The sequence below is a fragment of the Oreochromis niloticus genome, linkage group LG4 (assembly GCF_001858045.2).
Source record: "Oreochromis niloticus isolate F11D_XX linkage group LG4, O_niloticus_UMD_NMBU, whole genome shotgun sequence".
Taxonomy (NCBI): domain Eukaryota; kingdom Metazoa; phylum Chordata; class Actinopteri; order Cichliformes; family Cichlidae; genus Oreochromis; species Oreochromis niloticus.
In genome coordinates, this window is record NC_031969.2 from 24,877,918 (window position 1) to 25,022,096 (window position 144,179).

The 144,179-nt window shown below is 37.6% G+C and overlaps 2 protein-coding genes across 2 annotated transcripts; both read left to right on the forward strand.

The window, feature by feature from the left end:
- Positions 1-22,256: 22,256 nt before the first annotated feature.
- On the forward strand, positions 22,257-107,700 carry hs3st4 (heparan sulfate (glucosamine) 3-O-sulfotransferase 4). The gene is made up of 2 exons (XM_003442187.4): positions 22,257-23,731; positions 105,606-107,700. Exons 1-2 carry the CDS (start codon positions 23,136-23,138, stop codon positions 106,258-106,260), a joined length of 1,251 nt encoding a protein of 416 aa, XP_003442235.1. The 5' UTR covers positions 22,257-23,135; the 3' UTR covers positions 106,261-107,700.
- Positions 107,701-133,185: 25,485 nt separating this feature from the next.
- Positions 133,186-137,788, forward strand: LOC112846613 (uncharacterized). The gene is made up of 2 exons (XM_025906352.1): positions 133,186-135,490; positions 136,551-137,788. Exons 1-2 carry the CDS (start codon positions 133,395-133,397, stop codon positions 136,600-136,602), a joined length of 2,148 nt encoding a protein of 715 aa, XP_025762137.1. The 5' UTR covers positions 133,186-133,394; the 3' UTR covers positions 136,603-137,788.
- Positions 137,789-144,179: the final 6,391 nt, after the last annotated feature.

The following is a 144,179-nucleotide window of genomic DNA, read 5'->3' on the forward strand; positions in this document are numbered from 1 at the left end:
TGTTGTATTATTTTGCAGCAGGGATTGTTGACACTTTTGTTGGAATGGCAGAGAGATGGGTTGTCTGAGATATATTGCTATCGACTATGACAAACAGTTGAAAAAAACTTTGAGGAGCTGCATTAAATCCAGTGTCACAAGAATTACTTTACCTTGATACTACACAGCACCAAGAATATTAACAGCATCGATTAGCACTTACGGTTGCTCTGTAATTACTGGTTCTCTGAAAAGATTATTATAAATGCTGCTAGGCAGTTTAAATTCCTCTGTCCTTTGATTAAGCCCATGCAGCAGTGATCAATAATGTAACGCTTTGTTGTTTAAAAACTGTGATCACCTTATCTGACTCATTATTTCCTCTGTTGTTTGTAGACCTAAATCTGAAATTATTACTAGAGCAATAATATGCTGCTGACATAATTTGGACTGTGTTATAAATGCATCTATTTATTTGAATCCGTTTGCGTTATTTCTTTCCATTAAGCATGAGAAACACTGACATTAAGCTGCATCATGGTGCATTTTAATCGAAAGAACAGGCACGTTGGTACATGGAGGCCATAAATAAAAAGCCACAAATTGATTTAGATATAAAAAAAAAAGCTTTTTTTGTAAGGATGGAGACTGATTCTCTCACAATAGCACAGAGACTGGAATAGAAGTACAATCTAACATTTCAAAGAAGTAACAGTGTCTGGCATTAAGGCGGGTTGCAATATGATGCTCACTTCATAATGAAACTTTACTTTTCATTCTACAGTCCATTTCATTTTCACCCTTCTACTGTGTCCCGAGTCCTTGGGGTACACTGGATGAAATGTTCCCCCTGAGTGAATAAATGTCGTGCAGAAACCTGGTTAGGCTTGCGTTAATTTTGTAGTCAGTTCCCTTCTGCGCCACCAACAGAAGAAGGGTACTTCTGTTAACAACTTTGCCAACTGAAATCTAATCCAGCTACTTGAGGTCTGCTCTGAAATGATATTCCCTCCTTCACCTAACAACACATGGTATTAGAAATTCAGCACATATCAAAGTAGTGAGAGCAACAGAGACATTAGAGGAGAGGCGAGGTGTACTGTCCTCCAGAGACAGCAATTTTCGGACTGATGAGGATTAAGCTGGAGGAAACTATTTCTATGAGGATCAAACAGATCACATGAATTATTAATCATGAGCATTTTGTCCCTGATACCCTGAGGAAACAGCAGCTACTCCTAACACAATCCACATCTCATTTATTTTATGGGAAGTTATTAAAGTATATACTTGAAATCAAACTGTTGGTGCGAGGAGGAAAACATGAAAATAATGAATGTCGTAGCCCTAGTAGCAGAAAATATGTCTTTCAGTGAGAAAAAAACAGAGATTTACCGCTAACCTATGGCCAAAATAATAATAAAAAAGATGTTTGTTCCCCTTTTTATTCTACACTCATCACAGAAAAGTGTCTCATTCATAGGTTCACATAAGGACTTCTTGTCTGTTTTTAAAATGAAACACAGGCAAGTGAAAAGAGTATGACTAAGAAATATTGTAGCTGGAATGTTCTGCTCTCAGGGACACTCTAAAACCCACAGTGATGCTTTTAGCTAAATGCTATAGCTGTTCATATCACCATAATGTTGACACGCTATATTAAAAATCATTGATTTCACACTGATTTCAAGACGAAGGTAGTAACATTTTCCAAGAGTACTCATTTCCCTTCCCTTAATATTGACTTTTCCCATACCAGCTCATTAATTTATGTATTTATTATTATGTATGAAATGCCATTGGTAGATTAAAAAATAGTAAGTTAGCAGCAGTGCAAGGAGAACTGATTTTCACTTGTAAAACATAAATTTCAATGCACTCTTTAGGTACTAGTCAATTTCCCTTATTGCCTGTATGCTTGGTTTTCAGAAGTTTCAGCTTGGAAGCAAAGTAGGCTATTTACTGTGTAATTTCAAGTTAAGAGAAACAATAATGGGTAAATACTTATATGATATAATCTTTTCAGGTTTAACTTCACTGCCAGGGAGGTGAGATGTAAATTATTTGCTATTTGAGATAGTATACTACTGAGTTGTACAGATAAAGTCAGCTGAACAACATCAGTTGGCAGGAGATTAAGGGTTTGTGTTAATGAAGGCAATGACCAATAGATAACTGTATCATCTGCATATAAATTGAATGCAACATTTGCTAAATTGTGAGAAAAAAAATGTTCATAAACATGTGGAGACTGTCTTGTTATGGAACCACCTTTTGATACTTGATTAGTGTGAAATTGTATAAATCACATGCTGTGGCCTTCACAGTGACCCAACCTCAAACTAGCTAAACGGGTTAAGGTGTGGAGCTAAAATTTTAGACAACACGCTTCACCATGAAAATGAGAGAAAAACTTCTAGTGGAATGGTTTTCAATGCCTCTAGTTACGCCCCTCTGCAGCCCCTAATCTCTTTACAGTGAGAGTGCAAGAGTGTTCAGCTGTTGCTAACTGACCACACCTAGTCAGGTGTGCATAAAGGCATACCTGAGGCAGGCTTTCAGAGAGGCTCACTAGTCTTTGCCTTGGTGGTACCAGTTATTTTAGCCAACTTGCTATGCAATTTAAGATCTCTTCTCATTGAAATTCTGGTGTTCGTCTCCATATTTATGTTGCAGCTTTTGAGCCGGGTCGTAACACTAGTTGAATTCCACAGACCTGGAGAACCAATGCCAAGGTGCATTAAGTCTTCTGTTGGCATATGGTATTCTTGCCATGTCGCCTATCTGTTGTTCATAAGATTTATGTTAGGGGATAACCTAACTTAAATCTTAATCTGGATTTATATGTGTATGTGTATCAAATCACTGAATTAGAAAGAGGTTGTTTTTTTAAATGGTTAAACTTAAATATAATCAGCAATATCCTTTACTATGAACAGCATATATGTCAGCAAACAGATACAAAAATATTTATTGTTTTCAAAATTTTGTGTTGATTTTTGAAAAATAACCCAGCGCATGTATGCAAACCTTTGGAGTGCTGCAGAACATCTCTGAAAACCATTAAATGAAATGCTGCTGTCTTGCTGAATTCTTGTCACCCTGTATTAACTGTTTGACTACATACAGGCTGTGCTTTTCTTTCATATTTATTAATATAACAGCCTTGAGAGAAATATTAATGTGAACCAAACATCCAATCATAGAGGCCCATATGTTGATAAAAGCCTTTGCCACATTACAGTGTGATGTAAACTCGTCGCAATCAAATTTTGTTTTTCTACCTCAAAGCCGTGGGCACTTGGGCCTAAATTTTGCCAAGGAAGCATCACTACAATTCAAAGCTTGGCACTCCAGAGTATAGAGCTGTTTTCTATCAGGCAGAGACTTTGGAGCTGCCTTCTAGTAAGTATGTGGATGGTGCCCTAAGCACTCGTCTCTGATGGCGAGCGCTGATGAAGAAGTACAATGCCATGGCCAGCGGTCAGCAGTGTTTATGAGGAGTGTCATCATGGCTGACAGCCTTCCTGCTCTATGATTTATACACTTCCAGTTGCAACAGGCACCTGCCGAGAAGTAACAACTTGCCTGCAGAGGAGTGTAGAATTGTTTCAACTGAGAGGTGTCCTTGATGCTAACAGATTTAATGATGGTGTTTGAAGTTTAAAATTCAGCAGCTGGAGTACTATGCAAACGTTTGGAGAGATGCGTTTCAGACATGTCTCTCATCTGATAGAGAAGCTGTTTTATAGAAAACTGTTCATTCTCTTTTCTTTACTTACACTCCAATTGTTTTAAAGGTGAAACTTCATGGAAACATGCACCTCTGCTTGATAGCAGAATGAATATTTGTAATAGCTGAAATTTTTCTTTGGTATACAGTCATGTTGAGATATATAGATATATATCTCAGAATAAGCAAAAATGAACAGGCAGTGTGTGGAAAAGTTAAGTACACCCCTATGATTCAAAAGCTTGTACCACTTTTAGCTCTAACCCGTCTCATTCTCCCCTACAAAGTTGATTCAGTTAATTGAGATTTGTGAGCCTTCAATTATGCAAAGCTCTCTTGAGATCTGCCACAGTATTTCAGTCAGGTTGAGGCCTGAACTTTGACTAGGCCATTACGAAACTTAATTCTGTTGTTTTTTTCAGCTATGCTGCTGTACTTCAGATCATTATCTTGTTGCTTGACACAATTTTGGCCAAGATCCATCTGTGAGAGCCTCAGATTTAACTCTAGAATACTTTGGTATACAGAGGAGTTCATGGTCAAATCAATGACTGCAAGGTGTAGCTGGAAAACAAACCGAGTTCATCACCAAAGATGACTTTGTGCATTATGTACACTTTGGTTTTGTCTGTCCAAAAGAAATTGTGCTGTGGTTTATTCAGATGTAACCTTGTAAACCTAAGCTATGCTATCATGTTATTTTTCTCAAGGCAAGCCTTCCAAATAAGCCTTACTTGTTCAGTCCTTTTTTAACTCTACTGTCATGACCTTTAACACTGAAAATGCTAACTAAGGCCTGTAGAGTGAGATTTTGCTCTTGACTTGATTTCTCTGAGCATTGCATGGTCTGACTTTAGGGTGAATTCTCTGGGATGTCCACTGCTAGGAAGATTGGCAGCTGTCTTGAATGCTTTCCGCTCGGGAATAATCTTTCTCACTGTAGAATGATGGGCTTCAAATTGTTTGGAAATGGTCTTGTAACCCTTCGTCAATTGATGGGCAGCAACAATATCTTTCCTCGTTGGCACTGTGTTAACACAAACTGAAGACTCAGCACCAAAAAGCTGCTTTTTACAGATGTGGTCATGCTTGCTGATGATCAATTAATTATCGATCATTAATCAATCTGAGGGTGTATTTATCTATATTTAAGATTTGCTAAGGACTAGATCATTTTGAGTACTTGCACTCGAGACTACCATGACCTGGATGTCAGAGATCTTACACCCTGTTTATTATGTATCCCATGGATGATTCTGTTCATCTGTACGTACCATTTTCAGCGGGAGAAACATTTCATCACTCACCCAAGTGACTTCTTCAGACTGAAAACCCTAGGTCAAAATGAGCAGAATCAGCCTTTAGGGATTTCCTTGCCTGGATGATTAAGCATGCATTAACATGTTTATTATGTATGTTAGAACTTTTTCATCTAAAGATGGTGTATTTCCTTTTACAAAGTCACTGTTAACAATCCAAGGATTCTACTAAGAGTAAACTAAAAGAAAACAAGTCAAAATAGACAAAAAAAAAAGATCTGTATAAATCATTCTCTCTACATTGCTGTGCTGCCCATTAGGAGGTTGATTCATCTCAGTGTCTCACTCACAAACACCTTTTCCTGCAGTTTGATGCGCTATTAAGGATTATATAACACATGAACTGGCTGTGTAACAATGTGTCTATAAGACAAATGTGTATAACTTAGATTCTTGAAAGTCTTATTTAAGTAAAATCTCCTTTTTGTCATTTTAGCTACAATCACCCATATGGCACCCCATAAAACAGACAGTAGCACAAAAAGAGCTTTGAAATCATTATACAATTAGGTATTAAATAGATGATATATCCTGTCCAGGATTCGTTGGACAGTTATAGTCACACATTTCTATCACATTTTTTTCTATTAAATGACACATTTTTGTTCTTGCAAACCATAGATAAGACAGATTTGACAGACGGGCGTTACATGAATTGATGGTATAACCTGAGTTTCTTTTCAACTAAATGTGACAAGAATTAATAAAAGCACCTCTGCAGCTTCTCCGTTACTGGTATGCTTTTACTGCATTGGCAGTGAGTTTGGGATCATTGTGGTAAAAACATGAAGTCGCTGCAAATCAGAAACTTTTCAGATGGTACCAAAAGCTGACAGCACTTTTCTGTGTTCATAATTCTATCATTTTTTTTGTCATTTCTTTTTGCAGACCATGACAAAAAACACACAGACAAATACAAAAACAAACGACTAAAATGTTCTCTTGAAAATGGTCAGGTACAAAGACTGGACTGGAAAATGAATAAAAAGCACTTAATGTGCAAAGAAAAACCTTGAAAGACCTAGAAAAAATTCTAGAAAGCTGTTTCTCAAGCACACTTTAAAAAACAAAGAGCAAAAAAAAGTCTGGCTCCTTGGAAGGAAAATATAGAGAAATGAGGGGTGAGTCACGACTTTTCCACAGTATGCCTGGAAATGATTTCTTAATAAACACATCATCATTCTGTGCACATTTTCATAAAAACGAGGCTTAGTTTTTCATGATTTCTTGGTTTTAATTGAAGAATTTAATTCTAGCCAGATTCCCTATGCATTTCTGAAAGCATTTAGGATGATGAACAGATTTTCAGCATTTAACAATTACAAAAATGTTTTCCACTCGAGTCAGTAGTATCACAGCTGGTATTTTACAGGCAATTTCTGTAAGATAGAGGTTTTCTATTTCTATCCAAATATATGTAAATTACATGATTTCTTTTACATTTAAATGATAATAACTGTGCTCATCACTATTGTTTATCTTGGCCAAGATTATAGTAACAAACTGTACAAAATGATGTTTTATATATGCTTACAATTATCACAATAAAGTTGCTGTATAGCTCCTGATTGAAAAGACTCAGATATTAAACCTGTAACAAGTGGAAGTCTGTCCATGGCAATCATCATTTGACAGATTTTTCAACTAAATAAAATGTAAATAAATAATCAATCATTATCACAACATTATTATAACAACATCTGTGATCTTTTTCACTCTATAAATCCAAATCACCTGAGTCTAATAGTGAGAAACATGTTTCACCACCATGTTGCCTCTACAGCACTGTTCCAGCAGCTTTGGGCTATTCTTCTGTTTTTCCACCATGTCACACTTTTGTGATAAGGACTCGGTATATGCTGGAAGAAATGGAAAAAGCAAACCAGAATCTTTATCTCTCAACATACTGGATAAACTTAACCTCTGCCTGGATGTTATCAAACACCAGTGAGCAGGACCATAATTCTTGTCCATGTGAACATTTACCCTCTGGTCTTCTCTGAATGGAAAGGTACTGTAAATTCTGAATCTCCCATCTGGGGAACTGTTCCTTTTGCACCCTGCATGTCTTGCCTATGATAAATCCTTTTGCACCATATGTGTTCAGAAGGAAAAACCTGATTTTGTGTCCCCATTTTCTCCCCACACGAGGCCAAAGGAATATAATTTAAATGTATTAATCTATCATGCAAATGTACATTCAAAATGTCTAATTGACAAATGCAGGATACAAAAAATATATTGCTACACACTAAACAAAACTGAAATATTTTAATCTTCCAATAAGGTGCTACACTACACGGAAGAAAGGATTTCAAATGCCAACTGGCTAATTAAGGAATAAGGGTGCTTAATATTTAAAAAAGACATTTAAAGGAAAAAAAGAATGAACAGAAAGCCTTATGTGCATAGGACTAGTACTACCCAAAGACACCAAGCAATGCAATATTTGCAGAGTGTGTCTGTAAATCTATGAAAATTTCCACTGCAAATTACATATAACAATTGAGAAGTCCTGTATTAGTACAGTATTAGTCAACTGTGCATCGGCATCTCTGCGATTAAAGGTCATTTGGAAACGATGTGAGTCTCATTTTGATAAGCAGCCCTGAGACTCGTTCACTGAAAAACAGCATGTGGAAATCAACACTTTGCTGCACTCAGCATTTGTTCTGTAAATGCCTATTTATAGTAACATTAGGTCTATAGTGAGTGACTAGACATTTTCCAATCAATATTTGTCATCATACCCCAGTTTAACGTCAGTAAATATGAGTAAAACTCAGACAATGTTTAGCCTATGCACAAAAAGGCAGACCTGGAAGTCATTTCTAAATCTCATGATGTCCCCTGGTAACACTAACCCAGTCCAAATGATGCTGTGAAAGCCTAATAATTCAGACTAGGCTTTAGGAACATTTTAATCATTGTCTGATCTGATTCTTATGGGACAGATCTTCTTCTTTTTTTTTACACAGTTTCAGGGCTGACACAGTTACAGCTTCACTGGAGAATGCTGAAAGGAGAAACATCACAGTAGTATGAACTCTGAGCACTGATTTAGTCTCTGTTGTAGGGGACTTGTGTTACCTGGGGAATTTTTAGTAAAAATTAGCCGTCTTTTGTGATCCCAATCCTGTGCAAATCTCTTTTGCACAAATTCAGAAAGACATGTGTGGCTACACTGTAATATAGACTCATTAAAAAAGCATAATCTGTTAAGATGGTATGATGAGTAGTTTGCTATTTCAAAAGGACTTACAACTATATGGCAGTCATGGTTTTGGTATAGATTTATAACTGGCAACCAGTAAGTTTGACTGGTTTGACTTCTCTAAGTATGACTTCTCTTTTTTGCTCATGTGCAACATGAAACGTAAACGTGGGTTTCTAAAATATATCAAGTCCCATGTTAATACTCATTCTTTGTAAATAGGACTTAAGAAATAATGAGATGTGTTCCTATTACGGATTTAAGAATAAGGAACCAAGATGCAGAAGTCTTGGCAGACTAGAATAACAAAAAGCAAACCTTTTATTAGGTTGAAGGTGCAGTCCAAAATGGGGACAAACAGAAGTCCAGAAATCATCACAGGGAATAAGGCAAAACAAAGAGAAAACCAGGGTAGATACACAAACATTACGGCAAAGACTGAGGGGAAGGGCAGGTCTATATATACCAAAGAGCACAAGCCTGCCTGAAATTCATTACAAAAATAATAAGTCCAAGGCAGGGGACCAAAAATTAAACCCACACAAAGGTCAGCAACTTCCAATACAGGATGCAATTAAACAAAAATCCAGACTTCAAAAGAAAGCCATTTACAGGGACTGTAACTATACCGGTGTCCATCCAAAGTTAAGACATACAGAAAATGTGTTTTATTGCCTTTGTATTCCATGCTCAATAACCCCAGATTACACGGCGGAATGGCTGTAGAAATGAGGAGGAAGTGTTGAGGAAGACAAGATTGAAGTTTAGAATCAGCCACCCAACAGAGGAAACTGAAAAGAACTGTTCCTTTTTTTTCTGATGCCTGCAATAAACACTGACCCTTGTGTTTTCCTGACATCAGATCAAGTGTACGAAACCCCAGCCCAACAGAGCAGAACAGTTGTGGAAACATGCTCTGCATGTCAGTTATTGGTAAATCAGGTGGAGAATCAGAGACAGCTGCTTCACCTATTCTTTCTGTGCATGGAAATGTGAGGGGCTCTTCACAACTGAGCTAGACCGCTGTCGTTCAGAAAACATGTCCGCATTTAAAAATGTGCCTTCTAGAAACCCTGATTTTTTTTTCATTTTACTATAAAAACTGCCTTTTAATCCCATTGTCTGTAGATTATAATAATGGCTTGATAATCAATCATTACCTTAAAAAAGAAAATCTTTGAGAATGTATTTTGGCACAGTAACAGATGCACAGCATGCTAACAGACTTCTAGGCAAGGTTTACTTTCTTTGACTAGCAATGTTAAAACGAAAACTTTACTAGCTCTAAAAAAGTTCAGGGTTATGGGAATACCTTTAGTAGTCACTGCAGTTAAGTCAGGACATGGACAGTTAAGGACAGGAAAAACCCACACTGCTACAGCCAGTTTAGCCATGTATGATAAAAGCGTCTTTGGTAAATCTTTAGTGTTTAAACATTCACGCTGTCTTTAAAAGATTTTTACATAACAATTTTCATTCAATATTCAAAGTTGCTATATTGCAACAGTACAATAATAGATGGTCAAGAAAATTATCTAATGGTTATCCTAATGTAAAGACACCATACCAGCTTTTTAAGCATAGAAGCATTTAATTTGAAGCAGCTAATTCACTTAACACACTGCAATGTTTGTCTCGTGTCTTGATGCATGGTCAATCATCCAGATAAGGAAATCCCAGAAGGTATACTTTTTCCATCTGGCGCTACGTCCAAGCAACAGAATCAACCGTCTGGGATTTCCAGGAAGAGCTTTGTCCTGAATACTGGGTTGAAAGGTATAGTCTATGGAAAACACAAAATGTGTAGGCATTAGTGCAGACATTATAATTGAAAACTAACTGAATGTCTGCAAAAAACGTAATTACAAGCAAATATTTAAGCTTCAGTGAGTAGTATTACTATCTAAATGCCTAAACTGACCTGAAAGAATTTGACTGAACGGCATCTTTTAAAAAAAAAAAATCTTATTTGGACATTAATAATTGCAAAGGTTAGTGGCCAAGCTGTCTACCTACAAGTCATTACTATGTGGAGGGAGGGAAATGTACATTTACATATGCATGCCCAGCAGAATGCAGATGCTTTTTTCTGCCAGCACTATTAGGGGTGTTCTCCATTCACTGCACATGTTTTGTGAACGGTATGGCATTCTAATTTGGTCATTTCAGAGGTATGCTGCACACTCCATGCAGCTCAAGCCCCGGAGTCAGAGTCTGCATGTTTCATCCACTGCAACAGTCGAGGCCACAAGAATAATTTGTTTGTGAAAGCCATCATAAAATCAGCTGAAAGCAACATTTCACACTGACTTATATCTTGGCGCGGCATTTTATCTCAACTCCGAGGAATGATAAAAACATATGGTGTCATTCCCACTGCAAGAATGTCTTCCTAAACATTAAAAGAGAGTCAGGTTAGTAAATGCGCATTTACCCTACAGCCTAAATGACTCCATGGTCACAGTTTACAGATGGTATGTATTAACAAAAAGTCAGCTAACAGGTGTGTTGGTGGCACAGCCATGCTGTTTTGAGCTGTGAATAGAGGATTTGTCCACCTGTTCTGTGGATTTCCTCAGCTTTTTAATCACTCACGTGTTTTGTAATCAAACAGAAATATTATTTGTTCTAATAGTATAATTAATCCTGTTATATTGATGTACATTGTTTCATTTTTCCTAAAGTCTGAACCCAAGATCACTGAATTCCATGTGTACTTACCTAAAAATGTGGATAGCTTCCATGTGGCACTCACCCATGCACCCACACAAACATAGAAAAATAAATCTAAACAAGCAAGAAAAACCACTCACACAAGCACACAGATAGGACCTTTCCTAAACACTGCTGCCAATTCTGATTTAGTTACTTTGTATCATATAGGACACATCCTTAAAATTACATACATTTCAGTTGCAAAATATGCAAATGGTTCTTACTGGAAGATTTTTTATTATCTTAGGAAGACATTTTGACAAAAAGCCAATTGCAAAAGCCAGTCTCTTGTTCCTTTTCATAAAGTCTCTAGTCATTTTTACGGATCATTCAAATAGTTTAAAAGTACAAGCTGCAAAATGGTACGTTTTATTTTTATTTTAAGTATTCATGCTGTGCCAAGTTTCTGATCTGCTCTGCTGCGTATTTGTTTATGTCTTGGAGACAGAATATGTGATTTATAGTTAGACTGGTGGGGGTGGCAGCAAGGGAAGCTGTTATGTTCTTCCTTTGCTGCTTGTCGTGCGCCGCTGCTGTTCTCTCCAGCTTGCTGTACGTTCACCCCGATATGCACCCTCAGGCAGTATGCCTTTCATTATTTCTTTTGAAACTTTCATCTGAAGTCTCTGAGGGATTAGCCCTCTTGATTCCTGACACAGTCAATGAAAAACAAGCCTCATATACAGGGAGGCTTACAGCCAGAAAAGCTGTGCACAGCCCTCCCCCCCCAATCTCTCAGTGTGAAACTGTATAATGGTTTGCACAACAAGTGGAGTCTCATTTCTGACCATTTTGGCACATTCACATTTGTGTTGGATTTGTATGCAAATATATTATAACTGTGAATGATCATCCCATACTCTCACTGCAGTCATTTTATATTTTTTACCAAGTTCTTGTAATTCTTTCTATACACAATGAGTCAAATGATTATAATGCAGTATGAAGCTGTTCCTTGTAGTGTGGCCAAGAGATATAAAACACCAAACCTTATCACACAATGCAAGTTTAGCTCCTTAGCTGATTTGGGTTCACAGGCTGCACTTGTGGCTGATTACCCAGCGCTTACTAATCGACTCTAGTGAGATACTCATGTTGCTTTGTTTTGACTGAATATTTACATCAATTATATTCTCTGCTACCTTGTTGACAGTGTGCACTTAAAAATAAACCAGTTATCATATGGATACATTTGGTGAGATGCAGATTCAAATGTTTTATAATTAAATAACTCTCCAATTAGGATGAAGGGAAATGTATAAATGTTAATAAATGTTGTGCAAAAACACAGAGAGAGTGTTGTAAGGCTAATTTTTTGTATAGAGCTATGTGTATCCTTTGTAATGTTTATGTTACTGTTTATTAGTATTGCAGCATAATAATAGCTCATGAACATCATGCAGCATGTAGCAACGCTAACCACATATATCCTCCCAGAGACCATAAACAGAACTACAAGAGACTGAAATGAATTTAAAAGAAGCTTTAAATTGTAATTCTTCTGGATATGCAAATGAATGAATTAAAATGAAAGAATGAACTAATTTCCCATATTACCTTGAAAGGTTTTTGTTTGCTTTGTGTTTTTTATTTGATCACAAAGGGCAAAAAATGTTAATTAATTTTGAGTTAATTTAAAATTAGAAGATAACAGAAACTAGCTACACCATATACTTGTATGTATATGCATATACGTCTTTTTTTCTGAATTGACCTAATAAAAAAATATTTCTGAAACCAAAAATTTACAACTGGTTGTTGATTAGTACTGACGCAGGAGGTAAGACTGGGACCTGGTTTCTCAATGTCCATCTTTCAGTTGAAATTTTAGATGATGATCAAGTTGAATTTACATTAAAGCATTATGAGTAAGTGATTGAATATAATCTGAATTTAAACTCAGTGTCTTACAAAGTGATAATACGTGATTATGCGGAAGCTATTTGCTAAGCCATGTTCAAATGGTGAAATGTTGTGATCTTGACTTCTAAAACTGTAAAAACGGCGAGTTCTTAAAAAAGAGCATCAAAGTCCCTTTGGGACCTAAATGCAGTGTAATGACGCACACCCCACTCATTCTCCTTTGAGCTTACTTTTGTCAGCAGTTTCATTACTTTGCACTTTGCTACTAAGCAGGTGGAGCTAATCTATCTAGTTTGCCCTTCAGTTATGGTTTACTGTCCAGGGGACTGGACACAAGTGTCTCCAATAAGCCCTTAATTAGGCAATGATAGACTATTCATTTAGTATGCAAAGCTGCAAATCTCTCCATCCACTGCACAGAGCCCTCTGCAGTCATATGGAGACCAACGCTAATGATCTCAGCAAGTGGCAGCAATCCATTGGAGCGCTGTAGCAAGTGCACATTAATCTTGCGGGTGATCCAGTTGATGAATGACCCTGGCCCAGAAGCCCTGGCAGATCCCACCTTAATTATGCTGAGGGAGTCACACCTGGGAGGCACCAGGGGACATTGCTAACTCAGGAACGGCTCAGGAGGAAGCCAGTGGTCCACAGGCAGTGCGCTCCATGCAGATCCAGTCTGGTCGTCATTGTATGGCCTTGCTAAAAAGAGTTTTACAGCAACTCCATAGAGGACATTATACCTGGGAGTGACTTCCAAAGCACAAGTTGTGTAAAGGGCAAATGGGTGTCACAAATTCATGACAGCTCCCGCTGATAAATCACAAGAGGAAAGCAATTTTTAGGATTAAACCAAAAGAAACTAACTCATGATGTTTCCTTTTTTGTGATGACACCTCCAACAGAACATTTTCAGCACAACCCTAATTGTACCCCATTATCTGGCTGTGCTCTGACATGTTTTAAGAAAAAAAAAGCACAGCGGGCCAAGTGTTGCATCAGTCTAACATCAACATCCTAAAGATAGCACACTGGCATAATGGGAGGTTGAGTAAAAAGAAAATACGATCAAAAAGCATGAGTAAACAATATGAGAAAAAAAGGAAAAACACTAGCAGAAACACTAAATCCTCTGGAAAAAATGTGATTATACGTGACAGAAAAACGTGGACACCACCTTTATTTAATTTTTAAAAATCTTTAACATTTATGGAACCTTTTGTTTATTTTTTTTCTATCTTCATTTTTAATATAATATAATATAATATAATATAATATAATATAATATAATATAATATAATATAATATAATATAATATAATATAATAATTCCCCAGAAAGAGCTCACAAGCTTGGTTTTAGTGATCTCTAATACTATAATAACGTTGTTTTTGTGTTTTAGTTGTTATCACTGTACAGTTGATAAACTGGGTAGTAGATGAGAGGAAGAGATTGGGCAAGTCTTGAAATGAGTTTTTGCTCCAAAACAGAAAACTGGTCATTTTCTGCTCTAACAGAAAAAAATATGGCTTGTCCCTGTAAGATGACTGTTCTGCTTGCCCTAATTTTAACTACACTTAATACAATTTATATTTTAAATGTAGGCACAAGAAACCTTGAAATTACCTTGATGGTAAAAAAAAACCCCAGAGCTAATCAAAATGCTTTGCAGTTTATGTGCTTTCTAGTCACCTCTCACTGATCCATTGGGAATTCTCCCTCCCTCTATGTAATTTACACTTTACACCCTACTGAAATGGGCAACATGTCCTTATGTCCTCATATGAATGCATATGACCAATATAGGTTAACTGAAGTAAGTTATCTATCTATCTATCTATCTATCTATCTGTGAATCAATGCGTACAGTCTAACTGATGCATCACAAACATCCAGCAATCCGATAAAACTGCATTCATGTACAATAAAGTTAGGATCTAAAAGGTCAGCTCAAAATAGGACAAAACCCAAAGGAGTTCTCTTAAGGTCCAGCTGAATTTAATACACATCCATCACTTTTTATCATCTAATTAGTCCACAGTGTGGCAGCCTGGTCAACAATGGAGGGAGGCAGAATTATTGATCAAGAAACAGATAGTATCTATCATTTCACTTCAGCATTGGCTCTCTAGTCATTTGAAAACAAGGAAGACAATATCGTTGTGGCAATGTGCATAGGAAATCTCGAATGGCATTGGTAACAAAGGTAATTCTATTGTTCTCTTCAGTTGCACCACTGGCTAATAGACGTGTACTGACTCTGCAGTTCAACACTTGGTGAGGTATTAGCACTACTATTCAAATAATTATAATAATAGAGGATTCAATCGATTTCTCAATCGATTTGCAAATCCTTAATTAATAACAACTTGTGTTAACCAAACGTGAGATGAAAAATTAGTCAATTGACATGATCTTCTATAAGTTAAGGGTATCATATCAAGCAAACTGATAAGATGTTTTCTTCTAAAATGAGGGTTTTTTAAGCAATGGGATCAGTATAAGAGTATAAACATGAAGACATCAAGGGGTATTATTCGAAAGAGCTGAAAGAACAAGTAAAAACACTTTGTAAATGGAAAAGACAATTTGATGTTGGCCTTATCTTTGCCGGAGTCAAAAAGAATTGGCAATTCTTGTGCGTTCTACCTTTCATTTATCTTCAACAATTTTTATTTCGTTTTGAACTTCAGTAACAAAACAGAAAAGAAAAAATAAAGTTAGCATATTCTTTCTTCGCACACCAAACCCCACACCAACCACTCTCTCATTACCCCTCTGCCCCTCAAGTTACAGAAAGGGACAAAATACAATTATATTGGTGCAATTTATCTAAACGTTTTCGTACGATGCCAACTTAACCATCATCATTAGCCACTCCTCATAGGGAATGGGTTTCTTTTTCTGCCAATGTCTTAACAAGACCCGTTTTGCCATAGTAAAAGTCAGGATGATCCATTTTTTTGTATAGCAGGAAAAGTCTCCATCAGAAAGTTCTGTAGTTATACCAAGTATGGACAATTTTGGTGAGATGCCAAATCTTCTTTTCAAAACACTGAAAACGACCTCCATTATGTTTTCCCACCAGTCCCGAAGTGCCAAACAGCTCCATAAGATATGTGAAATCGAAGCATTTTCACCGTCACATCTCCAGCAATCGTCCATGGGGGCCAAGTTCCATTTATACAGTTGTTGCGGTGTTCGATGCCACCTATGGATTATCTTAAATTGGATAAATCTGCTGCCTATTTCTTTATACATAGTATTAACATTATGGATACATGAGCATTCAACTGAAGATATGTCCAATGCCAGGTCCTGGGCCCAATAGCCCTTAACTTTAAGGGTGCATTCTACCTTTTATATATGAAGGGAAAAAATGATGAGATAAAACAAGAAAAAGAGGAACATACATGGTATCTTTAAAACATTTCTGAAGGTAACTTCCAAAGTCTCTCAGTTTTCTTGGTCATCCAGTAACAAGTAACCTCTACTGTTCCCCTTCCAGAATCCAGTTGGCTTCTGCCTATGTCTGTTCCTCAGTCTGGATTTGAATCTGCATGTAGATCTGTCAAATTCCAGACCCATTTCATGGCCTGCCAATGCAAAGACTGTTCCAGAATTGCTAACATTTGTGTTCACTGATCCTGGAATATGTCTACTTTCATCTTCCCTGTTTCTGAGTCTCAGTTGGCAAATGTAGATTGCTCCTGAGTTATGTTTGTTATTGCTGTTATTTCTTGTTATATCTCTTCCAATCTTTGTGTCTTTCGATTTTTAATGACTGTTTGTTTCGCCAATTTAGTTTTGACTTGTATTCAATGAATTCATTGTGTATTTAATCCTGCCCTTCTTCTTGTCACTTTGTGTGCATACTTTGTGTCTATAATTCTGATTCCCTCTATTGTTTAGTTTGGTCCTTGTTTTTTTGTGACTTATTTTAAAGTATTTATGTTCTTTCCACAACCTTCCTTCATGTCTCTGTGTCCTGTATATGGGTCATCTCTTGAACTGAAATCCTTGACAAGACAATTAACTAAAGTGCCAAGGACTGATGAATACTGAGGGCCATAGATGATGTGTTCACTGTGTCAGAACAACGCTGCCTTTCCACTGCCTAATCTGCTGTAGACTTTGAAATAGGACAGACCATGCCCGTCCGTTATAATATATTTATTTTAAAATTGCAAACTTTTAAAGATGAAAATTCCACAACTAGGACACGAATCTCCAGTGACATCTGTAATGCTAGAACAAGCAAATCAATACTGCCAGTTAGTCATTCTGTCAGGTGACCCAGCCGAGTTGTGCTGGCAAATTCAACACTTGCAAAGAAAGTGTGTTAAAGCAACAGTTTTCTGTTCTAAGACAAAACGCTAAGCAATTGTGTTTGCAAAAATTACAACAAAAGCACAGGGGAAAGTGTAGCTGTCCAGTGAGTGCAGCTCATCATTCATAACTATACACAAGTGTAATGACAATGAATTATTTTAGTGCCAAAAAATTTAATACACCTTGATTATTCTGGTAAGTTCATTAAGTTAAATAAAAATGTTGTATAATAATGGATCATTAACATTTAAATGTTAATTTTAATGCCTAAACTTTTATATGCAGATATGACCCTCCCCCTCGAAACCACCTGTTCTTGTAACAAAAGGCAGTTCATCTTTATTGCCTTTCACGCTTATTAAGGTGACTGCATTAAGAATCGATCAGTAGAGTTTTTACACTTGACCTTCTAAACTGAATTAAAGTGCTTCCAAATTCCTTAGTATGCTGGATGAAAAAAAGGGACACCAATTTACAGTGCAGACCTTGAGATCAGGTTGTGATTTTGCGTTCGAACAGGGTGATAAATTAAGCTCACTGCATAATCCAGGGATGTAGCTTGGTGTTATAGGATCAAAGCACTAAAGAGGACTCTAGTCTGCCTCCATTTGGTCCTATTCAGTCACTAATGACTCTCTATATTTGTCTCCATTCCAAAATGTATGGTGCATGTGTTACATAGCCAATAACTGATTAACCAAAGATTTAATAACCGACAAACAAACCAAAGTTTTTTGAAATGCTTTCGTGAAGCAAACGTCTAAATGCCTGCATAGAAAAAAAACATGATTTTTATTGGTATTTAATTTATCCAAAGCAATAAAGAGACATAAATGCAATACATAAATAAGTAAATAAATAAATAAGTAAGTAAGTAAAATAGTAAGTAGTAAGTAAGTAAAAAAGTAAGTAAATAATAAATAAGAAGATTTTTATGCACATGGGGAATAAAAGTGCACACAATAAACGCCAGGAAAAAAGACCATGTTTATGTCGTACTCCAACTTTGTTTTTTTTTTTTACCTTAAGCAAACCCAAATTCTCATGAAAATGTACAAGACATGATATCTAAAGATATATTTTAATATTGTTTTCATGGTTATGCATCCCAAATAGTGTTTTATATGTAGGCCCACAGGTTTCAAGTCTCAATGTGTTTTAATGTGGCCCATGTTATTGTTTACCATGCCTATGCAAATGCATTAACCAAATTTCCAATTATGTTTGGGTTGCTTACCAAAACCAAATGCTTTTTTTTCCACATAGGATTGTGTGATACTTGTCCGAATGTGTTTACCAGGTCCAAGAAATAAAGAAGGACAATCCAACATTTCTGGCATAATGAAAAGATGATTTGTAAGTGTGTCATTTTTGCATAAGGAAATGTGGAATTCTTTTTTTCCCCTAGTACTCTTAGGTGCTTCACATTGTTGTTCTACATAAAAAGAACAATAAAAGTAATAATAAAAACAAAATAAAATAAATTCATGCCTTAAAACAATCTTTCTACTCCAGGGCGAACATACAAAATCTTTATATTTCCAATCTTCCTGCTGAGAGATTCCACAATGAAATTCATGAGGAAAATGCCTTCAAGGATCACTCAGGGGCATTTTCCTCATGAATTTTATTATCTTCATTAAAGCCAGACAACAAGGCAAGAGATTCTTCTGAACCTGCACCAGTCCTACTTAAGGTAGATTGCTGCAAAAGTTTCTGTATCGAGATTGCACGTGCTCATGCTTCAGCACCGTGACATTGCAGTCTATGATTAATTCAAAGGTTCCATGAAAGAGAGAGAATTAAATTACAAGGTCATACAAATATTGATTTACTGATTTGTAGGCCAAAGGCAAGTTTGCTCTTTTTATGGTATTTTCTACTTTCTTTTATCACTATCGGGATGGTCACTTAAATCCATTTTGTCATTTCCTTTCTAAATGTAGCCTGATAAACCATTTTTGCAGGTACGAGCCCCAGCGGACAGCAGGGTGTGATTCTGCTGGCCGCAGTACTCTGACTTTAATTGCACTGAGCCCCGTAACAGTTTGAGCATATACAGTCTGCCAAAACCTTCCCACAATAGCCGTTCATCTCAGCTCCACCAGACAAGCTTAGACTGTGGCAGAGTTCAGAATCAAGTCATTTCATATTAGTAGACTCAAATCTCAAAGGTGGAGCTGCAGCTCCTGAGCTGTAACTATATTGAGAAAGTGCCACAGGCCTGATGTAGTTTGCACTGGCAGAACAGAAGCTTCGTGTGTGTGTTGTCACAAGAATTATTTTGCAGTCTTTGGGGTTTCAGCATAAGACTGTGTATTGCAACTTCAGATACTCAATCAGACACAGAAGAGCCTCTGTTGTCACATTAATTCACCATAGAAATGATGTGTCTTGCAGGAACTGGCTCTTGGCTAACTAGGCTGCATCCCCAGTACACCATGGAAAAAAAATCACTGGGCATTAGTTGCTGGTGTAAAAGTCATTTGTTTACATTTTAGATTTAACAATTTGTTGTCAAGATATACAAAACACATTACATCCTTTATGCTGATTTAAATCATTTTAGATTTGCTTTATTTTTAATGTAATTCCTGTAATAAATATTTTGGTCTTTAACTAATAATGACGGCATGTTTAAACATCATGGACTAGATGTGTCCCATGTGTATATAGCCTTTGAAATGACATTTATTTTCTGAAAATCTAATATGGATAATTCATATCCAAATACTATCTAGACATGAGGCAAGTGTTGATGTGAGCTGCAAGGAGTAATAGCTCATTTGGCTCAGAGTCTTACCCTGATGAACACTAAATATGTGGTGGTTCACTGTGTGGCACTCTTGTGCTAGTTACATAATGAAATAATGAGCTAGGTCTGTTAGAGTAACAGTAATGCTGTAAAACCTGTAGCATAAATTCCTAAAAGACCTACTGCCTATGGGTTAGGAAAATATCTGAGTTCTGATTTTGGCCTTTTGACACAACCAGTAGGTCTGCAGCTCTCTCGACTATCAGAAGTAAATGTCAGTAAACATTTTCTTTTTTTTGAACGACCACTTATTTGTAAATGCAAATAGACACAATCTGAACACTCAGTTTCCAGAGGGAAAGACAATGTCTGAGCGATTTATGAATGGCTCAGATAACAGACACAACAAAGGGAAGATAAAATGACTTAATATATTTTCTCATGTGCTTGTGTGATAATCATTTATCATCAGCGGCAAGTCGAAGCTTCCTTTTGAATACCATTTCACTTGTGTTATTAACAAAGGAAAATTCTGCTGCAACTACTTCATGGAGATTCTGAACATGCCCAGAAATCTCTGACAGAGTGACTCTTAGACAGGTAGATGGTCTGATAACAGTGGGAATTCACAAACGGTGCAGTTCGTGTTTGAGAGCTCTCTGATTCTCCGAGTGGCAATTTATGAATACAACAATTTCAACAAACCCATTGAGCTCTCCTACACTCTCTTGACTGCCAAACACCTAGTAACCATTGTGCTCTAAACACTTGTTCATACTTTCTTCCCACTCAGCCAATCACCTGTATTGCTTACATGTATTTTTGCTTTGTGGGTTTACTTGAATTTTTTCCTAAATTTACTAAAACATATATATACACACACACATACACGCACATATAAATGTATTTATGTGTGTGTGTGTGTGTGTGTGTGTGTGTGTGTGTGTGTATTTCAGCAACTTATAGCCCATTGAATCTCATGATAATATTGTGTAAGTGAGGTTTATTTTCCAAGGAGTAACTCCGATTTTTTCATATGAATGTATATTGATAGCAAACTGTTGCTTAGTTACACACCCAAGATTTAACATTACAGCTGCTCTGTTTCTGATATTGTGCTAGGTCATCTTATGGATGCAAAGTTCAGTACAAAATTCATTATTCTCTTTCCAAGTTTTTGCTTCCTTCTCACTGCTGAAATAAATAAATGACCCAATATGTCAACTAGTCACTACGTGTATCTTTCCTACCAGAAATTTTTAGACCTCAAACATTGACAACAACCAAAATGACCAACTCTTAAACCCAAGGTGAGCTACAAATTTGGCTTCGTTGATTAACATGACAGTGTGATTATTATTTGTATTGATAATCACACTGTTTGTCCAAATGTCAATTTACATCACCTTGTAACAAAAGTATAAATTATTACAGCTTTACACTAATATGGCACCTGCAAAAGCCTTAGTCATGGTAACATGTATTTTTGTGTGTAATAGTAGCTCCGATAATAACAGTTTTTAATTCTTATTTAGTGGAAATGCACTGGGTGAATATTAAAGAGCTCCTTTGGTATACTGCCATCCTTTACCGACACAATAATATGACTTGGTATCACCCCTGATTTGCATGCCCAGCCAGCTACAAGCATTAGAAATGACAAATCTGGTCAAGCAACATATACATAGAAATATTTTTTTTCCCATTTCAACACAGAGATCTTTAAATATAGCAGGGGCTCGCTGTTCTGAGAAGCAGGCATTGCAAATTGTTTGTGACCCAGTACTTATTGTGACGATGGCTCTCCTGGTGTGTTGGAGGTGTGTGATGAATGAGATTCTCTAATACATGGAGACATTTCGGTGGCATGCAATTTTAGATCCTCATATTGTGGCAACAAAGTGTACAAGTTAAGGTCTACTGCATATTCTCATCAGTAATTATAGTCTGCAGCCCATGTATAATAAATTCAGTGAATACGCCTAAGCAACATCCTCAGCACAATGCAAAACGTGGGATTGTTTTCTGCCAGTGGATTCTTTCACGTAGAAATGTGTTAAGGAAAACTGACTTCACCATCAACGTTTTTAATTTAAAAACGCTAAGTATCCGTTTCCCCTCATAAATCAGGTTAAACTTTGTTTCCGTTTCTTTCTCTGTCATACACACACTCTCTCGTCTTTTGTAAATTAATGCGCCGCAAAAAACCAGCAGGGTGCAGACATGAGCTTTCTGTAAAAAATAACCTCTATCAAAATAATCTCTCTGATATTGAATTTAATAGTGAACTTTATATGGAGCAAATCACACTGCAATAAGCTCTCGCATATTCCAGTGTCGAGTTTTATCTCTCCACGAGTAGGTCTATAAAGGAATAAAGAGGAGCTTTTTTTCCACACAACTCTCTTAGATTAGGAAATCTGACGTTTCTAGCACTACTTGTGCACGGACAGAGGAAAAGTGGGTGTACACACTAGTTGTGCTGTGTGGCTCTGTAGTGCCTCAGCTCAGATGAGCTCACCCAGCCGATGCGCACATCGTAGTATCCTACCAATGTGAGAAGGCGTAAGGACGGCGAGCAGCATCCTGTAGTCAGTGGGAAGTGTGGATGCTTTGGTACAAAGGAAACCGAGTTTCTACTACGCAAAGTAAATAAAGGGACGCGTAAAGGATTGCGCGCCAAACTGCCTCATGTTGGAAAGATTTAGTGGCTTTGTAGGTTGCCTCCACCGATGGGAATCTACTCTTTTATGGGAGACGGGACTGGACTTCGGGTTGAGCGGTTGAGGAGAAGAAGCGTACTTTAAACACTCTGCTTTTCATTGCCTTTTTTCTTTTTCTCCTCTTCATAAAATGCCAGGATTTCGTCCATCATACGCTGCCCAGTTCCAGTCAGGCTGCTAATTTGGAAGGACGCCAGACCTCCAGCCTCTCATATCTGCAAGTTCAGTCCAATAAATTGTGACATTGTCTGTCAGCCTTGGAATTAGAAATCGATACTCGAGAAAAGGGACGCATTTTTTTCCTTCGGAATTTTTACGGTCTAGTTCCAGCTATCCTTATAAATATGCGGTTTGGTTGGATTAGGGTGGTTTGGTCCAGCTTCACGCTTTTTTAGCTGGAGCAGCGTTGATAGTGACTGATTATTGCTGTTGAATTTGTCCATGCAAGACTCGGGGTGGAAACATGTCTGACCACTTCTTTGAGAGGATCATTGCTATCAGAGATGGCATTTTGGTCCAGCACTTCGGTTTTCACCTCTAAAGTGCCCCGGAAAATCTTATTCATGTTCACCCTCTCCCTGTCTGTCACCTACTTGTTCTATAGCTTGATGAGCTGCTACAACTCGCTGCAGTTCCCTCTGCAAGAGACCTATGTGTATCAGGGGAGGCTGGTGACAGAGGAGACAACTTTTGTGACATTGAGAGAGAAACTTTATTCCACTTCCCAGGGCTTTTCTGAATTCACCGAATCTGAGAGAACAACCCCGGTATCCATCGCGAAAGAACATGCTGAGGCCGAACAAAGGACAGTGGAGTGGATTAGGACTCAGCCGTCTCCAACTAAATCGGCGGCGGCGTATCACACCACCGCGCTGGAGAGGGAGCACCAGGAATTCAGCACCACGGACAGCGAACTCAGGGTGAACTGTACCTCGGATTACGGAGAGAAGAAACTTCCCCAAGCCATTATCATCGGGGTGAAGAAAGGGGGAACCAGAGCCCTGCTGGAGGCTCTCAGGGTGCACCCGGATGTCAGAGCAGTTGGAAATGAGCCACATTTCTTTGATAGGAACTACGAAAAGGGGCTTGACTGGTACAGGTGAGTTACCTTTCCAGTCACGTGTAGTTGTTTGTAGAAAGTCACGCATATATATATATTTTGCATTTTCTCTCTCTCTCTCTCACTCTCTCTCTCTCTCCATATATATATCATTAGTTAATTAATTTTTCCCTGTAGAAATGACATGTATATAGATGACCGTGTATAGATGACATGTAATCGCACTCACGGAGCATAATTTCAGCCTTCACGGCAAAACTTTTCCACTTGTCAATCTGCACTTTCAGTTGCATTAGCCTACTTACGCTAAAATTACAAAGCAGAGCCTAAAAGGAAAAGCATCGCACTATTATTCTCTATACCGATTTTTCGTACATACACATTGGAGACGACGGCATGCTGAAACTGTCGGAAAAATCGAATAGAGCAGCTTTAGAGAGTGGTTGCTGTACCAGTAATACACACAGGATTTATGACATTTGTCTAGAACATAATGTGGTCCTTTAAAAGAATCCATTTGAATTCCTTTCCTTCTCTTCTACATGGGTTAAGTGAGTTCTATGACTTTTTATCAGACAAAAACGAGACGTGGTTTTACTGTTTTTATTTGAAGCTTCCCTTGGCTAAGGTTTATAATGAAAACATATTTAATCCCATTAAAGACCCACAATAGTATTAAAAATAGCAAAGAGTTATACATTGTACACCTGGTGTGTCTGCCATATACCAGTGGATGTGCTGTCACACAGGAGGTTAAAGGTTAGACAGGGGATCATCATCATATATTTTTTAAGATTTTTAAGCTATTTATATTCATCTTATACAACATTTTATTTTTATTTTTACATTTTGGTAATTTGTGTTGAAAGAGCCAATGTGGGCTCCATTCGTCTGCCTTTATCGACCAATTAAACTGAAACACACAACACTTTGGAAAAAAAATGATTAAAGAAAGCCTATCATGAACAAACAAGACATTGTTGATAAATTGTAAGAAATGTTCAAATTTACATTTTGACTGTGAAAATATGTAGTTGATCATTTCTTAACTTTAGTTTTCCTTACAATTCTGTACGCAGTCACGCTCATGCACACAAACCATTACCGTTTTTTTTAAAAAAAGGGTCAGATTGTTTTTTTTTTTTGTATATGTATACTGCTTATTACATAAAGATATCCCACAAATATTCAAATACATGTCAGTTTATATTTTGATTTTATGAGTCAAAACATAAAACCAGTAAAATGAAACCATAAATTGCTGTAACAACTGCTTTCTTTTATTGTCATTCCATCTGCTTGACTAATAGTACCATAAGAGCTTGATTTCTTGAAACACTCTTTGTCTCCAGTACAGCCAGTTCTCGGTTATGTGAGAATTATTTACACAACCTTTCATGTGTGGTAGTTGACATTCACTTTGACTCCAGGTTTATTTGCCAGTGAAGAACCTGTTTATCACTAATGTGTTTATAGGAGAAAAAAAAAATCAATTTAGGAGTTCATTCATGGTCAGTTGGTCATGGCTCAGTTAGGCGTTGTTTTCACATAATGATGTTTGACCAGGGGAATTTTCTAATGGAGTCAATGAGCTGATGAGAATGACACTGACTCAAAGTCCCTTCTGTTCCTCTGTAGATCTAAGTCTGTTACACTGGTGTTTGGGTTGTGGAACATCTGCTTTCATCTCACTGCGTAGACATGGGAGCTCTCAGGCTGTTCATTTATCCTGTGCTAATGCAAGCTGTTTCATTATGCTCACGGTGAAAGGCTCATTAGACAGGAGGATGACATGCTCACATAAATAATAATAAATGTGCTTGTGTGTTTTAGGGCCCCTGGGCTAAATAATTCCTGAAGGGGCATTTCATTTTGAACATTCACCTCAAAATGACACAAATAAACACGCAAGAAATATTTTACGTCGATGGATGGGTTTCATTGAGAAGGGTGAGATTTCGACCTGTTGCGATGGTCAAAGTGAAGAGATGAATGGTTCAAAAGTAATCATGAGTTGAGTCACCCTTTTGTCATTGATTTAAACATTAATTCAGGCAAAGTTTGTTTGTTTCTAAACACTAAATGATGTATTATACTGCCTCTCTCTTCCCTGTCGGTAATGCTCTGGCTAATGCGCACTTAATGGAAGTGAAATTATGATCACATACTAATGTTTGCAACAGTTTGACATTGCTGTAGTTGAATGAGACCAGTAATCTCACAAAATGGAATTCATAAATTTGTGCCTGTCTCACTAACACCTGCTCTGTATTTTGACAGCTATGATAGAAGATCTATAGGGAATACATCAGTCTGACAACATCATATAAGTACATAATGAAATGCCAGCGCTTGCTTTCTGACCATGTGTTTTTCTGCCGAGGGCTGGTATAAATACACGATAACAGAGCTTTACGGTTTTCTACACATATCCTACAAATGTTGTTAAAGTGTCTTTAGAATGAATTGGGATTGTGTTTGTGTTTTTCTTGTTTTGTGTTAACTGCCTATGTCATATCATGGCATTGCATAGGTCCATTTTACATTTACATATGTCTATGCATTTTGATATTTTTTCATGCAATTTTGTGGAATTAAAATACATACAAAAAACGTCAGGATCAGGAATAAAGGATTTTTCTTGACACACAACACATGTCTCTAGTTTAGTTTGGAAATACTGGTAGCACTAGCTTTTTTGGTATATCATGCAAAAATAAAAGATAAAATTCCAAGATTTTTCTCTGCGGTACCCATCTATGAATATAAGCTTTAGTAAACTCTTGCTACAGATGTTATCTTGTATACAGCCATTTTTTTTCTGGTATTTTCAACTGTTATACAATGTTTGTTTACAACTACTCTTACGGAATAAGGCGTGTTTTAAAACAAGGTCATATGCATAATTACATGAGTCTGTTGGAGGCACAATCTTGCTAACCTTAAGTAAGTTTTAAGATTTGGAAGTTTAACTGTGGAGTTTTAGGACTACAGTAATGGTAATTTACTTGTTGGGGCATAATGTTAACTTATGCCACACACGTAACTCGCTCTAGAGTATATTACGGTCAACACAGCAGGTTAATGCATATGAAAACCATCATCTACTGACCAATAAACTCTGCTGGAAAAAAACATTATCATCGCAGGAAAATCTCTTGGACATCTATGTCCTGATAACAGATGATATATATATACATATATATATATATATATATATGTTAAAATCAAATAAATCCCTGATCTTACCAAAATTTGTGCTAATACATGTGTTTACATTACACCTAATAAACCAATCATAATTGCTTCAAATGCCCAAGCATAATAAAAATGCTCCATAAAGTCAGAGTAGGCAGGTCCAGATGTTTCACAAGGTTGGTTTGAACCTTTTAATAAACTGATCTGCAGAAAAAAATGTCCAGTGTCAATGACTGATTGTGATTACTTTCTGGCTGTATTCCTTCCGCACAGGACAGACCATGTTGTAAACGCGTGGGGACATCTGCTTCTCCACTTCCCAAAAATAGCAGCTTCCAAGCTGAACTTCTTCATTGGAGAGTTTCCTTTGAATTCAAACTCGTAAATAATTAAAGAGCTAAGAGCAATGCAATAATGGCAACTGCTGTGCTGAACAAGTGATACATATCCATCTTCAGGGAGCTGATCAAACACATGTGAAAGAGAAAAGATAGCAAATGATGAAGATGGATGCTTAACATATTCATCACTTTTATACATGTCACACTGTTCTGCATCAGTGCATGTAAACACCAGAGCTTATTAAAGCTATATTCCGTGAAAAGAGCTGACACAAAATTTTTCATTGGAATGATTTCACTCTGAATGAAATGTAAAAAAAACACATGGCTATAACCACAGTCAAAGGGAGTCATAGGTTCTCAGCAGGAACATAATTTTTATTTTTTTTCCTGCTGGCTTCAAGCAGTTCATAAACAAAGGTGTAAAGCCTTGTGTATCTTGCCCTGATATTAGGATTTAGTAAGCCTTTCACTGGTTTCAGTTTTTTAAAACGTGAATTTGTTATTTATAGGACCCTTTATCTTGACAGAAATGGCAGGCCTGAATAAGGCTAAAACCTTCTTACACACAATAAGAACGCATCTAGGCAAATTAGTACTTTAATTGACACTCAATAGTCGGCTGTATCCATCCTCAGTGATATATTTTGCATTTATTTAGAATGAAAATAGCTTTTTTGTAGGAAATGTGAGGAATGCACTCATATAGACAAATGTATTGGACCATCTACTTATTACAGCTACTAATTGAATAGTTATTGATCCAGCTGCATAGACATAGTACAAAAGTTGGATGTAGCTACCATGATGTCACCTGTTGATGTCTGATATCCTGTTCTGAAGTCTTGAGATAAACACTTCTGTAATCGTGATCAAGAAAAAGGGAGGGTCTCACAGTTGAACCATACACTTACTGGCTAATGATTTGTGATTTACATTTTGTTCGCCAATGAGCATGTAGTTTCATAATCCTTAATTTCTGAACCATGGTTAGAGCAAATAAAACATCCTTTTTTAAAATTAATATCGTCCAAAATGAGTGACTGATCCTGCAAAATCCACAGGAAAGTTTCTACATGGGTCATGAGAGAAAGCTAATTTCACATGGACTTCTATAGGTCCAGCTGTGTTTTTGCAGCCACAGTTACTGCCGTCAAGTGGCCGAGAAATAGAATGAATGTTTAATGGACTTCCACATTAGCTTCCGATCCAGAAGCTGCGTGCATGTTTTATACTGTCCATGGACAGCAGAGCACTGGAGACACACTGTACGCCTCAGTACCTGGCGATCCTGCTCTAAACTTTATGTCGTTTGCCATTTTGTGGCTAATTTGCTTTGGTTCCTAAACACTTTCACTTTGTAATAATACCACTTACAGTTGATTGTGGAATATCTAGGAGGGAAAATCTTTCAGGAACTGACTTGTTGCAGCAGTGGCATCTTATTACAGCCAAACTCGATTCAGTGAGCATTTTAAAATGAGCCATTCTTTCACAAATTCTCATACAGGCAGACTGCATTGCTGTGTGGTTTATTTAGACACCTGTGGCAATGGGACTAAAAACACCTGAATGCAAAGATTAAGAGGTATGGCCCAAGACTTTTGCCCATATAGTGCATAGTTAGATTTAAAAAAACTTGAGTTGATATGCCAAGTTGATAACCACTAGTGTTTGTTTACTGTTCATAGTTTTATTGATGTAAGTGTTGAAGTATAGAAAATATATGTTGGTCAATCTATGTTGAAAGGGAATACATTTTTATTTAATCACTGTGTGTGATTAAACCAATAGGCTATGAATAAAAAAAAAAAAACACAATACATTAACAATGTGTTACCATGAAATCATTCACTATAGTGCCATAAAAAAGTCTGTAAATTACGGTTAATTTTCTTAACTCAGTTTGTATGTATGGTGTACATAACCTAACCACTTAAATCTAAAATTACACACAAAGAAAGAAACAAAATGAACTTAAAGCAGTTTGCTATGCATTTTCAATCATCAATTCCAGTATTTAGATCGTATGGAGAGCTAAATACCTTCTGAAATATATATCTAGTGTCCTATAGTCTATGTTTTAGTGAAACAATTTAAAATACTTTATTTATAATGTAATATATCATACTCTTAGATTGCTTAATTTGCATACAATTATACTAATTTATACTGGAGAAAAGTAACCCATTGCTAAAACCTTAGCAGCTGGAGAAACTTGATGGATCAAAATGCAAAACTAAGTTTTTTTAAAGAGAACATGGAAGGAAAATTGTAATTTCACACATTTTGTATATTTCAGAAGATTTTTAACTTTCTGAAATTGTAACATAAGCATAAATTTCTTTTGCAAAAGATTTCTGACTGGATTTGAGGTTAAAGAAGATTTGAGTTTTTTCAAGACTATAAAAGTTTAGTTTCAAACCCACAAAATGTGATATTCAGATTAGGTTTCCAAGTTTAGTGTAGGCCTGGTATAAACCTCCATAGACAGTCCCAGATTGGGGACTGGTGCCGCGTTCTTGTTTTTAGCACTCTTGGATAGTTTCTCCAGTGTGTTTTGAGCTTACTTGAACAAGCAATTTGCAATGTAGTGCCATCATTACTGCTCACAGAGGACTTTCATCAGCCAATTGGCACTTTTAATGCTGCCTCTATTTCTGAGTGAAGAGGATAAGCCATCACCACAAGGATTTAACTTATCTGTTCTCTTGAGCTTAAGTCAACCTGGTGCAAATGCCCATGCTGGAAAAGGAAATGTTAGATGCTTGGTGACCAACACAGCAACTGTTGACTCCAGCTCTGCCTGTGCTCACGCATGCAGTACTTCAGTGGAAAAAAATAATGTGCCTCATAAATTGTGCTAAAGAATTTAATTGATTACCAGTCATTCATTAAGATTTGTGTCTGATGTGGGTAAACACTCAGCAGGAATTCACTTTACGCTGATTTAATGAGCACCTATTAGAGACGTTGACTGTTTGGTATTTTCGTCACTTTTGCAAAATGTCAAACAATGGTGTTTACATTAATGTTAACTAATAGGGTTTGTGAGGAATGACAAGCACAGCAAGAATCTATAAAGAAAAAAAGGATGCCGAACCGCTGTCAAAAAAGCTTCAAAAAGTCATGTATCAGTAAACAAGTCAGAAAACTATCAATTTTTTGACTCACAAATGGTAAATGGACTAGTACTTATAAAGTGCCTTTCTACTCAGTTGAGCACTCAGAGCTCTTTCTACAAGTCTCATTCACCCGGTCACACACACACACATTCATACAGCACTTTTATCTATGCCTGAGTGCTTTCTAACATTCACACAAACACTCACACTTTGATAGATACATCAGGGGAAATTTGGGGTTCAATATCTTGCCCAAGGATATTTTGGCACATGAACTAGAGAAGTCAGAGATCAGTCCGCTGACCTTCCAATTGTTCAGTGACCTCCTGCACCACCTGACCCACAGCTGTCTGATTTTTATTATGCTTCTAATTTAAAGATAGTTAAAATATTACATTCCAAAATAGAAAAGATATATTTTTCCAAACTCTTGAACATCTAAGGTGCATAGAATATTAATACTAGGAGTATCTGCCTACTGCACAGTGAAAAAAATAACACAATTTTGGAACATGTCAGATTGTCCATTTCAGATTAATTCTATTTGAAAAGCATGTGTATCCAGATCAAATAATACAGCAGAGAGCACGAGGTTTCTCATCTATTGAGGCTCAGTGTAATTCTGTTCCACACTGATGAATGCACTGCAAAGTCAGTAGTTAGATTACTCTTTTCACAAATCAGAATAGCTTTCTGCCTGCAAAAAAGAACATCATATGGAGCAATTATGTTGTGTATTATGTGATAAATATGTAATTAAATAATGTTAAATGTTGAAGCCCGAATGCAATTTGTGAGCAATTCCAAGATTCAAGGTAATTAAAAGTGAAATGCACACCAGTTCTGCTGGTAGACTGATATTAAATTTGTGCAGCCTATCTGTATTAGGTATAAAGGTGAACTTAGTGAACATTCGATAAGAGTCTGCAATCCAGCTACATCAACAGAGTACCATAGATTCAAGCCAAATCCTATGTGAAATTCATCAAAAATCAATATGACTCTGAAACAAAGATGCTGGGTAAATTTCAAGTAGCTCTGTCTCTGTGTGCTAGTACATGCACCTCATGAGTACTTGTGCTGCGTTTTTAAGGAATCCACCCTCCATATGTTTGGATAACCTGTTACATATTGAGTTTTCTTTGGAACACTGGATGTCAAATTTGTCAGGATGACCTACTTCACAGGGGCTAGGGTTATTGCCCTACCCATTTCAAGAGCTTATCATTCATTAACAATAAAAAATATATATTCAAATTTTATGCAAATAAAGGTTACAAATAAGAATCAAATACAAAATGTTATTTATTCTTTTTAATTTCCCAATAAAAACATACACATTTCCCTCAGCTTTGTGCCATATTTTTCCTCTGAATGTCTGTGCTCAGTCTGCAGTGGCTCTATGCCCCACCAGTGGGCTCTGCCCCACATTATTTTTTAAACAGCTAGAAATCCACTTCCTCAAAAGTATGAAAGTGTTCTATGGAAGGTGTCCAAAAGTAAGACTTACTGAACCATAAATAATTAGATAATGTAATACAACATAATTTAGATGTGAGGTACAGATAAAAACAAATTGACTAACTTGAATACTGCGTGTACAATAAAAGAATCCTTGTATATGCCAGTTAATGGTTTTACTCACAGTCCCTGTCACAAAATAACTAATCAAAATATAGAACGTATCCTTAAGTCATATGTGAAAAAGTTGGAAAAATTTAATTCAAAGGTTTTCTACAGGTTTTTGATCCAACTTTGAAGATAATTAAATATTAATAAAATTTGTAAATTAAAAGAAAATTCATGAAAATTACAAATGATGACATGAGTGGATCAACAGCTCAGCACAGGTCTGCATGACTGTAATGTTTAAATATATTTAACCATATGATAACCTGGTTACCTGTGAGCCAGAACCAGCATTTTTCCAAGATTTGGAAGCTGTAATATGTCTGTGTTATTAAAATGACACTTTGCAATAAAAGCTAAAGAGACATACCCATAAATCTTTGGGAGATGGTCCTACCTTACCATCTCTGTGCTAAAAAAAAAAAAATCAGCATAGCTTTCAACTCTATAATTGTCCCAGCAGATGTAAGTTTTATTCCAGCAAATTTGAAAACTATTTTTGTTCAGCATCACTATGCATCACATTTAAATGTACTTGCTAAGTTCCATCCTTCTAAATCCAAGATTAATGTCGTGAAGATTCATCTTTCAGTCCAAATCATAATATTTTTCTGAACTTAATGTAGCTTCTGGTGCCTAAACTTAAACAAGTGAAAGTGCAAAATGCAATTCTGTCAAACAAGGTTACTGAACGACCACCGCTCCAAAATCCAAATTCACACTTTGCTGCACAGGACTGGTACTTTAGCATCCTTCATTAACCGATTAAATATTTTACTTACTATTTGCTTATTTATTTACTTACTAGTTTAAAATGAATGAGGTTTTCAACTTTTACAAACTTCTCAAAAGAAATGCACTATAATCAGTGAATCCTACATAGCTACATCCCTTTACCTCATCCAAGGTCATACAATAGAGTACGTTCAATCCTCGCCTTATCTTATCAAAGGAACATATCTATTTTCTGCACGGCACTGTGAAAAAAATCTTTCTTTTTTTTAAAATATTAAACTCAGTGGAAGAAGTGTCAGTGTACAATGTCTGATTTAGCTGCTGCGGCACGTCAAAGGAACAGAGTGTAACGCAGAATAGGCATTGATGTACCTGCAACCTTTGGTCATAAGACAGGATTCGAAACAGGAGGTGTGTAATGGAGATGTGAATCCATGGCCAAGCACAGCAGCAGAAAGTCTAAATCCCGCATTTATCCCTTGTTTAGACCTGCTTTCCCTCTCTCAGCTGCTCCTTGGGCAGCTTAGCCCCTGACTCTTGCCACCTGACTGGGAGCCCATGACTCCACTCAGTGGGGAGATGGGAAAGAGCACGGTGGGCCAGATCCCCGAGTAGGCAGGATGCCATCCATTCCAGCTGGGCCTGTGTGCTGCTGCAATGCTTCCCTGTCCTACGCATTCCCAACATGGCAGAATCTGCCTACGCCCGATAAGACAGTGCCAAGACTCGCAAGGACGCACCTCTGAGTGCTCCAGTGCCAGTACTGCAGTTGTAGAATTCAACTTTTTAATTAGCAGCATACCCCTGTGCTGTAAAGACAGAGGACCGCTTCACTCAGGTCTTTCTCAGTGCCCACCCTCTTTCCACTTGATTAAACTCTCAAGGATCACAGAGCTCTGAGGAACCAGTTACCACAGGAGCAATCATGTTTATTTCTTGTTTCAGAATCTCTTCAGATCCTGCATAGCACAGAAAATTTGCTCTTTGGATCCTACAAACAGGAAGGGCAGCCTTTTCCTTTTTGTCTCTCTAATACACAATAATGTGTAGGTCTACGACATTCGAGTGTTAATCTATCTTGTTGAATCAACAAAGCGATCAACTCATTCTTTTTGAGTTAGAAATGACTTCTTATTGCAAAAGGACAATCCTTGGTAATTATTAAATATGCTGCTAAATTTAAGAGTGTAAAGGTAGAGTACCAGCAAGTACCTGTGCAACCTGAAATATGAAATAGTGTTTCACACTCTTTAATTTTAAGAAATAATCAAACTGTTACATGCCTAAACTTCAGAAACCTGCATTGTCATGAACAAATGGATGTATTTTTCACCAAAAATTGAAAACAATTGTTACATGGTTTATTAGGCTAATAAATAATCTGTGTGTGCGTGTGTGTGTGTGTGTGTGTGTGTGTGTGAGGGGGGGGTTATATTCAGTGTTAATTGAATAGGCTCAAAGTGTTAATGCTAGCTAAATTTAATAAACGACATTGTCGAATGCAAAACTAGGGTGGCACTGGGATTATTTTAGGGTGGCACATGCCACCCCATGCCACCACATTAGATCTGCTCCTGTTTCCTTTGAGCTGAACAGAGCTAGAGTGAAAGTTGTGTATGCTCCGATGGGCTTTGTGTCGTTAATGTTCGCTAACTAAATGCAGTGTTCTAAGAGCAAAACACACGTCTCGCTGTTATTGTGTGATTTTATGCAACATGTATCATCAGGTTGTGAATTAGTTAACCTCGGGTGAGACCTCTGAATTTCAACAAGAACAGGCACTAAGCTACAACTATTCAGAATCGCTAATTAGTACGACTATTACAACATGATTCTCTGGTGTCATATTTTCTGCAGCAAATATTCTAATACAGTGGATAAACACATACTGTACATACCTCAGTGTAGAATTACCTTTCAAGAGTTATTTTTTTCCACTGGTGATTTGTTTTGAGTGAATAGAGGCTTCTTTCATTCCAGGACAACAGATAGGCTTGATCTTATTCTAGCCATCTGTAATGTGTCATGGGAATTATGGAAGAAGTAATAGCGCTTCATCTTTTCTGCATATAGAAGAAGGGGGAAAAAAACTCTTCAGCAGTTAATGGGTATAGCCAATTTCATCCTGCCTTTGGTTCTGTTCAGAATTCATGCACATACCTCCTCTTTTACACACACATTTGTCTCTTTCTCTTGCTCTGCTGTAGCTACACTCCAGTGCTTTCAAGTGGAAGTCTATTTTACTTATGGTTAGATTTTAATTCTCCATTTTTTTCCCCTTCCATTGCTATGAAGTGGCCCCGGGTTATGGTTCGCCATAAAGGCTCATATCCACTTTTTTGTGTCCATCAAAACAGCTAGATACAATTCGCAGCAGCCTTCTCCTCTGCTGTTGCTGGGATAGAAGGAAGGACTTGGGCTTGTGTGTTTGTTCCGCAACATGGACAGATTGTCTGAAAATGAAAGACATAGCTTCATCTGTTAAATTATTTATTTTGGACTGAAAATAAAGTATAAGCTGAAGTCATTTTATGCTCAAAGGGATTCATTTCTCCCAAAAGATTATTTGCATGCGACAGAATTGCCGTGATATGCTTCTAGTCTGGAGGAACAATGACTCTGTTCGGCAGAATGCTGGTTTACAGACGTCTTTAAATCTCTGCAAATAAGACTACCTTTGGGACAAATACGCATGTCAATCATACTTGTCAGGATTCCAATTTTCCTTTCCACATCTCCTGAAGCACTTTTGCTGCTCACGCTCCTTATTGGCTGCGAGCAATATGGTCTCAAGACACAAGCTGATGCATTTGTTCAGTCAAAGGGAAAACCTTGACAGGAATGGACATAGAGCCAAGATACAGGAACTGCTGGAGATATGTTTCAAGCATGTGTCTGTGGGAACTGATGGGTGCTTTTGTAGTATAGGCTGAGGGATGAAAAGAAGGAAAGTGCATATGACGATAAACGCAACGCATTAGGTGTTTGCTACAATGCATTAAATATCTTAACAGATAAAATGGCCTGTTTGCTAAACATAGATGTCATAATTTTTAGAATTTTCCCCACTAATGACTATTTTTGGTATTTCATGGGAATGAAAAATGACCGTTTCTAGGGGTGGTCCTTAGAGTCAAATGCATCTTGTGCTCCTCATAACATCTACAGTTCAGCAACGACCTGACAGACTTAATTCAATTATGGCTGTGTGATGCGTTGAGACTCCGGAGGTGTGAGCTAATTCCTCTGTTTACACCCCTGAGTCACTGTCACAAACAAAGACAAACACATTCATTGGCTTCCAGGATCTTGTTTGCTGTGATTGTCCCACCGCCTTTGAAGTTTCTCATCGCTTTATGTTGTTTACTTATTCATGCTCTTTCTTTCCCTCAAATCACCATGGGGTATTCCGTTAGAAGAATTTTAGCACAGTGTGAAACAATGTATGAGCCGAGTATTAGATGTGTAAACTGCTCTCAACACACTTCTTACATACAGTGAAGATGTTACTATGCTGGATTGACTTTAAAGAGAAAATATTCTCACTATTATCCTGATTTCATAACTTGGTTGAAACATATTGCTGATGCAGTATGCGTTTGGTATATTGGAAGTCATTAACACAAGCTGTGGCATTTGCCAAACTCCTCTGAGACTTGGATTAAGCCAATGGAATGCAAAAGGAGGCTTTTAGGGATTATGCTAATTGCTAATTGCTATATCAGGAGGTGATTGTTTTTCCTGGGTAATTTGGATTATTGGTAATAGAGATTTAGGAGAAAGTTGACGAGTTCTGCTTTTCTAATAAGGCTCTTACCTGCTCTCAACCATAAAGCCAACTCTTCTCTTGCAGAATCTGTGACATGTATTTGTATCATTTCTATGATTAATAATATAAACAGCAAAGCTGGTAACAATTTATATAACTGAATATTTTGGTTCCAACAGACTGTTTTAATCACAGCATAATATATTGCGTCTAATTGGAGTAAGGGTGTTTTTGTTTGTCTAATAAAGAACATATTGTTCATCATTTTTTATTTAATTTTGTCTAATTTGATTCAAACTATGGCCTGTTATGCTTTATTATTGCAAAGCAAAACAGAATATGGATAGTACCTTTTTACACCTAGACTACTGTCAACAACACAGAGCACAAAAAAACAAACAAACAAACAAAAAACCTCTCAACACTTCTGTATAAATAAGAGTTAAGAAAAAGGAACGTTTTCTAAAGAGGTAAAGTCAATTTGTTTTATTTATTTTATGGAGAAAAAACTTCTTTTGTGCAAATTAGTAGCTAAAGTAAGAGCTTGGTTTCAGGGTGTACGGGGAGCAGAAAACATTAGGGGAAAGAACCCTAGTTTATTTGTTTATTTTGTTTATAATGAAGCCCATACAGCTGATAGAAGTTCTTTAGTATGTGTTGGTACAAGCCAAATCAGGTGGTAACTTATTATGCTTATGTTTCTGTATTATAATCAACAAACAGAAAATATGCTGTCACTGTCTCCTAATCAGAGACATTTTTCCTTTGTGTCCTGAATCAACTTTTGTTTTCCTAAGAGATTTATTAGTCAGACACAGACAGAATTGTAAAATAAAAACTGAAGCTTAAAAAGAGAGCCTATCTAAATGTTGGTCAGTGTTTTATGGCTTCGGGACATTTGTTGCCTAAACCTAACAACACAAGTGTTCTTTAAAATATCATATTTTCAGTGAACACTGGGCTAAATGAATAGACTCTGCAACTAAGAAGATGAAGTGAGCGTTGTTTGCTCTCAGAGCCATGTAGTTCTGCACTGTCTATGATGAACTGTATACAGTTTACTTACAACAAAAGTATACAGCATGCCGGCATTAGTCAAAGCCAGTCCACATGAATATTTTGTCTCATTTGTTGGAAAAAAAACATTTTTGCATTGTTTTTTTCTTTGCTTTTAAAAGTAATCTGTGATTTTATAGCGCTATAACAGTTATTCAGTTATTTTGTAAAGTGGGAATGATTCAGCTGAAAAAAAGGCGAAGCTCTGGGAAGCTCAATTAGAACAGTGAAAGAAATGAACATGAACTCATTTTATATTTGTAGCTGTGAAATTAGATCAAAACGATAAACTGTGGAATGTCAATGTGAGCTAACCTGTTTGTACTACTTTTTCACCTTCTTCTTAAAAGTGTGATATTGCACTCAAAAAATAATCATGTGTAATGTGTTTTAATTGTATACATATTTTTCCCTATATTTGGATTTCACAGAATGTCTCATATTGGTCCGAAACAAGCAAACACAACACATTTAAAGTGCATAAAAATAACAAGGCTTAATGACTCATTTTAAATACATAACACGTTTTTAATATGTAAACACACTGAGTTTATATTTATAATTTATTTATTAAGGTAACAATAGCAGTGCATATGTTTTAGCACTTATTCTCTTATTCATTAAGGGTTCATTTTAGAATTTATCGGCCATAACAACCCATTCGTCCAAACTATGATGAACATTCATAACAGCAATGTTACACTGAGCTTGCACTAGTAAGATAAGAATAAGAACTTCTCTGCTTTCAAAAGACAAAGACCATGTAAACCCTTTCCCTCCTTGATTTATTAATAGACTGTTATTAAACTACTCATTGGCTGACACTTAATGGTTCATTTTAGCCCTGTTATTGCTTTTATTTGAAAGAATATATTTATGACTTTTAATATAAAGAAACACTATTTTTATCTTTCAATATAGTTGAGAGTACTTTGCTTTTTCAAAGGCTTTAAATTATTGGATTTGACTGTACTGCTTATGATTAGTAAGACACTGACCACTTAAAAAAAAGAAGAAAAAAAAGGCATGTCTATTTAGGCGGCAAATAATACCAAATGGTGGGTACCTCGTGCTCACTGCCAGCTGGTCAATACTGTGAGAGTGCAGTGAAGCACACCTCCATGTATGACACTCTTTAATTTGGTCATTTCACCCCTCACATGAGAGACCACAGGCCAGATCCCACATGGCGTGGGTGATATATAAATAATTTATTACACATGTTGTTTTCTTTTTAAGGTAAAGCATTATTTTATGTAACTATTCACATGAGAAAATAATTGGGTACAATACGTGTTATATTGTTTTCTAGTTACCTGTCGTGGCATAGCCTGAAATGTATTGTTACATAATTAACAGTTAACAATATAAACTTTAGGCCCCATTCCTATACACTGACATCAATCCCTATCCTAATGATCATGTACATGTGATCTTTTTTTAGCATTTAAGAGTGAAGACAAGGCCATCAGCGAAAAGCAAAGTTGAAAGCGAGCTCAGAGACTTAAGTTATTGCCGCTGGGATTCTACTGAAACATATACAGGTAGAAATGGAGGCTGCAATGCTAGAATGGTGGCTGGCCATCAGTGTCTTTGTTACCTACTGAAGATCAGACTCTGGGACTGGTCTGGGACTGGCAGACACTCAGCCTTAACAAAACTCTGGGTTCTTCACAAGCTTTGTGTTGCTTTCTAAGAGCCAGTGTTGTGCTGTCTGTGTAATGCAGTTGTTACTGTTCTGCTTGCAGTTGGCACCACTCTTGCCATTTTATGTTATTGTAACACAAGTGTGCTGGTAAAAAGGCATATTTGATTTTTTTTTATCCATTCTTTTAGATAATCGACGAACCCTTGTGATACAATAGGAACATAATTTTAGCTGTAATGTGATTACTGAATTTAGCATATGCATAAAATGACATTATGTTACCAAAACATGTTATGCAATTACAATAATATATTTTTTGTAATGTATTACACTGACCATTGGTCATTTGTATACTTTACTTGGTATCACTTTTGCTCTTCAGTAGTTCTTTTTAGCCACTCTTTGGCCTGTGTCTGTAACATGTTGTTCTTTCAGCATAGGAACAACCTGCACATCAACATCCACGAAGAATTTGTGTGACCAACTTTAATGTTAGCTGTATAGTTCAGACTATGGAGGCCTTCAAAGGGAAATTCCCATCTTTGATTGGACATCTAGAAAAGCTCTAAATTATAAATCCCATATATTCTGAAGTCTTTATGCACAATTTTACTGTTTTTCTAGGGAACCTATGACCAGTTTTAAAAAAAATATAGGTTCCCTCGTACCTCGTTGTGTTATGCTAGCTGGGACATAGAGGATAAATTATTCTGTTGCAAGTTTGAAAAAAGGGGATTTTAGGTGTGTGGTTTCAGATAATGTCATTGTTTCCAAAGATACTTCATGCCAGAACCTACAAAGATGCTGTTGCAGGGTTGAAAGTCCTACGGCTTGATCAAAATCAGCAAGAGTAAATTAGCTGCTAACTCAAATGGCCTTTATAGCCTCTGTGGAAAACAAAATACTGACTAACGCCTTTAAAACTTGATGAGCTTTTAACATTAGATTGTGGTGACTGACATCTTACTATTCAATCAGAATCCACAATTTTGAAGGTGTTTTATTTGAATAATTTGTCGGGAGAAAACCAGGAAAACACTTCACACAAGCCAAGAGCCTTAAGCAGATTTGTGAGTAAAGTAGTCAGGGATCCAACAGGGTCAGCCTGGTATCAGGCAACAGAGGATGAATAACAAATCAAGATATTTTACATGGTTTCACTACTGATTTTTTGCTTTTTGCATGTCTTTCACACCATGATTGGCAGCCTCACCCTCACCCTAACCCTAACCTTTTCACATGCGGAGTAAAAATATGCGTTATTAATTTACAGTCCCGCGATATGAAAGAATCTTTGACTTTTAAATATGTGCCGCACGAATCTCCCAACAATCAATTTCTGCTTATTAATTCAACTTATTTATTTTGTGCCTATCTGACAAAAACATGCAAACTAACTAATTACTAACTGATTTTTGAATAAGCACATATATACTTTTAAGCAACTGCAGAATACATTGATGCTGTGGTGTGCAGCAAACATTTTGTCTTAATTGATGTTAGTAATGAACAAGGACATGCCTTCCATCTTTTGTTTCAAGGTCACTTTGTCATTACAGTCTTAAGCTGTGTCCCCTGGTCTTTATAAAGGACCAACTTACCATGAAAGAGTATCTGGGCCGAGGTGAGAAGGTGGCTGCTGTAACTAATGGGTTTATTTAATTCAATTTATTGCTCTGGCTGAGGCATCATATGAGACATGCTGGTCACTGTAAGATTGAGAGTTTTTTCCATGAAAGAAAGAGAGATTAACCCTCTTTTCAAAAGGCCAGAATACACTCTCATGTCATGCTGTATTTTTTTTTTTGCCTAGATAACTGGATGTATAAATCCGCAGAACTAAATGAATATAGGTTTGTGGTGAAATAGGGTTCTCAAGCTTATTTTGTACAAGCCTTCTAATCAGCGTCACACTGGGGCCATGCATGCTGGGCTGGGAATCTGTAATAAATGAGGGCTTTGTCAACATGTCCACTGTTGGATGATGTGAAGTTGCGTCTTTTGATTTCAGTGTGTAAGCTGAAAGGCACTCCAGCATATTTTTTTTTTTTACAAGTAAATGTTTAGCATTCACTGCTATCTTTTTCATCTGTTAGGTATTTCTATGGATTGAGGAAGGCATTCTCTTTTTTGCCTTGGGCGTATTAAAATAATTAATCTATCCTTAATACCATTATGGTGGCTACATGTCAGACCAGATCTCCCTCTTAACACATTGTCTCCAATTAACATTTTCCAAATTTCTGATACAATCTGCAGAATACAAATGAAGCAGTACCAACAGCTGCTAGCTCTGTGTCGTCTCTGCTCAGGGCAAATAGGGTTTTTTTTCTTTCTTTTTTCCTAATCTGTTTTGTAGTACACCTCATTTTTACAGGAATAAACATGCATGCTCTGCACACTGGGTAAACTCAACAAAGGCTTCGGGGTTTAGAAAATTAATGTGCCATGATAATTAGTTAAGCAATGGAGCAATGCCAGAGGAAGGGATTTCACACCTTGAGTCTAATAATATATACCATAATTTTCCCTGGTTGTAATGTGCATATGTTTCTTCATGTTATTTCATGGTGTCAGTGTTTAGTGATCATCTCTTACCGAGAGAATGGAAGCATTTTTTTTTTTAAATATCTTTGTACGTAAGAATATTTTAATCCGTATCTAATAATGTTTGGATGTCATTAACAAATGTTATTATCATACTTCATATTTATGTATTCTATTTGGGGAGTCTGTATTTTTATTTTTTGGAACATCTAAACTCAAAACAAATCATATGAAAGTGTAAAATGCTAAAACATCTAGTAACAGGATGTTCAATACAAAGCACATTTTCAATGTAAAACTATTTGTTATCTCATGGACAACACTGAATACAAATCCAAGGACACGAACCAATACTTCTTTCTATCCTGCTAGCTAGTTGATTGCATGTAATTTCCCTCACCTGGCATTCCAGGTGTAAAACACTTCCTGATTACATCTTCAAAGTGAAAACCAGCAGGCCTTTAGGTGCAGAGGGCTTGGAAAGAGAAGTACTGCCTTAAACACTCAGCTACTTCCAGAACCATCAACTCTAATTGCTATCGTCCATGCCAGTAAATGTTTTTTCTTTTAAAAATGTCACTTAGTATTAAATTTTTTTTATATAAATGAAAGACAGATTTTAATTTATTTTATTGAGACTTGTCATTCTTTACTTCACAGAGAAATGTCTGTAGAGGTGCAGTGGCAAATTATTCAAATGGATAATGAGACAGTGGGTTGCACAGACACTTTGACATCAGACAGGCTTTGCCCCCTGCCCTGTGTAAGTGCTAAACCACAGAGTCAGGCACAGGTCTTTTTCTCCATAAAATCTTTGCTTTTTGTTTCCTTAGTATTTTTTTTCTTTCATTTGACTTGTGAAAGCTCTAACACTGAAATGCACAACAATGTCCACCGCATGTTCTGTCAGTTTTTGAAAGTCACCAGAGAAATGTGCAGTGAAAATGAATGTAATCACCTAACCTCCCATTGTTTTGATACCATTTTTAAAAAAAGAACAAAAAAAGTTAGGTCTCAGAGCTGCGAACATGTAAAAAAAAATCACAGCCAAGTTCTGTAATTATGTCTGTTTGTGTTCGCTATGCATTTTTTTTTGTGTCTTTGTATGCCTATATCCCGCAATTCATGTGTGAACCAAGAGTGAAATCTGACATATTACACATATTATTGACTTTTTTTTTAGCAAACACCTTTATACCAAACAACAACAATATTTAAATCACCAACGTTCTTTTGGGAAAGTCCTTCATGTGCACCTAGAACATCTCAGATCCACCAGAACGTGGAAGTGGGACTTCTGGAGTTATCCTGTGGTGTCAAACATGAGTACTTTGAATCTATTTCGATTCTGGTTCTGGTTATGTTGCGTTATGTTATGGGGTGGGCTTCCACATGAAGTGCTAGATCAGACTTGTTCCTGTGGAAGCTCGATCAGATTAGGATTTGAGGGCAGGCAAATGCCCTGAAGTCTTTGTCACGTTCCTAAAGCCATTGTGAACAGCTTTTGTAGTGAAGTTGCACACATTGTCTTGTAGGGGAGGCCGCCATGGTCCAGTAGCACCGTTGAATTAAAATTTGCTTATCTAATATTCCTTACACACCTTACATACAATTTTGATTCAACTACAAAAAATTTTGGCCATGAAAAACATAGAACTGTTTGGCCAGAGGAAGGGTAACCTCTTTGACCAAAGATAAGACCATATATTAGATATTATGATCAGTTTTGCCCCCATTATTGAGACATAAAAAGATTCTGTGCACTTTTCCTGTTTGAATATTTTGGATATTGCTGAGGTGAATGTTTGAGTCAGTGATTGTTTCATGCATGTAAAGAAGAGGTTAACTCCATTTCTGAATCTGTATCGATGCCCACTCTTGATCATGGTGTGGCTGAGAGGGCTCAGGCCAATGCAGAACAGCTGTGGTTGTTAGTAAACCTAAGTCATAGATTTCTTTGTAGTTAGTTAAGGAAGTGTATAGGTTAGCCTGCCTAGTCAGAGTCTTGGGTGATTACTTTATTGAGCAGTAGCTGGTTTTCTAACCCTGATCCGGTTGTTTCCAATGCCCTTCTGAGCTTTGTTCATGCTCTAATCCCTGTGCTTACTCAATGTTGCTTCCTGTGTTACTTAACAGAAGCCTTCATGTTGTGGAGTCGCAGGTTATCACTCAGTATGTTGAAGGTGTTGTACCTTTGTGAGGATTCTTCATGGAAAAAACATGGTCTTTCTTAGCCAGGCTGGGTGAGAAAGCACACTTCCTTGTGCTGCCAGGTGATCATGTCACCTTCTTCAGCCAGCAGGAGTGGATCATGTTAGGTCCTGGTGCTGTCCAGCTCTTCATGCCAGGCTATTTATTTTCTTGGCCTCTGCTTCTCTTCTGTGTTCCACTAGCCTAGTGCCAGAGCTGTGAGACTTTTGTTTGGTGAATTCTAAAGCCTTGTATTTCTTCATCATCTTGCATTTCTTTTCCATCTAGCAATCGTGTATCACAGCATCCTAATGAACGAGTAACATCTTTTAGGGCTTTCTCGATCCCAGCTTTCAACCTGTTATATATCCATAATTTATATTGCAATGGTATCGCTGAGTTAATTAGCTTTTATGATTGTGATAGTGGGTTTTATTAGTTAGCTTTGTGGTATAGTTCAAGCATTGATTTTTTTTTTAAAGTTTTGCCACATATTTCACACTTGATCCAGTGAATGTATTTGTCATAATTGATGAGGTGTACCATCATGTTCTTTAACACTGTTCTCCTATATCAGTGTCACCTTGTGATCTCCATACTGTTCAGTGGGGACATTACAAGCTCCAGCTGTAGTAGTAACATCCTTCTATGAGGCTCTGAGTCAGAGTGATGTAAATCTGGTCTTTCTTTTTTTTCCTAGTGGATATTTTTATACCTGCCAATTTTTTGCGAACAGGTGGACTCATCCACAGACACTCTATGTTATATTTCACTAACTACCCTTTGGATCCACTTCAAGCACACTTCGAAGAAATAAGAAATGACTATCCTTCTATGGTGTCTGAAGGCATCTGTGTCTGTGTTGATAGCCAAGTATTACCAAAGGTTTGCACTGATTGGAATTCAAAACTCATTCCATTTCAATACTAAATGAAACAAACAAACAAAATATGGTTACTATAGTTATATTATCCTCTACGGTAACTTTAGTGATGTCCAGTTTTAATTTTAATAACTACCTAGACTGTGCCTGTCTAATATCTTAAAAGTTTACTTTAATTTGTTATAATTTAACGTGATTGAAATATCTGAAACATTGCTGCCTTTCTTAGCAGGATGTAACTTGTTCAGCAAGCTTAACAAGCATTTCAGATTAATTAGATTCTTTTCACCCTGGCACTGCTATGTAACAGTCCTACTTATTGTAACCAAGAGCTTGTATGATTTTATAACTGATGAATTACATAGAGCTGCTGTTTTAAGCTGCTGTGTTCATCACCATAAAATCAGATTTAAATATTTTGGTTTATGAAGCCTGTCAATTAAACTGAGTTCAGTTTTATTTAAAAATTATGATAACTGCCACCTCAAGGCACTTTATTTCATAGGGAAAAGACACTGGGATATTAGAGGGAAAACTCCAACACTGGGATGACCCCCTTTGAGTAAGCGCTTAGTGACAATGGGAAGAAAAAAATTCTGTTTAACAGGAAGAATCTAGGCTCAGGGAGGGGCATCCCTCTGACAAATTGGAGGTGAGGGGAAAGAGAAGAGAGCAGAGGTAGATAGGACAAAGTTAAGACATGGGAGGGAACCAGAGTTTAAAATTAAGTAAAACAGTGGTGTATAAATGCATGGAGAGTGAAAAAGATTGGGAAAAAAAAAAAATACTTGCATCATAACAAACCCCAGCAGTCTAAGCCTATTGCAGCATAACAAAGGTATGGTTTAGCATCACCTCATCAAGACATAACTACAAGCTTCATCAAAATTCAAAGTTTTAAGGCTATTCTTAAAAGTAAAGATGGTGTTTGTCTCCCTAACCCAAACTCAAAGCTGTTTCCACAGAAGAGGGGACGGTGGGGACAAATGGTCTGCCTCTCATTGTATTTTTACCAAAAGTAAGCTTGTAATCTGAGCGTAAAGTACTCTATTGGGACAATATGATAGGTCAAGACCTTATAAGTGATAAGTAGGCTTTTAAATTAAATCTGGATTTAACAGGTAGCCAGTAAAGAAAAGCTAATATGGGAGAAATATGGTTTCCCTTTCTAGTCCCTGTCTGAACTCTTATAGTCCTTTTCCACTAGTACCTAGTCGGCTAGTCATGCCTTGGCTCAGTTTTTAGGGTTTTCCTTTAGGTACCTGGCACCGGGTACTTTTTCGTACCTACTCAGCTTGGGTTCTGCAATCTGAGGCTGAGGATCTCAAAATGTGAAGTCAACAGACTGCGTGCCACCGATTGGCTACTCACTGGTGTTACTTGATGAGTTATGATAGCATCCCCTTCACGAAAATCAAAGTAGGTACTAGTGGAAAAGGGCGATTACTGATATTTCTGAAGGCTTTTTAAGGAACTTTTAGAACAACCTGATAACAATGTAATAAATGCAACTGTGTGAGTGTTTATTCTTCACTCACCTTTTTTTTTGTTTTTCACTCACTGTGTGTTTATACACCGCTCTGCATTTCATCATTAGTTGTTATTAACCTATAGTTCTCTTCCACATTATTTCTTACTCCTGTCTTCCTAATACCTACGATATGTTATAATTCTATAGCAAAGTACTATAGTGCAACATGTATTCAATGTTGCACTGAATTTTAACAGGATAAAAAAATGCTCTGAGAGTCCACTCTAAGAGGCCATAATAAGCCATTACTAACCTTCGCTAGTGCTGTATCTATACTGTAATGAATTCAGAAACCTGACTGGGATTCTTCAAATAAATCACTCCTCTACAGATGATTAGCTAGCTGTTTTAAAACTGCTCTTACAAGACTTTTTGAAATAAAAGGAAGATTAAATATCAGTCTATAATTAGCCAAAACAGCTGGGTCAAGTAAAGGCTTTTTAAGTAATGCTTTAATTGCAACCATCTTAAAAGCATGTGCCCATAATAATAACCCATTAATAAAGATAAATATTTAAGGCTGAAGCATTAATTAATGGTAGGACTTCTTTGATATTTTGCTGTTTCGTAGGAATGGGGCATAAAATAATTACTGAACTGAACTCAGAACCATCAATGTGTGAGAAAGATTTTAAATAAATATCAGCAGATTTAAACATTGCTGTACACAATATATCAGTACCACGTGCATAATTTCTATCCCTGTAAATTTGAAAGACTTTAAAATGAGATGAATACTCAGTTTAACAGAGCTCTGACTCTTTTCCATCCTGACTACGTTACTGAACAGAAATCTGGGGTTATTCTTGTTTTAGAGAGAAAAAAATATTTTTCCCAGCCAAACAACAGTCTTCTAAATTAGTGAAACTCCATTTTTCTCCTCCAGCTTATGGGTTATCTACTTTGCTTGTGAGTTATAACAGGCAGTCAAACACCTCTGATTTGAAGCTTTGTTTTTTAGAGGAACCAAAATAACCAGAGTGAAGATGTAACATAACAATCGACTTCTGAGGGAGTATGGTTTAGGTAGCTGCTCATCAGTCTCAGGTGTATTTCTTTTCTTTTTCTAAACTCTTTATCATTAATACAGGATGGTTAGCATGGTACAGAATTTTACCTGCCAAATATCAACCTGATAGATTGTTGACCCTGTGTTTAAGAACACCCTAAGACAGGTTTTACATGGATACATAACAGCTGCATGGCTGCCTACTGTGTTGGTGTCTTATGCATGAGATAAGCCTCTGGGTGTGAGTCTGTCCTCTTCCGGGCTAGTGTTGTGGTTGGTTATTTATTTATTTACTGAGTGGATTCACTGACTTGCCTGGCCTCTTGATTACTGCATTCCCTAATGCCTTGATTTAATGCACTCTTGGAGCTCAGATATTGTGCTGGCAGCCACAGACCACTTCCTTCAACACTGCCCGATTAATAACAACAAATAAATCAGGGCATACTATGAATTTCCTCACTTGCATATTGGACCTATTTGAAAGTGCAATGGGGCCATCTTTATTACACAGGAGGTATAATGCCAAACAGTTATCTGTTTATACTTCAATCCCAAGTCCAAACCATGAAATGATCCATATCTGAATTAATTAAAGATGGTATTCCCCATGGGATACTTACATTTATATTCCATTTAAAATCCACAGAGCGCCCAAAATTGATGTACTAAAATAAACTTATTTGATTTCCAAATGAATTTAGTGAGAGAATATAATCTCACATATGACAGTATATTTGTTTCTGTGTAGCTCAGTATGTGCAAATATGATTTCTTTACTGACCTCCTTGAAATCTAAAATGGGATAAAAAAAGAGTCACGTTTGGAAAACTGTGACGTGCAATAGATTTGCCTTTGCAGGAGCCTGCTTTCAGCACATACATATCAGATTTAATTTATCATCCAATGATATGGATGTGGTGAGACAGAAGAATTATTATTGTTGTCAGCATGTGTTTATCTTGATTTGGCCCTGTAAAATAAACTTCACTCGGCAAACAACTTTCATTGTATTCAAGTGCAAATGTGGGATCGAACCTTGTGTGTCTTGAGACGAAACTGTAAACAATGCCAAATATCTTCTTCTGTTACCTATACAGTCAGTTTCTTTGTGCATGGATGCAAATTGTCTTTGAATCAGCAAAGCTATGAATCTGTAAAGGACAGAACTGACTGAAAACAGGGCACCTGTTTAACTTCTTAATGACTGAAGGTGTTCATAATTCCCCAAACTTAGATCTGAGTTATGCATATTTATTCAGTGAGCTGGTGTTTGCACCATCTCTAGCTATGGCCATAAAGCCCAGCATACCATTCCAAAACGATATTAAGTAGAAATTTACAGCAAATTTCGTAAAAGTGAAATTAAGGTCTGTGTAAACAAGTTATAGAAGATCAATAAATACAAACAAAACGAAAAAACTGGACACTATTTATATACTTATATACATTTGTATTGTTTATATACCATTAATCTCCCAAGTACTCCCCTTTTCGCGTCAAAGCATAAACTGCTGCAGGCTGCTCTTATGCAACTAGCTCTGTCCATCCTGTAACAGAGGAAAGCATACACCATGTTCACATAATCCTCCCTTTAAAAGAAAGAAGAAAAAATATAACAATATAGGACACTATTGTTCGTGGATGAAGAGATATTTTTATATATGTAATTATGGCGTTCTGATTTTGCCTTGGGTCGAATGTCAATTTCAACCTCCCATTGAAATAAAGCTGAAGTAATTAAAGGCTCTGCATTAATTACATAAATGAACAAAGGGCTCTTGGTAATAGACATAAACACCATCAAAGTAACAGTAGAAACTTAATGCAAATGGGATCCTTAGAGAAATGGTGTGCGTAAGTGTGGGTGTGTGATTGTGTGTGTGTGTGTGTCCATGTGTTAACATGAGGACTTCTATATGTTTCCTGATGATGATGATTCTGTTTTTTTCAATGAAATCCAAACATGTTGGCCTGCCCAGCTGAATAATCAGCATCATTAGCCATTCTTTCTTTTTTTGTTCTGTGCCATAAAATGTACAAACTCACTATAGAACAGATGATTCTATAGTGATTTTAAGGGTAGTCAATGAAACGGCTTTAAGAGAGCAGAGATTATCTGAGATGTTAAGATATATGAATTATGTAGAATGCAATTATTCCAGTATTTATCATTATGTGTGATATTCTTTTCTGCATTTGTGGAGGCGGGGGGTGCATGCATGACATTAGATGTATTTAGGTTTCAAAATTACCAACAGTTGATTTAAACACTTTAGTGACAAAAAAAACATTGGCCAATTATCTGTTTTTCAGTTGTTCAATCACAATAATCTCATTACAACTCTGCAGTCAATGTAAGTGTATGCTAAGAATACAATTGGGAGACGGAGAGTGAATGGATCTCGTGTTTTCACTTCCATGCTCAACTAAATTATGCACTGGAGCATTGTTTATCCATCAAACTAGGCCCTGTTCCAGCAATCCACTCACAAAGAAATTCAGAATTAATTGGCAAGACTAAAGTAGAGGCACAGCAAACAGACAACTTTCTTTCTCTGTCCATGAGGCAAAAAAATATCCAGTAAGGGAAAAGCCAGCACTTGCTGTGTTTTATGTCTCATCCTCTCGGTTCTTATGCCAGAACACAGTTGCTCTGTAGAGTGTTTAACCTCTGCACCTCCAGTTCCCTAAGACTCCAGCTGGAATATCCTGAGTAAAATTAATGTCATATGGTGAGCAGCGATTGAGGAGCCAAATGAAGGATCATGAATAACGGTCTGATAATTGGGCTCTGCTGCTGCTCTCTGTCGTCCCTTAGATCTGGGGACAGAGAAGGAATGGGAGTCAGGCAGGAAGAAAGTAACAGAGCTTACTCAGCACAAGACCCATTTGAAGCAGAGTCACACACCACCTTCTACTTTCTACTCTTATAATTGGCCTTTAGTATTTTAAAGGACCTGCTGAGATAGATTGCATGTAAGTCACCTGTTTGTTCGTTGCTGTTGTTTTTAAGTAATTCTTCAACTTTGCTGTCAGTGGACCTCGTAGACTGTGTTGTTCATACTTGAGAGAAAGCAGAGGGGAGGGACTGCTGAGGAGTGCACCTTGGTGAGAACTGTGTTTACCCATAAGCCACTCAGCACAGTGACACATGCTTTCACTTTGACTAATAAATCATTGAAGGTCTGATGTGCATCAATGGGAATGCAGTGTCAGTTTTGATACTTGATTAGCATTTCTGTCACTTCGCCTTACGTTTAACACAACTCCAGCTGTGCAACTCAATTGACATTGCTCATGGTCATGACTATGACGAGCTATTCCTCAATCTGGCAGCTGATCGTGGCAACACATTGGCAAATGTGTAATTTCACTGAATATTTGAAAGAAAACGGTGTGTAGTCAGTATACTGTAATAATTAGAATATGTTGTTGTTGCTGGATTCTATTAAAGCAGTTTTGCATGATTTACAGTTCAAAATAAACCTTATTCAGCTTGTGTTTTAAGACGCCTCAGTTTATCCCTCGTCTCAGTTGAGCTGTTTTAACTTGTTTTTGTTAGCCAATTTTTAGCAAAAAACAAGAAAAAACTATCCCTCACAAACTGAAAGTTTGAAAGAAAGCAGGCCCTGTAGCCAGAGCTGCTATTTATCCCTCAACTGCCGATGTGACTCAGATTTGTTTGTAGAAAATGAATTTCCTCACAAAAAAGTTAAAAATGTCACACAAGGCTTAACAACCATATGTAACCCAGTTCCTAAAATCATCTTAAACAAAAGAGAAGAAAAAGTAAAACATTTAATGTTCATTGTTTCTGTTCTTACTGTCCCTGTTAATGAAAGGGAAACTAGATCAATATATTTATTTAAACAAAAACGGGACACAGATTTATATATTTGTTCTGGTTAAACAAGGGTTAAGTTTACTCCGAGGGTTGATGAGCTCTGATGAGAGCCTATTGTTTTACTCCACTCCTCGCATGTCAGCCAATCGGTGAAGCTCTATGCAGCTCTTGTCCCTCCTTAGTATCAGCTCCCAAGTTTTCAGTCTCTTGCTTCTACAGCTGAACAGAGCAGGCGGACTAAAACTTTGTTATCGAGGGCAGAGCGAAACCGGAAGGTTTACTGAGCTGTGGCTTCACGTAAACTCTGAGCATCCACTCGACGGCGGTCAGGTTTTTATATGGGACGAATCCAAAGACCAGGTCAGCGATTCCAGAACCGAGAGCGTTCCAGTGTTCACTGGATGGCGAGCCAACCCAAGATCCTAGGAGACGACATACATACACACGCACACTCATTTGCACATTGATGGACTACAATCCTCTACTGTACAAGTAGTACGGTAGGACAGACAATCACACACACACTCCTTGTCGGACGAATTCTATTGCAATACACCCGTTTGTCATGGGCCCCACCGGTACCATTTGGACCTAAAAAAAGACTAATTCTTTTACTTGTGCACAATTTTATTTTATTCTATTTTTTGCTACTTTGGGGGAAAAATTTTTATACTTGAAGTTCTGTTAAACCTGTTGTAATACTGTGTGGTTACAAAATTCTTTTAAAAGGCTTAACCCCACTAAAGCACTTTTAAGCCACGCAAATGTGTTTTGTATGGTTTCTCTGCCATTCATATACCAGAGCTCTAAGAGTCGTTCTTAGCCTTCTGATACTAGCCCAAATTACTCATTACCTTGGTAATTATCCATTGGTACTGTACTTCAATCCACATAAGTGCTACACATACTCACCTCAATGTCCTCAACAAGACACCAGTTCAGACAAGACAGTGTATCTAGTTTTGAGAGGACGCTGTTGATGATTTCACAAGGTCTTTTAAATGTCCCATAATTCACTAACTAGCACAATTTGTTTTAAAGATTTTTGGAAGAAACATGTTCCACCTCACCCCGACAAGGGCAGTAGCTTTCAGCACCTTTTCAAACATTTGTTTTAAAAGAATGCTACTAAGCTTAGGAAAACGATGGCAGGCGCTCAAGGTTTGACATGCTTAAAAAAAAAAAAAAAAATTTCTAAATAATTTTATTCATCATTGTGTTCTGACGGTGCAATATTCAGTGCAATTTACCACGCTATTCTCAGTTTTACACACCACAATGTGCCAAAATCCCTGAAGATTCGCTATTTTTGAAAGTCTGGTACCAACAGTCATGACACGTTAAAAGTTGTAATCGCACATCCTGCCCATTCTAGCGTTTCAATGAACGGTAGCTGAACTTTTTAACCCCGTCTTCTTGTTAATACTCATGCTTTATTTATACACTTTATGACTCAGAGATTAAAGTGAGCTGTTTGCGTGCCCAGTAATGTGGAAATTGTGGAGTGTATATTAAGCAGCATGGAGTATGTGGTTCACAACTCCCCTTAGAATATTATGTAAACAGTGAGCCTCTGTACACATATGGGATTTTAGCATCCTGTCTTAGCATATGTTAACCTAGACTCATCTACCCCATCTGTTAAACTCAATTCAAAACAGCAAAGGATGTAGTGAGGTCTGTGGCACAGACTATACAGTCAAACTGATGGAACATCAAATGTTTCTACATACACTGATAGACAGAATCTTAGCTAAAGCAACCCTGCTCTTAGCAGAAGCATAAAGTGAACAAAATTATGAAAAAGAACAAACATTGTCACAAAAAAGACTCCTTTATTCAAATGGATAAAGCAGCACTCTCACAGCTGACCCCTTTTAAAGTGAATATATATCACTTTTGTGCTTTGGAAAACAGAATTATTTAGACTGTTCGTAGGATCAAAGGTAATGTAGCAGTGACCTTGGAATTCAACTATAATTTAATTGAGGTAAGTGCTTGAGCCACATTTTCATGCACACTGTTAATATGGTAATGAGAGGATATGTTAATATCCACCTTCATTCTTGTCCTCATTCATCCTTGCTGTAGTGATACCTGTCTGTGGTAATGCCTGCTGCTTCCCTCCTGATAGAGGCTGTCCTGCCCCGTCACTAACAGTAATGCTGTCACATCAGAGCTAGAGGCAGCATGCACTTAACCCTTTCATGGGCATCACCAGCTTCCACTTAAAAGTATTATCTGCATATATGCATGCAGCTATGCAGCATTCCATAGCTTGAGGTTTAACAGAAACATATTTTAATTAGAGGCAATATGTCTGTGTAGATTCTCAGTCATCCAGGTCATGGTAATCTAAGGAGCTTGAAAAGAATAGAGACTGGACTTTTGCCTCTTATCCAAGAAGCTTCTTCAGTTCTAAGACTAAATGATGGAGAGTCCCAGTTTTTTAAGTCGTAGTGGGAGTTGTCCACACTACTTATCATGTGGCTCATCACATGACCTTGGGTCATGTGATGCAGAGGTTTTGGGTGAAACCACTGTAAGACCTTGCCTCACCCTATCATGTGACTCACTGAGCTCGACTGGTGCAAGATGTGAGTGGGAAGGGATCTCAAACCTGGATTATAGGTGGCAGACAGTTGGTGTCGTAAGCCACACTGTCCGTTCAAAGATGGTCGTTCAAAGTGGACATAGATGGATTCTTTAATTCCTCTTTTAAGCCATCTATCTTCTCTATCCAAAATGTGAACATTAGCATCCTCAAAAGAGTGACTTTTATCCTTTAGGTGCAGATGTACAGCTGAGTCTTGTCGAAGAGGTTCTTCGATGTTGCTGCATGCGTTTATGAAGTGGCTGTTTGGTTTGTCCATTGTAGAAGTCTGAGCACTCGTCACTGCACAGCACAGCATAGACTTCATTGTTTAGTTTGTGTTTGGGAGTTTTGTCCTCGGGATGAAGCATTTTTTGTCTGAGTGTGTGGCTGGGTTTGAAGTGAGTACACAGTAAGGGATGGCTAGGCGGGGTCCCTTTGAAAGAGCCGAGCTTTACTTTCCACTTCCCTAATGTAAAGGTTGGCTATAATGATTGACACTGGGGAGCCCATGACACATCCACTGATTTATTTAAAATATGTGGTGGTAAGGCAGAGGTCTAACAATGCGCAAATTTGATCGGCGTTTTCTAAAAAGCTGTCCTGCTGTAGTTGTTTTCTGTCTCTACTATCTCAATTGTACGTATGAAAGTGAAGTGAAGTGAAGAGTGAGACACTATGGCTTCATCTGTATCCAGTGTAAGTTTCTGGACCGTGAAGCAAAGCCCAACTGTTTGAGGCTATATAAATGTCAGTGGATAAAGCAGCCATTTACTTTTTCATTCATTCATTCATTTTGTACAGGCATTATCACACCTGTACGGCAATAACAAGTATAAACTATCTGTTGTGGTTATGAGGTGTATCACAAAATCAAGTTATTTAATTAACTGCTGTAATTACTGTAATTACTGCGTGAAGGTTCAGTGTGACATTTCCCAACATTAATTCTGTCCATTTTTCAGATCATCTTTAAACAAGCATACGAGAAAAGTGAAGAGGCATTATAGCATTGCTCCTGTGTTTGCACAGCGAGTACTATCATACTATATTTCATAATAGAAATAAATGAAAGAAAATGAGAAATGAAAATAAATGCCCTTTTTATATACATATCTCATATAAAACACTGAGACAATTCAAGGTGATTTACACTGACAAAGAAAGGCATTAGAACAACATTTCAACAAGCTACATAAAACATCTTCTCTTCTCCAAAAAAGAAAAAAGCCAAGGTCAGTGATTTACAAAATTATTTTTGTAAATCAACTAATTGTTCCTATTGGTTTAAAACATATCCAGTGATTCACTGGCAACTTGTCCTCATCTCTAATCCACCTGCAACCCTGAAGTATACATACAGAAAATGTATGGCTTCAAACATCGAAAAAAGTTGGGTTTTTTTGTTTGTTTTTTTCAAAACAATCCTTCAGCGTCCCATGTCAGCATCGATTCAATAAGACAGTCATTTATTGATCTTGTGTACAAATAAAAAGGGAAATGCAGGCTCTATTACAGGTTCTGCATCACCTTGTATTTTCAGTCTTTCATTGTTTCATGTACTCACTAACTTTATATATTAACAACACTGGTAATGCACTCAATAGTTACAATGTTCTTGTTGCATTTTTGCAAAGGGCATCTAGTCTCCAAATATTTTTGATCACTGTGATTTCCTTGATTTAGAATTGTTAGTACATTACTGGAACAAAATCCAGTTGATCAATGTGTGACACACAGTTTTCCATGGCAACAATAAACGACTTTTTCACTCAGCTCTAGCTAATCAAAATCAGCTCTTGACAATGCACAACAGATTAGCAAAAGAACTACCATTAAGTCAAGGAAAATAATGAGTCTCACTGCTTCCAACATTATTCAGCTCAAAAATGTTCATTTAATTTAATACTCTCTGATGGTGGGTAAATAGTCCTACATACAAATGCAAAATGTGCTGAAGATAACTGGAATGTCTTTTATTATATTTTTACAATAGGAATCAATACAGATGCTGAATTGGGCGTTTTACTTAATACTAACACCCAGACTGATCCAGTGATTAACATTAAGTGAAGTCTGTTGCTAGGTCTATTCCTATCTCATACTAATCTACTTTCAAAGAGGCCTTGGTGCCCATCAACTAAGACTGTTTAATAAAAATGTAGCACCGACTATATGAGAACTGAGCAGTTCTGGTGAGATCAGAACTGTTCAGTTACTGCCACAGGGATCATTTTTCTGCCTGCTCTATTTTCAACACCACATTTTTTGATTTTTTTTTTCTGTCTTAAATGCGTAACATCACTGTTTTTCTTGTGAGCTGTAAGCACTGAGTTTATGCCCACAGCAGTTTGATGACTAAATCCTTCCAATGTAGGCAATAAATTGAACAATGATGAATACTCCTCCTAACATGCTGCTTATTTTATGTGGCCAGTGTAGACAAGATGCTAATTTACAAATGCATAGCATACAGTACTTGTTGAGATTACCTGAAGATAATGCTGGTGATTAAGGGATATTGCTTTACTAGGAAAGACAAACCATTGTGAAATCTTTAAACCAACTTTTTATATTATATTTTCATGGCAAGATAACATTAAATGCTGGTTCATATCTCTAATAATAAGGATTCATGTTCACAGATTCCATTTTCTACGCAAAAACTTTAAAGTTCAGTGTTGGTGACTCTCTGGTGACTCGATTTCAGAAGGTTTTTTTTTTTTTTCTAATCCTTTTTTATGCTTGCACTGCGAAGGAATAGCTTGTGACATAAACACTTTCAACCGTAAGTTGCTGAACCATTTAACCATACCTGCACAATGAATAATGAAGGAGAAACTGATCCTGGCTGTCAGTGGCAGCTCAGTTATTTACGATCTAACAACGAAAAAAGATAAATCTGTAACCAAGCAACATGAAGCACTTTTGAGAAGTACTCTGAAAATGAGGCCATGGGAGGCCTAATGGATACAAAACAAGGTTGCAAAACTTTGCTTTCAATGGTAACAGGCATACGGTTGCATGGGTTTCATGTTCAGGTTATTTCGCAATGTTTAAAACTGATTTTTCGGTGATGAGTGTATTTTTCATAGATTACAAGCTACAGTTTGAAGGTTAGCAGAATTAGCAACTAGTTAAATCTAACAAAATATAGATACTTTGATACTATAACTAAACTTGACCTTGTTAGGGTTAGTGATGAGTGATTATTCTTTTTTGTGATTTCACAGCTTTCAAGCTTCAATCTTTGTGTTTGAAAGCCTTGAAATTTTAAATAAATCTGGGCTTTCTATAGGATAACTAATATAATTAGGATCTAATAGAGCAAAAGTAGTTTTTGGTTAGGTTCATCAAGGTTTTTAATTTGAAGAACTGCAAACTTATATAAATTCAGGGTTTTATTGGCAAGAATAAGCTAATTACAACAAACATGACTTAAAATGTTTAAATTATTTAGAGAAACAATTATACTGCTAAATACAAATCCTTAAGGAGACAGCCATACAAAAGGGAAGTTGTTTTTTTGTTTTTTTTTACATAATGCAATATTGTAATTATTTGTGCTCACTCATGGATTTGTTTGTTTGTTCTGCATGTAATACCACTAGAGCATGTTAAAACCCCACTAGACAAGTCTAGGTTTGGTGGTTTTCTCTGATTCTCTTCCAGAGTTTATCAGAGAATACTCTGTGTGGCTTGACCCCTGCTTTAAGCATTTTGGCCTACATTGCGCTGAACAAAGTACATCTTCTTTGTCTTCCCCTGTGAGAGTCGCTGAATCAGAACATAATGGATTCAAAAAAGAAATGGTGCTAGAAGAAAAATGCTTTTGGCTATGTCTGATGCTGCTTCTTTCTGCGTCATAATAATTGTTTCTTAGTGTATACTTATTTTGGACATGGCTATGTGGCTATACAATGATCCTCTTAAATTGGAATGGTATTCTTGAAGACCAGCGAGTGAAGTCAATCGGCTTAAAATTAAAGTGTGACATAGTTTTCAAATCTTCTTATCTTTACAACAAAGACAAATCATACAGTACTGCCACACAGACGTCTACAATCAGTTGTAATTTTGTTATTCTTTTTTGTTAAACAACTCAAACAACTGAAACTTTGGAATAGATAGTTATTACATCATTTTGATTCTTCTTGAAAATAAAATTGCATAGCCTGACTGAATTATTAGGTAACACCGACATTCAACATTATTAGGCAGAAATTTAAAAGACTTGGTTCAACATTGTCCACAATGGGAAAAGCATAGCTTAATGTTGAGTGGATATTTTTTAAACATCAGGTTTACAAATCACTCTGTTTTTGTGTCTGGCATGTGGCTGTTGAGTGTTGCAACAGTAATAGCATTTTAAAGCTAGCAGCTGTGAATCTGCCCTACTGTTACAGGCTCTGACAGGTTTAGTGGCACAACTGCATTAACCCAATACTGAGGGAAAGAGCTGAGTCTGCCAGTCCCCAGCACCATTTTCACACACTGTTCTCACACTGGACAAAGCCTCACACTTTGATCTGTTGAGTGAGTTCTGCCAGAGAGTCTTAACTGCCTCTGACTTTCCTCCTCAGGCTCCTCTCCAGCTCAGATGTGCGCTTATGGAAAATAAAGAAGAGCTGAAAGGTTTAGGTTGAATCTGTTTTACTGTCACTGGAGGCAAATTAGTAATTCTCACTTAATGTTCATCACTATGATAACTGACATAAATTCAATTACTTTATGCCTATATTAACATCTGTTATTGAAGGTGTAAAACTCATATTTTAGATAAGCTGGCTCATGATTTGACGGAAATGGAAAGTCTTTGATGGTGTGCTCAGTTAACATAGCTTTGTGACATTAAATTACTCTTTCTACACATGTTTGTATCACGCATTGTTCCTAAAGTAGAATCTAATGAGGTTCACTCCCATTTTTGCCCCTATATTTTTGAGTTTTCATAAAAAAGTCTTCATAAATAGTCAGTGGAAGCAAAGTCAAAGAGGTGTAAGCTGAAGAGGGGGAAATTCTGACCGTTATCATTTTTAATGGGGTATAATTTCATTATGAAACAATTTCTTTCTAAGGACACTATAACTATAGAATTGCAATGCCAATTTGGGTTTATTGAAGGTCAGATATTTGGAGTGGTTATTACTCTGTGTCTGTGTAATTATATAGTTGAATAGCTAATTAAAATCCTTCTTAGAGGTTGAGATATTCCTTTTATTTACCTTCTCTCTGTGGACCTCTTTGGTCTTGTCAATCCTTACAGCCTTGCATGAGTACACCCCTCTACCTACACACACACACCAGCTCCACCACTGTTGCTGCTACCATTTCTGTTCTTGTCATTCTGGTTGAATAAGAGAGAGCACTGAATTACAAAAAAGACAATACTGGATGTTTGCACTCAGCCATACTGAGGTTATGGTCTGGGGAAGCTGATTAAATACCATGGGAGCTTCTTTCCAGCCAGCTTAATCAGGCATACAGTATGTGGGTGAACACTATCCCATGGTGTTCACACCCGCCTATACTAAAGAATGAAATTAGCCACACATCCCACATCCCGAAGTCTTTTCTCTCCAGTTTCTGTACATTTTTTTTGGCCACACAAAGTAATTGCATTTGTTATCTATTATTATCTATTAGGTTGTACTTTGTGTTATTTAGAGAGGTGCAGGCACCAGACACCTAAAGCTATAAGAAGAGTCCTCCAAATGAATGCGTCAATGCCTGCACCTACAGTACTATCAGTACTGAAAATCCAATTCCCAGGTGGAACTGTGGGAAGGTAGGAGGGAATGTGTGGATCTTAAAATACATCTTTTGTTGCGTAAAAAAAAAAAAAAAGTAGACTGAACGAATGTGAATGGATCACTCATTGCATGTGACCTATTTGTGTTTCATTACTTCACTTAGAGATCATTTCATGTTTCCTCGTGCCTTAAAGACAGAATATATTGATTGGCAGCAACTCTTGAAAGAAACATTTGTGCAAATTTGTAATCAGTTTTTGATGATTTTGCTGCACTCCCCATTCCTCGCACCTTTTGTCCAGAGCAAATGATACAGTCGCCTACAGTGCATTCCTTTTTAAATGTATTGACTGCAGGAGTCAAATGTTGCAACTAGCTCTAAACACCTCACTAGTGCTGACTTAAGGCATCTAAGATCTGATCAAACCTCTAAATGCACAGCAACAATCTATGCACACTGACAGTAGAGACACGGGTGTTAAAAACGTGCAACATAGGCGTCGCGCTGGTGATGACAATTTCACAGATGTGGCATTTTCATGAAATGATGGAGCATGGGCATATACACCTGCCTGTATATGTAATCTCAAGCCTCAATAGCTGCAGACAAGAAAAAAAGACATCACAGGCAGCAAAAGACACAGTCTACATGCATTTATCTTACTGAGATGCACACAAGGACCTTTGCATGTTCGAAAGATGTTTTGTGCTTTTGAGTCTTACCTCATTTACTTTGCTCTATATGTTCAGATCTATTACAAAATAAAATGCCTGTAATAATACAGGTTACTGTGGTGAAGATTGTCTGTAACAGCTGAAATTATGAGGTCTCGAGAGTACGCTATTGAATGTATCTGCATCTTAAAAAACATAGGAGTTGAATTTTTGTTCAACTGACTTTATTTTATACTTGCTGCTTTATACAGCAGTTCCATCACAATGCGTGCTTTGTGCACTCTGTGATAACTTGAATCAAAAAGGCTGAAGAGAGCAACCTTATAGACTATTGGCGTCCTTTTCGTGGCATCTCCCCACTATGTAACTATGAAGCTTGTGAATTTCTCTTGAAATGATACATTTAGCCAAACAAAAAGTTAATAATTGTTTTTAGTACTTGCACCAGCATAATTTCTCTTTCTCAGTGGTCCTTGGGACCAGTACTGAAGAGCTGTAAAGCTTAGCTTTCAGGTACTTCTTCTATTCTGAAGTGGAGCTCTTTGCTGCTGACAGTTCTTGTCCTTTTCAGCCATGAAATCAAAGTAACTCAAAAACTTCGAAAACTTCAAGGCTGTCCTCTGTGCCATTTCACCAGATGAGCTACGCACGTGCCCACACACACCTGTAGTATGGAATGCTTTCCCCCCAGAATTCAGCTATCTGCCAAAAAATAGATATGAAGCAAACAAACTACAAATGCTTGAGTGATTTTATATTTTGTTTCATGTTTTGTGGCAACAACCTGAACAGTGAGAATGTGATATCACTTTAACAGTAGCAAACTGCTTATTTTAGAAATTAACTATATGTTTACATGCCTTTGTGAAAATCAGGATTGTTTAGTACAATAAAAAATCTGTGGATGGTTTACAGTGCATTTGCCCACAGATTTTTTTTCAGGATAAGATAATTAATTTTGTCACCATAACCTCTTTAGAAGGTTAACCACTTCTAAAAGGCCAGCTTCCCCAATTATCACAAGCTTCTCCTCTGTTTTTCAGTTCCTACATTAATGAGATCACCACAGTTTTTCTGCAAAACTCAGACCTTTAACATGCACTTACTCACATTACCACAAGAGGTTGCCTATGTAAACAGCAATAGTTTTTAATCCCCTTAAAAACATGTGACTCCCCATGAAAAACTGAGGATTCTTTCTGTCTCAACAAGAAGAGAGATATTGCTTTTAATATTCAGTCTGTATTCTTATTGTTAAACTGTATTATATGTAAAGCTGTCATGGATTTTAATCACAGCTTACCTTGTATTCTTATATGAAGAGCCGTGAGTGACAGTTCACCAGGACAACATTAGGTACTATACAGCAATATCAGAAATTGATCAAATATATATGATGTATCAGATTCTTTTTTTATGTCACAGCTGTTGTTGTGTCCTCCCCCATATACCAAAAGCTATACTGTGGTGGTGTTTACCTACTTTTAACCAATCAGAACCACACTACAAATGTACTGCCACAGCAGCTCTGCGTGGAGGGGAGGGGGGGGGGGGTTCTCTAAAGATGCCACACTGTGCACGTCCATTGATGCTTTAGAAAAAGCTCGAAAGCCACAGCTGATCCTCTCTCATTTCAGTGCACTCAGCACATTGGGCCCATAATGCCTTGAGTGCTTGCCTGAGCTACATGACATCACTCAGTGCAGCTACTCTCCAATTCTTAGTTTCTCTTCTGATATCCAGGGTAACAAGAATAGAATAACTGGAAAAGAAAAAGGGGGTCTTGGCAAGGGGAGGCAAAGCAAGAAAAAGCTTGCCCCGGGCATAGCACACCAGAAAGCTCTCTGTGGTACACACTAATCTGACCACCCACTAGTGGTGACCCATGTATTCCCTGTGTGAGCATCATACTCTAGCGCAAGCCCGCCCCTCCATCACTGTCACATGCTGCACTAATGAGTGCCAGGAGGCATGAGGTCAATGACTAAGCTGATTTGCCTACTGATAAGTGATTGCCAGGAGGTACAGCAGTGGAGAAACTGAAAAAAAGTCTTCCTGCATTTGTAAGGATGAGTTTGACTCCTTTCGCCTAAAAACATATTGCTGAAAACTGGGAACAAGGCGAGCAATTTTAGTAAGACATTACCCCCCAAAAAACGTTTAGTAGGACTTTCAGAGAACTAAACCAACCAATAAACCAAATCGGAGGTAATAATACATATTCATTATTTAGAAAGGAGGATGATACCATTGGTGCAATCATAAACCAGACGTTTTTTAGCCTTAAAAAGAATTTGGTGCATTTAGGATCCAATTTTTTAGCATTCCCTGTACATGTGTCTTCTCAGTTATTTCAGATTTAAATTGCCCCTTAGTGATTTTTAGCATGCCATTCACATAGGTAAGTGATAACAGCCCCTCAGACTCATTTACATGTGATTATGCAGTAGAAAAGAAAGTATAGCAGTAATTGTCTAACTTTTTTAGCAAGCAATTACATAGCAATTTGCTTTCTGTAATCTGAGATGCTATAGTGTGCACTGTGTGGCAGCATTAATTAAAGACAGAGAGGTGTATTTCTCCTGATCTTTGTTCACATCTCACTACTAAATTTATGTTTTCCACCTCTATATAAAACTAAACATTCTTAATGGACACGGGAATGGTTTCTACATTTCCTTTTCTAATATACGTATAAGGCAAAAAAACAAAAAACACCACTGGAGTAATTACCATACACCTTGTAGATGACAAGGTTTTTTTTTCCCTCGTCGTGTTCTATGGCTAGATCATTATTATTCCAGGTTATCTCTCACTCGCTTTCTTAACTCCACTGAAAGCAACATCAAGATGCTGATGACTTTAATCTTGAAAAACTGAGGCTCAAATTCAAAAGAAAGATGAAGCCTGGAGCATTTAAAATTTCAGGCATCAGGTAGGGTTAACTTTGCAGTCTACTTGCAGAGGATCAGAGAAACACTTGATGTCTTTATTTTGGCGAGACATTGGATATTGACAGTTCTCGTGGAGACTGACAGTAGCTGTAATCAATCAGGTCATCTGGTGTCATGGCGAGACAGCCACGTCTAGAGGTGGGTTGTCCGTCAGGGACCATGGCAGCCATCCCAGGCCACAGGACTAACTGCATCGGTAACAGCGCAGATGTGCATAAATGAAAAGGTTGTTTAAATTAGTTGGTGCCTCCTTTTTGTTTATTCACTTTCAGACACCTAGTGCCATTAGACAAAGGCTAAATTATGCGTCAGGTACACAGCACAGAGTCGATTTTTGGGCTCCCACACGAAATATTTAGAAATATTTTTTTACGTTTGGCAGTTTACTCATATGAAGCTTTTATCAGAATGGGTGCAGGCTACTTCATAGAGACCTCGTGTTTTGGTTTTTTATTTTTTTAACTTACCATTACGCAGTTTTATAGCTTTGGTTTGGGGTTTTATTAAAGAGCTTTCTGGGTAAGACCTTGTAAATAAATTAAAAAGGAAAACAAAAACCCTTTATCCTATGAAGCTTCACAGAGCAGAGAGATTCTGTATAACTACTCAATAGTGTGTTTTTGCATTATTGTATCTTTTTGGAAGCGCGGGGGGGGGGGTGATTTATTCTTGCAGGAGGACGGAGGCAACATATGCTGTCGCAGGTGTTGTTTGTTGTGAACCTACCCGAGAGCAAGTCTATAAAACTAAATCCATCAAAATTTACACTTGATTTTGTTGCCATTGAGCAAATACACATTCAAACATCTCATAGCTGCTGGTTACTTGTAAAAGTAACAACCAATAATAAAAACATTTGTTTTCATGATGCTTTTTTTTCCTCCTCTGCCACATTGGAATACCCTTAAAATGCAATATTGGTATAATATAATTGCAATCACCTAATCTTTTTCTTTGATTTTTATGTTGAATAATAACAAGTCAGCACAGTTTGTAGCCTTTAGGAACCAACTGAACATTTAGGCACGTAGACATGGTCAAGATGACCTGCTGATATTCAAACTGAGGATCAGAATGGGGAAGAAAGTTGAGCTGAGTGACTTTGTCAGTGCCAGACAAGCTGGTCTGATTATTTCAAAAACTTCAAATATACTGCAATTTTCCAACACAACATTCTCTAGGGTTTATACAGAATGGTGTGGAAAAGAGCACATATGGACTGAGTGGCAGTTCTCTGGGCGAAAGTGCTGTATTGTTGTTGGATGTGAGAGAAGAATGGGTAGAGCAGCTTTGAGCTAATAGGAGGGCAGCACTCAAATAACCACTTATTACAACACAGTTATGCAAAAGAGTATCTCAACAACAATACATTGAACGTTAAAGCTCAGGAGACCCCCGTCAGCTAAGAGCAGGAAAGTGAGGTTACAATTGGAACCAAAGGCTCGCCAAAATTGAAAAACTGCTGCGTGGTCTGATAATTCCCAGTATTTACAGCATCATTCAGACAGTAGAGTCACAATTTGGCAGAAACAGCATAAGCATGGATCTATCTTGCCCTGTACCACTTGTTCAAGTTGGTGGTGGTGATGTAATGGTGTGGAGGATATTTTCTTGGCATGCTTTGGGCCCCTCAGTACCCACTGAGCATGGTTTAAATGCCACTGCCTGCCTATTGCTGCTGACCATGTCCATCTCTTTATGACCAGTGTAGCCATTTTCAACTGGGGGATTCTAGCAGGATAATGGACCATATCAGAGCTCAGATCATCTTAAACTGTTTTTGAACTTGACAATGAGTTTGCTTTACTCAGAGGGCTTCCACAGTAACCAGGTCTCAATCCAGTAGAGCACCTTTGGGAAGTGGTGAAACGGGAGATTGGCATCATGGATGTGCTGCTGACAAATCTGCAGCAACTGCATGAAGCAATCATGTCAACATGACCAAAATCTCTGCAGAAAGCTCATACAATATTTATGTTTTCATAAATATTATCCACTACGTATGGGCTGAAGATCCTTTCTGTTAGTCACCATGTGCTTCCTTGCTCTAATGCTGAAAGGAGAAAAAAGGGAGTGTGCTGACATTTTAGAGTGAGTGATCCACAACAAATGTCCATTAATAGTGTGTTGCATTTCATGGATTTCTGTTGTATCCTCGAAGCTCAACGCAGGTCATCTGCACCATGCCAGGAAAGGTGATGCTTCACCAGCCTGCACAAATCAGTTTGCTATTTCACTCTGCATTACAGGTGCTATTTAAAATGGTTTTCAGTTCATAGGTTCGTTCCGCATGAAAAATACAAATAATACTTCCACTATAATTAAACAACAAACACATAATCAAAGTCTCATATTGCCATGATGTTTGTGCAGGACTCTGTCTGCAGTGTTTGGTAATCAGTGTTAAGAACTGGAGCACTGGGAGTCTTGTTTCATAAAAGATATGAAACAAGATGTTACTATTTTCCTTCCATCCCTAAAGAAAAGGACAGTTAATGAGGAGATGACCTTCAGAATTGAGTGACTGGCCAAATCACTATAACTTGCACAATGTACTTCTTAAACAATTTCAGAGCAACAAAAAATTCCATTTGGGGGCTGAAATCTCTCCAAATGGTGGTCCTACATCATACACCCACCCACCCTTTTAGAACAGGCAGCTACACAAAACAACCAGTGGCAACGTTCATGATGTACTCCCCATGTGTATTGTGTATTCAGGTCTTTTCAGGTTTTCAAGCCTTATGGGCAAACTTTTGATGAACCCTACTTTTAGCATATATTGCTTCGAGTTCTAGAAATCTGCATCACAAATGATCAGCTGTTTGATCATGCATAATGCATACAAATCTAGGGGTGACACCTTGAGTTACTTACGTAGCATTACCTAGAAGATAAATTAATTAATTCATATACTTTCTTATTGATTTCAGTCATTTTTAGTTATTTAAGTCATTTCAGAAGCTTTGCTGGATGCATTTGTATTCTATAAACTGTCTTTTGGGGTTTTGGATATTTAAAGGAAGATTATTTTGAGAATATTTTCTTTGTTTTCAGAGAGGTAGCAGGTAAAATCAATTAAGATAATTATTACCAACTTAGATAATAAACAATAATTAATATAATAATTACTTTTATCGGTACAGTATGAGGAAAAGCACAAGATAAACATATGTTTTTTATGATTTCTAAGAATTAGTGGGCATATATACTCATTTATGCTAATGGACATCTCACTTATATAATAGCTAGATATTTGGATGTATGTCAGGGCTATTTCACTCAAATCAGCTTGTTGACATTTAACGATGGCCTTGAATGAATGGGGTGTGAAAGAGGCAATTTTTTTTTCTCGGTTTCCTGATCACCCTAAGCAACTGCTTCTAGCACTTATATCACAACCCCCTGCTGAGTCCTCACCCTAAGCCACTGCAAAGACCATAAAAGCCTCCCTTATAGATTATACTTAATTTGTAGCATTTTTCCTTTGGGAAAGTGGGATTCACAGATGATATTTCTTGAAAATCTCCCAATAAATCATGACAATAAGAATAATGTTGGCATTTTCGAATAGGATGAAATAGTATTCCCTCTCATATTCAGGCAAAATAATGAATAATGCAAAACTTCTATCTAACACCCCAGCCATTCTCCTGGAAAACTTTGGTTCTTAGAAAATTATTAATCATTTTGGTTTTAATTGAAAACATCAGTAATGTCCAATTGAAAATTGTAATTGTTAACACGTTTTAGAGAGAAGATAAAATGAACCTTCAGGTGGCAGCTTTTGAGGCTACTCCCAGTTATCTTGGTGTGTGAAAAGAATTCTTATATTCTCTACCTTCATGCATACAAATAGAAGCAACACAGGACATTATCCTGCCAAAGGTCCAGAAATACTAATTACCTGCTGTTTACTGGGCTTTATATACCCCACCTTTCTTGGGGAAATCAATAATTACACACAAAGGCCGAGGGAATGAATTCACCCTGATAACCATTAGCATGAAACTGGATGAAGTTCATTAGCGATTCTGTGGGCATGGTGTGTAATATCCAATATCGGAGACAACCAACTCTGTTATGCCTTTGTCTTTTGTTCTCATCCTTTGAAGAAGGTACACAAGTTAGTATTCTGTGACAATTCATTACAGCCTTACACAATACGCAGTCTAATATATTGCTTCATAACAGCACGATGAGCTATTTTTGATACATCTTTATGCCTTTAGTAGATGTTCTGTCTCAAATATTTCTTATTTCAAGTTGTCAAACAGTGAATTTTTTGTGAAATAAAATGCTACGATCATTTTCATATGTCAGATTCTACCAACTTGGGGATAACTGCCAATGTAGAGGTGATAAGTGGAGGATAGTATAATCATAAAGGTAGGATCACAGTGTAAGGTGAAACCGGTGATTGCGGTACCTCATAATTATCCTGGCAGTTTGCATACATCCATATCATCGTTCTATTATTGTGTGACAAGCGCCAAGACCACAATTACCACATTTTTATTGTCAGAATGTCTTCTAAATGCATTCAGTTAATGCAGTCTTTTAAATTGATTTACCAACAAGCACATTTACATTTAGGAAGGAAACCTATCAAAATATATATGCCCTTAAATGTTAAATAATTTAATAATAGTGTAATAAATGTAGTGTCATTATTTTCATGATTTGGGCATCTGAATCATTTAATTTTGGATTTTTTACACTGTGTAGATTTTACGTATGAGCATCTTATTGTGTCGCACATACCCACTCTTATCTTCTGCTGCACTCTAACATGACACTGCATGACTGGTTCCCTATGGCACTGCACAAGACGGCCCCTTTCAAACTGAGATGGACGTCACAAAGGGACCGTGCGGGCAGAAAATAAATAAATGAAGAGATGTTAAAAATTAACCTCTGCTTTTCCCTCCATTGACCAAGTGCCTCAAACCACCATGAAAGCTTTCAATAAGAGAAGCGGACCTGCATTCAGAATCAGCATTTAGCCTCACTGAATTTGACTTAACTGCAATGATACTGAACAGAGGTGAATACGTCACAACAGATTTGTGAAACTTTCTTGTTTCTGGTCAGAAGAAAGCTCATTTTCCCTTCAGCACACTTCATCATCTGTATGTACCACATTTTCACAGTCTGGGGAATGAACCTCAATTTGTACCCTGTATAACCCACTGCAGTCTTTTAATTAGTTTGTGGAGGCACATTTACATTTCCTGAATATTTATATTGAATTGCATCCTATTAAATCTTGTCAAAATATCTTATCAATTAGAATAATTATATGCACACACTGCTCATTAAAGAGAGTAACTGTAAGGCATAACTAAAACACAGTCAAAACACTAGAAAATAACATCGCAACACTTTTAGCGATACCAGCTGCATTGCTCGTGGAATCTGTTGGCAGGTTTGTCATAGTGGTTAAAAATGGGGGCACCCCTGGACAGATGCTGTGTACACAGTTAAAGTGAATTTTCCTATAGTGTCAGAGACAATATAAGATAGAGACACTCAAAAACCAAATCTATGAGAATCTGTAACACCAGACATAACAGTTGTATTACAAATGTCCTTAACTGTGTTCCTTATAACAGCAGGATTGTCCAGTCAGTATGTTGGTGCATTGATGCATAAGCATGCATAGTGGAACTGCTGACGGTTTTTAATATAATTGGCCTGAGGCATTACAAAGACAGGTGCTGCTTAGGCGAACACTTGCCTTGAAGGACTTCAGTAATGCCACTATATTAGTTTAGAGTGGTCATGAGTAAAACACCTCGACAACTAACGTATGTTTTGCCATAAAATTGTACATGTCTACCAAGTTCCAAAATACAATGATAACCCTAATGATTTATATACATAGTACCAATGTATATCGTGTAGATTATATGCAATGTATATTATAATGATGCAGATGCATGCCGTATACTGTAAACAATGGCAGCAATTTGTAGGACAACTTTGGATTAAAGAAAGCAACCAGAAAGACCTGAAAATGATAAACTTGACATGAGACAAAAAAAGGAGATATTTTGACTCTGCAGAGTTAATGATTTGGAATTTAATTTACAGTTAAATGAAATTCTTCTGACAGCTGTGATGGAGCACAGGACTCAAACTGAGGATGGCAGTTCTAAATTATTTGACTGTAGCCAGGAAACTGTAAATTTGTCTGTTACACCTCACCTGTCAGAGCTGTATGCCATCAAGATTTTTTTTGTTTAGGATACTTAAATCACGTTTATAATAAAGGAAATCAATGTGTCACTTGTTTAAATGGGAAATTTACAGCTGTGTTACCATGGAAATACATATTGATGGTACCAGTGTTGATCTATTTTCTGGGGAATTTCACCTTCAAACAGCTGAAGCTAAATGAATATATATGTTTTGTCAAAAGCCTGATTACATGTAGGAAGACAGGAAGACTTGATGATGCTAACTGGTCCAAATTATTAATTGACACGCGATTTTGGATTGCAATTCTAAGTAAATGAGGAAGCGTTTCGTGTCCACATTTCTCTTTTAAAATGCAACATTCTAGCTCTGTCTTCTATACCATTTAAAATTTATGGACCGATTTTTTTAGTGAAATACAGATAAAGCCTAATTTGTCAACACTGTGTTATGCATAGAGAGGAGCTGTGTTTTATCAATATCACTGTTTTATTTATGAAGAAAGTCCACCTTTTGAGAGAACGAGAGCCTTAAAATGGTTGTCTTAACACCAAAAACACAGGAGTTGGCAGCTCTGGCTTAACAAAAGCCTGTTAGTATTGTCTCTGTGATAATGTTAGCATGCAGATGTTAACATTCAGTCTGAAGTGCTTGCTGATTGGTCAAAATGCTTTGGCCAAAAAAAAAAAAAAACATCACCCTATGCACACTAGACATTAGCTGGAGCTATGACAATTCTCCATATTTACACAGTAATGTGGCTGTTTGGAACAAACAGTGATTTCCATCACAGTCAAACACCATGTCTGACAAGTGAGAATAACCCGACCCTTTGTCTTCTGTGCTTGTTCTGTTTTTATGCAGCAAAACACTTGACAGAGGAGAGAAAAGTAGAAGCGTTATTGGTAGATGGTTGGTCTATTGTTGTTTTCTTATCGTGCTTTTTATGATTCGTCATTTCAGAAACACCTGAATATAGAATGCACCTTTTTAGTATGTATCTTTAAATGCACTGGTTTGAAATGCGATAGCCATTTGCATATTTATCCAGTGACTCTGATACTACGTAATTTTCCTTTATTGTCAGTTTCTTGTTTTCATACCTCTTCATTCAGGTGAACAGGTGAATATTGAAAACCACAATCTGTGTAAAATGTAGAATTTAAAAATGTTACGTTAGGAGCAGTGATTTTAATTTAAATGTTAAAGTATTTTGAGGAGAAAATAAAGTGCCGTATATATTTTTGGTATTCAACTCTAATAACACAGTAAGTCAAAATCCTTTCAGCAACAATACACCTGAATGGTGCAAACTATCCTAGGATAAAATATACAAAGGTCCGCATCAACTAGGATACTTTGTCAAACAGTATTAATAAAAAAATACAAATTTAAATACAATTTAATGAACGTTAGTGGCTATTTGAAGAATTCCCATAATACATACAAAAACATATCATTCCCCATAAATATATCACTCTTTAACAGATGTCCATCTTTCCCCCAAAGACTGCTTTCCCTAGTTCTTGTTCTGCTTCTAATATTCAAAGTGAAAAGGATAATTTACTGTGTGCCCGGGGAAGCCTTGCTTCACTCTAGTAAACCTGTGTCTTTCAAGTTTTCTCTTTTGCAGTCCCTGCAGTAAATCAAGTGAGCGCACTTCTCTTTTTCCTCTCTCCTGAGACATATTTTGTTTCAGTTTTCTGAAAATCACACAGTTTAGTCAGAGTTTGAGGGTGTTGTTTACCGCAGTAGAAACACTGCTTGGGAGGAAGTCATGAAACACAGCATGCTTTGCAAAATGAATAAACAAACTACGTTTGACTTTTTTTTCTCTTCAATACCACGACCACACCATCCAGTTCGTGATGTTTGAACTGTTCTCATGGTGTTATCCTGTAATGGCTGTATGCGATGTCCAAATATAACCTCTAAGCGCGCTTGTCCGTGTCTGGTTGGATACTTGATGAGAGAGAAAGAGTGTCTCAAGAAGAGAGGGTGTTAAAGTGCTCAGCATACCCTTTCTCTGACACTATCTTAAGTGAGACTTACGGCAAGTGGCCAGGAACAGAGTGCGGAAAATATCACAGAAAGAAGAAAAGATAAGATTGATCAAGGAGAAAAATAGGATGCTCCTTCAGAGTCATTCATCATCACCTTGTTTTTGTTAATTTAAACTCCAGATTTCTCTGAAGGATGTGCCACAGTGATTGCTGATTCATATAAGTATTTGAAACATGCTTCTTTCTAAAAGCAAGTAATTAAGTGATCTTATCTGTCTCTTGTAAACCCTTTTTAAATTTCTACATAAATACAGCACCACTAAAATAACCACAGTAAAGGAAACACACTTGGTGCTAACTGTGCAAGCAGTAAGACCTTCCACTGTGAATGCAGTATCATTTTTCTCAGCTGCATGATTGTCATCCTGGAGGCCTAGCAGAGGTGGCAAAAGTACACACATTTATCACTTAAGCAGAAGTACAGAAACATGTGTTAAAAAATACTCTGGTAAAAGCTCTGGTAAAAGTACTGATTTAGCTTTGCTACTGAAGTAAAAGTAAAAAAGTACAAGCTCTGAAATGTATGTATTAATTATTAAAGTAAATAAAGTAGATCTTTACATGACATTTCTGCTAACAATTTGAAACTACTATTAACTTTTTTATTCTTTTTGAAAAGCTAACTACACCTCATGTCATAGTAATATTATAATAAAATAAAACATGAATACAAGAGAATTTTTTTTTAACCTTAATGTCAATTCTAAAGAATTTACCCAGCTTGAAAAGATTAGATATAAGAATAGAAAAGATCTATAAGATCTATATAAATCTATAAGAATAGATAAGAAAAGTACAGCCACCAAAGCTAAGGTAACTTTGCTTCCACAGCTAAACAGAAAGATGAGTATCGCCATGCAGGCATAGTAACGCCAAGGTTGGCTGTAACGGTGCAGTGTGAGGAAAATAATCACTTAAAAATTAGAGACAATAATTTGTGTTGTGAGCAAATTGTGATTTAGTTTTATTTGTAGTCTTTTGACTAAAATATCATTTAGTTTTTGTCATTATTTAGGCATCTAAATTCTTTTAGTTTTAGTCTACTTTTAGTTGTCTACCTTTTTTTATGTTTTTAATAGTGAGAGTTGATCCACACAGTTCACAAAGGGTCTTATTTTCATTGATATTAAATGCAAAATTTCTATGATTGTCTTTTTCCGAGCACTGATATTTTGCCATGTTTTCATGAGAAAGAAGTAGCATGGGGGGGGAGCTCTCAATCTTTTTCTCGGCAGCAGATCAAAATGTGTGCATTTAACCTTACTGCACATGGAGATTACTTCTGGATCACTTCCAAACTCGCCCTGCCTTACTACACAACTTAATTAGTTCTGATTGAATCTTGTCTCTCCACGACATTTTTATCTCATTTTTATTTGCTGATGAAAGTGTCAATACATTTCATCATAGTTATTGGTCAATGAAATTACCACTGGAGTCCAGAGTGTGGAATAACTAATCTGACCAAGTAAAATTCAGGGCAGAGCAGCCAAACAGGTTTTCAGGCCTGAGCAGGAGAGATGAGGAGGTGAAACTGCAGGTTTGGTGATAGTAAGCAGGTATGAATAAGGTGATAAAATGTGATTTTTCAACTTTTACAGTAATTATTTAATTATTTCTTGTGGTTTTGTAGCCAGCTGTGGGGTTGTTCAATCTTTTTCACAGCTTGTTTGTATTCTAACTTTACAATCTGTAATGAATGAACTGAATTCGGGGAGGAGATAGCTCAGTAGGTAGCACGTTCGCCCCATAATCGAAAGGTCGGATTTTCAAATCCACAGAATGAATCCACCACTGCTTCACTGAGTGAATGAGTTAAATGCAGAGATTAATTTCCCTACAACAACGTATATAAAAAAAAAAATCACTGAGAATGCTTAAAAAAAAAAAAAAAGTAATCTTGAATACTTGTCTTGTCAAATCTTACTTCAAATTTAGACAAATTAAATGAAAATGAGCAACTGAATTTCATCAAGAAATGATTTATTCGCTGTTACTGCTGTTGTTGCAGGGTCGGTCAAAATGACCCCTCCTGCTGCTTCTTTTTATATATTTCAGCTGCAGTTGTGTTTTATTTATTGAGGGTGCGTACAATTTTACCATTTTAATGCAACTGTTGAATAGCACAAAGTAAGAATGCTTAAATTTGTTTTGCATGCACGTATCACAACATGACAAAAGACGACTTCAGCACCACTTCATGTAGGCTACAGATTGAATATTGGTTTAAAGAATTCTAAAACAAATGAGGACATTACATGTAAGCTTTCAATTTCCAGTTCAACAAATATCACTGTGCAGTTCTTACGTTTAAATCTAATCTCTCTTCTTCCTCTCCTGCCCTGCCTTTCTTACATCTTTCTCCATCTCTGAGTGAAGTTATCTCACATTCTTTCTCTCCAAGGGAAAAACAGCAACTGCGTCTTTAGCTAGCAGACACTGTGTGACAAACTGCACAGAAACAGTTAGCTGATCATTTTTAAGCTTTTGGAAACATTGCATTTGAAATAACCTGTCAAATTATTACCTTTGTGCTTGCTCCTTACAAGTTATTATTCCATCCATTTAGGTTCAAATCAGTTTGATGTTTGAAGGCATGCAATGATGGGAATTAATACCTTCCCCTTGTCTTAAACCTAAAGTAATGAACCTGGTTTGAAAATGTAAGCACAAGTGAGAAGTGATTAGAAAGTGCAGACTTTTCTGTTAAAATAAAGGGATTAAAAATTTGTGGGAAAAGTAAAGTATTTTACAAACTTTACCTCCCAACTAGTGGTGTGCTATAACTACACTATGCACTTCGATACGTTTGACCTAAATAATTACTCGAGCCCATGTCATTTGAGAAGCTCCACCATGACAAAAACAACCATATGAGCTTAAGTGCTACCTTTCTCTCGATCAGTTTTGAGCAGACCTCAGTTTCTAGCAGCTTTTCACCCCAGGCACATTTCTTACAATAACAGAACAGAATATTTTTATTAAAAAAGAACCCTGACTTATTCAGCTGATACTTCCAGCCATTCTGAGTCATCTGTAAAAATGTTCCATGTCAAATGAAAAACCACTGTAATAAATAAATAAAAAAATATTCTACTGTGTGGTTGCCCACCTAATCTGAAGTGAAACGACTGTTCTACTTTTTGGTAACAAAGACAGTTCAAGAACATCTCTGATGCTTTGACGGGGCTGTTTACTTTAAGACATGATTTGAACAGCAGCTAAATTTGTTTGCCTGCTCAGTTCTGTTCAGTGTTTATCCATCCAGACTCCCCTTCCCACCCAGATTAGTTTTAAATCTATGTCCCACTTTAGAGAAGAGTTAGCTCTACTTGACAATTTTTGCTATCTCTCTAAAATGACAAATGCCATCAAAGAATCTGGAGGCTGGAGTAATACTGTTTGCCTTGCAGTTTGCCAGGTAATTAAAATGGGAGGGCAGCTTCCTCCCTAATGTCAAAGGGATTTCTTTATCAGCTTTGCAAGGTGCTATGAAATGAGTCTCTCTGAGCCATAGTCTTAACCGTTCATATCACCTTCCTCACTCTGGCTTGAGTTGCAGTTTTAGACGAGGTTGCTATCCTGGGCCCATGACTCGATCATTAGAAGGTCAGAGACACACAAAAAGAGACAGATTGTGCAGCCACCTCTCAACAGGACTCATCTCATCTCGTTTACAGCACAGTGTGTTGCTTTCACAGTGCTACGCTCAGGAATGTGACATGGCTAACACTGACAACTTGAAATGTACATAAAACACAGCAAGAGTCAGCGATCCATCCTGCCCACTAGAAAAAAAAAAAAGATTTGTTTTGAGATGCAAATTTTTCACTAAGTGCAGTCGCACTTCACATTTCTGACAGTGTTGTCACATGGCTGAGTACTGCTCTTAAAGGCTTCATCCTAATGATGCTGCCGTTAATGAGGCGGTGTTTGATGATACACTATTTAACGTTCACTGAATATGAGCACACTACATACTAGTCATACAATATGTGGAGAGCTGGTATGTAATGCAGGCGATGGAAATGAGCATTTAAGAATAAGTTCAAAAAACGTTATTTTGTTCATGCAATAATTGAAGGAAGGGTATGCGTCAGTTAAATATGGCACAGAAATTGTGTGTAGGATTTAAAGAATAACTCCATCAACTCCATTTGCTGTCATTAAAGTTCAGGCAAAGTATACTGAATTTTAAATAAATTCCAAATAATAAAATTAAATCACATAAAAAGTCTACCTATTGTGATATTTCCATGGTTGAAAATGGCATACACAAAACAATAAAGGAGAATGGAATTTAGTTAAATAATAAAAAAAAGAAAAGAAATATACAACAGTTATATATTTAAAAACTATAGCATATAAAATATTTTAGCTTTTTTTTGGTAAAGGAAACTAGTGTAAAACTGTCATTATGAAGGTATATCAGTAGTCCATGCTCATGGTACAGTATAATTTGGCCTGCAATTTTTGTGCATTGTTAGGTGGGTGGTATAAAATCTACAAATGGATCACCATTGTTCAATTTTGGTGGTTGGTAGGCAACACAATAAGATCATAATGGCAGATATAGGGTAAATAAGAACATTCAGGGGCATAAAATATGATACCTACATACCAGTTTTGGTTGCTCAATGAATGCTCACGAAGGAGGAGTTTGCAAGCAAACTAATAAACAGATTTCATGTATCTTGGAAAGACAAGAGAGAGAAATGTCTTGTTAGGATTCCTTTTGAGTGAGTGAATTTAAGAAGTGAATACTAATATTCTGTCATTAATCAGCATGCTCTGTCATCTGTATAAGATGCACATTACATTATGCTTTATAGACTAAATACCACATACATCAAGTCAGGCAAATATGTGGTTCAGACTCTGTCAAAGAAAACATGCAGAAAGTTTCAAGCCTGTTATTGCATGTCTCCATATTGGTTTCCCAAATCAAACGCACGCATTCACACACATGCTGCTTGCTACCAAGAATATCCTCACACTTAGTAATGACTTGTAACATCTCGAATAATGGCTTTCCTACCCAGGCAAATTCTAACTGGTGGTTCTGGTTGTTGTAATTTACACCACAGGTTTCTGGATCTGAGCAGTGCTAAAAGTGACTCTCTGCAAGAAGCGCACACATAACACAGTACTGTGTTACCTAGTGACTGGGCCCATGACCAAAGTAAAGCGTCATCCAAAAAAGTGCTACATCACCGAAAAAAGCAGTCCTCTCTTTATCTACAGCTCTGGGGAATAATTAAACCTGCCGCATATGTTGTGACAGAGTATTTAATTATATCAGTTGTACACTGTGAGGCACTGCTCCTTTGGGCTAGATTGATGTTTAAATAAAATTAGCCCTTATTGTCCAGTGTTAAGCAGACACTTTGTGTTATTTATGTGTGTGTATCCTGGGTACAGTAACACAGATTTAATTGGCATTCGGGAAGTGCTGTCTTTTGTTTCCTATCAATTTTTCATACTTGGGCTCCTGCCTGCTTTCGTAGCTATGTGAAGTAGCTGACTTTTGAGACACAAACTGTCCAAAATGACTAACACTGGCTTTTAGAAAAAAGACGTTTTAGAGATAGAGGCGGAACAGTAACCAAAAAGCACCATCTTTTTTTTTTTTTATCCAGTTTTCTATTCCCCAAACCCAGCTTTTTCTTTCCATGATCCTCTCTCTAATAGTGTTTCTCTCTTGCTTTTACTTCATATGACAAACCTCCTCTCTGCCTCTTAGTCTCTCCACGCTTATAAAGCTTTTAAACATTGATAGTGCCTGCAGAGGGCATGGATGCCCACGTGGGAGGACAGTTGGTGACCTCAGGTGATTTTGAGCACCTGGCTCTCAGAGGGGATGTGTGAGGAGCGGATCCACAGTTTCTACTTTGCTTTTAGACAGACGTGCACTGCAGACCCACTTTCTCCGACTGCTGATGAATTCTTTTTCTTCTCACCAGTCCCAGATGTGCCTTTGATCACTGTGTCTATTTTTACAGTCTTTCCTTGTCACCGAGAAATAAAACTAATACAACACATAAAGAGACCACTATTTTGCAGTATGGAAATGTGGAGGAAAAGAGTATCTTACTCAGTGGATCTCAGGCTTATCTTAGATGTTTGACATCAAACTTGTAAAAAAACAAAAAAAAAATGATATTATTTTCATCTCTGTTTCCTGTGTGTGACTGACTTCACTGCTCGTTTTGAAACGTAACAGACAGCACATCACAGTGTAATGAAAAGGACAGGCAAACACAGCACACAGCTTATTTAGGATTCCCAGAGAATTTAGAAATCATGGGGTTGTTCCTTGGCACTCTGTATTCTGCTGATTGCTGTTTTTATGAATCTGGCATGAAACCATATGCCTCTGTGTTCTGCAGTGTTTGGTAAAGAATGTAGTGACTGTTTGTTTTCCAAAACCTAATGCGGCTTCATATTTCCAAGGATGCATTTAGTCATACCTCATTTGGTTTGAGGACACTTAACACCCTCAATTAGTTTGTCTTTTCCATCATTCATTTTGATAATGATTATTGTCTGCTACATTCTCAAATAAAATAATTATGTCCTACACAGCACAGCCAATGCTCACAAGTGATCTCCCCTGGAGGATGTTTTCCAACAGTCTGTTGTAGCCGTGCATTAACAACTGACTTTCTCCCAACACATGTGCTGACAAACAGTGATTTAGATGTCAAAATCGGCTCTGTTCACTACACACGCTAAAGCAGCATAGGCGTATCAGAGCGGTCAAGCATGGCATTAGTTTTCCAAATTCCCTGAATTTGTCGGGTTTTAAAGGATTAACAGGGAGTACACAGCTCAGTGCTGCTCTAAACTTTCCAGATTTTGCATTTGTAATGATTGATATGTTGAGCCTATTTTAAATCTGTGGCTGCTTTTAAATGTCTAGTAATCTATATTATTCAGGTTATATATAAATAACAAACTCCTGTTCCAAAACAGTTTAGGAAAAAATGTCAAATTTTGGAAAGTTTCTACTTCTACCTGTCTGGACAAAAATAATAAGCCATCACTCTGTGACTGAGCTGCATGGCACGATCAATCTTTTAAGAGAGACACGACAGAGACTCCATAAGAAAAAATAATTCCCCTTTTGGTTGCTGGAATCAGATCGTGGCCTGAGGAAAAGGTAAATCATTTGTATACACTACATAATATATAACGTTATCCTTCACAGCCACACTCATAAAGGTTTATAATTCAACAGCAATCCAAGCCTTCTCTAAGCTCTTGCTCATTAATAGTTGCTGAAAAATTCATGGTGTTAGCATTTAAGCATCAGTTTGCAATTAAGTTGGGAGAGGTGCTGCAAATTTGCCTCAGGCTATGAATGCCACAGCATGATAAAGGGCTTCATTCAAGTCGGTGGTTATTATGTGTTTATGTCCATATAAAAATAAACAATTCGTCATATTGATCGGGCCTTCTCATTAACAGAAATAACAGGCCACTTTGTTTGAGACTTGTTGTATTATTAGATTTAAATCATTAAAAGGTCTTTTGGCTTTAGATAACTTTAAATCACAACTCCTAGCTTGAAGCTGATTGTTTCATACTGTGTTTTACAGTTTGAGAAAATGAAAATGTCATTGTCTGTGGTTTCTAAGATCTACTAGTTGTTTACTGTACTTCCATGTTTGTTACATCTCTGTAAAAAGAACTTGTTTTTCCAAAATGGGTTACCTAACTAGTTGTCAATATCATTTAAATGAATATGATTTTATTAGAAAATGTTTTTTTTTTATTGTAACCCAATAAGTAGGGTTGTCTTACTATGAGAATAAATCATCTAAATCATTGAATTCCAGTGTTCCAGTCACTTCCATGGTGATTCAAATCAAGCACCTAGACATACAGATACATACAGCTTTTGTTAAAGAATGGGTTGCACTCAGGACCTCAGTGAATTCTAGCGTGGTGTGATAGGATGCCACATGTGCAGGAGCAATTTTTCAGGAGTTGGACTTGGCCCCTTAGTTTTAGTGAAAGAAATTCTTAATGCTTCAGCATAGCAATTTCATGCTCCCAACTTTGTGATAAACAGTTTGGAGATTGCCCCTTTTGTTCCAACATGACTGTGCACCAGTGCACAAAGCAAGGTCCATAAAGACATGGATGAGCAAGTTTGGTGATGAAGAACTTGACTGGCCTGCACAAAGTCCTGAACTCAACCCAACAGAACACTTTTGGGATGAATTGGAGCAGAGACTATGAGCCAAGACTTCTTGTCCAACATCAGCATGACCTCATAAATACGCTTCTGGAAGAACAGTCAAAAATTCCCATGAACACACTCCTAAATCTTGCGGAAAGCCTTCCCAGACGAGTTGAAGCTGATATAGCTGCAAACGGTGGGCCAACATCCTAATAAACTTCAATGGATTAAGAATGGGATGTCACTCAAGTTCATATACGTGTGAAAGCATACGCACAAATTCTCGGCAATATACTCTAAATATAGATACAAAGAAACCTTTTAGCCTTAGATTTTTTTGGTTTGTTTTATTTGATTTTTTTCAGAAATAAATAGATGGCCATAGTGTGAGACTTTTTGTAACCATGGTAACCACACAGTGCAGGGGCAAACTTATTGTTCATCTAGGTTTTGGTGCATGTGAAGCTAGAACAGGTTTATATAGAGGCTATGTAACTATATTGTTCTTTTGTAAAACATGAGCCACTCTTTTCTTTTTTCTAACCATGGCTGCACTTGTCACTAGACATGACAGTATTTACACACATTACTGTCATCAGCCACCTTTTCATTTTTCTTCACACTGCTACACACTTCACACTGCTACACACTTTGCACATGATCTCAAGGTAAAACTGAACAATGGCGATCAGCAAGAAGTACGTCTTCGCTTTGATTCAGTTCAATTCAATTCAGTTTTATTTATATAGTGCCAAATCACAACGCCTCAAGGTGCATTATTATGTAAGCTAAAGACCCTACAATAATACAGAGAAAATCCCAACAATCCTCTATGAGCAAGCATTTGGCAACGGTGGAAAGGAAAAACTACCTTCTAACAGGAAGAAACATCTGGGCTAGTCTCAGGAAAAGGACGCCATCTGCTGCCACTGGTTGGGGGGATGTCAAATGATTGAATGAAAAGAGGAACATTTATAGGAAAAAATGTATATCTAATTGATATGTAGAAAACAAATATATCAACATGAAAACTAGGAATGAGCTTTAAACCTAAAGCTTTGTCCATTATATTTACATTAGCCTGAGATTGCTGTCTTGTCTATTAATCTGATTTTTTTATGGCTTTTACCATAATAATGCACAAAAGTTTGCTTTTATTAGTACAGATGTTTCAGTCGAGATTCCAGTTTTGAACTAATATTGTTTAGTGCCTAGATAATGACCCGATAGCTCAAATATAAACATTTTAGTATTTACAAACACTTTTTGGAAACTGCTAAAAGCAACAGAATTCTGCCCTTTCTGAAACATTCAACTTTTCTAAATTATTTTTTCAATCAATACAAGTCTTGCAAAAGTGCAAGTCTTTTGCAAGTTTTTTCAAAGGCACTTCATTAATTTCAGATATTCCCTGTAGTGTAAAAATATCCATATTAGGCACAATTGGCAAAATTCCACCAGTAACTACCTACAAATAATTTATCACAGAGCCTAAAAAGTAACAGTCTGCTCTATATTACTTTTAATGTTTAATGATAACTTAACAAAAATAATCATAATAATAAAAACCTTGATTGCTGCACCTAACAGCTAACTGTGATCCAGGTCCTTCTGATCACAAATATTTTCACCCATTTTGATTCATTCTGCTTAAGACACAAAACATCTCCACAGGCTTCTTATAACCTCTCAACATTTTGTTTTCTACCCCCTGCCTGTTGATGCATCTCACTTTTCAAGTCACTCACAAACTATCTAAAGATGGATGGAGAGAAAAATGGAGGAGGCCCTGTAAAAGAAAACCCTGTTTCTCTGAAAGCTGTTTTTAATTCCAGACTTAATTAATGTTGGGCATCAAAATAAAACACAGAAAAAAAGAACTTTTACAAGTTAAACGAAAGAAGATTTTAGAAAACTAAAATCTTGTGTGTCTGCACGTGTCCAGCTTTCTCAAGCACTTAAACTATCTTTCAGTGCTGTAGTAAAAGTATTTTTCCCAGCGATCATATACTCTCAAAGGGCTGCATTGTTTTGCTTGAATAGCCTTCGTCTTTGTGTTTCAATTGCTATGTGAACAACCCATTTGGTCAAATACACTATTTTAGTAGAGAAGACAAACATACATATTTAATGATATTGTTTGTCTCTGAATCTGTTGTTCTCTCTTGAGTGCCATTCTGGCTAGTGTAGTGCATGTATAGTGTCAGATCATCCAAATTCAACTGTATTTTTTATGCAACATCCAGTGAAAATTGAAGCTTAACTGCGGCAAAGTGATTAACCTGTTGATTACTGCCTCGCAAAGCTGTAATAAATTGTTAATAATTTACTACGTGGTTTGGTAAATGCTGCTGCTATAGATTAATGTTGCACTCTTTGTTTAGCTGTTGCTACGACAGTACATAAACTCAGGTGTTGCACAGGGAACATCAGGTTTTATAATAAACCAGCCACAGGAGCCTCAGCATCTCCAGAGTGTGTTTTTTGCAAAGGCAATCCAGAATACAATAAAAACACAGTCATGTATATTAAAAGAAAATAATATTCTTACATAAAGTATAACAGTTGGCATCAACAGCGTGGATATGATGTTTCAAACAGACAGAAGAAGCTAAGAAAATGTGATAATCCTTGCAGCGTAACACTATAATTTATAAAAACTGTAAACTAAAACCTAGTCCTGACATCTAAGATATCCATCACTCTGTTTATATTCAGTCAGGGTTCCTTAGTTTATTCTAACCAAATGTTTGCCAATATCTTAGAAAACTAGTGTGCCCTCTGTTTCAACCATCCAGTGAGATTTCCATCAGCTAAATGTTGTCAGTCTAGTTGTTGCTTTATGTCTTTTTGCCACATGCGATTCCTTCAAGTGTAATCAAGCAATGCTTTTAAAACATAGTCTCTCCTGATTAAATTACCACAGACTCTCTGCCACTTACATAATAATGTCACACAAGTTTAAATATGTGATCATTTTTGTGACATTCATTATCTGAGAACTGTGTGGAACAGGACCACATGGAACATGTTACACTGGCCTTACTGCACTGTACAAATTGTACAATTTTCAGTCACTCTGTATTAGCAATGTTACCTTTACATCTTAAACCGGAGCAAAGGTTAATCCAGAGCTGACAAAAGAACAAGGTGAAACTGAATGCTGCCTGGCTCACATTTTGGTCTCTTATAACAAGGCTGATACCACATCATATTTCTACTGAAGTCAATATAACAGCAGCTTTAAAAAAAAAAAAAAAAAAAAAGTTAGCTGTCTTTCTACGAGCGTTGTGGTTGGTATTAATTTCCCACTTTTCTTTTTTTTCATGATGGAAAACAGGGTAGGCAAATAAATATAAGCAGGTAAATTAATGATAATGATGTAATATTCAAAAGGTCATGCGAGGTGTTGCTTTATTTGATTTTTTTCAGTCTGTAACAGCCAGATGTTTTTGAGCATGAATAGCATCAACAAGCAAGGAGGCAAAGGGTAGCCAGTATATCAATCCGGGTCAAGAGATCAGTCTTCACTGTGATATGTAACCCACAATCGTAGAGCAAGCACTGAACAGAAAGCTCAACACTCTTTGAGGCAGCAAAGGTCAGAGACTTGGATTCCAACTAACTGATGTCATGTGCCAGGAGCTCGTCACATTGTGCTGAGCAGCTCAGCCCTCACTTTGACTCTAGAACTTCTGACTCTACAGTGGGCTAATTGCTATGAAATGGAAGTAACCTGTTAACCTAATGTCTCTCATATTGGTCTGTGGCATATTTATCTTTAATTGGCTGCAATGAAGTTTTATTCCCTGATCTGTGATGCATGTTAGATGACATTTAACCACTTTGACTGACATTTCCTTCATATTCTTTTTCACAAGATTTCACAAGGCCATCCTATCAAGGCAGTTATCAAAACACTTCTGCCTATACAGATAATAACCTCGGCATCTCTTTTGTGCAACATTTGAAATAGCTCTGGTTTATATGAATGACAACCTTTTAGACACGATTTATTCTAATGTATGACAAGTAGTTCATAAAAGTGCAGGGAAGAAAAAAGAGCAGGATCACCTTAAAGTCAGACTTCCTCTTTGGTCCCCCAAATACGAGAGGCATAATGACACTATACTAAATTTATGATTATAAGAAAAATCCAGAAGCATTTCTTTTTTCTTTTTACATGTCATATTCAAAATATTTGCATTTTGTAGTTGTATTAAGGGAATTTTTTTTTTAAGTGAACATTTTTTTCAGCTGGTCATATTCAGCAGACTCTTGACTGTGAGGCTTTGTGGAATGTGCGGTCAGTCTGCTGAATTACCACGATAAAACTACTCTTTACACAGTAATTTTCTTTTATACTGTAAATTTTTTAATGTAAAAAAAATATGTTTTGTATGTTTGTTTGTTTGTATGTTTAAACAACACATGAAGGCTGAAGCAATTTTCATTATTGGTAATACACATATGGTACCATATGTGTATTACCAAGTGGCTATTTGTAGCTGCAGTAAAGTCACTTTCCATTTTGTCACAAACATATGTTTGGAGAAAATGTTAGTTTTTGGTATTCCTGTATTTTAGAATATTATGTTCACTGTTCTTCCTTAAGGATATCAGGGATTTTGTGTATGTTTGTATGAGAATGCTTTTTCTTGCTTTTTGAAAATTTACACCCAAATACCAGCCGACGAGCCTGTCAGCTGTGGGGCAAAGGGTTTAGCTGAGCTATATGAGGTTCTATTGTGTTTTTTGTGCACCTGCTTTATTTAAAATGGCCAAAAGGAACAACAATGATGTGTCTTGACAGCTATTCAGACCCACTTGAAAAATACTTTTATTACAAAGAGTACTGTTGGGTTTCAGGGTGTGAACACAGCTCATTCTAGCTGAGATAGAGTGTCAGTGGTGTAGGCAGACTCTGCGCAGAAGAATGTGTATGCAGCTCACAGCCATGTGCTTCTCTGTCATGGTCAGGGCAAATGACAGCCAGACTGCATTCTCTGTCATATCAGCTCACAGCGAAGGTTGGGGATTGTCTGGGGCCAAGAAACACGCACTTGAAAACACGGCAAGAGAGTGTCATACCATCAAAACATCACAAAACGCTCTGTCTTCAAGTGAAAGTGATATTTTTAAAGAAGAAGGGACAGAATAGAGACACAATTTACTGTAAAATAAATATGTAAATATGTATTAACCAAACTTTAGTGTCAACTAAAACTGCTAGAAAACAACATGAGGACAAAACTATAAAAAGTCAGTTTTGCTGGCCCAATTCCCCAAAAATGTGCAAGCTGCATAAAATGAATGCAAAGATTTGCAAATGACAGAAAAGGCTGACAAAGTTGGTGGTATTAAAAAGATAACGGGTCAGTAACCTGAATGGGGAACAGACAAATGTTGTCAGGTAACAAAGTTGAACTTAAATTTAGTCCTGACACTAAAATATCCATCCCTCCATTTATATTCAGTCAGCATTCCTTAGTTTCTTCTTACCAAGTGTTTGCCAATATCTTAGAAAATCAGTGTGCTCTCTGTTTCAACCATCAAATGAGATTTACATCAGCTAAATGTTGTCACTCCAGTTGTTGCTTTATGTCTTTTGGCCAAAAGCGATCCCTTCAAGTGCAATCAAGCAATGCTTTTAAAATGTAGTCTCTCCTGATTAAATTACCACAGACTCTCTGCCACTTATATAATAATGTCACACAAGTTTAAACGTGATAAATTTTATGGCATTCATTATCTGAGAATTGTGTGGAACAGTTCACCACCATCTTCTCTTGGTCATTTAAAATGCACTGAGGAAAAGCAGAAAGTTTGAAAGTTTGGTTTTTAGAACAAAGTGGAGATGGACCATCCAGCACTCAGTTCAAACGCTTGCATATCTTATTGTATGGGGGTACTTTGCTTATTAATCTGGCAGCTAGAAAGGCATCATTGGTGCTAAAATGTCCATATGGGTTTTGGAGCAACATGTTCTCCTACCCAGATGACATCTTTTTCAGGTCTTGCATGTTTCTGCAAGACAATTCTGAACTGCATACTGCTACTATCAAAACAGCAGCACTTCACAGTAGAAAACTGTCCAGCCTGCAGTATAGACCTTTAATCAGCTAAGACCAGTACGGTTGAGCAGCTAGAATCTTATATCAGACAAAAATGGGACAACATTCCTCTCCCAAAAGTCCAGCAACTGCTCTCCTCAGTTCCCAGAGAAGACTGCTGTTAAAAGAACAGGAAATTCAGTGGGAAACACGACCCCACACCGACTTTTTTCATAAATTCAAAACTATTTTTTTTTTAAATGGTGCGCTTTCTGAATTTAAACATTTTATATGTTTTCTATGCTCTATTGTGAATAAAATATGAGTTTATGAACTACAACACAAATGACTGCATTCGGATTTGATTTAAATTTTATTTACCGAGTGCACAACAAAAGTAATCCAAAACATTGTAAAGGACTCTTGAAAAGTAACTATGTTCATAGGTGAATATATACGCTACCTAACAACTAAATGCAGACATAGGTTAGTATACAAGACACAATGGGGGAAGCAGTTTCCCAAAGAACAACAGGAAATAAATAAGGAAAAAGCAGTATTTTTGTATGTGTGTGTGTATATGTGTGTCACTATATGAAAACAAAAGGCTTTCAGCCTATGAAATACTAATACAGATGAAATACTGATATTGCATTTAAGTACTGCTAGTAAGCAGGTAACACTTAAGCTACAAAGCCTGCGTGGTATCTTCCTGCTTCACTGCTGTGACAATGGCTATGATGGTACGATAATAATAATAATATTAATAATAATAATATGCAACATGCTATCAGTTGAGTCAAATATTTATTTTTTGCCTTAGGTCTCTGTGTTTTGCTTTAAAAAAATAGAATTATAGCTTTAGCTCTTACTGACTGGCTATGACTCATATTTATTTATTTTTTAAAAACAATATAGGCCATTATTGTCAATGAGGGTTTTCTATAAAACAAAGAAGTTAACGATGAAATCTTTTTTTTCTTAACTGCCACTAATGTTGTTATAAACTATATGTCCAAAACTTAAGGACTTAATAAGCAGACTTACTGCTTATAGTCATTACAGACTATTTTTTCTACTCCATTCTGAAGCTTTATGTGTTTGTGACAGTGTGTAAATATTTTAATTTTTATATTAATTTTATATAGTCAAACCTGTAAAAGTGCAGCTTTTTTACAGTAGCTTTTTCTCTTAACAGCCTCTTTTACATTCCTGCGGTGCTCCATCAGATTGCTCTGAACATCTGCTCTGAGAATAACAGGGAGATATCATGGGTGCACTATGTTGCTAAATAGTAATCAAATCAACATAATAAGTGCCTGATTTGATTACTTGCAGGTCAGGGACATCAAAAAACACACTTCAGTATAACAAACTTAACCTTTAAGGTATACAAATACTCTAGTTAGACATTTTAATTACCAAGCATCAATTAGAGAAACCAAGAAGCCTTTGCACCATACACGTCAACATCGTAGCACTTGGGTTTGCCGGTGCCTTGGGTTTTTATCTCAATAAGCCATTATGAAATGTACGAAGAGCCCAACTGTGTTGTAAAGAAAAAGACTCAATTTATTTCAAACAGGCTTTAGTAAAGTAAGTCAAACTGGACACTTTTCTCTTTTGCAGCACTTAAGCAACACGAATAATTACAAGCTTTACTGAGAATGTCTGACAATGTGATCATGAGACTGGCTGTGCTTGTCACAAGCAGCACATTAAGTCATCAGGAATACAGAGCTGTCCAATTGGGACGCGTACCATATCTTTATCAATAATAATGTCTTTCTCTAAGACGTCATCGCTCTGGCTCTGAAGTGTCTGAAGCGGATGTCTGTTGTTTTTTTTGTTCTCCTCTTTGCTACATTATACTCATGATATGTTACATGTATAGAATGTGTTTCATTGAAGGGATTAGTCAAGTCTAATTTAACTGGTTGTAGAAATGAAAAGTACAAAAGAAGTATGTTCGTGAGATTACATTATCGTGATGGTGCCTCATCAGTTTTGGTAGAGAAAATGTATGCATATGAAGCTTATCTAAATTTCCCCTGACAGGCCTGAGGCTGGTCACTTCAGGGATTTTGTTTGAGATGTCAACATCCTTAGCTGTGCAAAATAATGAACATCCAGAAGGAGAATAAAGCATCTTTTAATAGCCCTCTGTCTTGCTGAGGTAAAAGTCAATGTGCAAACCATTTATAATGAGGCAATCATCAGGTGGAGCTTGCGATAATATTGTTTCTCATAATATACCCTGAAATTTTTTATGGCTTAAAAACCCTTCCCAAGACAAGAAGAGGAATTCTTACTGAGCTTGTTACAACCCGAGGAATGAACAACACATTGCATGCATCCACAGTGTGTGAATATTCACATGAATCATGCAAATTGCCAAGGTTTTGAACACAACATTCAGCTGGGCTTGTAAAGATTAGTAAGACCTGCTGACTTGGAAATGCACATTTGAAATGTGATCATGTGAATAACCAAGCAAAGGATTTATTGCGGAGAAAAATTCTTCCTGACAAGCTTTTAACTGCTGTGCTCAACTATACAAACTGTCCATTAATAGCTTTACCCATTTAAGTTCATCTGAGATTATCCTTGGTTAAACCACTCTTGGTTTCATAATGTCTTCAGTATCTAAGTGGTGAGAGAGGGCAACACTTTATATTTTCAGATGAAACGAGGAAAAATGCATCCTTATGTGAAACCTGTCTCTGATGAGTAATATTAATGGCACTCTGTCTTCATAGAAACTAAAGTAATTTACAACAAATAATGCAATATCCCAAAGATGAACCAAAAACAGCAACATTATTCTTAATGATTTAATGTAATTACTTACATAATATACAAACTATTATACATAATGGCTTTGTAGGTTTGAAAATGGCTGGACTCTTGATAAATTGCATTTGTGATGCCTGCATGGGAAATGGTGATTAAAATACTACTCTTCTGTGAGAGCTTTTTAGCAGATTTTGAAACCAGGGCAAGGGGATCTTTGCTCTTATTCAGTCACAAGAGCATTACTGATGTTGGGCAATAAAGCCTGGATTACATTCGGCATTCCAGTAAAACCCAGAGGTGTTGGATGGCATGCACGCTGGACACAGAGCCCTGACAAGGACTTGTGAGGGCTCTGTGTCCAGAGTGTCTGTCCTCAGTCCAGTTTTGCCACGACATTCTGATGAAATCCTGTTATTTATTTATTAGTGTTTACAATTTTATATCGAAAAGTACCAATTTTCACTATGTCTTAAGGCTCAGTACTGCATACTGACAAGGCCAGGTTGATGTTCCCCCTCTCTTTTATTCTAGAAAGTATTTATATATTAATCAGTACTCCTTTGCTCCCGTTAACCAAACCCAAAGCTGGCACTGCAGTATCACTATTTTCATTGTGCTTGTTCTTGGCATTTTTTTCCTGTACGCCAGTCTTGTCATATTCTTTTGCCTATAATATGTCATTTTATGCAGTTTAATTTAGGTATTCTCAAAACCGCTGTCTTTCTGGCAGACGGTTGTTCCCTTGAAAAAAAAAAAACCATTACACCTAATTAATGACTGCTAAACGAAATAGCACCTGGATTTTCCTAGCCCCTTTTCTATTCTTCACACCAAAGCCTCATTTACGCCAAATTTCAGAGCGGTGGAGATAATCATACCTTGCTTTTACTTTAACACATTTCTGACATTTGAATGAGCTGATAAAGTCACTAGAGAGGGCCTTTGGTGAAGCTATTTTGATTTCTGCGCACATTTATTGCCTAAATAGATTCCTGTTGAAGAAAATATCAAGTCACATTGTGTTGTGAACGATATCTGAACTACCATTACAAGATTATAAGACATATCTGCTAACAAGGAGCTACAAAGAGCTCTTGTTTGTTGCTTTTGTGAGCTTTCAAATGAGGTGCTTGCTTTTCAGAAGCCTTCTGTTCTACTGCTGGAATCATAAGAAAATATTGCTTGTATGTGCAGGAGTCATTAAGCAATTAATTTATTGTGCAACTTTACACACCCCGGAGTCCAATTCGATTTATAAATGCAGATTGATTGGGAAATTAGATTCTTTAAATTAACTGAGCTTTTCTTTTATATAAAGGGAGGGTCCATAACCACTGCAGCATAACATGGAGAGTTCAAGTACTGGTCAACTTGGTGTACACACCAAAGGCTGTTTTTCGTGGATGATGAATCAGTGAAGAGCTCATAGTGGTTAATGATGTATGGTAACACAGAACTCACTGCACAGAAGAAAACTTGACTACTGGCAGAGATAAGACAACAGTTCAACTTCCAATTGAGTGCTCAAAGTGCTCAAAATGTGGCGATGGAAATGCATGTCCAAAGGATTATTATTATCATTGTTGATTGTTATTAATTGCAATCATCTATATATCCCAGATTCATTCACTAGAAAAATACCTTCTTTGTAATATACAGCTCCTTTACTCCTTGCATTTCAATGCCGCAATGCAGTTTGCCGTGCCAAATCATCTGATCACAGTGCTTAATTGAATACTGATGTGAAGAATACAAGAGATAGCAGAGCAGGCTTCACAAGTAATTAAAACATGCAACTCAGCCCATATGGATAATTTGCTTTAACTCATTTATCCTCTGTGTTGAAGTGTACCTGCTTTAGCTGGTAGTTATTGATAAGGCACTCCCATGTCAGGAGTGCATTTGCTTTTTGGAGAATTTAATTTCCAGTCAATATACAATATAGAATTTTGGAGTAAAGGAGTAATGGGTTTGTTATGTAACACCAGGTCAGCATTTGGAAATATTTCCCTTACCTTTGTCTGTATCACAGGGATTTACTTGGTAGCAGAAGCTCAAAGATTCTGTACTGTACAAGGACAACAGGAACTATAGCACACCACACAGTGAACTCCCAGCTTTGCAAATATGCATTTATCAGCTAATTTGAATGTGCATAGGGACAGTGTGGTGCACAGTGTGCCTCTAAGTGCATTATCCAGTCAGCAAATTTTCTTTGGCAGGATTGTGTTCCAAATAAACAGCTAAGCTGTGGCACAGATTTGGCAATATAGACAACCCAGATGTGGTTTATATCTTTTCAGCCAAATTCAAACCATAACACTGTCATGCCATGACCACGGGTAACTGTTTTTTTGGTGTAACTGACTCGGGATGCATCTGGACTTTGTACAGAATTCAATTTTATCCTTTAGCCAGTGGAAACCGAGGTGGGAAACTGTTAAACTGATGTAAATAGAGGCAAAAAAAAAAAGTTAGTGCTGAGCGGGTAGAATTACTCTATAAATTGCTGCATACCTGCCTGTTTCAGGAGTATGTGATACAGCATGGTTTTCTAAGAACGTATGTTTATGTCCTTATCTAAAAGTAAATGTGCTGTGGTGCCATAGCCCTGAGCTGCTTGTTTTTACATGGGCAGTTTGTGTTTCAGCATATTCAGTTATATTAGGAGAAGCCATCTGAAGGAAGATGACTTTAAAAACACAAAATCTTTTTTACACATTTTCATAAAGCATGTTTTTTTTTAGGTAACTTAGCTCTTTACTATTTATATAAATGGTAAGTGATACATTTCAAGAATGGTGCAAAACATGTAAGGACAACAATATCAAAAAGCCTTCTGAGATTAAGGTTTAATATTTGGTTTTATTCTATCTATAAACATTTGACACATTTCTCTTTAAGCTCTCCCTTTGGCAGCCTGGATTACATGAGCAAATCTGTATATCTCTAAAACATTATCCTGCGTTTGTGATGTGTGTTTATGGCAGATTCCCTTGCTGTGTCAAACTACCTCTGCTGGGGAGATTAAGGGTGTGTACAGGGTTTACTGGAAGTGCTCAAACAAGCTGCTCAAAAGGCTGAGGGCTATACTGAGATTCATTCAAGGATTACATCCTCATATCTCCTCCCATCTTGAGTATTGAAAACCAGAGAGATGTTCAATGACTTGCAACAGCCATTTCACAGCTGAGGTGTTGTCTGCCCATTTCCTCTATGATAAAGACTGTCTTTCTGGTGGTTTGGGGCTGTAACCAGCAGAAATAATGCGGAACTGACAAAATAAACAGGTCTTGCAGAGTGGCTCTGCTCAGTGAGATCTTTGGTTGATGTTCAGCTAATATTATAGTTGCAAGTATTTGAGTCCATGAGACTGGGAAGGAACGTGCCACGCTTTGATCTTCAAAATGATTAAATATACATGACAGAAACCAGAAAGCTCAAAAGCCATGATACGAAGCTATTCCTCCATAAAGAGAGACACTTAGCGGAGCAGTTGTTTAGTAGCTATTTTCGTGTTTTCTTTCCGACAGCACAGCGAACCCGTTCACGCTGCAGAGTTAGGTCCTGTTTATAGTGGACTCTGTCTAATCCTGTCTCTAATCCCTTCAGTCTTTGCAGGTATGAAACTCCGGCAGGGGAAGCAACCCTGTGAGATTAAGGTGTTACATTAAATCTAACAGTGATTAAATAACCAACCATTATATGACTGTAGCAAATTAATTTCCCCAGTGTCATGTCAGCTGGGTAACACAGTCTATCTGTGGAGCCAACTCTGTGCTGCTGATTTTAGATGAAGTCACACCATGCAGAAACATAATAGATTTGCCTCTGTACATAAGTCACAGTGAAAACAAAATTCCCCCAACACAGGCAAGAATTCTGGGCCTGCCAAGTTGTGCATTTGCATCTTGAGCATTCCAGCAGGGCCTTAAAACACCTTTTTTGCCAGATATAAGAAAAGGCCTCTGCAAGTAAACACATACATTTAACAGCACGTTCTGTGCTTTCCTCTGCCTGCAGTTGCAAATATAACTGTCACAGGGCTGGTTTGAGCATGATGTAAGCATGGCAGCTGGGCTATTAAGCCTGTATAAAATGAAAGCACAATTAAGGCACTTTGAACTGACCATAGCTGGCATTTCATGGCAAGCAAATAGAATGGAAATAAACTTTTTTTTAATTAGAAAAATACATCATGTCTTGTGCATATATGATACTAGGAGTTTACTATCTTATAAGTGATAGCAGCTCACATGGCAGGTGAATTATTTCAGCTTTTCAGCCCTCCCAACAGACTGTCTGAATTGAGCAATCTCTGCCAGCTAAAGCACAATTTGGATTAGCAAAAGCCCCACTGATAGGTCAGCTTAGCCCGTAATGGAGCAGCTTAGGCCTTGTCTGCATGATTATAACATTCTTAGCGGCCTATTGCCTTGCTTCCAGATGTTACAGCACAAACATATCTGCCTCACTTCAAGTCCAAAATAAAATGTAGATCAGAGGAACAACAAAATGATGCACATTTTAAAAACATCCTTGCATACGTGATACATTTTATCAAGAACCTTAATTGTCAGCAACGCTGTTTGTGATAAATGTTGAAAGGATCTTTTAGCTGTAAAATATGTCAAGCAATGCTTCTTCCTTATTTGGCACAAATAATTTATTCTAAAAGTTATCATCTTTGACAAAATTTTGTTTCATCTGTTTGCTAAATCAAAGCATTATAATGTCAACTTTAACAACATTTTAACTACATTCGACTACAGCAGACATTTCATTTCTGACGCTTCTTTGTGAAATGCTGGCACGTGACGCTTTATAGTTAATTGATATTTAGCAGCACTGTTATTTTGCACTGTCTGTGCATTTAAGCAGCTACACATTCAACTTCAAAAACCCCATTTCTCAGACTTTCAGCAGTAATTTATTTTCAACTCTTCAGTTTCTGACTGCTCTTTAAATTAGAGCTCCCAGCCTGTGCAAGTTGTTCTCATGAAACACAAATGACAAAGTAAATTTCCTCATGTCGTGACGAAATGACACCATTCGTGTGCATATGCATTTGTTGGAAAGTGCTCAATGCACCACCACGTAGTGATTCTCATCTTAGCATGTTGTTTGCATTATCAGTACATTATATAAACTGCCCAAGATCAGGTTAGAAGTTTTAAAGCTTTATGACGGATGCTGTCACTGATGCAAATGGGATTAAGAAGATTACCTGAAAAATCAATGTTTTATTTTTCCAAATGACAGTCCCAGTGTTTATGCAAACTGCTGTGTGGTTTAGTCATTTTCAAAGGGCTGTCTGTCTTTAGAAGTCTCTCAGACTCTTCTGATCACAGGTTTCACTCAGGGGGCTTTCATCATTTACCTTTCTCCTTACCCAACCATGCCAACACTTCCACTGTTAATATTAAACGAGACGTCCTCATAGAAATAAAACACGTGGCAGAATGTTTTCATCAGCTCGTCTCTCTTGCACATGAAACTTTTTGTTTATAAGTTCACGGCTCATTTAAAAGAACTTTTGCTGCTAGCTTAATTCACATGCCGCCGCCATGAAAATGGACACCTGCGACCAGCAGTTTCCACCACATTATTGCAGGGCACCCTGCTGTGTTTTTGACTTCACGCTGTAATTGCTTTAGCTCAGAAATGTCATGAACGTGATCTGTGGCCACATCTTGCAGTTTGCAAGACAAAAATGTCACTTTTATTCATTATTATTGTTTTTAGAAATATCTTCTGCTTTATCTTGAATACTCGCGTATTAGCCTTTTTAGTGGATTAAGTTAGCTGTCTTTTTTAACAGTATACGTAGTTACTTCCATTGCAATTTTGAAGTCACGAATTGATAAAGATCCAAAAAATGAGGAACATAATGGGGGCAAAGGGAGCCTATCCCAGCTGCCTTGAGGTGACAGGCAGGGTACACCTTAGAAAGGCTGTCAGTCTATTGCATTGCTAAAACAGAGACAGTCAGCCATTCATGTTCACATTCACACCTACAGCCAATTTGCAATCACCAATTAACCCAACAAAGAGGAAGCCAAAGAAACATATGGAGGAAAAGGAGAACTTGCAAATCTCAGTATAATGTATTAAACATATTTTGGGAAACACATTATTTATTTAATAATTTATTTTTATACTCCCTTGGGTGTTCCAGGCCTTGGCTGATCAGTGTTGTTGTTCTTGTTGTTTGGAGGGGAGTTTTTATTTTCCCTCTCTCGCTTTCAAGCATCCTAAATGCTTGAAAGATTCATGTTGCTGTTGATACGTTTCATTTCAAGCTTCTTTGTATGGGCTAAAAAAAAAAACAAGACACTAATAAAAGTGCACATCGATTAGTTGATGATGGGCTAAAGTGCTGTTAGCAACAACCTGCATTTAGACACATAACTGTTTTCCTCCCTTTGTCAGGTGCACCACATACCCCCATATTATACAGGAACCTTTCTCATCTGTTTTCCATCCCCTCTTGCCACAGCCAAAGGTAATATTTTACAATGAGTATTATGATGGGCCAACCTGCCCAGATGACCAAAAGCAGCTTAAAAGAATTTGTGCCGCTCTGTTTGATTGGTATTAAAGGTGCTTTTGCACCACACTACACACTGTTGCACCGTGTATAAGCAGAGACAGGTAGTGGGTAAATCTCTCAAACACGGGTAATAGATACAGTTTATTTCATGCCTACCTTATTTTCTTTTCTTGCTTTCTGTTTTGCCTGTTGGGAGCAAAAATCTTAGAGGCTTTTTTTTTCCAAATGCGAGACAAAAGTGAAATATACTCTCAAGCACTCGTAGGAGCCACATGCACACTGCAATATAGAAGTATATACAGAATATGAAATGCCTAGAACATGGGGACAGAGGTGCAGTGCAAGATGTGAAAGACACAGACCATAATAAAAATCGTTGGACAGGACCAACATGCTATGCTGTGTGATACATGAGTCACACCATATTTAAAATGAAATACAATGTTTACAAAGCACTATCAGCAATGGCACATTGCCCAAAGTCATCTAAAATCACGCACACCAGCAGGCTGCCACACTCTCCAGACAGAATAGACTCACACCCTTTCTCAAGAGAGAAAATCACTTTTAGTTGCTGACCAGTCGCAGCTATGAACTGCTGACCCAACATTTCAGATACTGCACGTTTTACTTTGTAAATTTGATCAAAGTCTTTCAAGTTGCACCAAAGCTTAAAGAGTAGGATCAGAATCCATGTTTCAGAGCAACTACCATGTGTTTTTGCTGCCGATCATATGATCATAACAGGAGGTCAGACACGAGACAGAGGAATGAAGACAGAAAATACAGAGGAATTGCAATTAAGTGATATTTTTAATCAGTTAATGTTTGTTTTTCTATCAATCTTAAAACTGCTACAATGATTTAATTTATGTTGAAAGAAATTAAACAGAAAAGAGGGACCTGGTAGATAAAACAGTGTTAATGAGTGTTAAGACTTGACCTCGTCCTCACTGGTTCAGGCATAAAGACAGTTAAATGCTAGAGGCATTTCTCATCTCTTTTGAGGTTAGAAATTTTGCACCACAGTTGACTGAGGAATTCACTTAAAGACTCAAGGATAGAAACTATATGAACAGAGACTCGTTGGTCATAGTGTATTCCATATTAGCTACAGTTTAAAATTGGACAAACCTGCACTTTAAATGTATTTTTATTGTCTGTGTTTGTCCTCACCACGAATCTTTCTTTTGTTCTTAGACAATAATCCTTCTTCTGAAAGCTGAGTTTCTTTTCTATCTGAAACATCACAAGTATTGTTTCTAACCCTTTCAAGTCTACCAATCACTGCGATGTAAAATGCAGAGATACTGGGTTGCCAGTGTGGGAATGTGTCAGGACACACCCAATTTAAAATGTTGGTTAAATGCAAATTACAGAGAAATTATCTGGCAAATATAGGCTTAATGACTATTAGTTTGGTCTGCACAACTTCAAGCTTTAAAAAAGCAATCTTAGAGATTCGATGGTAAAAACACAAACTTTAATGTAAACATCTTAGGTCTGCTCCTTTTTGCCCCTGTACTCCCTGTGATATGTCAAACTGATCCACCGTCTAAAAATATGTAAAATAACCTTTGTCAGGTCTTATAGATGCATTTTTAATAAATCATTGACACAAGTGCACAGCTCATTGATAAACCTTTTGCCTTTTCTGTTTCTAATTCACAACTGGTAAATGGATGGATACTTTTATAGCAATTTTCTGCACAATTTTAGAATTCAAAGCACTTTCTTACTACTAGCCTAATTCACCCATTTACACGAGTGCCTTTTTTGTACCTTAGCACTTTTACCCTAACATTCACACACACTGATGGATCGACAACACTTTGATCTTCAGTACCTTGCCCAAAGATACTTTGACATCAGGGTTGTAGTCGAACCACCCAGTTTTCCAAATTGTAGCTGATCCTTTGTACCTCCCGAGTCAAACACAACACAATTTTGTTTTGCTAGTTAATGTTTTTAATGTGAAGCTGTAGCAGTTGGTAGTATTTGGTGTGCAAATTAATAACTTAATACAATAAATTAATAAAGCATTTGTCTCTTGGCAAAGTCACTAGATTTGTAATATTCCAAATATAAATATGCTGCACAATTTTCATCAGTCGGCAACAGACTTAATTACGATTGTGATACCACATTAAGTGATTTATGGGGGCTTCCAGACATTTATTTGAATGAAAACGTTCAGGATTGCCAAGATTGAAAGTGGCTTCATGCAGCATTTATATGCCATTATGTGTGATGTTCCTGCAGTACTGTCGGAGCCGCTGAAGTCCTTGATTAATGTTAAACAGGAAAGGCAAGAAAGGAAACACAGTACACACTTTTGCTTTTGCTGGATTTCTTATTGATGCATTTCAATATCTGCTGTGTAGTAACTAAGAAATGAATGCAAATGTGCTCTGAAGAGTGCTATTTAGGTTTGGGTTGAAGCACCAAGACAAATACATGGAGAAAAGAATTGATGGTGAATCAGTGAACCAAATACTAGCTTTGAATGCAATAATCCCTACCTAATTCAGCAGCGACTTTTTTACTATATACATGTTTCATTTTATTTACTATATTGCTTATTATTCATTTTCTCTAGCTATGACAACTGTGGCCAGCTTAACACATACATTTGAGGGAGAAAATAGCCAAGTACTCAACTCAATCACTTGCGTCCTTTGTTGTAATGTGTGAATAAGGTGCATTATATAGAATCAGCCGAGCCCAACACTGACATTTCTGTAAGGCTTCATTGCAAAGTTGCAATTTTTACAACATGAGAAAAGACAAAAGTAAAAAAGTCTGCTTGCTTTCAAATTTTCACAATATTCATCCTGACATTTTGTGAGTTAACTCAAACTTCTAAAAGGAGAAAACCGTTCTGTCTGTGTTAGGGTAATGTCTTGCACACAGAAAGTAAGAGTTTGTGTAGTCTTCTTTTTCGTAGTGTCACGCTGACCTACAGCCTAATAATAAGTTGGGAAAAAAAATTAGAAAAAAGTAGGAAAAAATACTGCCTCTGATAGGTCATTTCTGGAAAATGTCCAGGTGTTTAACTGATCGAGCTGCCAAAAATCTATCATTTGGATATCAAATCTTTTCTTTTAAGTTTTCATCAGTGTACTTATGAGCAATGCAGAGCAACAGTGTCTGTAATGTATATCTGTCAAAGACCTACATATTATACTCAAAATTCAATAAAATACAATTTGCGCTTTCTGGTTATATTAAGTTATATCAGTCACACATGCAAATTTGGTGACATTAGTTATCCATTTTACATTATTTCTTTCTTCAGTCATATGGTGTTGATCTGATGACATGCAGCAGCTCATATCTTCATGTCTTCTTGTTTAACAACAATAATTGATGCCTTTCAGTCTTGTCATTCTGACAGACACTTTATCAAAAGTTACACTTCAGCTACCTCATAAATCCTCTTAGAAAAAGCATGGAAAGAGCTCATGGATGTGTTATGTAATCAAAATAATGAGCATTTTAATAAAAGGTTGCTTTACATAATGCAGCCAAACAAGTGCAAAGTTTTGTCTGTGGTCAACTTAAACTGATTGGATCCTGAAGTGTTGCCCATTTTTTTCTCTGGCAAGGAAATCTATCATGTTCAAACTGTCATATTAATTGGTTCTGCTTAACTGAGCTGGATCTGCAATATAGCCAGGATGTAAATTTTAGCCTTTGACTTTGACGTATTCAGGTGTGACTTTCAATTAGAGCTGCTGTTTTGTGCATTTCGTTGAGCTATTAGACATTTGATAAGGTTTTAACGGTGTAAGCGAATAAAGTTGGACTAGGCAGGCGCTAATGAAAACCCCTCTGTTCCACACAGAAGAAAATGCAGAGCTTTACATTTTTAACATAAATACCAAGGATAAAGTATTAAATGTAAAAAACAAAACAAAAAAAACCTTAGAGGTCACACTCTGTCCACTGGCTCATTAACATTAATATTATCATATCACACTGACCTGCATGCAGTTGTTATGTTGTGTTCTCGCCTGTGCCTCAACTTTGTAAATAAATGAACGTGAAAGTGGTGCAGCACAGCTGGGACAAGCACATAACATAGGCTTGTTTCTGTAGTGGCAACATCAATAATGGAATATTGAGGGCAATTGTGATCAAATTGAATGAGTGTTGTCTGAAGTGCTCTCATCAGTTCATTCAAAGGCAGATAAACAAACAAGTAAAGAACAATAAAAGGAGACAATCGTCTTTCAGAGGAGTGGCAAACTGCTGTTTTTTTTATTAGACCACAGATGAGCCATTATGTAAGGATATTATTTTGGGTTATGTACTGTGTGTTTATTTTGAGATTTATGATTAGAAATCAGTTGCTTTTTATAGCCAGCAATGTTAAGACAAGACAGTGAAGTTGAAAAAAAGGCAATATCCTTGAAGTTTGATTTGAGATAAGATTGCTTCCGTTCTCTCTCCCAGACATTAATACAGTTAAAAATAGACTTATTTTCTCGCTCATATACACTGTTATGTACTAATGTTGCAGGTTGGTACAGCATTCCAAACATCCTCATAGTCTCCTTCATTGCCACACTTTATTTCATGATGTTTTATGTCCAAAGGGCATCTGAGCACAGCTTCAGATCTCAGCACTGCAGTCTGGTGATGTGGGCAGAGAAGTACCTGGCTTGCCCACTGTTGGAATGGGATGGTCTTTAGGGGATCTCAGGAAGGGAGTAGGGAATAGGGGTTTGATCAGGACCAGCTGTCACTTCTGTCCTCAACTATTTCTCAAAGTCTACAGTCCCGCAGAAGTACAAGTATAATAGGCTTACTTAGAGTGGAGGCTATAGCAGTTTTGCTCTCCTTGTCATGTTACAGACATGATTTGCTTGTCTTTTAATCTCTACTGAGGAAAGATTGACAATATTAACATTCAGCAATTTAGCATAACTCTGACCGCTAGGCTCAAAATGTTGCATTTTATTAATGAATGTGGTGAATTTGTGAAAAAGGCATGATGATATACAGTCTATATTCCGTGATCACGGCATTGCAGGTGATAGAAAGCAATGCATTTGAGAAGAAAGCCAACAGTTTGTATGACAAACAGCATGAAATCCTGAAATGTGTTTAAGTGCTTTAGAACTTGGTTCATAGTTCAATAGGAGTCCATGTTAAGGTGTACGTGTTTACTATTATTACGCACACATTAGTAGCTTAATGACTCTTTAGAAATAATTATAAGTCACTTATTAATGACTTATTCGTCACAAAAAATTCTCCAGCTACTAGACCATTAACTTAGAGTTCTCCCTCAATTACCTCCTAATTACTACTTAGTAAGTATGAGAAAGCTGTTATATATGAAATATGATTTTAATCTGCTTTGCTTATTTTGGCTCTTAAAAGGTGGTAATACCACACCAATAGTAATTTTCACCTAATAGCAGTTAATAAATTTAGTGTACTATTAAATGATAAAGTGACTTTAAAAAAAAACTCAAAGTGTTCCTCATTCTGTCACCCAATGTACTGTTATGATTAAAGAAAGGAACAAAAAATCTCATACTGCAGTTTGGCATGGTTTCATCCTATTGTCTAAACAGCTTTGAAACAACCTAGCAACACTCTTCAGTCAGTATGGGCCTGGTTTCATCGCTGCTTCTTTGTGCATCAGCCAAACTGGGAACTCTGAGTGAAAGAACAATAAATAAATAAATAAATGAAAATAATGTTCAAATACAGGACGCCATTGCTCATGGTAGTCTTAAAGGTTTTTCAAATAGCTGGTAATAGCTAGTATTTTAGTTGATTAACAGACAAAAAAACAGTTTAAGGGAGTAAAAGGGGATATTGTAGAATAAACAATAATAAACAATGTTGTAATATAGATTTATTTTTTATAAAAATGCATTTATTGTTGCTGATGACTAAGCAACTGACTGCATTTTGAAATACAATTTGGTTTGTTTTCATCTTTCTCATGTAACAACGTCTATATTTCTGTTTTTAATAACAACAGGCAGAAAATGTAAACAAGAAAAAAAAAGAAAAAATGAAATAAACTGGCAGTCAGTGAAAGAAAATAAGTGTTTAACATAAAACGAGTCAGGAAAATTCTAAAAGTTAAAATAAACCATTTCCATATTGCCCAATGTAATAGTAAAAGCTCTGCATCTGAGACTCTACTGCACAAAAAAGTAGCATGCAGAGCTAATATTAAATACATTCAACCATATCGTCTCTTTTACTGGATTTCAATAAAAGGCTTTTATGCCTATTATGCATACACATATCTTTCTGGTGTGAAAAGCCCCTTGGATTTGAAGATAGTGAAAGAAAGACATAATATGTAAGTGATTCAGAAGGAATCATTAAATGCAAGAAATGGATTAAGTGTGTGTCTGTGTATGCACACATGTGTGTTTTATCTTTAATTATTATAATGTAAAACTTAAAACATGAACAAAAAAGAATTCATCAAATATATATGTATACAGGTGTGACACATGTGAAAAGCCTAATGTCACTTTTTCAATGCTCTAAATGACAAATTACATAATATTCTCATTGTAATTGTAAGTGGGTCTATGTACATTGCATAACTAAATCCAGTTAATAGCTTAAAGGCAAGGCTGCTGAAAGGATACTTTCACTCCACAATCAGGTGGTTGGGTCAGATTCAGGTTGAGAAAAACAAAAAACAAGCCAAACTCTCTCCCATTACTTGAACATGATCTGATGGCTCAGAATGGCAGCCTTCTCTGTATTTATTTTCTTCCTAAAAGTTGCACCTTAACCGTGACAAAACAATGCCTCCCACTCCACAGCAGACCCACCAGGACCCCTTTGCTCTGGCCTGTGGGCTTGTTTTTTTGTGTGCCAAACATGTACGCATCCACTTGTTGAGAGCCAAGCAAAGAATGACTCATTTGACCAACCTTTGTTTTCTCTCCACTTTGCAGTAAACCCATGTCTTTGTTCTTTGTGCTGCTGTAATCACAAACATGTCACTCATGGTGAAATAATTGGATTATTCAATGCAAAATGACCACAGTATCTCTCACTGCAAATGTCTTGACTGTTTTTGATGAAAAACGCTTTTACACCCTCGACTGATATTTGTTATTCCAATCGTAAGTGTAATACATTTGCCTGTTCTTTTATTGGTTTGTTTGTTTGTTTTTTTGTTGGGGGGGGGCTGCCTGTACTAAGCACTGGTTAACTTATAAAGGTTTATCAAAGCCATTTTTAGTAAATCCGAGTACAGCTTCTGCTTTCTCTACTATAGGACTAAAAATTATGTTCCTTCATAAATGGCAAGATGACAAGATTCTGACACCTCCACGACAAAAGGATTATTCTCTCTTACTGAGTCAATATTGGCAGACAGCAAAGAATTCCTGTAATTTACACCTCAATATCATTATGTTAGTTTTTAGGCGTTATTGAAAAAAAAGAAAAATCACAGGAATCTGCCCACAACATTGGAGCCCTCTCCAAAGTACACTCTCCAAGGAGTCAGAAGCTTATTATGAGTGGACTCCTTTAGAATAATTGATTGTATTTGACATGACGTGGAGGAAGCACGGCAGATTGATACTCTGCAGCTGAGATGTGATCAATTCAAATGAGAGACTGTGGGAGAGTTGATTCCTCTGCCAGAGTTTATTAGAAACAGCAAAGCTTCTCTGGAGAAACTGCATTTCTCCATAAACAGCTTGGACCTATTAGTATCTGGGAATGTAGATGAGCATCATGCCTCACCTCATCATACCTCAAAATATTCCCCGCACAACAGTTTGACAAAACAGAATGAAACATCGAGTTAAATGCTCACGTATGTTGTAGTGGGTGTTTAGGAAATAAGACTTGTGATTATCTGCTAAGATTCTGTCTTAACAAACACACACACAAAATATGATTTGATGTACTTCACATTCTTACTAATGAATCAACTTTCTGAAATGGCATCCTCTAGATCTGAAAATTATGAGGAGTGGGTGTGAAATGGAATTCCTTTCCTACGAGTACATAACCTTGGTGCAACTGGAAAGTGAACTTGTTTTAAAGGTCGATTTTCTCTTTTCATCATTTATTTCACTGTGGATGACTTCTTTCTTCCACTCAGAGTATCTGATTGCAAGATGTTTTGTTAATATTTGATGGAAATACATTTTTATGCATTAAATTGTCAGAGGATCATATCTTGACAATGATTTTATAAGTCATTTTGTATTATTTCCTTAGATACTCGTAATGCAACAAAGTTAGAATGCCTCAAATGGTATGAGAGACCTTTCCTCTCTCTTCAAACTTCTGTTTGCTATGTAAATAAAGTGTTAGGCATGTGTTGAAATGCAAGAAATAAATGTTATGTGGTATGTTCTCGGTGTGAGGCAGTAAACAGCAGATGGGAAGCAGCGCCACTTTAGCGCTATGGATTTTATTTAGCTACCCACCTGAATGACCTGCATTGAGCTGAGCAGCTGATGTGGAGAGAAAAAAAAAAAGTAAGAGTTAACTGTTTGCTCGTGTTTACTTCAGTTCCACTAGACTGCAAGGCCAGAGGAGTCATTTGCAATGCACAGTAAAATTAGCTTGCTTATCAGTGTTTTGATTTCCTTCCCGCCTCAACATCCAACTGACATTTTAGACGTACATGGTCCATGACTGATTCTCAATCAAAAGCACAATAACAAACTACCTGGCTTATGTGCTTTCCCTCGCTTTTTAATTAAATGTATGATGACAAGCAATGAGCGTGATTACAATAATAGCCTGCTATGTTTGTGTTTTCAAAAAAAGTAACCTTGAACACTGTATAACTGTCCTTTCAATTGGATATGCTCCAAAGATTGCCAGGGAGACGCTGCAGCTAATGTCCATACAGTAGGACGTCGGTTGTTTCAAGGTGATTCGCTGTGGTGTGTATCTGAACTTTTTTTTCTGCATGGCGATGTTGCTCTATTAGACCACCTACTGGACTTTGGAGTTTAATGGCAGACAGACCTGAAGTCCTTGAAAGGTTAAAAAAATCTTTAGCCATTTATTACTGGAAGGGGGAAGTGTGGAAAGTGATTGAATATAATGAAAACTAATACTCTTTCTGGTCACTATGCTATCTGTAGATATGTTTAATATCCCATTACAGGCCCAGAAGTAACCACAGTTCTATACTGTCAAGAGACAAACATAATCCGGAGGGAAATTACCCATCAGGAAGGCAATACTGTTACTGAGATGCAATTACCAGGCCACTTGTGAGACTTTCAGCCCAGTATCCGTGGATACATGTGTGTGGTCGATATGTGCATAACAGCTCTTATGTCTAGCAGAGTAAATTGGATTCTTTGCTGGAGAACAGTTAATTTAGAATATGTCCAAGATGCAAATGATTGATGTGACTATATCGTTACAACTGTAGGTTTGTGGTGCAGGGCAGCCAAATGGAAAAAGAATATTGCAGGGAGAAGGAAATAGCTTTTATCCCAGAATTATGGTGAAATTTCTCCACTAAATCAGTGAGTCTCCAGAAGAAATCATTTGGATTTTGGTCGGTTGTTCGGACATTCATTTCCAAGCAAACATTGCTGAATTTGGAGGGAAGCAGCTTTCTACGTGCTTGGATTTTGCTTCTTTTTTACATTGTATTACACAGCTCCTGTGCTTGTATTCGTTAGCAGTTAAATAATCTGCATGTCTCACAGAGGATTTAATGTACCAATTTAGCACTGAATCACATAGCCTACAAACAAAGAAAACAGTACGGATTGGAATGAACATCAGTGTAAACATTTGATAAGGGTTTGCTTGAGGCGATTGCTATGCTTTATTACTGATACAAAAATAAAAGCTGCAAAAACAAGAGTTGCCTCTGTGCATTTGATATACTTGCCTCTGCACTGGCCTATCCTACAACTCAGAGACGAAACTCATAATATTGGTGGCAATGGCACATGGCTTCCTGCGACTCCCTGGATAAATTCATCAAGTCAGGGACATTTCAACTGTACTGCAAATTATCACCTTGAATCTGATAATTAATCACTGCTGCTTTAAATGATCGGCCCCTAACCTTAAATGCAGCAGAAAGAGCAAAAGAAAAGAGCTGCCTGCACCCATTCCAATCTTTCCTGCCGGGGAAGTGCATGTGCATTAGAAATAAAACTGCCTGCACAGAGTGTGAGCCTAGCATGCATAATAAATGTATGACAAAACAATACCCCAGGCACCCCAGTATTAATGATATGCAGTGAACTCATTATTAAAGTTCCAAAACAGCTCCTGGAGTAACACAGATGGAGTCAATTAAGCAATGAGCATACTTGCTTTCCTGCTGTTTCATCTTCCTTCTTTTATCTCTTGCATATTACTCTATGGATGTAATTAGCTGTATGTTTCTCCTCACAACATAATGTCCAGTGATAATAACGGTTATTTTCTCTTGTATTTTCGAATAATGCACTGCTTAGTAAATGTACCAGATTTGCTTGCACCTTGTCCTTGGTTATGTTATTTGCACTGGAAGAGGTGTTGAGGGTAATACCATACTAAGCTGTTTTTTTTCCCCCTCTGCTGTTTCTGTTCCCAGAGACCTGATGCCTTCAACGCTGGAGGGGCAGATCACCATGGAGAAGACACCAAGCTACTTTGTGACTAACCATGCCCCCAAGCGCATCCACTCCATGGCAAGAGACATCAAGCTTATTATTGTGGTGCGTAATCCTGTCACTAGAGCCATTTCAGACTATACACAGACTTTGTCCAAGAAACCTGATATCCCCACCTTTGAGGTTCTGGCTTTTAAGAACCGGACGCTGGGTCTTATAGATGCCTCATGGAGTGCGTTGCGTATAGGAATATATGCGCTTCACCTGGAGAGCTGGATGCAGTATTTCCCACTCTCCCAAATGCACTTTGTCAGTGGAGAGAGGCTCATTGTTGATCCTGCTGGTGAGATGGCCAAAGTGCAGGACTTCTTGGGACTGAAGCGGATTGTCACAGACAAACACTTTTACTTTAATAAAACGAAAGGATTTCCATGTCTAAAGAAGCCAGAGGACAGCAGCACTCCCAGATGCCTTGGCAAGTCTAAAGGGAGAACTCATCCTAAAATTGACCCGGATGTGATTCGGCGGCTGCACAAGTTCTACAAGCCCTTTAACATGATGTTCTACCAAATGACTGGTCAGAACTTTGAATGGGAGCTGGAGGAGGACAGCGAAACTCGTAGCTCTCAGGACTAGCATGGCACGGCTCAGCCACACCACCAGCCTTCTCACTAAAACTAACCTTGTCCGGCTTCGTCTTCAGAGGGTGCTTGAGCACGCCAATCAATCATGGCTGTCTTTGCAGTGTCTGTACCCATTAGCAAGAGTTTACTGACATGCTTTTTCTTGATGATGGCAGATCATTATTGTATATACTAAACATAAAATATATTTATATTTGTGTAAATGAGATGATTTATTCCTTTTGGGTTTAAAGCATAGAACTGATATAAAAAAAAATCATGTTGACTATGGCAATGCATGCGATGAGTTAAGTGTCCTTACCTCATGAGCCCTAAGGGTAAACTCTGCCTGTTTCTTCTCCCTTTACTTTCCTGCAGTTTGTTGCCCTCACGCCCACTCACCAGCATTCAGTACAAAAAGATATTCTATTTCAATGGCTAATGCCATGAAGAGTTCTGTATTATTTCTTTTAAAAGAGTTCTGCTGCTTTATAAGAGAGAGAGAAAAGAGGACATGATAGACATAGAACTATAATCCTTTGACATGTGCTCATCTTTTCAGTTGTCTATATCTGAGTGGAGACAATCCTTTTAAGTTTACCAAAGTGTTAATTTACTCTGTGTCACTGTTATGGTTGATCTGCACTCATTAATTGCACACATATTCAGTACGAGAGAAGATGTACAGTGGCCATCATTCAATAATTGGATTGTTTCACTGCACAGTTGAACATTAGCATACTGACGACCATGCGCACCAGTGTGGTGCACTACGAGTGGTTTTGGTATAGTATTACAAATGAATCTGTTTTCTCTTTGTGCATCAAACGAGTCTGCATCTAGGCAGAAGAAAAATTTGGTGCTGCCAAAGCATTCCCAAAAATAACAGTTGACTTTTGTGGTCCTGCTTGCCTTGTGACCCTCCTCTTGTCACAGTAATACATGTCAATGAGGGTGAAGAAAAACACCAGAGGACTGAGCAGAAGTTTGTTACCAAACATCTGCTGCTATGCAGTCTTCTGTCGTTAGAGATTAATGGCGTGTTAAATAAACTGCTGCTGCTGTTGGAACAATGTCAATGTCAAAGAGAATTTGCTGTCAAGGAAAAGCTACATACATGCCCAGGTAAATTACCAAGCCATTACTGTATGTGCTTAACTTGAATGGGATAACTCATGCCAGTCAAATGTGCTGTAACTAGACGTTTTACTAGCAAACACTTAATCACTTGATCAGCAGCGCTAACTGATTGAATGCTTGTATCAGATATTACAGGCTTTTGCTGTGAAATGTTAATTTACTCATACAATGAAATAACAACATGACCCATCATCTTTCCTTTATTATTTTCTGATTTTGCATAATCTGCTGTGCGTCTGTCTGTTGTCTCTGGACTTTTCATCAATTGAGACAATCAATACAGCCAATGAGTCAATAAATACAGTCTGCTACACATCACTGGTTGCTACAGCTATGATGCATTGCTCTGTTAATCTTCCCTGTTCTCCTGCCATGGATGGTTGGATTGGTTCGCTCTCTGTAGACCTCTCTGTCACCCAGGGGAAGCCAGCACCAGCAGCTACTTACACAGAGCAATTGATTCAATCAAAGTAAGCACTATACTGCCCTTTGTAGCACCAAGCCTGAACACTTACCTCTGAGTCTCACTATCCCAGAGTCACAACTTCCACTTTGAGGCTTTTCTGTGCAGCCATCCCTTGGTGTTTTCTTGACAATGTCTCTGCACTTTTACCTCCCCCCTTTCTGTCTATTTCTCTCTCCTCACACATGTCATCCTCCAAAGCTGTGAAGTGTGTTGGCTGTTTCACAAAGGTGAGGCACTGAATAAAGATAAGTGAACTGCAAGCAAGACATGCTAATCACACAGTTAATAAAAGCCCTTATCATCATTTATTTATTCACATTTTTGCTAAGCTTAAGAACAAGCATTATCCAACTTCCAAGCCAGACAGTCCCTCCTACTCAGTGTACAGATACTCAAAGAAATCCGCAGAAAGCACCCTACAGGGTTATTAGGACAGATGACGACTCCATTTTACATCTTTGAATATGCAGCCGTGTTGTCATTTGCATTTCCAGGATCGCACACTTAAGGGAATTCCTTTCCAAAGTGAAAACTTGGATCCAATTGCTCATTAACAGAAACACGTGCACCTTTTTTTTGTATCTCTTGCTTGTTTTAGGTACAGGAGGAGCGCTGTGATACATCCGACAAGGCTTACCATGCATGAAAGACATGCTAAGCTGTCCTTCATGTGTTCCTCCCACTGGGGGTCATGCTGTGTTAATGTGGTTCCACAGCGTTTCCAGCTTCAAGTAAAGAAGATTGTGATGATAAATGAGTCGTCACCTGCTCATCAAACTGTCACTGCTTAAGTGCCATCATTTCGGAAATGAGGTACAAATTCATATTTGTCAGACATTACTGAAAATTTGGCAGGAAGTTGAAACAGTGCTTTGAATTAAAAGAAAGAAAGTAAAAACACTTGGACGCACCAACAAATGTTTTCGCAGTAGCCTTTTGTGTGTTTGCTTTTTGGCTGAAGGGCTTTAATCTGTGCATGCTTAAGTGCGAAAGTATGTATTCACTTTTCTATTTTATGAGCTCCAATTATATACAGCATAATGGAAGGGTGCAGAAAATAAGCTCAGTCTGAAAAAAAAAAACATACAGTGTTAATAGTTTGCTTGCGGAAACATGGATGTTTGAAGAGAAGTCTCCATTACTACCAACTAATTGGTTTTTCACTTCATTTGAGTGAATGATCACCAGCTGTGTAAAGAGGCACAATAGTGTCAACTCTGACAACTTAGCACTCCTCCACTCTGAGTAACTCTCTAATGTAGTCTCTTAAATTGCTCATTTTAATGCCCACTGACATTCACATTAGTAAAGGACAGATTCATTTGGGAATTTAGTTTTAGAAAAGGTTTTAAAATCTTTTTTTAAGCAACTTGTTTGCTAATTGTCAACAAGCGATAAAGGTTTTTTCAGCAACTGCAAAAGATCCACAAAAAAAATTGATGAAAATTAGATGCAAGTTTACATCATGGTAATTTTTATTCATTTTTAGTAAAATAAATTCATCTACAGTGCAACTGTATTTGCATGGAAATGTCCCCAGTGTGGTTTAGGCAGTCATTGATTTGAGTTGCTACCCATGTATCTGAACCTGATTCTGCATCTGATTACTAAAGTAAGGATTGCACAAAATCCCTCTCCCATTCTCTACAGTCATGTATTTTTTTTAAAACAGTGTATATCTTCAGATGGATATAAGGGGTGGGTCCACAATGAGAACAATCAGTTGCCAAGGACAACCCTTACAGTAGTAACCGAACATACCAGCATATGCAATTCAAACATGACGTATGTTTCTTTAGCAATAATCCACATTTCCATCTGAAATGTATGAAAGTGTTGCCCTGTATTGTGGAGAAGAAATTATATTCCAACCCATTTCAGTCGAAGCTGGTGTTGAAGCTCGCTCTGAAGTTGCTGTAATAATCATTTCAAGTCACTAACAAAAGGGTAAAAATTATTACAGAAAGAGTGTTCAATCACACATGGTTCCAATATCCTGAGATCAACAGTTCCTGCCATTTCCATACACCAGAATCAGTGCTGGCAATTACCACCAATCATTTCATCTAATGCCGCTTTCCAAATCAGGAACTTCCTCCTAACCACCTCAGCGGAGAAAAAGCATCTTCTCATAAATCTTGACTCAAAACCCGTTCTCCTCTCCGTGCTGTGATGGGTGATTTTCAATCCCTGCTGCCCCAACACATTCTCTGTGTCTGCCTCCTCTTGCGCGCAATCCTGTGTGATGCTTTTTACAATGACTCAGATATGAATCATCTTCTGTTTTTTGCAACTGTCCACTCTATTACAAATTCTCATGTTTACGATGGAGAAATTGTTAAAAAACGACAAACACTTTTGATTCGTAGCACTTTAACAAAAATCAAACTGACAAGTAATTGAATCTAAAAGTCAGGGAAGTCTAGTAGAGTATTTTTACCACTGTGCTGTTGTTTGTTATTGATTCAGCTTTCTGAGCTCTGTTAATTGATACTGTCCTTTCAGTGCAGGTATTGTGTGTCGTGTAAAAAGTCCAGATGAGCAAAGACGACTTCAAAAGCAAAAAATGCCATTCACTATTAGAGCTCACAGTTATCATCTAATCACCAATTAAACAGTAATCACTGACAGATAAACATGTTGATATTGTAGACCAGTAAATTAGGCATACATAATTAATGTATGTTTAATGAAATTGGCAGAAAATCACACTGCCTTCCCAAAGTCTGCTATGGTAATGCACAGTAATCTAGTTGCAAGTGAATACTATTAACCCCGTGGTTTTCCCCCTACCCATCATTTATTAATGCTCACAATATCAACAACAACAACAACAACAACAACGCCCTAACTCAGACACACACACACATACAGATGCTGTTGTTTTAAGTTAACTTATTTTTGGTTGCGTGGTTGTTTCAAATAAACAATGAGCAAGAGTGTAAAAAGATGACATGACCCAGAGCAGCAACTTCTATTCTAATCAGAGAGAGCCAGGTGACTGCAGTTATATGACTGATAGGGGGAAAAAAAGAAAACAACTCATTTAGACAACATTTTAAAGACAACTTTGAACAAGAAATTCTCAAGCCATGCCAGTAAACAGAAGAAATGAAAATAAATTAAATGTATATGACACTAAAATATTTCTGCTTCAAGCCCAATAGATACTAGGTGTTCTGCAGATACTCTGGTCTTTCCTGCTACTTAACAAGCCACACCTGGTCTTTATCTACTTGGTACCAAATGTATCTCAGTGAAAATCAGAAGAAGGATCAAAAATGTAGAGACTAGCCCAGTGGGAACAGACCTGCATGTCTGGACTTTGGGCCAATGCAATGGATCATTTTGAAATCTGGCATTCCACTAAAACTTCACAAGTTCTTTTAAAGACATCCTCTGTCATTTGAATTTGAGGACATCTCATACAGAAGAAGTATAAGCAGCATTATAGTCAGTATTATTGTCCAGTTTGTGTGGAAAAAATAAATACATATGTCTATGGCTAATACAAATTTGTGTCTGTGGCTTGATGAACTTTGGATCCTTTCCTTTCCTTATCCTGAAGCATACCCCAAATTAATATTAGGTAAAATGTTTTAGCAGGTGTAAAACTGTGTTGTTCAGCTGCAAGACAAAAAAAAGGATTCAAATCAATACAGATTTTTTTTCTTTCTAAATCATTTACATACTGATTTTGATTCTGATAATAATAAACCCCCAACAGGCAATAAGACTAGGCCTGAGGCAGCCACGTCACAGTTGGATTGAGCTGTATTATATGCCGGAGCCAAGCTTTAGTGCTAATTAATATAAGGACTGCAGTGTTGGCTGAAGGAATGTGATAAGCTGTTGTCAAGCCAAAGGACAAATAAGCAAAAATCAATTTTATAAAATAGTAAATTTTGAAGCAACTTGTTTTAAAAAGAGGCCAAGTACGGCATTAACAATGTGATGTTTGTGTTAACAAGCAAACTGAGAAGATGTGTGATTAGCAGTGAGTGCCGCTTCTTTCCTAAACTGAACACTTATTTGGTTTGAGGGAGTGCTGAAATCACTAATGGGAAGATTTCCCTTAAGAAATTTGGATCTCGGCAGACAGTTTATGAATACTGAAAACAGGGAGAAACATTTGCATAACTGGAGTCGTTCAGACCGGTAAAAGGAAATGAAATGGATTTTTAAATGATCCTATTGGTGCAGCTTTTCAGACAAACATTTGAGTTGGTATGGAACACTATTTGGAACGAACAAGTCCAATATTTAGATAAAATAGAAAAAGAAATCCAGTATGTTTAAGTATATAAGTGTACGTAGAAGTAAAATGCTTAAGCTTGTTGCTAAATTTGATACTGGAAGGCTGGTTTGACTTTAATATTCGCACAAGACTGTTATTGTTTTTTCTTTGTTTGTTTTTTATACCAAGTATTCATTGTATATTTATCTAGAGGACAAGAATATAAGAAATCTAGACTTAAAAGTACATTATTGAGAAATTTCATTAACCCTTTAAAACCGGTCGGAGCGGGCACGCTCCGTTTTGCGTAACTATTTTTAAATCCCTGTAGAACCGGAACCATGTAAGCTAGCGCAATAATTTTTTTTGCATGTGAAACCGGAGGAGTTGTACTTGCATCTTATGCCGTCAGCTTGCCCTAGGTCACGGTTTCCTTCCACATATAGCTTTGCAAAAATTGCATAATAAGCACTTGCAGCAACAAAAACATAATATTCCAGAAACACACTTTGCCGATCCGATAAGCTGTTCAAAACACTTCCTACGTTGGAATAGACGTCAGCGCGAACTATCGCATGTCCGCCATTATTTGCCCGAAACCGGAAGTGACGTCATTTTCGCAGAGAATGTAGTTTTTTACCTTCAGGGCCTTATAAGCCTATACTGGTGTTTTTAAAAGTCATGTTTGACTTTATGCTTTTCTGAATAGTTTCTGGGTTGCTTAGAACTCAAATTGCACTGCTGGAAATACTTTATTTTGATGCACATGCTGTTTTTTGCAAATTTGCATTATAATATTTATTTTCGGTTTTTTTTCAGTTGCTAATGCCTCAGTTGGGCATGCCTAGAGACAAGTCAGTCTCCCCTAGAATCCACAGGTTGATATGGAAAAAATGAATATTCACTGGTTGGTGGAAGTTGCTCAGAGTCACTAGGTGAAATTTATGGTAAAGAAGTATAACATCTTTAGGATTTGCTTTGGTTGCACAGTCGTAGTTTGCATGGAAGATGTCAATTTGTGTGCAAACACTGTTCAATTACCATTGAACGTGTTGATTGCAGGTAAGGGACAATATTTTACTTTGGGGCCAAACATTCTCTGTTTCAGGTTAGTTTGATGCTGCTCAGGATGCTCACAGTGGATGTAAGGGGTTCCAAAACAACGTGTTACTGCAATTATATTACATTTTTTGTTTTCGCAATTTTGTAAGGCATTTCTGTGCTAAATTCAGTAATAATATTATGGTTACAATTATGTCATTGTTTTTCAGGTTTTTCAGTAATCTATGGGCTAGGCAGATGGGGGAGCGGTTTACAGAAGAGATGGACATTATTTTCAGTGATGAGCAGTCAAATTTGAAATCTCGAGTTTTACCTATTCCTGTTCTTAAAGTAGAATAAAGTAATCTCTTTGGGTTGGTTTTGAACTTCAGCTCTCTTTTGTTGACGTTGTGTTTATATCTAATAATTAAAAGAAAGATTGCATGTCTGTTGTCACTATGATAGGGATTTGTGTTGGAGTCTGGAACTGTAGCAATCGTCTAGCGACTGCCAACAACCACTCACCACCTGGTCAGGGAATACGCATGTTTTTTCCTTGGCCAAAAGTTGCCAGGGTGTCACTAATTGTTATATAAGCTTGTGTGACTGCTAATCATTTACATATATAGATATAAATGCAAAGAGATGCTGACATGACCAAAGGAGCTAGTAGCCTTAGATTACAGTGGTAATTTTTGCCCGATAGATTAAATTACATTACAACTGTATAGCACCATATGGATAACAGTCAGGGCGGTGTAGCCAGAACAAAGAGTGGACCCAGTATCCAGACTCAGACGGAGGTGTAGTAACATGTAGTGTGAACTTGGTAACAGGATTTTAGACAAGAGCTGTGGCTAGGGCGAGAGTCCTGGGCAGCAGCTCAAAACCAACAGCAGGCTCTGCAGAAGATTTTCAGCACAGGTATCGAGGCATAGGGTTCGGTGGTCTTAGTCACTGTTAACAGAGGGAGACAAGGGTCAGGTGGGATACTGGTAGAGAGACCGGTAAATGTATGCGTGTGCTGCTCTGTCTAACTTGCAATCCAGTAAGCAAAGGTGCGGAGCAAAAGGACTGATGATGAGGTCTGGGTGAGTGTCCGTTTGAAGTGAATCCAGGGAGCCCAGAGATCCAGAGAGACAGTGGCATGAACAGGGACCGTGATTTAATCAGAAGACCAGCAGCCAGGGAAACATGAAACTGAAAAGGTGGTAGATGATCCAGGGGTTTCTACAAGCACAGGAAACCAACAGTTAGTATACAGGAATTCTAAGCTTAACTTGACTTGACTTGACTTGACAGGTGGCACTACCGAAGGTTAGCAGACATTCTGGCAATGACTCATTGAGAGCGCTGGTCTTAGATATATATATATATATACAGCCATGGTGATTGGTAGCTGGTGTGGACAATGAACAGGTTATCGAGGCTCCATCCAAAGGCGGAGACCAGCACCTGGTGAACAAAACACAGCCACTCACCCGGACGATGACAGATAACTAAAAACTAAAAATGCAAAAATGGTTACAATAAAATAAATTTTCTCACGACAGAAAAAAGAAGATCACAATTAGATATATAATATTTAAAAAAACAAACAAACAAGCAAAAAGAAACCCTCAACCTACAGTCTGCAACTAACGTAAAATTTCAGCTCTGTTGCAGATTCAATTTGACTGTGTTACTTTGAAGTGCTGTTCAAATGAAGAATTGATACATGAATCAACCCATCTCCAGAGTCTACTCTAAGTACTGTCTTACTCCCTGCCAATTATTAACCCAGTACCATTTTCCACAGAGACATTATTTCACGCATATGAATCACTACTGGTGGGATATGCTCATAGTTTAGCTCTTTAAAACTGCAAAAAATAGGATGGTACAAAAAACAACACAAAAGAAGAACCCTGGAGTCTTCTCAAAAAGAATAATGTTGCAACTTTTAGATGTAGGAAGGAATGGTATTGTCTTCCAAACATTAAATATAAAGCTAAACACCACGCTTTTTTTTAGTCATTATCCATGGTTATTCATTTCAAAATCATAAGAGGGGGGGAAATATCTTATGTGAAGGACATTTCGTTCTACTCCAAACCATTCTTTCATTGGCTGCAACCTTCAGCATTAGGGATCGCTCAGTGAAGGCCATCTGGTCAAGGGCTTCAGTAACAGATGCATTATTTTTCAAATCAATACCACCGCATCCCAGAAAGCACTGCTTTGAAAGAAGACTAATTTTGTTATCAATCCGTGTAGGTAATGATCCCATTAATTCAGTGTTGATTCATTTTCAGCTGAGTGGATATTAACCTTTTGCCAGTAATCATTAATTTTCTGTGGGAGAGGTGTGGTATGTTGTGATTGGAGCGCCATAAACAAACCAATTAATAGGCTCCTGACATTAGAGGTCCTTCATGATGTCCAGCTGACTTCTTAGACTCAAATGATCGATTTATTGATCCCTTTACGCCTCAACCACAAGGACTTCTAATCTCTCGCCCCGCATGGTAAATTTTGCAGAAGTGACAAGGGGGGTTATTTGTTCCGTTTTGCCGAGCCATGCATGCAGTTTAAATTTTCATGCTCTGAATACTCATAAGTTTTTTAGTCGGGGATTACTGTGCAACACCTGGTCACCACATCCCAGCGAGCCTCAAAGTAAGTGCAGTTAAACTGAGGGCACTAATTATAATCCTTTTAAAGTTAAAACATTTAAAGTGTTTAATTTCAAAAAGCATCCTTGTTATCTTCCACATGTTTATACACAGTAAATTCGCATACACTGTCATTACGCTACAGCTATTCATGCACACTCTTGCATAGTAATTAAACTAGCCTCTGAAGTGAATTTCTTAAAATATGCTTCTCTGACAACTCCCTGTATGAAAACCCAAATGTTCACGACCATGTGAGTTTAAGCTCACACTGTGGATCTTTGCTTGGGATTCACCCTGCATTTCAATTTTGGATATTGCTTAATGTAATGCTGTGAATAATATTTAATGTGTGTTCCTTCTGTTCATATGTGCCACACTTCAACTTATGGGCTTCCCATAAGAAAATTGCACTCACTCATTTTTTACTGGCTCTCATGAAAGGCAGCTACAGCTAACAGGAGTCCAGTAAATCCTGCACCAAGCAGGGAGATTTACAGAAACAAGACAACTGGAGAAAAGGGTCCATAAACTGAATGTGCCATGAATGCTAAGGTCTGATGTATTGCTGTAAAGTTTAGTAGGTATTGGTAAATCCGACATTCTGGTTGTACGTGCAGAAGAAAAAGTTTATTGAATAAACTAATTTTTTTCCTTTTGCAATAAATTATTTAGATGTGTGCAAAGTTTGAAGAAGACGAGGAACACTGTGTACTGTATGTCTGACTTTAAGTCATAAAAAGAGACAATAGCTTAAAGGAATCAGATCACAGTGTTTGCGTGGAAGAAGAATTGTCTGCGTAGGTAGAAGAAAGAAGTGAGTGTGTTGCTTAACAGCAAGAATTAAGACAGGCAGAAAGTTTCACACTTCAGGGAATCAACACCCTGTGGCCCATTGTCTAGCACTAATGAGGGTATTGTGTGTGTGGGGGGGGGTGTAGAAATTTTATGTATTTCTTTTCCAAATGTTTAGCAACTTAAACATATTATATATCTTAGCAGGAAAAAAATAAAGGGGAAAATATTATGTAAATATAACTGTTTTGAAAAAATGACTTAAAGTAATGGTCTGTCAGAAATGTAATATCTTATAGAAGTATATTGTACCCTGTAGTTATTTGAAAACATAATGTTTGGCATAAATTCCCTGACAGATGGACAAGAAGACAAGGGAAGCTATAGTACAGGGAGAAAATACAGGCGAAATGTAAGTTGATCCATAGTGGATTTGCACTAATGAAATATAAATGAGAGATAAATATGTGGAGATCGGTTTCCCACCATATTAAATTGAACCCCAGTCAAAGTTGAACAATGAGGCTGACAGCTGCATCTTTTCATCCTGTTTGATCGCTCACTCTCTCATCTGGTCATGACAACTGCTTACATTTTCTATCAGCACTAATCTAGCCCCTAATTGTTAGTGTATGATAAACTATCCACTTCTCCAGTAGCAGTCTGTCAGTCTGGAGATAGTGTTTGAAGGAGTATGCTTGACCCCGCAAGTGGCAGGTATATTTCTTAGGTTTTGTAAAAGCATCACAGCTCTGAATGCAAATGGGGCCTGAATCATGACTTGAGGCCTTGGGAGATGAAGAAACTTCACATCTGGCATTCAGTTTTTCTCTGACAAGATGGTTGAACTAAGGCTCAAGTTATTCCTCCACCTTAAACCACGAGTTTTTTACATCTTAATTCAAAATGTTCATGCATTTTCTTTTCAACTCAAACTTTTTATTCCTGCTCTCTGGTCTCATAAAAGTGAACTTTAACAGACTTAATACATTTTTAAACTGTATAATGATTTTGCCCGTACATGCAGTAGGTTCGTTATCAGACTGACTGGGATTTGCTATTAAAATTAATGCAGTTTAAAGCTGTGAAACAGTCTTGTAGAAAATTCTTATCTAAGGAAGTTTCGATTAAACAACAGAAACACCTGTCAATCTAGATATTAGCAATCAACTCTTAACCAAATAAAAAAAAACTGTACTGTGCATTATATATAAAATTTTTAAAACATATCAGTGTTAGTCTGTTATCCTTTTTCATTCTCTGTGAAAGATTTTCTTAGTAGCGTTATTTCCACTCTTGCTTTATTTCTTGGTTGTTTAGTTTCTGTCAATGCTGAGAGTTGTGAAATACACTTTAAATAAAAATGTGATTATTTTCATTGGAACAATATAAAGCCAATGATGACTCTGATTCAATCTTTTAGATGGTGGCAGCACGTCAATATGTTTGTTCACTGGACTGAATCTGTTGCAGCTACTGCATGCCAATGCTGACAATGCATAAATGATGCAGGACTCAAACTCATGTCAGATTTTTGCCTCAAGCAATCCAACTCCTAAGCAGAACACTTGAAGAGCAATACTAAAATGGGGAAAAAAAAGATGGTTAGTGCATGAAAACATCATTAGTCTCCAACTAGCATTCTTGCTCTCCTGAAAAACATGCTTGTTTAAAGGGAAAGTTATTATTATTATTAGCATCATGAAGGCATCAGACATTGCCAACATGCTAAATAACAGAAACGATGAATACTACAGCCTTTAAAAACACAGTAACCACTAGCTACTTTATTAGGTACATGTGTTCAAATATTTTTTAACGCAAATATTTAATGAGCCAGTCACTTTGTAGCAACCCGATGCATTTAGGCATGTAAACAAGGTTTAAAACAACCTGCTGAAATTCAAGCCAAGCGTCAGAATGGGGAAGAATTTTGATTTAATAGACATCAAGCACTGTTGTTGCCAGCTGGGCTGGTCTGAGTATTTCAGAAACTACTGATCAATTGAGCTACTTATAGCAGCGTATGCCGACAACACAACCCAAAAGATGAAGCTCTTGTTCCCGTGTGTGTGTTTCTTAGACTCATCGAGTTGAGAATAAGATTTAGACAGGTTTAATGAACCTACTTGAGATTACAGAGGCAAGTTGGTATTCCTGACCTGCTGTCCGTACTGTCAAACTGAGAACTCTATGTTAATGTTTTCAACAAATACTACCATTGCCCATCTGCTGGAAATGCCAATTTGTGTATTTTACAGCAAAGAGTTGCTCTCAAAGACTGTGTTTTTAATCAAGAAAAAAGAAGCGGATTCCCAGGAGATGCAAAGATTCTGCAAAGCTATTGATTAAACTTCGTGAGAGAACTGAAATGGCACAAAGTATATTGCAGGTAAAAACAGCTAGGAAGTTTGGAGGTTTAAAGGTAAATCTTTCTACCTATAAAAAAACACACATATTGAAGTAGAATATAACCCCTCTTCCTGAAAAGAGTTTGGACACTAGCTTCATTTGAAAAGTGAAAAAAAGCTTATCATTTAATTGAATGGAAATGACAGCAGAAGAAATCATAGCAGATAGTGAGATTTGGAACTGTGCTGCAGAAACAACTGTGTCCCATAACAGTCCAAAAGACAACGCAGTGCAGGCAGGGACATATGGAGGAATGAGCTGTGGTGATCCGTAGCTAGTAAAATCACCCTTAGACCAGATTTATTTGTTATGAAATATGTGGAAAACAGACCAGACTCTTTTATATTATTACAGTAAGCGTACCTTGCAATTATTGTGCAGATGCATAGCTTTCATTGATCTGCTTCAGCAGGATGGTTTTTTTTTCCGTGCATAGGCTACAAGGCTAAAATCCTCTGCGCATAAACACCGTTTGTTGTTTGCCTGATATGCAAAGAGAATATATAACAAAGAGAATATGCCCTTACAATGAGAAATAAAATCATTTAGAGTAAGTCAGTCAACAGTGAGCTGAATATAGCTCATCGCTATGAGTAAATGTCCAAAGGCATTTACAGTGTTGTGACTAGACTCAAATGGAAGCCTGCGGCCAAGAGCAGACAAACTAAAACATTTTGAAAACCATTTCAGCTTCTAAAATATAAAGAACCCTTCAATATCACACCTTAAAATGTACTTTATTTCCTGACCTATTTTTTAAAGGTAGCAAAAGAAAACAACTTGATGGCAGTGGCTACCTGGGCTACCAAGGACAATGGTGTTATTATGTGTGTCACATCATGTGTACATGCACCAGAAAAAAGACTTGTTTTCACCCTATGGGAAATGGTTAATAAATATACTGTAATAATAGCCTTCCATGTCACGATACAGAAATTAATAACTATTAACTATGTGGCACCATAGGGAAAATAAACACACATCCCAAAAACACAGCCAACACACAGCCTTTCACCTTCCTATTTTAACACTGACTCGCAGGCAGCGAGCTTCTAATTCTGAAGAATGTGATGTGGCTCGGAATCAAACCCCATGAATATCCATTTGCAGTGCACGTAAGTATAGTCATCATCACTAATACCAAGAGTCAACAGTTGCTTATGTAGAAATACTGCTGTTTTAATTTCTTTTAATGTAACAACTATGAATAAAATATCATCCTCCAAAGATGAAAAAAACATGATCTCTCAATAAACCAGACACCATCTCTTTTTTTTTATTAGTTTATGTGGCTAAATACTTCAAATGAATACACTGAACATAATAAGGCCAGAAAAAAAGGAAAACCTTCACAGTGTTAGAAAGGTCAAAATATTAATAGTTATATAATAGTGCATCAGAGAACGTTACATAGATTGTATGTTAAAGCGCACCATTCCTGATATCGTTTAATGAGCGTGATACAAAATGCGAACCCATTTCCCCGCTGTCCCAAATTACAATGGACTTTGATTGTAATGAAATTTCCTTTCACTTTGAATAGAAATCAGTAAAAGAATGCAGAAATCATTTTACAATAGGTTGTAAAATAGGACAGATTATCCCATTAATCAGATGTATTTAGCAAATATTTCACTTTTTTATGTCTCTGGAAACCACTGCTGTTAATGTAAGTGTGAATCAGTGTACATGTATGTTTAAATGTTTCATTTTTTTGCGGAGGTTTAAATCAAATATTCGTGAAAGAAACACAAGAAGTGTCTCCGCTGTTTATCAGAATTAGAAATACAAGTGCTGAGCTCTGTGAGACTCTTAGAACAAACTGTCCATGCATGGAAGGATATGCTTAAAATGCTGTTGTTACAAAATACTATTTTCATTCATGGCAGGAGTCTTACCTTCAGCAAATCAAGGTTATACTGAGCGACAGAGGATAACTCATCATCTGATTTTTTGTGGAAGAAGTGTTCGCTCTTTCAATGACAAAACATCAACTCTCACTGGCTGCTGTGTGCTATAGATGACGAGGTCAAAAGGAGATGGCAGAGGAGTCTTAATTAAAAGTCACTGGTGATACCACCCAAATTCAGCCTGTCGAGTCATTTCTTTACTGACAAAGAATCATTACATTAGATGTCAGAGTGGATCAATATTCTGACAGGGTGAGCTACCCCCAGTCCCATCTCTCTCTCCAAACCTGTGCATTGACTGTAAACCTTAAGCAACAAGAAGGATGAGGTCAAAGATTTGTTCAAATCAGCACCTCCATCCCCGCAGCTAAGACAGGGGGAATCACTCTTCGTTTGTTGAGGCAGGCTGTACCAGTGAGGCATCATTAAATTCCTTCTCACTGCTTATTGTGCATAATTCATATTCAGCCGCTGAAATATAAATGTTGCTGTGTTGCAGAAACTCTGCTAGACCGAGGCACGAGATGAGGGCCAGAATCAAATCCCAAGTGGGAATCCAGGTTCAAGGAAACGCGTACGGGTGAGGGACTCCTTTGGACAGTTTTTGGATCCCCTGCGGCAAAATCAATTTTAATGTTTTCCTGAAACACACAGGGCACAGGCAAACAAAGAGATCCATTTAACTGCTCTTTATGTTAAACATTTCCTTATTCGGAATATGCTGAATAAGGAAAAGATCTCAGACAAATAATAACGCTATTTAGAGTCCACATATTTCATACACAGCAATATATGAAAATGCATCAAAAAGAAAAATTTCAAGATATTTAAAGTAAAAAAAAAACAACAAGTGAAAGTGATATTTGCTAAGATGTGTAAACCTAAATACTGATATGCTTAAGAGGTGAGCAGATGCACAAAATCTATACATGTGTAAAAATACTAAACGTTGGGAGAGGAAAATATGCATTTATCAAAATTTCACTTTGGTTTAATCCTGTTCCTGAAAAAGCTGGTACACAAACATAAACTTATAACTTATGTTATATCTCAGATACTCATATACAGGAGGTCTTGACTGACTTTTCATTAAAAAGGGTCCAAATTCTCTAGTAGTGCATCTAAGTGAGTAGCTACACTACACCAGTACAGTCATCAGCCCCATGCATTAATGGGAGTTCTCACCTCAGATGTACCTTTACTAACAAAGAATTCAGAAAGCCAGTGTTCCCAATTTAGCCTTTAATTGCAAAATGAATAATTATTTAAGGGTCTGGACAGGGGCAAAGCATGCAAGATTATGCAGTCAGATTTCAGAATAAATCAAAAGCCAATTTGTAAAAATCACTTCATAAATCACTAAAACATATTATAACAGCTGAAGCAGGATAACTACCACTAATTTTAGAAAGAGAAGGGAAAGCTGCAATTCTTGGCAGTAGATCCAAAGAAGTGATAGCTCCAAAAAAGGTTACAGAGAAGCAGAGCAGAGAAGAAATCTTATAAATCCAGTTTATAGATTGCAACTTTTTGACCCTAGTTAATCCTCCTTATTTTATAATCCAGCGACTCTGGTTACACTACACTTGCATCCTGTCTAGTACTGCCTGTGTGTAAACGGTGAATTGCTCCAAATCTGTAAAAGTTGTTGAGCGTCAATGGTGTTCTCACAGAGCTGCAGCTCACTCTTGACTTTGCTATATTCTCTGATGTTGGGTTTAAAAAGTGTATCCATGCAGTAATTTCAGAATTCAGAAACAGTGTCAAAATTAGAATGCTAAAGACAGATTATATGAAAAACAGCCAAGATGAAGATGACTTGTTGGGATACTTGGTAGTATCTCCACATATACATTATATCTTCTAATACTATATATAAGGAAACTCTATATAGTTTAACATTTCCCAACTGCATTCTAAAACTCATTTTCTTTCCCTTTCTATATAATGTGTCACATTCCCACGAGACTGTGTAATTTGTCTGCTGCAGTAACTTGTAGATCAATACAATGTTGATGTATTCTTGTCTTATACACAGAAATCTAGCTCCCCCAGCTTTGCTTGCATTTAGGTGAGCTGCCTCTCTTTGTGCACTGATCCCTACAGAATGATTCACTGTCCTGTCGCTCTCCTGCATCCTACCAAATCCTTCTGAGTTGGCCTGTTTTCAACCCCCTGAAACATTATCAGTCAACAAGCATCGTGTTCACCATCAACCGCGAAGCATCATTTACGGAAACATTACATTTTCCAGCTGTTGGTGCTTTCCACTACCAAAATGAAAAACTTCCAAGAATGAAGTGCCACCTGTACCCAAAATAATGGACTGGAATTGTATCTTCTGGCAGTATTGTGAACAAAAGGTTTTAGAGATTTGTTTGTATCACAGGTGAATATTGTACAAGCTCTCACATGCTTACAGTATTAGATTCTCAAGGTTTTTTGGTCTTGTGCATGTGTGTGTGTGTGTGTGTGTGTGTAAGAGAGAGAGAGAGAGAGACAGAAAAAGAGAGCGTGTGAGAGAGATGGTCACTTAGCAGTGGCTTTGAGAGCAGGTTACTTTCTGGCTGTAGCACAGTATTAACCATGGGAGTGCAGCTTGGTGTGGCTGGTCCTATCTATGGCACTCATTCATTTTACCTTTCCTGTCACAACACTGTGGGGCAAATGCATGTAATGAATAATATACCAGGAGACTAACAGCAGGCTAATTACAGAATAATGAATGAACCCCCATTTGCCTACAATGTCAGGAAAAAAAAGACTTGCAATATGCTTGAAATCACCCCTGACCATCCCTTGAGTGTAGTCACTCATGCTAGCATATAAGCAGGCTTGTGTGTGTATACAGTACTGTGAAAAAGTCTTGAGCCACTAGTCATTTTTTCATATTTTGCAAGGAAAATGGGAAATTAGAGCAGCAATTTATTGAAGCATGTGTTAACATGAATGGAAATCTATAGTGTATACTGCATGGTGGATCAAAATGTGACAGTACTTTTCTGTGTCATAATTCCATCAATTGTTGATGCAAAAATACTATTTTATGCCTGTCACACTGTATTATCGTTAGCCTTTTTTCGTAGATTTAACATTCAAGCAGTAGGAACAAATTATGGTTTTATCAACAGGGTGCTAGTAACAAAACGCCTAAAGAAACAATCTAAAAATTGTTCTTTTCCCCTTTTATGCTTTATGATTCATAGGTCAGCATTAGGTGATTTAACAGACAAAAACAAACACACACATACGCATGCACACATATCACACACCTCAGGGGTTTGGTATGTGTGTGATCCTCAAGCTTGTCCTCTACCAGAGGTCTGGGACTTTGAGAGTTATCTTAGCTGTTCCTAGGACTGCAGTCTTCTGGACAGAGACTTCTGATGTTGTGCTTCAGATCTGCTGGAGCCACTCTTCCAGTTTTATGGTTACAGCTTCTAATGCTCCTGTGAACTTTACTTTCCACATGTTCCTTTAGCCCCTGGTACTCTATTTTCTTGTGCTCCTAATTCCATATCTTGCTGTTCACTGGGATTGCCACATCTATGACAACTGCAGTCTTCTGCTCCTTGTCAGCCACTACTATGTCTGGTTGGTTGGCCAGCAGCTGGTTGTCAGTCTGGAACTCAAAGTCCCACAGGACCATAAGCCCTATTGTTCTCAATCAGCTTTGGTGGTGTCTCCCATCGAGATTCTGGAACTTCCATTCCATTTGCAGCACAGATGTTCCCCTACACTATCCCAGCCACTTTGTTTTGTCTCTCAGTATATATGTTGTCCTAGCTTGCATCCTACATCCTGCTACTTTATTTTGAGTCTCCAGGTCACCTTTGCATAGCCTGCAACTTGGATCCTGTCAGATATAGGAGACTCCTGCCTCTATGGATCTGGTTCTTAGGCCTGTTCTTGTGCTGTCATTATCATAGTCTCTGTGCTGTCCTTTAAGCCAGCCTTTTCTAGCCATTTGTAGGATTTCTTGTTGTCAGCCACGTCCTCTGTCTATTGATGGTACATCCCATGCAGGGCTTTGGTTATCCATGACAGTTCCTCCTCCTGTTCCTCATCACTGTCTGTCTTCAGCTGCCTGAGGCATTCTCAAAACAGCTCATCTCAGGGGCCATTTTCCTGATGTATTTGCAGATGCTTTGTGTTTCATCCTGGATTGTGGCTCTGACATTCACTAATCGTCACTCTGCTTTTTTTCCGTTATTCATAGAGGCTTGTGTGCTGGAATTTGGGTGGAGTTGTTGGGAGTTTTTATGTCCTGACATCAGTGACATCTACATCCTCCTGTGGCCAGCTTGTGTTTTTTTTATCTGGTTATCTGATGACCAGTAGAGTTTATTGATAATCCAGGTCTTTTAACTAAGGTAAAAATAACTAAAAAAAAAATCCTTGTCCAATGAGAAGGTCATAAAAAATATCATCAGTGACATTATATTTACATCTAGGAATAAACAACAAATCTCAGTTAAAAATGGTTTTAGCTGTCATGCCATTACTGTATCATTCTGTTCTATTGTATACAATAATCATGCCATTACTGTATCATTCTATTCTATTGTATACAATAAAAGATTTATAATTATGCAGGCTAGATTTTCTTTGATATCTTTGATATACTTTCTTTGATTTCCTTCTTGACCTGGAAGGTGATGAGTTGTCCAAGGATGTGATCATTCTAAAAACCCACCCATCCTTTCTTTTCCCCTTGTGAAATAGTCAGATGGACTAACTTAACCCACATACCGTTGATGACTGTTACTACTGGATGCACCCACAAAGGACAAACTGACTTTCGACCTGACTAAATACTCTTTTACATAAAGAAACAGGCAGTTATGCAGTCCTGACTAATTGACTGACAGTTGTCAGTGTGCATACCTACTGGAAAAGAACAGAATGAAATCAAGAACTCTATTTAACTTAAAGAAAAAGAATATAGAAAAAAATGTGTTTTCCAGTTTGTCAGTTGATAACCACATTCTAGAAACTTTTTGTTTAAGTGTTTGTTAAGAATAACATTTTGTAGATTTTATCTATGCCGGGGTAACATAGTGTAAAGCACAGTAAAGAATGATAATGTTTTAGTATGAAGTACAGTAGTATAGTGCAACCAACTTAAAAACTTGTTCTTTTGTTTGTCATTTTGTCAGATAAAATGATTGTAACAAACTCAGCTAAAGCTATTAACTGTAATCTCAGTTATTCTAAAAGCTACCTCGCAAATCTAAACTGCGGTCCACTATACTGCAGTTTATTCAGACCCACTGGTGAGTCTGAGGGCGTCACAGTAGCACAGCAACAAATGCATCTCCTTTAATGGGACTTTATCAGTGAACTGGAGGAGTCATATCCTTGGTTGTATAGCTGCCTGGAGTCTGGCCGCCATCTTCATCCTCAGCTCAGTAGATGCATCTGTTATAGCAGGTGGCTGGGCATCATCTAGGTCAGTTACACTGATCTTTTCTACTTATTATGGTCATGCTGCTCAGTATTGTTCCCATTGTGCTGTCGAATATGGATCTCCAGCTTCAATAGTAGCTATCTTCTATTCATGTTATAGCTCAGAGCTACCAGAATGTGGTTTCAAATCAAACAAATTTCAATATTAGATAAAGATACAATGAGTAAATACAAAATCCATTTTTTAAAATGGCTAAAAAGTGGTAATGTTTGCTTTTACAAGTGAAAAACACTGTTAAAGTTATCACTCCCCCTCTCCACCACCACCATACATACACACACATACACACATAGACAAGTCACCCTCATATATCCAGTATATTATTAAGTCTTTTGAAAACATAGCCTTCAAAGTCTGTAGTCATGTTTGTTTGACATATACAATAATATATCAAACAACTGTATCTAATATCACAGGCCTGCCATCCCTTATCACAAGACTGAAGCTCAACCAGTTTACAGGCAGAGCAAGAAGGTATTTGTATGTTTGTGACTTTTTTTGTCTCCTTTTGATTATTTTATTGCAGCTAAGAAGCAACACGATTTATAGCACAAAGTCCAGATTGTTAGAAAAATTATTGTACTTCTCTCACAGTCTCAGCAAGGCACCTGCTCAGCACTAGCGATTCAACCACCAGCATTTAAACTAAAGAAAGAACCAAATGCTACGGCTTAAAAAAAAAATCAATCAACATTCCTTTGAGTTCAGCAGCAGTAGCCATCATTATGAGATGGTGGGATATGGACATTTTGTGGCTAACTCTGAACATTTTGCAGAATAATTTGTGGAAAACATATGTCATGTGGAAGAAAATCACTTTGCATCCTGTGTTCCACTGGATTCGTGTAATAGAGTGAAAGGCACCATCATTATCCCAATACAGTCACTGCTACACAACGGTCACATCAAGCCACTGCTGAGAAATTGAGTGTTTTGCTTTGTACTGCAGGCATAGTGTGCTATTCATGTTTAAAGTCCCATTGATTTAATGCCTGTCAATGAACAGTGTTCTTTTCAATCAGGCCTTGCTCTCTTATATTGCCCAACGTACTGCCGCTAATTCATGTTTGTTAAAGTCAGACTGGACTGACAGGCCTGTTTTGTGTTTCGCTGTGTGACCTAAAAAAATTCCCTGATAATGGAGTCATAATTGCTCATGTTCTTGCCGTTCTTCCATGCTGTGCTCTGGTATTTTTGATCTAAAGTGTCACAATGATCTTTTAAATGTAAATTATTTGAATTATATCTTTAAAGACAGAGCATGAAAGAACATGGCAAATGAGAACCAAACCTGTGTTTTCAGGTTTGGTTCTCCTTCAGCATGCTTGTGGCTCAGGGGTCAACATTATTTTTCACCACTGACAAGTATCTTTTTTTTAATTTAATTTCAAAAAATTTGCTATTTTGACCTGTATCACATAAAAAAAATTGTCACTAGGGCTTCTGTAAATCATTATCTGTAAAAATCGCAACACCCCTCGGTGCAGATTAGTTCAAATTAGTTTAACAAAGCTAAAAACAAAAAGAAAACAACTGTAAAAAAGGGATTTGTTTTGAATATTTAGTAAAATTGTATAACTGTCCAGATACTAATCACTTAAAGGTAGCAGAGCTGCTGAGACCTTATTCCAGCACTCCACTTCTACCATCATACTGTTGTGCGTGCTTATTTTAAATCCAAAGGCTGCCATGTTTTGTATTTGCCTGAACTGGGGAACGGACTTTCACAGCAATGAATCTGCCTGCTTTGAAATGAGTGCTGAAAAGCAAATTTCATAGCTTTTTCTCACCACAGTTGTTGCCGATATTTCATACCAAATGCTGTATGGAAGAATGTATAAATGTGTTGTTGTGTATACAAATAAGAAAATTATTATTGTGAAGCTTATGCACGTTTCCAGTCACAGTTTCAAACTCTCATTCCTGCAACTCACCTCCTCCCTATTTCTGCCTCCCCCTGGTCACTCAGAGCTTCTTCCAAGCCTCCATCTTCAGCTTCACCGCCACCAACGTCTAGATTCCGGGTGGTCCTGCCCTAATTCCTGTCACCACTGGGATTCCGCTCTGCATCTGAGTCTAATTGCCAGATAGCTTAATTGAATTCTGTATCTCAATAAATCTTGTTGAGTTCTTCCAAATCATTTCTCCTTATTGAAATGCAAGTTGCAAGTTGGACGAGTTCGTGTTGAATTGTCAGGCTAAGATGTGACGTGTGTGCATTTGCAAAATAACAGCAATCCGCTCCACAGTAAGGTATTCTACATTTACTGAAATCCTCTAACCTGGACAAGTTTTTTTGTTTGAAGACCTAATGAGACAAATATTAATATTTGTCCAGTAAATTCATTTCAGTATCAAGAGCAAAAAAGGAAACATGCTTTTTCTGCGTTAAATATCGATGCAATTAGAAGTAAATTGCATGATTTAAACATTATTAAATTAGTTCACGTGTTCAATTTAAATATTCTACTCCCAATATTTTGCACCTTAAGAAAGCAGCTTCCAGAAATACATATGCTATAGGGTCAGTGGCAAAAATGTCTCACTACCTTACATGCAATGTTGTGACTGCGTTCACTTTGTAAATACCAATGGTACTTTTTTTTACATTAAACCCAATTTGCACTGGTGCGATGTGTTAGTAAAATTGGCCCATAGTTTTCTAGATAGTATTTTTTTTTTAAATCTCCAACAACAGGAAATAGAACTGAATGTTTATTAAAACTGACTGCACTATGAGGAGCAAATAAATGGCACCGCCTTCTCTAAGCCTGAGCAGAAATTCTCTGAGTCTTCCTGGATGTAACCAGCATAAATCTTTATCAGGACATTTATTCAGGGGCACATTCCATTTAAGAAGATTTGGTGACAGTTTCCTATCAGGTAATAGAAACAGAACTTTCAAAAGATAACGTGTTTTTAGAGAAAGGGAAAGTGAGATGTGTTTGAATATCATTAGTATACCTTCTATATTGCCCAATATATAACATATGACATCACATTACAATACAGTACATTAGAGTGTAAAGGGTAGGTATGTTACACTTTTTTACAGTTAGCCATTATTACTGGCAGCATCCGCTTATTTTTCCCATTCTATGTGTGCGTTGTCTTCATCAGTACATGTTGCAAAACCCAACTCTGTTTGTTCAGATCATATTTGCCATACCAAGCATGTGTCTGACCATTTTTGCCTCACTAGCTTCTTGAGATCCTTGTGTAAGATCAGCTGGAAACTACTGGGACACAGTGACTGAGGACTGACCTTGTCCGGGACAATCTTTCAAAGTTATTGAGCGGAGATGGCGGTGACAGTTGAGAAATCCTGTGTTACACCAGTGAGAGTACATCATTGGCTAAAATCGTCTTCATATTGACCTGCCTGAAAAGAATGGGCTCATTTTTGCTGTGGTCAGAGTGGCAAAAATTGTGATGGGGATACAGGACCACTAGAAACAGCTGGTGTGTGTGTGTGTATTTGTCGTATCGAGCGTTTAGCTTATCATGTAACTTTCGGATGTTCTTGACTCTATTTCTATGGCAGATAGAAATATTTTATAAAAGTATTTGGATTTTTTATTAAGGCTTTTATCCACACACCAGCAAGAAGTTTTGTTTTCATGCCATAAAACAGATAAAATTTCAAGGCAACATTAGAGCTTTGAAAGTGTGATGAACCTTTTACTGATTATAGTTTTCTTAAGCTGTCAAAATGTGTTTAGAATGAAGGCCTCTCTCCTTATTAGTGACTGCAGATATTTCTCATGGATATACACCTTGTCATTAGCTGGCAGTTTAATAGCTTTTGAAGTTCATTGTTTCTAGCTTTGAGATGATTTCACATTCTGAAACCTGTATTGTCAACGTCATAGCATTTACAAGTGGGTGAAGATAAGATTCAAACTGCTGTGGATTCCTAAGTTTTCACTGCATTATAAACCTTTGTCTACTAAACAAAAGTAACTAGTATCACACAGCATCTTTAAGGCACTGTTTTTTGCTCTCTTCTCATCATGCAGGGAACTTTAGGATCCTGCAGTGCAGTCTACACAAAAGCTTTACAATTCAATATGTGTACTTTGTTCAGAGAAATGATGTCCAGCATCTGTGAATGATGAAATCAGTTACAGTTGCAATGATATTCGTTTTCCTTTTGTCATATCCCAGGACGTACGATCATCAAATTTTGACAAGATCAACCAGGTACACCGAAGTGGAGATATGCTTTGATGTTATATAAGGAAATATAAAAGGGAGGCTTTTTCTGCTGCCTAGACAGTATTATAGATTAAAACCTCCAGGAATCCCAGTCTAGACATGCAAGAACCAAACATGTACCTATATTACATATAAACAGTCATTTCAACTGTTGGAACATTTTGGAAATGTTCTTTTATCAGCTGTATATTGAAGATATTATTTCATTCTGTTGGTTAAAGCATTGATTTACCCAGCTATAATTTGTTAGTGTTTTTAATTTGAACTTTAATTTATACTTTAGGAGAAATAGGGGAAAAACGTGATGTATTAAGGTAATTATATCATATAATTAGTGGAGGAAGTCTACAGTTGTTGGCGGCAAAAGAGTGGTCAACAAAAATAACACAAAATGCTGCAACTGATAGAAGTCATTTAAAATTAACTAAATTGTCAAAATGTAAGTTCTGTGATGAGTTCATTTTCTTACTGTCCAGAGTAAACAGTACTGCAGTTATATGACTTTTAATGATAGTCTTTGTTAATTCATTCATAAAATTAAGCACAGCAGTTATCTCCATTTACCATAACACATTGTAAATAAACTGATGTTGTAGATGATGCTGATATGGCAGTAACAAAAAGATTCAGTTAATGCATTGTTTCATTTTTCACACGTGTAAATTTCCAGAAAAAAAAGTCCACACACAAAACCCAATGCAGAAATTTCTCCTTTTGTGCTTTATGTCAAATCTTCTACAACAGCGATTAGTAGTTTAGTATTTCTGAGCCCAGTTTTTAATATTCTAGCGCCCTGTAGGTCTGCATCACTGCCTCTCTGATCGGGGTGGGTGACGGCTTTCTGTCCCGACTCTCTGCAGTACAGCTAGGGTGCTGTTTTCCATGTTGTTCTGCACTACTGATCCCTATAAAATACAGCTTTGTGCCAAGGCACTGTGGCCAGAGATAATAGCTATTCCTTACAGGGAGGATAAGGAAGATGTGGGTTTTAGTTATTTAAACTGGAATATAAAATTACACAAAACAAGTTAAAGGAATCTGCAAATGTGGTTGGTATAAAAGCCTTGCAACACTTATTATAAGATTATGGTTTCCCTGTAGTAGATCAGGTCAGAGAAGGTCTTGGGTTAAAAAATAATAATAATGTCAGCAGTTCATTGAAGCAGCTGTGCATTGTGTTTTCGGTTACTCTGTAATTATGATTAATTAGTCACAAACTTGGTAAGACAAAAAATAGAGTATTATCAGCTATTCTGGCTTGCTGTGGATGTTAAACACAATTTGGCATTACTATCAAAACAGACTTGAAACACAGTAAATGAGAAATATCATCAAAAGAATCTTTTATACTCCTCATGTTATCCTCAGAATGTGGATTAACTTAATTTCAGTGGGTTTGCACTGGCAAAAGTAAGTTGAACAACTGTAAATCCATCTATAAGTCCCCTTAAAAGCATCAAAGATCAGAGGTTAAGGTTACTGTGGCTTCATACATACTGTACACCCAGATAGAGTCTGCTGAAGATGCTGACCTCATCTTTTTCTGAGCATACTGTAATGATTTTTACTTTAAAGTTAAGACTAAGAATATATACCAACTGCTTTTGTTGACACTGAGCCTAAAGTCTGTCCTGCAGAGGCCGTAATACCAAATCCTCAGTAAATCCTTGAGTCCAATTAAAATGCACCAAAGAGACTGCTTGTTAGGATTTGGTTGTTATAAGAAGGAAATGCAGAACAAAACTGCCGTGAATTCTAATCAAAAGATAAAGTCTGAGTTGTTATTGTTGAGCAGGGTTTTTTCTTGTTGACCTCTGTTTAACTTGTATGTTAGCTTTAGTTCTTTGGATACAACGTAAGCATTGTCACCATGCTGTTCGGTGAGTTACAGTCTTGGTTAAAAAGGCTACAGCTTTAATTACCCCTTAGTAATTATATGCTTTGTATGTTAAATGAAGTTGTTACGGCTGCGGCCATATGACCACTGTGTGCTGTCTTGTTCTGTCTCTCTACTGTGTTTTAGACTCTTTGCAGGTCCATCCTCTAATGAAGAGTAGCGAGCGGCTGATTGGCCCGTGGAGCACGTGCCCACGTTCAAAAGCCGCTCTGACAGCTCCGGAGGGGGAGAGAGAGAGAGAGAAGCGAGCAAGCGGTTTGACAGCCGACGCGGTCCTGGCCCTGGTTTCCAGCTTATACCTTTTGTTGTGTATTTGTGTGAGCGTGTTCAGTGAGAGCAGCTCCTAGTGTGTAACTTAGTGCTTAGGCACTTATAGGCTGAAGCAGAAGGGGTGAGCCGCCTTTTTCTTTGGAACAGTTTTCTCCTGTTTTCCGGGTTAGGGAGCGAGGGTTAGTATTGTCATTTGTTTGTTTTATTTCTTTCATAGGGTTTAGTTAGTTTTCTCCGGTGGGATTTAGTTGGTTTTGGTTTATTGTTTTGGCCTGGGTTCACCCTGGAGCTATGCTTCATCACCTTTAATAAAATCACTTTTTTTACTCACAACTGGTTTTTGGATGTTTGGCTTGGGAACCAGGGCGGGTATTTGTCTCTCTCTCTTCCAACCTTTATGTGCGCCTCCACCCGCCTAGACTGGGGCGTAACATAAATGGGGGCTCGTCCCTTTTTGTTCGTGTGATTGGTTCGCTTCCTTTTCGCTTTTGCGGTGGGGGAAGAGTCATTGAGGGTGTGTGGGTAGACGGAGAGTTTCATTCGTCTATGCGTTAGGCGCGTGTTTTGCGGCCCTTTAGTGAGCGGATGCTGTTAGTTGTCTGCAAAGTTGTGTTTTTCTTTTTTTGCTTTGCTCGTGATGTCGTTTGACATGGATGATTTTGCACAACAGCCCTCCATTGAGAAGTTGGAGCGGTGCACAAAAGCGGATTTGCTATTAGTGGCTAATTTATTCAATGTGGATGTTCCGTTGAATTCTAAGAAGGCGGAAATTAAACAGTGTTTGGTGGACAAACTGGTGGACAGGGGAGTGTTTGGGAGAATGAAAACTTCGCCGGGTGGGTCTGGGAGTTTGGAGACGGCGGTGGGGGCGGAAGCTGCTGGGGCCGTCCCGAAACCTTCCAAGGGGCGAATGACGTCGGGGGCGGAGGCTCCTGTCGCCGTTCAGTCTCCTACATTTGACCCGATTAGCCAGGTTGCGGCGGGTTTGGTGACGGAGGATCTTAAGCTTGCCCTTCGCTTGAAGGAGGTGGAGCTGGAGGCTAAGGCTAAGGAAGTTGAGCTCATGCATCTTCGCATACGAGCTATGGAGCTGGATCCTTCTCGAGCGAGAGACGCTACTCCCGTCCCTGTGAGTACACTCCCCGACACTTCCACTGTTGACCAGTTTAACGCTAGCAAGCAAATTGTTTTGGTACCTCCTTTTAGGGAGGGAGAGGTTGATTCGTATTTCACTGCTTTTGAGCGCATCGCTACCACTTTAAAATGGCCAAAGGATGTCTGGAGTCTGTTGTTGCAATGCAAATTAGTAGGAAGAGCGCAGGAGGTTTGTGCGAGTCTTTCCATTGCTGACAGTCTGGATTATGAGGTTGTCAAGGCCACTATTTTGCGGGCTTATGAATTAGTCCCGGAGGCTTATCGGCAAAAGTTTCGTGCCTGTAGCAAGTCCGACAGACAAACATTTGTGGAGTTTGCACGTGAGAAAGCTGTCTTATTTGATAAGTGGCTGGCTGCCAGTAAAGTAAAGAACTTTACCGAGCTGAAGGAGTTGATCCTGTTGGAGGAGTTTAAGACATGTCTCCCTGAAAGTATTGTGGTGTACCTTAATGAACAGAAGGTGGAGTTACTGTCTAAAGCCGCTGTTCTTGCCGATGAATTTGTGTTAACCCATCGCGCATCACTCTCGACAGCACGCCGCGAGTGCGTTTCCCCGACTCAGCATGCCAAAAGTTATAGGGTTTCTCCTAAGCGACAGACGCGTTCTGCTGCTATTCCTGTGTCAGACCGCAAATGTTTCTATTGTCATGAAATCGGTCACCTTGTCGCTGCTTGTCCATCACTACAGCGCAAGGAGCAGGCTCACACGGTAAGGAAGCCGAAAAGTGTTGGTTTCGTTCGTTCTATGTCTGCTTCCACTTCACCTGACAATGAAGTGAGAAGTGACAGCCTTGATGACAGCTACCGTCCTTTTGTGTCAGAAGGATTTGTTTCTCTGAACGGAAAGGAGGAGGATCGGGTGCCGATCATGATTCTGCGTGACACCGGAGCCGCGCAGACACTTATTTTGAGGGGTATTTTGCCTTTTTCTGATTTCTCTTTTTGTGGTTCGGATGCTCTTGTCTGGGGAGTGAAAATGGATGTGTTGCGAGTACCGCTACACAAGGTGTTTCTCCAATCGCCGCTCGTTTCGGGTCCGGTAACGGTTGGAGTGCGCGATTATCTGCCAGTGCCCGGTGTTGCGATGATTTTGGGGAATGATTTAGCAAATGGGAAAGTGTTTTTCACCCCGAGAGTGGTTGAGGATCCTGTGCCTGATACTTTGATATCTGACCCTGCTGCGGAGTGCTCCCACTCTGTTTTTCCTGCCTGCGCAGTAACTCGCGCGCACAAGCGCAGGTATGGCGACGTTGATTTGTCGGATTCTTTTCTCTGCGCTGGTGGTGAGCCGGAGCCTGAATCTAAACCCCGTGACCCGCTAATGGGCGACTCGGAGGCGATGCTGTCTGCTAGCCCATCCGTGACATCTCAACTGCCTTCCGGAGTTAACAAAAAGGATTTTGTTTTGGCACAACACAGTGACCCGACTCTGGTGGGTTGTTTTTCAGCTGCCCACTCTAGTGACCAGTACCCTCGTGTTTATAGTGTTGAGGATGATGTGTTGATGCGTACCTGGTATCCGCCTGCAGCTGGTGATCTGGGTTGGAATGTGTCTAAGCAGGTTCTGGTGCCTCAACAGTACCGGCACAAAGTTCTTAGTCTTGCCCATGACAATTTTCTGGACATTTAGGTATTAGGAAAACCTACCACCGCATTCTGCGCCATTTCTTTTGGCCAGGACTGAAGAGTGACGTTGCTAAGTATTGTCGTTCTTGCCACACCTGTCAGATTAGCGGTAAGCCTAACCAAGTCATTCCACCCGCTCCATTACACCCTATCCCTGTTTTAGGGGAACCTTTTGAACACATACTCATCGACTGTGTTGGTCCACTCCCTAAAACAAAATCGGGCCACCAGTACCTCTTGACTTTGATGTGTGTTGCTACACGTTTTCCCGAGGCAATTCCATTGCGCACCCTTAAAGTTAAATCAGTGGTTAAAGCGTTAGTGAACTTCTTTTCCACTTTCGGGTTGCCAAAAGTTGTCCAAACCGACCAAGGCTCTAATTTCATGTCTAAGATTTTTGCTCAAGTTTTGCAGTCGCTCGGTGTTAAACATCAAAAATCCAGTGCCTACCATCCAGAGTCTCAAGGTGCACTTGAGCGGTTTCACCAGACCTTGAAATCCATGATGCGAAAATTCTGCCTTGAGTCTGGAAAGGAGTGGGATGAGGGGTTGCCGCTGCTCCTTTTAGCGGTGAGGGAAAGCGTGCAGGAGTCACTAGGATTTAGCCCTGCTGAGCTGGTGTTCGGTCACACAGTGCGTGGCCCGTTGCTTCTACTCAAGGAGAATTTTCTGTCCGACACAGACGCTCCTAAGGTAAATGTGTTGGACTATGTTAGCTCTTTTAGAGAGCGTTTGCATAAAGCATGTGCAATCGCACGCGATGCTCTCGTTGCAGCGCAGGGTAAGATGAAGAGGAAGTTTGATAAGAAAGCTGTGCAAAGGAAATTCGAGGTTGGTGATAAAGTGTTAACACTTCTACCGGTCCCTGGTTCTTCTCTCCAGGCAAAGTTCAGTGGTCCGTATACGGTGCAGGCAAAGTTGAGTGACACGGATTATGTCATCGACACCCCAGAGCGAAGGAAAAAATGTCGTGTGTGTCATATTAATATGATGAAGCCCTACTTTGCTGGTGGTGTGTCAACAGTTGCGACTGTGGGGGTGCCAGGTTTAGAAGCCCGGTATGACCCCGTAAATGATGATTTAGTTTTCGGTTGGGCGGAGGGCTGCGCACGTCTTAGAAACTCTGAAATCCTAAGTGACCTCAGGTCCCATCTAAAAGATCTAGATGATGATGTTCAAGATGATGTGTGTCAGTTGATTGAGAATCATCTTGATCTTTTCTCGGACACTCCATCCTGTACTACCGTGCTGGAGCATGACATCGATGTGGGGGGCCATCCTCCAATCAAGCAGCATGCCTACCGGGTGAATCCCACTAAACGTGCTCTTTTCCAGACAGAGGTCTCTTATCTGTTGGAGAATGGTCTTGCTGTTCCTAGCTCTAGCGCGTGGAGTTCCCCGTGTCTCCTAGTGCCTAAAGCGGACAAGACCCCACGGTTTTGTACAGATTTTCGGAAGGTGAACAGCGTGACCAAGCCTGACTCATATCCTCTTCCCAGAATGGAAGATTGTGTTGATAGGGTCGGTTCTGCGAAGTTTGTCACTAAGCTGGACTTGTTAAAGGGCTATTGGCAAGTTCCTCTAACATCACGTGCAGCCGAAATCTCTGCTTTTGTCACTCCTGACCATTTTCTGCAGTACACTGTCATGCCTTTCGGGTTGCGCAACGCCCCTGCCACATTCCAACGACTCATGAACATTGTGCTGGGAAGCGTTCGCAAGTGTGAAGTGTACCTAGATGATATTGTCGTCTACTCAGACACCTGGTCAGAGCATATAGAAACACTCACTGACGTGTTCCATCGCTTGGGAAGGGCATCCCTTACCCTCAATCTCGCCAAGTGTGATTTCGGTAAAGCCATGGTGACATATCTGGGGAAGCAGGTGGGTCAGGGCCAAGTGCGCCCTCTTCTGGCCAAAATCCAAGCCATACTGGACTTCCCTGCCCCTCGTACTAGGCGTGAGCTCCGCCGTTTTCTCGGCATGGTGGGCTACTACCGGGGTTTCTGTCGAAATTTCGCGGAGGTGGTCGCCCCCCTCACTAGCCTCACTAGTGTATTGAAACCTTTTGTGTGGTCTTCTGTGTGTCAGAGTGCGTTCCTGGCTGTTAAAGCGCTCCTGTGCAGTGCGCCAGTGCTGGCTGCCCCTGATTTTGCGCGCCCTTTTACATTGGAGGTGGATGCCAGTGCAAACGGAGCAGGTGCTGTACTGCTACAGGAAGACCAACATGGTGTGGATCACCCAATCGGCTATTTCTCAAAAAAAATTCAATGTCCATCAGCGAAGGTATAGCACGATTGAAAAAGAGGCCCTTTCTCTGCTGTTCGCATTGCAGCATTTTGAGGTGTATGTCGGTTCCAGCCCCTCGCCTGTGATCGTCTATACCGACCACAACCCCCTGGTGTTCCTAATGCGTATGCAGAACTCGAACCAAAGGCTTATGAGATGGTCTCTTCTGGTGCAGGATTTCAATTTGGACATCCGCCATAAAAAGGGGACAGAGAATGTGTTGGCGGATGCACTGTCCCGTACCTTCCTTTAAACGTGAATGTCAAAACATCTACAAGGGCGATGTCTTTGATTTTGGGAAGGGGGGTGTTACGGCTGCGGCCATATGACCACTGTGTGCTGTCTTGTTCTGTCTCTCTACTGTGTTTTAGACTCTTTGCAGGTCCATCCTCTAATGAAGAGTAGCGAGCGGCTGATTGGCCCGTGGAGCACGTGCCCACGTTCAAAAGCCGCTCTGACAGCTCCGGAGGGGGAGAGAGAGAGAGAGAAGCGAGCAAGCGGTTTGACAGCCGACGCGGTCCTGGCCCTGGTTTCCAGCTTATACCTTTTGTTGTGTATTTGTGTGAGCGTGTTCAGTGAGAGCAGCTCCTAGTGTGTAACTTAGTGCTTAGGCACTTATAGGCTGAAGCAGAAGGGGTGAGCCGCCTTTTTCTTTGGAACAGTTTTCTCCTGTTTTCCGGGTTAGGGAGCGAGGGTTAGTATTGTCATTTGTTTGTTTTATTTCTTTCATAGGGTTTAGTTAGTTTTCTCCGGTGGGATTTAGTTGGTTTTGGTTTATTGTTTTGGCCTGGGTTCACCCTGGAGCTATGCTTCATCACCTTTAATAAAATCACTTTTTTTACTCACAACTGGTTTTTGGATGTTTGGCTTGGGAACCAGGGCGGGTATTTGTCTCTCTCTCTTCCAACCTTTATGTGCGCCTCCACCCGCCTAGACTGGGGGCGTAACAGAAGTGAATCAGAAGCTATTAGAGGCTTTCACCTGCTGACATGGATTACATTAAAATGAGAACAAACTTTACTAAACTTACAACATTTTGTCTTATTTATCAATATGCAGGCAGCATTTAGGGTAAGGATTTACTCTTTTGTTAAAAATGATGACAAGCCTTTTATCTTTCTTATTTTTCTGCATTTAGATGAGCTGTGTCTGTTTGTACTGCTGAGAGAAAATAAATCAAAAAATATATGTTTAAAAAAAATGGAAAATTACAGCCATCCATTAAAGCAAAGTTGGCTCATGGTTCCTGATTGCAAAAGATTTAGTCATTTGCAATTTGTTGCTTTGCCTGTCTTGACGAGTAGAGTGGGGGGCGGGAAATTAGTAGTAGCCACCAGGCAAATCAAATGCTTCTGAATCTTTGGCAGTGACAGGAAATCCTGTCAACTCTGCCAGACACACTGGCAGTAAGCCACCTATCATTTCCACATTATTTTCACCTTTTGAAGTCATTTTAAATAGTGGAATTTTATCATCCCGGCCAAAGATAAAATGAAATCCAGTACACTGTAATTATGTAACTAACAGGGTCAAATTGCTAAGAATAAGGCAAGTTTGCTAAAAGCAAGAGGTCCTGTAGGTATAACACTGAAAAATAAGGATTTGTTGAACAACACATTCCAGTGTCCTACATGCATAAGCAGAACACTGAACTTGAATGTTTCAGTCTTTCATTTTTGTACTAAAATAGTTATACATAGGTTATAATCCACCGTGAAAGACCTTAGGAAAACAAATCAGCTGTTTACTTTTTCCACTGAGTTAATGCTTGTGGTAATATTTACCATCTCATTTGCAACTGATCCAACTTCCTGTTGTTGATACAGAACTGCATGACCTTCACAGATCCCGTCTTAACAGCGGGTCTTCACTGAGTTTTTCTTTTTTGGAAAGGTCACAGCTCATAAGCATTTCCAACCTAAAGCGGTGCAAAATGGAACTATATCTTTTCATTAAAAAAATATGTTTACTGTGCAGATAATAAATCAGATGCAACTATACAGTGGTTCTAAAAATAACCCGTGATAAGTGAAATCTGCGAAGTAGCCAACTTTACTTTTTACTATTATTATAGATGTTTTAAGGCTGTAAAACCCACACTTTTCTCTCTTGTTTAAACTCTCTCAAATTTCAAACCTTGTAGAAAAATAAGGGCAGTATTATAGAATGAAACCAAAGGCACCCGCAGGTGACGACGTTTCGTCGACATTGTTGTGTTTGTTGGGGAGAAAACTTACAGATATACAATACAGCACTTCAGAGTCACACTGCTAGCGATCAAAGATTTGTGTAAATTTGACAAGCTGAACACATTGTGTACTGTACAGGAGACACGGCATGAGATTGATTGACAATGAGGATGCAGAACACAGTGTGCTGTAAAAAAAAAAAAAAAAAAAAAAAAAAAGCATGCAAAAACATCTGAGAAACAGCGAGGCCGCAAAAGGTGAACTGCGGTATAGCGAGGGACCACTGTATAAGCAAGATATTGTTTGGTTGACCTTCACTGAGTCAGTACCTAAATTTCAAATGTGGCTACAGTATACTGTACCATATGGCAAAAAGAAAACGACATATGAAATTTATCACCGTGGTATTTTTTTTTTCTGTTGTTCTATTCTAACGCTGATATGTGTAATTCAGTCTTTTCATCATATGACAATTGCCCCTTACACTGTTAAGGACTGGAAAATGATGACCCAAATGTAGATGCTTGGACACACTGAGTGAACCAAAAACACGCCTTTAATTCCATATGTGAAAAGTCCAGTAAGAAGTCCATATAGAAATCTAAAGTAGAGCAATAAACAAAAGCCGGGCAAGAAAAACACGGGCTAGTAAAACTGACACTGCAACACGCTTGTCAGGGGAAATAGGATGTCTGAAACGAATCAACCATAACAAGACATGGGAAGTAAAATTGAAGACAAGACACGAGGGACAAGAGGCTACCAAAACAAAACAGGAAGTGACTGACTACAAACAGAGACAAGTCCTTAACATATGAAGACTTTACATACTAGAAGGACGTAGAAGCTGAAAACCAATGAAAACACAGGAAATTACACCAAATAAACCTTAACCAGAATACTGATATCAATGAGCAAGAACAAAGGCTCACAATACAAAGGATGCAAAGACACAAAGGAACATGGAAGTCAAATATAGCAGTAAAGAATCTGAGACCTAACCACAACATCTAACAATAAACAAGAATTCAAAGTCTCTCAAAATTCAGAATTAAGGGACCAAAACCCAGAACTGTGACACTTTAAATTACACTAACACATGAGCCTGGTACCCAGGACCAAGGACATTTGCTTTGATATTTTTTCTCTAAAGAGAGATACAAGCTGAACAACTTAACTATTTTTACATTCAGCTACTTCAGTTAGGCTTAAAAATACTTACTGTGGTTTGTGCCGCTCTGCATATAGCTCTGTTACCATAAGCTGACCTGTCAAATGCAGACAGAGTTTCTTCTTGCACAATCACATTCAATTAAGAACTGGAAACATGTTCTTTCTTAGATGTTGTGTCATCATCTGTAATAACTTGCATATTAAGCACTTTCCTTTATGGTTTCTCTTTTGTTGTCTATTTTTATTTCATCCATGTTCTGTGTCCTGCAGTGTATTTTGATGATATGTTGTTTATGTCCATCTCCACTGCAATTATTGGACTCTCAACAATTTGTATTATTTTTGTAGCCACAGTTTCCGGCCAGTTGCATTACAGAGTGATTCAGCTACAATAGTATGTAAGCAAGTAAAAGGAAAACACGTAGTACTTGAAAAACAAAACAATTTTATATAATTGAGTCACTATTATCTATAGCTGTTTAAAGGAATAGAATGAAAATGGTAGAGCTTGTTTAATCAGTCTAATATCAAGGGGGAGGATGTTGTAAAGGGTTGGTGAAGACAGATGGCACACAGTCCCTTCTGATTTATAACCCTGTCCTCAGGACAACCAGAAACTAGTGAGACGGCCTGAGAGGTTTCACATGGGTAGAAATTTTGAAGTGCATGCAGCGTATTCTCCTCATGTGTTTAAATGCATTCCTGCATGGTTTTTTTTGTTTGTTTTAGTTTTTTAAATCTTAAGACATAATCTACAGCAGGTTTTCATAATATTTCTTAAGTTAAAAAAGACTGACCAAATTACTTTGTTTTGAACTGAAATTTGTTTTCTTATTGTTTTATTGGTGATTTTTGTATATGTGCCAAAAAATGAAAAAAATATCCTGGCAACAGTATTGATTGGAAAACACTGGAGATACTGTTTTATGCAACTGTCAGCTAGCCAAATGTTTAACAAATAATTAAGACACTGCAGCCAGTATTCAAATTTATATCAATATGCAAGATGTCATATTTGCAGAAGTTCTGAATGCTTGATTTTTCAATCCCTTCCCCCTTTTAACATCTCTTTAAAAATGGAATCCGCCATCCTGTTTAGTGTATTAACATCTAATTGCCTAAAGGCAGTAAATTCATTGCTAGATGGATTAGAAATTCTGAAAGTAAGGTTTTTTCATTTTTTGTTTTTTTGTTTTTTTCCCGGAGCTTCTTCTTACAATATGATGTGATATGATATGAAGAGACTAGAGGTGGATGGATCCAAATATCTGGAGTATCGATTCCAACACTGGTATTTGTATTGAATCAATACAAGCGCAGTCGGATTTATAGTTTGATTTTAGCTTCTAGGTTCAGTGTGTTGAATTATTAGAATTATTATGTAATGTTAAAAATATATATAATGAAAAATATACATAAAATATACACTATTTTTTGTATTCACTGTCGCGTCTACGTTATATAGCCTATAGCACATTTAAACAACAGAAGTTGGTCCAAAGTGCATTAAAGACAAGTGCAATTACATTCCAGGTCTCCACAAACCCAGTTTACATGAAAAGCTGAAATGTGTTATTCATTCTATTAACACACACAACAAAAAAATCTCAGTGATTTAGTGGTCATTAAATGTTTTCAGAATTATTAATTATGATTCATCTTATACATCGTGCCCTACTGCTTTTATAAGTTAACCGCATCGGTATTGGCACTGTACTTTTTTGGTATCGGATCAACTCCAAAATTTGCAGTATTGCACAAGAAGAGACAGAAATGAGTTTAATGTGACAAAGGTTAAAAGAAAGCTTTAAAGGACGCACACTCAATATTCTTCTTTTAGGGAGAATACCAAGTACGGTAGTAAGGTAAAGTATATTCGAGGTATTGAGCAAAAGATATTGCACTAACGAAGCAGATTTAAATGTAAAACCCCAAATTATATATTTATGTGTTTTATTAGATATATAGTTTATTTTTTTCTTCATTGTTTTTAATCACAAAGGTTTTGCTATTGTCTTCTGCTGTGAAGCTCAAAATATAGTATTGATTTTATTGTAAAAGATTTCAACTTTAACGTTACAGGAAAAACGCTGTATAGCATTGCTAGGTGCAATAATGAAATTCAAGCATAATTACAAGGTTGAAGATTCATAGTGCATTAATCTAGAACCTGTTATGTTGTCTTTTCACTACAGTATAGTATTATATTCCTTTAATTACCATATTTAATTTGCATGCCTCTTGTTAATATTCTATAAATAACAGTTTAATGCACCCTCATAATAGGAAAATATTACATGTTTTATGTGGCATACTTGTAAGAAGTTCAAACCCTAAATGCACACAGGTTAGCGTTCTGTCTAAATTATCTTGAATTATGATAATTCATTTTCAGTACTGTTGTACTTGCAATAGCTGAAATGATTAGCGGTCCTGAGGCAACTCTTTTATTCCAATTTTATCACATATATATAAGTTTAAATGGATACAAAGGAGGAGGCTTTTACATCCCAGGTCTCACGAGGTTTAAGATTGTTCTGTATGACAGACAAAAGCATGATAGGGACAAGATCATCTTGATTTGTTGCTTTGATCAGTGAAGCAGGCGAGAGTGTTCAATTAAATATTTTACTTTGACATCTATCAGCAAAATGTAGTCCCAGGACTGTAGGCCATCATACCCCAGATTCTTCTGCAAGAGAAGATCTTCTAATGACAAGAAAGACATAATGGTTCTCTTATTGTCATCACACTTCATATGCCAGCTGAATGTACTGTCTTACTTCTAGTTTTATCACAGATATTATTTATTCAGCCTGGCCTCAGACTGTAAGTCTTTTAAAATGACTTATCCGTATTGCTACCAGCTCCACATTTTTAGATATGATGCATGCTTGCAGATGCAGAATCCTCCACACTGCCAGCAATCACTATACCACTTGAATACCATTTAGAATAACACTTTGTTATGCAAATACATTGCCAGATGG

Bases quoted from the DNA above. Each gene is read 5' to 3' on its own strand.
- hs3st4 (XM_003442187.4), top strand. From the start codon at position 23,136: ATGGCATTTTGGTCCAGCACTTCGGTTTTCACCTCTAAAGTGCCCCGG. The intron at 23,732-105,605 runs GTGAGTTACCTT...TTCTGTTCCCAG, and splicing joins AAGGGGCTTGACTGGTACAG to AGACCTGATGCCTTCAACGC.
- LOC112846613 (XM_025906352.1), top strand. From the start codon at position 133,395: ATGTCGTTTGACATGGATGATTTTGCACAACAGCCCTCCATTGAGAAG. The intron at 135,491-136,550 runs GTACCGGCACAA...ACTTTGCTGGTG, and splicing joins CAGGTTCTGGTGCCTCAACA to GTGTGTCAACAGTTGCGACT.